Source organism: Echiichthys vipera (genome assembly GCF_963691815.1).
Source record: "Echiichthys vipera genome assembly, chromosome: 4".
NCBI classification, from domain to species: Eukaryota; Metazoa; Chordata; class Actinopteri; order Perciformes; family Trachinidae; genus Echiichthys; species Echiichthys vipera.
In genome coordinates this window covers 20,311,325-20,433,220 of record NC_139829.1, presented here as the reverse complement: position 1 = coordinate 20,433,220, position 121,896 = coordinate 20,311,325, and the positions used below count along the sequence as shown (strand labels likewise).

At 40.2% G+C, this 121,896-nt stretch overlaps 7 protein-coding genes across 8 annotated transcripts in view; 3 read left to right on the top strand and 4 right to left on the bottom strand.

Annotated features, from left to right (window-relative positions):
* Positions 1-361: 361 nt before the first annotated feature.
* Positions 362-3,395, bottom strand: iscua (iron-sulfur cluster assembly enzyme a). The gene is made up of 5 exons (XM_083912402.1): positions 3,285-3,395; positions 2,971-3,084; positions 2,777-2,887; positions 2,616-2,694; positions 362-1,928 (listed from the first exon to the last, which is right to left on the bottom strand). The coding sequence occupies exons 1-5, from the start codon at positions 3,384-3,386 to the stop codon at positions 1,840-1,842; spliced, it is 495 nt and encodes a 164-aa protein (XP_083768528.1). The 5' UTR covers positions 3,387-3,395; the 3' UTR covers positions 362-1,839.
* Positions 3,396-5,298: 1,903 nt separating this feature from the next.
* sart3 (spliceosome associated factor 3, U4/U6 recycling protein) lies at positions 5,299-14,757 on the top strand (the record flags this gene model as incomplete). The annotated part of the gene is made up of 19 exons (XM_083912379.1): positions 5,299-5,496; positions 6,420-6,546; positions 6,648-6,752; positions 6,843-7,027; positions 7,336-7,441; positions 7,990-8,114; positions 8,212-8,367; positions 8,975-9,113; positions 9,267-9,374; positions 9,471-9,548; positions 9,633-9,691; positions 9,942-10,051; positions 10,631-10,743; positions 10,840-10,916; positions 11,003-11,174; positions 11,280-11,734; positions 12,107-12,259; positions 12,391-12,575; positions 12,672-14,757. 19 exons carry the CDS (start codon positions 5,299-5,301, stop codon positions 12,838-12,840), a joined length of 2,820 nt encoding a protein of 939 aa, XP_083768505.1. The 3' UTR covers positions 12,841-14,757.
* Positions 14,758-15,001: 244 nt separating this feature from the next.
* ficd (FIC domain protein adenylyltransferase) lies at positions 15,002-17,844 on the bottom strand. The gene is made up of 3 exons (XM_083912391.1): positions 17,702-17,844; positions 17,273-17,626; positions 15,002-17,043 (listed from the first exon to the last, which is right to left on the bottom strand). The coding sequence occupies exons 2-3, from the start codon at positions 17,541-17,543 to the stop codon at positions 15,962-15,964; spliced, it is 1,353 nt and encodes a 450-aa protein (XP_083768517.1). The 5' UTR covers positions 17,544-17,626; positions 17,702-17,844; the 3' UTR covers positions 15,002-15,961.
* A 16,799-nt stretch (positions 17,845-34,643) lies between these two features.
* On the top strand, positions 34,644-37,301 carry cmklr1 (chemokine-like receptor 1). The gene is made up of 2 exons (XM_083912392.1): positions 34,644-34,713; positions 34,831-37,301. Exon 2 carries the CDS (start codon positions 34,850-34,852, stop codon positions 35,897-35,899), a length of 1,050 nt encoding a protein of 349 aa, XP_083768518.1. The 5' UTR covers positions 34,644-34,713; positions 34,831-34,849; the 3' UTR covers positions 35,900-37,301.
* Positions 37,302-38,671: 1,370 nt separating this feature from the next.
* Positions 38,672-72,514, bottom strand: wscd2 (WSC domain containing 2). Its single transcript, XM_083912382.1, has 9 exons — positions 72,020-72,514; positions 54,213-55,140; positions 50,566-50,680; positions 48,053-48,237; positions 45,569-45,690; positions 45,305-45,479; positions 44,156-44,320; positions 43,854-44,054; positions 38,672-40,482 (listed from the first exon to the last, which is right to left on the bottom strand). The coding sequence occupies exons 2-9, from the start codon at positions 54,598-54,600 to the stop codon at positions 40,130-40,132; spliced, it is 1,704 nt and encodes a 567-aa protein (XP_083768508.1). The 5' UTR covers positions 54,601-55,140; positions 72,020-72,514; the 3' UTR covers positions 38,672-40,129.
* Positions 72,515-84,588: 12,074 nt separating this feature from the next.
* Positions 84,589-102,665, bottom strand: LOC310946079 (sodium- and chloride-dependent GABA transporter ine). Its single transcript, XM_083912380.1, has 13 exons — positions 102,113-102,665; positions 100,449-100,583; positions 95,767-95,977; positions 94,923-95,055; positions 93,855-93,989; positions 92,950-93,053; positions 92,394-92,518; positions 90,224-90,336; positions 89,085-89,225; positions 88,869-88,968; positions 88,583-88,683; positions 88,326-88,493; positions 84,589-87,961 (listed from the first exon to the last, which is right to left on the bottom strand). Exons 1-13 carry the CDS (start codon positions 102,330-102,332, stop codon positions 87,848-87,850), a joined length of 1,800 nt encoding a protein of 599 aa, XP_083768506.1. The 5' UTR covers positions 102,333-102,665; the 3' UTR covers positions 84,589-87,847.
* Positions 102,666-110,577: 7,912 nt separating this feature from the next.
* limk2 (LIM domain kinase 2) overlaps positions 110,578-121,896 on the top strand; it is a 16,236-nt gene continuing 4,917 nt past the window's right edge. Inside the window, exons 1-6 of one of the 2 annotated variants that reach the window (XM_083911856.1) lie at positions 110,578-110,791; positions 111,052-111,148; positions 117,051-117,186; positions 119,998-120,107; positions 120,526-120,711; positions 120,941-121,046. In XM_083911856.1, the coding sequence (XP_083767982.1) occupies positions 110,776-110,791; positions 111,052-111,148; positions 117,051-117,186; positions 119,998-120,107; positions 120,526-120,711; positions 120,941-121,046 (651 nt within the window). In that variant the 5' untranslated portion in view covers positions 110,578-110,775. The remainder of the gene's footprint in view (positions 110,792-111,051; positions 111,149-117,050; positions 117,187-119,997; positions 120,108-120,525; positions 120,712-120,940; positions 121,047-121,896) is intronic. The other variant, XM_083911857.1, reaches the window with a different exon arrangement.

Genomic DNA, 121,896 nt, shown 5'->3' with positions numbered 1-121,896 from the left:
ATATTTTCCTCCAAGAAAAGCCTCCAGTGCCGTTTTTTTGCTCTTCTTTCAGAGAAGGAATACTCTCCGATTCTGATAAAACTTGCTCAATAGCTGTGCTCATTCGTGGAGGATGCCATGTTGTTTACACTGAACAGTCACTTCTTGTTGCGTCACACTCAAAACTGCCTCAAAACAACGCTGATTGGACGGCCCCTTGGCAAGCGGCTCCAAATCTTCTCCTTTGCACATTACCAGACTGACAATACAAAGGAGCTCGCAAGATCAGAATGGTCTCACAAGGCTAGTGGATGACATCGGCACAGACTCACTGAAAAAGGTTTTTTTTTAATTTGATTTATTTGATCATTTGAGTCAGTCACTTTCAATACTCCGCATCATGCTTTTGTATGTGAACTTGACGTCACTGCATTTTCATACTGAATCCTCCACGAGGGACCAGTGATTGTATACAGTTAAGCCAAAAAAACCTAAATGCCAACACACACACACACACACACGTGTATATATATATATATATATATATAAATCACCTCAACCTATAGTTTCTGATCTCCTTTGTGTTCAGAGTAGGAAAGCAGCAATGCTCCCTTGTTTAAATCCAAGGATCAAACTTGTCTTAAAATAATCATGAACTCCCTACTCCAAAACACAGCATCATTTAATAACAAATATATGATCTGATGATAAAAATCAAATAAACACCACTAACACCTGCCATTTTTGAAGGTCCCATATTGTCTCATGTTCAGGTCCATGCTTGTTTATGTGCTTTAATGTAAAAAAACAACAACCTTTTTCTCATGCTGTGTTTGAATATACCTGTATTCAACCCTCCATCTGAAACGCTACATTTTAGCGCCTGTCTCTTCCCCCCCAATAATCCAGTATGCTCTGATTGGTCAGCGTTTCCGCGTCTTTCATATCTGAGCGACTGTAACGGTACTGTGGCCAGAGACGGTGGATTAGAAGCAAGACGGTGCAACTCACAATAGGAGATTAGCGGCAGAGTGTATTGATTCTAATGGGCGAAGTGAACGCGAACACAGATTATGACCTTTCCCTTTGCCCCATAAACACTGAAAGAAATGCTGGGCCATTTTTTTCACAAGACACATCTCGATCATTTTGAAGTTACATGTTTAAGGCGGACAGATTGGGAGGAAATTAACTTTGTTTAAGATCTGTTTGTGTTTTCTGTCTCGTCAGCCAACTCTCCTGAGATGTGCCAACGCTACTAAGCTAACGTCATCTAATGTTCGCAAACACCTCTGACAAATGGTTTCTAACACTAAATGTGACTGTCAGCTGTGTAAATATCTAATGTTAGCAAAAGAAAAATATGGATAAACGACGCACTTTTCATCCATCTGCATGACGTTCACTACACTTCTAAACGAGGCAGTGCCCATTTATGAGACTGGTGTTTCCCATTTCATTCCATTGGCGCAGCCTGAATGCACCTTTAGTATCTTAAGTGTAGAGAATCTTTGCTGTGCCGGCACTTTCTACATATAGTAAAGTTGTGACATAACAACTGTACAGAAGTCCTGACGGCTCCTTTAAAGACAAAGTTTCTGAATATAAGCTGTGAGCGTTTCTCTGTGGACTGAGCATTTTGTAACTTTCCCAGTATTTATATAGCACCTCAACCTGCTTTATGATCAAAAAAGAGGTGGTAATCTAACTTTCTACAATATGAGACCTTTAAAAAAGAGATTAAAGGGTATGAAACTCTAAGAAGAGGGTGCAAGACCTGATGTAGTATTATGGTAACCAATCTTTCACACAACATTACAAGGCTGGTACTTTACATAATGGATAGTTATTAACAAGATATTAATTGGTGGCGTGTACACGTTCCTCCTTCTTGTCCTGTTTTATTCTGTAGTCTGACAGCGCTGCTTTTATGGCGTCTTCTGCAAGCACTGAAAGAAATAAAAAAGGGAGGTTTTAGAAACTCCTTCAAAGCTTTGGATTTACCAAGAAATATACAGCCGAAAACATTCAAAAATGTACAAAACTGAGCATGCATGAGAATTAAGTGATTTCTTGCTTTTCCAAAATCAAATTCAAACACTTTTCAAGCATTTCAAGGTGCATTTTCATGCTTTCTCAGCACCTTACAGCTGTGGTAAACTATAGATTTATACACAGTACACTACTCAGTATGCTTATAATTTCACTTGTTCATCACATTAAATTATAATCCTTTAAACAACCAACATGATGTTTTAAGAGCTTTCTACAGAAGGACAAATGAAAGGAAAACTAACTGGACTAATAGATTGACAAAATGATTAGTCATAATCCAGTAATTTTTCAATGCAAAAATGTCAGAAAATGCTGTTTTCAATGTCCCAAATGTATGTCCTTTTAAACATTCATATCAAGCTTTTCAAACCCCACTGAAATTCAAGTGTTTAAGGATTTCCAGCACCCATAGGAACCTTGTAGACAGTGCTCCACTACCATGATTGGGTTTATGCTTTCAGTAGAGTCCTGTAAAGGAGCATTGATCATAGTGTGGCACTAATAGAGGCTTTCCTTTAATTTCTATATCCCTTTTATGTTTATTAAACTTCCAGGTGTATGATAACATCGACTGAACTTACTGGAGCAATGAAGCTTGACTGGAGGAAGGCAGAGTTCTTTGGCAATGTCTGTGTTCCTTATTTTCAGGGCTTCATCGACCTACAGGATGACAGTATACCTCAACAAAAAAGCAGGACTTGTAAAGCCATTATCCTCCAATTATTATGTTATACAAACTTACCGTCTTCCCCTTCACCCACTCTGTTGCGAGAGAACTGGAGGCAATGGCTGATCCGCAGCCAAATGTCTTAAACTTTGCATCGGTAATCTTGCCGTTTTCATCCACCTGGATCTGGAGGCAAATACAGAATCAAAAAAACAGTTGTGCCATAAGTGGACACAAGCTATGACAGCTGCATTTGACCTCCAACTTACCTGAAGTTTCATTACATCACCACAGGCTGGTGCACCCACCAATCCAGTCCCCACACTCTTTGAGTTTTTGTCCAGAGTTCCCACGTTTCTTGGGTTTTCATAGTGGTCCACCACCTTGAAGAAAGTGACAAACATAAAATGATATATATCACTGCTCTGTTGTTCTGAGTGTTATAAAAGGAAGGACACACACGGTTGGTAAAGTTAGCTACACCTAGCTTCAAATCAGGCAGCACGCACGTATGTTAGCACTGTCAAAAAAACTCACACTGACATGCTTTGGTTAGAAAGTTTAAAACACATTTATAAGTTACCCTTTTGTGATATGAGCAGAGAGCATTCAGCTGCGGGCTGAATAAACGTCTGCTGAATAACAACAGCGAGGACGCGGAGCTTCGCAGAGACACGTTCGCCATGTTGGAATGCCGATGGGTAACGGAAATCAACGAGTGTGCACGAGTGTGGACGACCGTTTTTATGTTGACAAACACGTAAAGATGAAGGCCGATGAAAGAGCCCCTACTAGCGGCTAACAGTAGCCGTCACACGCTAGGCGAGAGGAACCATGGTGAGCAGACTCCACCTCTCACAAGGCTAATGGAAGGAGGCTGGGACATGACCTTTAGAAAGATGTAAACATTCATTCATTCATCTTCAACCGCTTATCCCGGGGTAGGGGTCGCGGGGGGTGCTGGAGCCGATCCCAGCTGACATTGGGCGTGAGGCGGGGTACACCCTGGACAGGACGCCAGTGTATCGCAGGGCACATAGAGACGAACAGAGACAGACAACCATCCACACCTACGGGCAATTTTAGAGTCCTCAATTATCCTAACACATGCATGTCTTTGGATTGTGGGAGGAAACCGTAGAACCCGGAGAAAACCCACACAGACACGGGGAGAACATGCAAACTCCACAAAGAAAGGCCCAGGCCGGGATGCGAACCTGAAAGCTTCTTGCTGTGAGGCGACAGTGCTAACCACTATGTTTCCTAGTTTATGTCCTGTTGCAGCGAATGTAAACGACATCAACTGACAGGAAGTCAACAAGGAGCAAGGCTGTTGCCTAGCAATGGAATTCCGTTGAAAAGGTCAAAGGGAATTACATTGAAATAAACGAGGACACGTTTAGAATATTTATGTTTACATCTTTGAAATGGTCTATAATCATGCGCAATTACTTCTGGCTTGCATTTTTTTTATTGAATATTAATTATTTTTTTCATGTGGCTGAGGTTTACCAGCCAGAGAAGTGAGGGCCAGCGGCTAGCTGTCACTCAAGAGGCAGCGCCCCCAATTATTCATAAACTTTAAAGGTTGAATATGTATAGTCTTTATTAAAAGCTATATTTTTTCAATAAATAAATAATTCACCCATGGGGCATTTTGAGGGGTACAGAATGAAAGTATTGTTTTTCTATTAAAAAATATATTTAGTCAGATTTTTTTTTTACAGGTTTGACAATGAGTTTTTGTCACGTTCTGTTTCCATGGTACCAGCCAATAGCAGCAGGCATTGCTGGTTGCCAGGGATGTCTGTTGTCGGGTGCAGCTACTGTAGGCTGGCACTGGGTGAAATGGGGATTGCCAATCCTGCAGCTACTTATTTGTCCCAGCAGCTTAGTGACTGAAGACGGGCAAAAACAAGGGTCAATATAGGCCAAGCACTCACTCCATGGCCTGAGATAAAGAAGTTCAGCGGCATTAAAACGCACACCCAAATGGCTACGTTTCTCCTTGATAGGTAAGCTAACTTTCATGTTTACTTGGCTGTAACGGCTAACAGTAACTATCAGTCAAATTCCTCTGCAATACTTGTTTTTATGGTGCGATTTGCCAGAGGGGATGAGTTCAAACTGATTCAAACAGACTTCGGTCTCCTGTAGGCTACTGGAGCGGGTCTGACCAACCTGGCAACCCGAGTGGTGGAATTATGTTTTATTGTTGCGACTACAATCTTGAGACATTAGATGGTGGTGTTCTGCTCATTCTCCATATTCAACCTTTACTTTTGCTGTGAAAACGGCCTGTTTCACATGGGGTCTATTGTGAAACCTGCCCCTAGTGGCCACTCAGTGAACTGGGTTTGGATTGGAGGTGCACCCAAAGAGCACCTGAGCGTAAACCATCACTTTATTTCTAGCGCCATCTGCTGGAACCCTCCAACAGCGCAACTCCAGTTTCATCACGCATGCGTTAAACCCCAAAGCTCATCATTTTTCTGTGTTTATGTCCAAGCCTCCTTCTATTAGCCTTGCCTCTCACGCTACTCCTGCCTTGTTCACTCGCCTTGTTAGCTGTTACCAGGCAGACAAGCCTTTCCAACATGGCAGCGTCAAGTAACGCAGAGCAAACGCAGTTGCAAGTTATGGAGGAGGAAGACGCAGGGATGGAGGAGAGAGATATGGAATCGGACGAAGGAGATGAGGAGGGCATGGGAGAAGAAAATACAGACGACGAAGAGGACAATTCGTCGGAGGACGAGAAAGAAAATGAAGCTGAAATCCAGCGTTTGGAGGAGCAGGTATATTAGCCAACACCCTCAGTTCACTGACGTTAGCCGATGAGCTAACGAGAATGAATGGATGGTAAACACAGTCAGATACTACGAACCAGCAGCTTTAAACCATGAGCTGCTCCGCCCTGCTCTGGTTTAATAGAAACAAAACGTATATACTGATGCGAGCTGCTGTTATCCTGAACAATTAGTGGCGATCGTGCGCGTATTATACAACGCCATTCACATCACTGTCGTGATTAGCTCATCCGCTAATCTGTGATGCTAATGGGTCGTCTCGTGTCACACTCGCACGCGCCTTTTTTCCATCTCAGTCCAGTGTGACATCACAGCTTCCAGTGTGACTTGGTTAGAAAGTACATGTGCAAATATACATTAGACATTTCCCTAACTTTATTGGCTGGCAGGTGTTTAATATGTTCTCATAACAATATGACGCAGTGATACAGTCAATTATCTAACTAGTCACATAGGGTTGTTGTACACAACAAAACATAAACATAACAAAAACAATGCAAAAAGAAACAATCTGTACAGACTAAAATGATGTCAGCATTTGTGAAAAATATATACAATATTATAGTTTAAGGTGCATTGTGGTATGTGCAATAATATAGTTGTGGTGCATAGTTGGCAGATGTGAGTGGTGAGCCGGCTCTGTGCTTCCACTGTAACAGCAGAGAGAAGCCAAGTTTATAATATCACTACAGCATTGCTAACTAGGTTACACTAGTGTGAACAAATGTAACACATCAGCCCTGCAACAAATCCCACCTTCATGGAGGTTATTATGTTAAGTTTTTGTTATAATCATTTTTAAAGAATCACTTAATCACTGCTAAATAAATACACAAGAAGCATTTGTTTGTTGGGATATGTTTAATTGTATTGTAACGCATAACCCCGTTCATCTCTGCTTGTTTTTATAGCTGTCAATAAATGCTTTCGACTACAACTGCCATGTGGATCTCATCAAGCTACTGAAGCAGGAGGGTGAACTTCTCCGTCTGCGAAAGGCAAGGCAGAAGATGAGTGAGCTTTTCCCACTCACTGAAGGTCGGTGCATGTCTGAAATGCGTTTGAGCTCAGAAGTATCAGCTGACATCAGCTCTGATCATTATTTGCAACTGAAACCACAATTTCATTGAACCCTGCAGAGATCTGGCTTGATTGGCTCAAGGATGAGATCCGTCTGACTGAGGAAGAGCCAAACCGGGAAAAAGTATATGAACTATTTGAGAAAGCTGCAAAAGACTATATCTGTAAGTGCATCACACCATAATTTACTTCATTTAAATTGACATTCGGTTATTTCATCATCTTGACATTTAATTATGTGTCTTTATACCCAGGTCCAGATATCTGGCTTGAATATGCTCAGTATTCAATTGGAGGCATGGGCTCACCAGGTGGGATGGACAAGGTGAGATCCATCTTTGAGAGAGCTGTGACAGCTGTGGGACTTCACATGACCAAGGGACACGTGGTGTGGGAGGCATACAGAGAGTTTGAGAACGTCATTCTGTCCACAGTGCAGGTTTGTGTCTCCATCAGTAGGATCTTCTCAGACATAGGCTCTGCTTTTGTTGCCATTCGATCACATATATGTGTCAGAGAGAGATTTATTTTGAAAGATATAATTTCTAAATGACGTAGTGTAGTTGCAAGCTACATCAACCTGTCTGTCAGGTTAGTATTGTGCCAAAACATGTATTTGAATGATTATCCACTCACTCCCCTCGGAAAATTCACGAATACTTTAAATGAAGAGTTGCTTTAATGTTAGACTAAATGTGCCTTTGCTTTGCCTTTTGGCACCATTTTCTCTGCTTTGTTTCCTCTCAGCCTCCCCCTGGCAGGATTCCCAGCCGTGAGGAGCAGGAGCTGCTGAAAACTCAGCTGGAGCGTATCCACACGCTGTTTCGCCGGCAGCTGGCCATCCCATTAATAGGTAAGCATGATGCGTCCTCTGTCCAGATGCTGTAAAACAGGCAGGATTTGTGTTGTGAGGGCCTTATGTAAAAAAATAAATAAATCTGTGAATTACCCCGTTTAAAAAGACAACGCTACCTTGTGGGATAAGTTTGGCACGGTTATGATGTGGAGTTTGAAATGCCATACAGATTTGGAAAGAGAACACTCCTCTCCAGGTCCTGACCATACTTTCAGTTTGCTGCAGGAGTGGGCGAGAGATAGCCAGGTGGTTTAGTATGTGCTGGGTTTTTTCTTTCCCAGCTGAAACAAGAGGCATTTCTGTAATGTTTTAAACCCTTTCTTATCAAAACATCTCACTAGTTGAATTATTCACTAAAGTATCAGAGATTAGGAAGTATACATGAATACATTTGCAATTCTTCACACTCCTGCAACTTACTTAAAGTTGTACTTTTCAATGTTAGTATTTTACATTTAGTAAATACTGTATTTGGTGTATGTGTCTTTATTTTAATGTTATAAAATTTTAAACTTTTGAGAAAATTGTGCTGTGTTGCTTTGTAGACATGGAAGCCACCTATGCAGAGTATGAGGAGTGGTCTGAACATGGGGTGGCCGAGACGGTCGTGCATCAGTACAAAAAGGCTTTGCAGCAGTTGGAGAAGTGCAGATCCTACGAAGAGTCACTGGTAAATGACTTGCATTGATGATTACTGTTACAGCTATCCTTCTGTGTTTTAAACGTGCATGTTTGCATAATATCTCCATGGTGTTGTCTCGCTGCAGGTAGTAGCAGAACCTCCTAAACTGGCAGAGTATCAGTCCTACATCGACTTTGAACTGAAGCAGGGCGACCCAGCACGCGTCCAGATCACCTATGAGCGGACCCTGGCAGAGAACTGTCTGGTACCAGACATGTGGGCAAAATACAACACTTATCTGGTGAGTATTGGTCAGTTTGGCATGGTACCGTCTTTTTAAGAGCTTCCAGTCAGACTAATGTTTACTGTGTATAGCTTGGACCCATTTCACATGGCATTACCTTATTCTGCGCCTACAACTTGCCAACTCCATCGTCTGCTAGGGCCAAACAGCTGTTGCACTGAGCTTATCTTGATAATTTACCGCCAGTGATTTTTCTAACAACTTCTTCTTGAAAGGGATTTGTGGGTCTTTCAATGTTTATGTAGTTTCTGACATTTAAAACACTAAACTTGGAATACATTTTATTAATATTCATGTTACTCAGGAAAAAGTACAATGATTCTCATTTTTATTTCATTGGATTTCCTTGTGGCCACAGTGTTGTTAAATAGCCATGTCTTGTATGGAGAAAGTTTTTTTTTTTCCAAGTAGCTGTTAAAATGTTCAGATTCCTATTTGATTAAATGTGTTTCTGTGCGACTCATTTCAATGTTAAAGGTATGTCTGGTTCCCTGAGTGTTTAGGTGCTTGTATATTAAACTTTACAGTAATGAAGGAAAATCTGGTGGGATGTCAAAATGTGTTTATTTTAACCATTTTGTTATTTGTTGTCTGGACTGTACAGGATCGTCAGCTGAAAATCAAAGACTTGGTTCTCTCCTCTCATGAACGTGCCGTCAGGAACTGCCCCTGGACCATGGGTCTGTGGAAGAGCTACCTGCTAGCTCTAGAGAGGCATGGAGCTGACCATCCCACTGTCTCAGGTAACAATTAGAGTGCAGTGAGAGGCTGTTCAGATCTGAAAAGTGTTTTCATGCATTTGTGTGTTTTTTATGTGGGGGAAAGTCCCTGGCTCCTATTCTGGTACATTGGCACTCGCTTGGTCATATCATGTAGTTTCTTTGTCTTCCTCGCAGATGTTTTTGAAAAGGCGCTGAATGCAGGTTTCATTCAAGCGACAGATTATGTGGAAATTTGGCAGGCATACCTCGACTACCTGAGGAGACGCGTGGATTTCAGCAAAGGTGAGAGCAGTTGTGAGTGAAACAGAATTTGTCTTTGTGTTTGGAAACTATTGTTCCCTTGTAATCTGTGTTGTCTTCTTTTTTTGGTTTTTGCAGAATCAAGTAAAGAGTTGGAAGAGCTACGAGGAGCTTTCTCTCGGTCTCTAGACTACATGAAACAAGATGTTGAAGAAAGTAGGTGGATTTGAGTCTGAATGAGATTTACTTTTGTGTTCTCGGTTTGGTTTTTATCTGATTCATTGTCTTATGTATCTGTAGGATTTGGTGAAAGTGGAGATCCTTCTTGTATCATAATGCAGATCTGGGCAAGGATAGAGGTAAGTTTGTCTATATAATCATAGGACAAAGGCAATGAGCTTGTCCATTTTACACCCAGTAACAACTCAAGTGAGAACACCTTCTCCATGATGTACTTATTCTACCAAATGGTCTTGAAGCATAATGAGACTACTACTTAAGGCCCACTGAGACACATGATAAAGGACAATGGTAGCACTGTACTTTTCTCAAAAGTATGTAAAATGAACATCTCATAATTTTAGTTTTGTTTTTGTTTCTCCCCACCAGGCCCTCCACTGCAAGAACATCCAGAAAGCCAGAGAACTGTGGGACAGTATCATGACAAAAGGGAACGCTAAATACGCCAACATGTGGCTGGAGTACTATAACCTTGAAAGGTCTGTCAATCAATGTCTTAGAGGGAAATAAAAGGTTAAGGCAATTCTTACCTTTCTGGCATTAATACACTTTTCTTTTGTAATCTTAAAATTTTCATATATTTCTGATAAAAGTCTGACCAATCATTTTATTCATCCGTCGCTTCGTTTCACTGCTAATGCTGCATTCCAGTGCCGTGGGAAGTCCGAAGTTTCGAACCTCCAACTAGGCAAAGTACACTTGAAAACCTGTCAAAGTGGAACCTCTTTCTTGCGAAATCAGAGTAGGTCGATCTCCCCCGAATTTGCTAGTAGGAGGTTCCACCTTGTTAGACATTCCAGTGCACTTTGCCCAGTTGAAAGTCCGAAACATCGGACTTCCCATGGCACCCTTTCACGCAGCATTTCTCTCTCACCACACATGTCTGGGGAGGAGGGAGTGTCAGAGGTCAGTCAGGGGGTAGAGGGTGGGACTTTGGAGGGAAGCGCTGTGAGACATGCAAGAATGGTAAGAATTGCTCATTGAACTGAAGTGATGATTCCTTTTTAACCAAAACTTGATTAGTGTCCTATTTATATTATCTTTTGCTTAATCTCTAGGTCTTATGGAGACCCCGTTCACTGTCGGAAAGCCCTCCACAGAGCCGTTCAGTGCACCTCAGACTACCCCGAGCATGTGAGTGAAGTCCTGCTTACATTCGAGAGGGTGGAAGGTGAGTCCCAGTGTAAAAAATCAAACGTAACATAACAATTAAGAAGTTGTTTATGAATTATAGCCATGTCTCTGTATTTTGCGTCCCCACCTACAGGTTCTCTGGAGGACTGGGACGTCGCAGTGCAGAAGACGGAGACCCGGCTGAACAGGATTAATGAGCAACGAGCAAAGGTAGGAGCACATATCGGCATCGCACTAGACAGGTGGATCATTAAGATGCCCTTGGCTATTTTTACCATGTTCTGCTCATCTGTTAGGTGGCTGAGAAAGAAGCCAACTTGGCTCGACAAGAGGAAGGGAGAACTGATCAGCGACGGAGGGCCAAGGCAGACAAGAAGACACAGAAGAAGGTCCAGAAGGGAAGTCGAGCCGGGGAGAAGAGGAAAGCTGAGCAGGAGGATTATCACGATGAGTGGAATGATGACTCGGGTATGTGAAGATAATGTATATGATAAACCTTTTTTTTTTTTTTTTTTTAAGCAAAAACAACATTTGAGGAATCACATATCCTAATTTTAATTCCCTCTGTGACAGAACAAGCTCCTAAAAAGCACAGAGGAAACGGGGACCAAACCACAGAGGAGTACATGGAGACAGAAACGGGACTCTTTGGGAGGAACGCTCCCCCCGGCTACAAGCCTGCTCCTCCCGGAAATAAAAAAGCTAAGCAGGGAGATGTGGCCACCGCCCGGGGGAACGATGACAAGCCAGAGCTTCGCAACGATAACAGCAGCGTATTCATCAGCAACCTGACATACACCCTGGAGGAGCCAGAGGAAAAGCTCAAGGTGCTGTTTGAGACCTGTGGTCCCATCAAACAGATTCGCCCAGTCTTCAGCAACAAAGGGACCTTTAAAGGCTACGGCTACATACAGTTTGAATCCACAGTGTCTGTCCCTGAAGCCCTGAAGCTGGATAGAAAAGAGGTCGAAGGAAGGCCTATGTTCGTGTCACCTTGTGTAGACAAAAACAAAAATCCTGACTTTAAGGTAAATATGAAGTGTTTTTTTTTTTATTATTTTGATTATAACCAGATTATCTGCAAGTCCTAAAATCCTAAAGATGCTCTTAATTATTCTTAATTGATTGATCTATCTATACATTATGCTACTTATACAGATTGCATTCATTTAATTATATCATTATTTTTGTTATACATCTTGGAGGTACTAAATAAATGTGATGTAATAATCAGTAATTCTTGGTCATATTGTCCCTACTGGTTTTCCATAAAACTTTTAGTATGTCTGTAAAATCAGTGCTTGATTGAATTATGTGGTATTAAGAAGTCTTAAATTTAACTTGGTGAACCCTGCAGAATCCCTGGTAACGTGCTCCACTTTACATTAATGTCCCCGTAGGTGTTTAAATACAACACAAACATGGAGAAACAAAAAATCTTCATCTCTGGGCTGCCGTTCTCATGCACTAAAGAGAAACTGGAGGAACTCTGCAAAAGTCATGGCACCATCAGAGATATTCGTCTAGTCACGTATCGCTCAGGAAAACCCAAGGTGAGGCATTAAGAGGAGGAGGCTGTCCAGATGGTTAGCTAAAAATAGTCATCCTCATAAAGCTAGTGATTACCACCTTTGACCATGCAGATGTTTCTGTATTAACCCTCTCTTACTGTGTCTCTGTACAGGGTCTGGCATACGTTGAGTTTGCAGACGAAGCCCAGGCTTCTCAGGCAGTTCTGAAAATGGACGGCATGGAAGTAGAGGACAATAAAATCTCTGTTGCTATAAGTAACCCTCCTCGCAGAAATGCGATGGATAAACCCGGTTCCAACAGGCAGACAGACATAATCCCTCGCCAGGCTTTTGGATCGTAAGTTTACAGACTCACTTTGTTATTCAAAATAGAAAATCTGCCATCCTCTGATATTTAACAGTACAGAAACAACGCTGTTTTTTGTCTTCCCAGGAGAGGAAAAGGACGCACCCAGCTCTCGCTACTCCCTCGTTCCCTGCACCGACAAAGTGTGCCCGTGAGCAAAGTCGAGAATGGGACTGCAGCTGCAACAGAAAATGCAGCCGGAGAGACGAAACCTTTGTCAAATTCAGACTTTGCCAGGATGCTTCTCAGCAAATGAGAATATGAGCGAGAGAATTACGACCGCCTTCACACTGAAAGCCATCTTGTGTCCTTACAGTTTATTGTAGGTGATTTTTCTGTAATTGATTACCCGGCTTCCAATTAAACTGTCTTGCGCTCATCATCCCGTTCTGCAAGATTTGCCTTAATCGCAGAGCTCCTGCCCTCCATTGGAAAGCCTTTTCAACTAAGAGTTTTCACCAGTTGTTGAATTTGGTTTGTTTGAAGGTGGCTATGTTTTTTAGGAGAAAAAAAAAGTGTATCATATTTGTGTGTAAATATATTGTATCTGAAATTGTACCCCTCATGTTTCAAAGTGTCTTCTTTTGTTATGTAATGTGAAAGGGATCTGAAAGTAACATACAGTAGATTATTTTATATATATATTCAAAGCAGACAAACTTGTGAACGTTGTTTTAAAAAGGTAATATGCAAAAGTTCAGATGTAGTGTAATATAGGTGGCGTGCGTGTGTGTGTGTGTAAAGGGACATATTCTCCAGATGTTTTTGAGAGAAGTTTTTGTCGTGCACCTGTTTTTAACCTCTGAATACAAAGTTAACGGGGTTAGCAATGACTTTTTCCCCTGACTATAGTACAACTAATTCATTATTTTGACATATTACCATCTGTGAATTACCATCTGTTATTAATCATCAGTGTTGTCTCTCAGTCTTTAGAGGGGTTCATTAAATCATCATTTGTTAATTGGCTTTATCTTGGCGTTATTAACAGTATGGAAACTAACATGTCACACTGCTAACGCTTGGTATTAGTTACAGTATTTACATAACTACTCTAAACATACAAGATCATAATTTTTCTCTTTTCATACATCACTGTTAATGTGACCTGTCAGTTCGGGGTAAACAAACATATCACTTGTATTGTTTTAGATAAGTCTTGATTTATGTGCTGTGGGTCGACAGATTCAGAGGGAAATTCCCTTCACTTTGTGAACATGTGTAAATGTAAACGGGGTGAAAATGATGCAGAAAAAATGTCTTTCATTGGCTGATTCGGGGTTGCTTTCCCAGCGGCCAAGGCCATAACGATCGGTTGATCGACAGAAAATTAATTAGCAACTATTTTTGATAATTACTCGTTTAAGTCGAATTTCTATTTGTCTGTTTCCAGTGTCTCAAATGTGAGAATTGTTTGCTTTTCTTACAATTTGATGAATATAATGTTTTTGTTTTAGACTATTGATAGGTTTGTTGACAACACCTAGGAAGTTGTGAATGGCTTTTTTTTCATGTTTTATCAAGAGTTTGTAGATCTGACAATTAAGACTAACAGATCAATCGGTAAAATAAATAATTGTTATGTGCAGCAAAGCAAGAGTCCACTGATATAAGATGTTAAAAAGAGTTGAGATGATACTATAAACGTAGGAGTTGGGTGTACACAGTAAAAATGAATCCTTTGACATTATAAACCCAAGTACAATTTTATAAATGTCGTTTGGACCTGGTTTTCTTTGTAATCGGTAGTTGACGTCATCATTTGAATGAACTTGGCTGTCATCTACACATATTATTTAGGTCAAACAAGGAGAATCTTTGCCGTTTTTACGTTTGTTTTGTCGTGTTAGAAGTTGACCATAACCACTTGTCTCGTTTTGTATATTAGGAGTTAAGTTTGTGTACATAATGTCCAGTATGCTAATCTCAAAAAGGTCACTATAGTTTGTAATAAATATAAATCTAAGTTTTGAAAACAGATGGAATACAAGCTATATGTATTGCTCTCACCACAGTGGCCTAATAAAAAATTAAAATCTAAATATGTTGGTCTCTAACGTCACCTTCGGGTTTATGTCCAATACTAAAAGATGGTATGTGTGAATTGCTGTTTTGTATAATTTCAATGTTTTGAATTTGGTATAGAGGTAAATAATAAATGGCTTGTTTTTGTGTTAAATCAGTATTTCTCCACCTATTTGTTTCATCATCTACCTTTGTGTTAGTGGGTCCTGTAAAAAAGAAAAAGACATGTATCTTTTTTTCTGGTCTAAAACATACTTTTAATAAAGTAATGTAAATCATCCTTGATCCCAGTACGACACTTGCAGCTTTGTTCATTCTAAAATATTGCATCACCTAAATACATAATGAATGTTAATATAACACTTATTTTAAAATAAATAATCAAATCCATGAAAGTGCTTTACAGTGTTATGAGACATCACCCTCATCCCAAAGATAGATAATTAACTAAATGTTCACACAACAGTCAAAACAACATGATAAGAAAGCTTTCTTTGCTCCTCACATCACCAGTAGTCAAACTTTAGATCGTATCCTGATGGGAATTCAAATTCAGTAACAGTCCTATGGGAATATGGTTAAAAAAAAAAGTGGGGAAAGGGTTTATTTTCATTGAAAGAAAAGCTAAAAAGCAAAATTAGATTTAAATTCAAGATCCGGCAGCAGTTTAAATGAATTCAGCAGGTCTAGAACCCAAACTGAAGCAAGGTCTTACTGGCCAAAGAACAATTCAACATGTTGTACACTCACCGGCCACTTAATTAGGTGCACCTGTCCAACTGCTTGTTAACGCAAATTTCTAATCAGCCAATCACATGGCAGCAACTCAATGCATTTAGGCATGTAGACATGGTCAAGACAATCGGCTGCAGTTCAAAGCGAGCATCAGAATTCGGGAAGAAAGGTGATTTAAGTGACTTTGAACGTGGCATGGTTGTTGGTGCCAGACGGGCTGGTCTGAGTATTTCAGAAACTGCTGATCTACTGGGATATTCACGCAGAACCATCTCCGGGGTTTACAGAGAATGGTCCCAAAAAGAGAAAATATCCAGTGAGTGGCAGTTCTGTGGCAAAATGCCTTGTTGATGCCAGGTCAGAGGTCAGAGGAGAATGGCCAGACTGGTTGGAGCTGATAGAAAGGCAACAGTAACTCAAATATCCACTGGTTACAACAGAGGAATGCAGGAGAGCATCTGTGAACACACACCATCTACTTTCTAGCAGATAGGTAACAGCTGCAGAAGAACACACTGACACTTTATTAAGCACCAGGTATGCCCAATAAAGTGGCCGGTGAGTGTATGATAGGATTGTTTGTTAAATAGCTTTTGAATTCTCCTCCCATCTCCAGCTCAGTTGTGAATCGGGATAGTCTGTTTGCAGTCGGGACAGGCGTGGTCGGGGCTGGCTCCTGGCAGTCCCACCGCGTGCTCTGTTGTAGAAATCAACAACGTGTCCAACGTCATCTCTGTACATTTGGCTATAAAGCGAATGAAGGGCCGCACATCGCCCTCATTGGCTGTGTCTAGAGCTGCGTAATACTCAGCCCTCTGTTCTTTGCGAATAGTGACGGGTGGGTATCGCCCTTGCATGAGCACAAGGTTCATGAGCAGCCGCGATGTGCGCCCGTTGCCGTCTACAAAAGGGTGCACATACACCAGTTTGTAGTGGGCGAGAGCTGCGTACTCCACTGGGTGCATCTGCAGGGCCTCCTCAGAGTTGAGCCACTGAACCAGCTCCTGCATGTGCCTCTGCAGGTCCTGGGGGTGTGGGGGGATGTGGTGCCCCACAAACACCTGGCTGGTGCGCAGCCTGCCTCCCTCCACAGGGTCCACGTAGCCGAGCACCCGCCGGTGAATCTCTAGGATGTCACTGACAGTCATGGTTCCTGTTCTGGACAACAACGTAGTATTGATGTACTTCATGGCTGCGTCCACGCCGATGGCCTCGTTCTGCTCCTGCAGGCTCTTCCCAGGAACAGCGTAACGCGTCTCGATGATGTGACGGATCTCAGACAGTGTGAGTGTGCTGCCTTCAATGGCCACCGTGTGGTAGATGTGGTGGTAGTAGGTTTCCTCCATCACCCGGCGGAGTGCAGAGTTTCCTTTAGGAATGGACATGAGCCGGCGCACTTTACTGTCAATGATGCTAAAGTAACGCTGGTCAATCTCTTCCACCAAGGGGAGAGTTCTGTCCCGGCTGACCAGAGCTCTCGCGTTACATGGTGAGATAGCCAAAGCCTTGGTGTAGAGGTGGTCTGCCTGGACAACATCCTTCTCCTCCTCCAGAATGGTCCCAAGCTCTGTTAGGGCGTCCACAAAGTCTGGATTCATGCTGAGTGCATGCACCAGCAGCTTGTGAGCCTTCTCTCTCTTCCCCAGTTTCCTCATCTCCAGAGCCAGCTGCAGCGCCGCTTTGGCTTCCAGCTCCATCTCTGCAATCACAACATGAAGGATGGCGTGAATGTGAAACTGTGTATCATCGGTATTTTGCACTGAATAAAAATACTTTGTATTTTGACACTTCTTTAGAGTAAAAATACTTAGGAAAAGGATGCAAGGAAATTCCCATATGTCTTTATTTATGCTGTGCTAGACCTCTAATCGTGTCATTTACACATGGTATCGAGTATGACTGTGAATGAGTGCACCTCTGGTTTTTACCTTTGCTCGGCTTGGACCTCAAGGGCAGCAGATCAAGGGCAGTAAAGGGGACAGTGAGGCTGGTGGACTGCACAGCTGGAGGCTGCTGGGAGCTTCCCCACAGCTGGCAGCGGAGTTGAGCGAAGCCCTTCAGGGCGGCGCAGCATTGGTCTTCCACCCCGACCAGGGGCATCAGGACGGCCACCAGGGAGCCGAGGAGGACACACATCAGCGGGCCCCATCCTCCGAGGAAACGGCCGCTGGTGTAAGGACACACCGTCAAAGCAGCCATGATGGTCCCGGGTCAAACCCTCCATCCTCGAGTGTTACGATTCCCCATGTATATCCACCCCAGCTTGGAGAGCCGAAGGGCGGCTGACAGGAGAGAAAACAGTCAACATGACAGCTGGAACATACACAACAGCTATTTCAGAAATTTAGCTCACTTACCTGATTTTTACAACTCGTAAGTCAAATAAACCACTATCGCATTTACGTGACTGGGGTAACACTCCAAAACACCGACTATGGTGGTTAAATTAGACGGCGTCAGTACAAAGTTGTGTACAAAATCCACACCACCGACTTCCTGGGTCTGAGCGTGTAAACATCCGTGAATATCATTGGTCAGAAAGACATTGAAGGGCGGCGCTGATTGGCTGACAGGCAGCAATACAACACATGGATCGTAATGGTTTCTGATTGGATACGTTTTTATTTTTTTCTTTATTTAACACAAACTCGCTGAGATGAGGTTACATACTGTGTATTACATGCCATACTACAAACATTATCAAACGGTATCAAAAAAGAAAGTTGGATTTAAAACATACATAGACATGTAAAAAAAAAAAACATTGGCAAAAACTCTTAGATTATTGCGGCATATCAGATTTACCTTAGTTTAGAAGACCCAGTGCGTTTTTGTTTGTTTTTTTCCTTTTTTTATGTTTAACTGTCTTTGTGCATTTTAATTCATGTTATTGTTGTTTCTATATTTAGAAATACATTGTTGGTATTGAGCATAACTCTTATCCATGTAAGAAAACAAATGTTTATATTTTCTGTTCAATAAAAAAATAAAATTGAATTAGACGTAAAACGATTCTATTTTCTTTTTTTTTTTTTACCTTGGCATAACACAAACACTAAGATAAGCAGAGGCTTCAGCAATAAGGACATAGATCAAAATAAGCCCATGTGGTTTTATAAGGATAAACTTTTACAAACTTGTTTTACTGTTAACACGAGAATCATAAGGAGTGGGGTCCATCAGAAACATTATTTTTAAAAATTACATGAGATTAAAATACTTGTTTTGTAATGTGATGATGAAGATGTGTACTGATAGGATATTTGAGGGAAGACACCCCCCTTCCCTAGATTTTACATTTAGTTTTATAAAAATCGGCTATGATTTAATTACCCTACTAATTTAATTAGCATACTTCTTTTGTAGAAAAAGACCCTACTCCATCGCAGGATAATGCCCCTATAGAAAATATCCAAAACAACCATAACTGTGGGTAAAATTATATGCATTACAAAGACAGATGTTTTTTCTCGTCAAACTGTGTTTCTCTGTTTGTAATGCAATTATACAACTTTTAAAATAAGTTTTATTTAGTTTTAATTCACTTTCTGTATTTATTTTTCATTTACATTATTAATTCAATATTTTTTATTTCAGTTAGCTTAACATTTACTTTTGGTATCCCCACACTATATAGTTTTGTTGCTGTTCTAATTTTTGTACTTGGTTTCCTGATCTGTTCTAGCTGCTTCTGTGAGTGCACTCACAGAGAGTTTGTTGTGACTCCAGTTATTTGGGTCATCAAATGTCTCCCTTTGCCTTTTGTCTCCTGGACAATTTTGGTTTTGAGTCAGTTGCTTGGCAGCGAGTGTTTAGTTAATCATTTTAGTGCTTTATTTCATTAAGGAAGCCTGCGGCTCTATACATTTTTGTTGTTTTTTCTCCCCTTTCCAATCAATTGCTACTTTTGTGGTTATATCTCCCCCTTTCCTGACAGCTTCTTAGTGTTTTGATTAAGACTGTTGGGTTGGTTGGACCTGAGGTTGTGCTGCCTGTTGGGGGTGAGATTTGTGCATAGTTAATAGGAATAAAATCGATTTGCAACAATTTGGGACCACACCACCAAACGCATCCTTAGGTTACGTCAGGGCTCTTCAAGTGAAGCAGAATTTTCAATTCAATTCTGAACTTAGCTACGGATTCAGGTTGGAACAGGGACTACTTTTAGTCATGCCTTGTCTGAAAAGGTTAAGGATGAGCTCGCTTCCCGTGAGGTTCTGAATTCACTTGAGGATTTAATCTCATTGGCAATTAGAATTGACAACAGAATCCGTGAGCGCAACAGAGAGAGAAAACAGGTGTACATTCACCCAATGTCAGAGGAGTTTAACATCCCTTGTGGAAGACCTAACCTGCCTAAGGGATACCTTAATGATGATCAGGAACCCATGCAAATAGGATGCGCATGGCTTACTTCAGCGGAAAGGCAGAGGCGTATGAGAAGTGGAGCTAGTCCATACTGTGGGAGGGTGGGTCATTTCATTCGTCAGTGCCCTTCAACGCAGAAATACGATATTCAGGGAAACTAGTAGACTCGTTAGACCATGGAGGTCTTGCCGAGTCTTAATAATTCCCCACCTGTGGCCAATAATCACACTTTTTTGTCCTTTGAGTTATTTTGGGATGGACACTGGTGCAGCTTCTCTGCATTTGTGTATTCAGGAGCAGCTGGTAGTTTTATGGACTGGCCCGAGATCTCAAATGACCCATTTTAATCTTCCTTGTTCACTCACAATCGCCACAGTGGATGTGCAACCTTTGGGTATGGGTAGGGTTGAGAAGTTCACCTGCCCGATTTTCATTCGCATTGGCAATCACATGGAAGAGATTGAATTTTTTCTTATTGATGGACTTCAGTTACCCTTCATTCTGGGACACCCATGGCTCAAGGAACACAACCCTCACATCAGTTGGATGACTGGGAAGATGCTGAGCTGGGGCCCAGACTGTGCATGACACATGCTGGAATCAAACTCTGTTCAACTCCAACCTTTCGGTCTTGAGCCTGCTGCTGCCACCAGCGCCTCTGCCTTGAAATCTCCCAGTCTGATAGGTCTCTCCTTTTCTACCCTCTGTGATCCCCTGACTCTTGGGGCTCTTGAGTCCTTGACTCCTTCTGAATCTTCGGCCTCTCTTTCTCTTCTTCCGAATGAGGTTCCTGCAGAGTATATGCTGAACTTAGTGAAGTAGTCTTCAGTAAACAGAAGACCTCCATCCAGAATGTTCCATCAATCTCCTCCCAGGTTCTACACCCCCAAGGGGCCGCCTGTATTCGTTATCATGACCTGAAACATCAGCTATGACAAGCCATATTGATGAAGCTTTAGCTGCAGGTTTCATTCGCCCCTCTACATCTTCAGCTAGGGCCATTTTTCTTCTTGCACTTCAATTGGTCATCGCAGGAAGCCATTAAATCCCAACACCCTTGACCACAAACAGGGACTAATTGGCCATAGAAAAGAAATAGATCCGTACTGATTTGATTTGGTTAATCACCGTTCTAATAAATCATTAAAGGAAAGTGTGCCTTGATGGCATTGTCCCCCAACACATTTCACTTTTCTAGAAGTGGGGAGTTAAAAAGTTCTAATAGTACACTAATTAGTAGTGTTTTATCTACTTCAACATAATTTGCTAACGGAACTGAATACGATGAGTTGTTTTTGTCTCAGTATTCTTTGATTATGTAGCTCCAGTTTTGTTACCAGTTGTCCTTTCTCTTTTTTTTTTAATTTTTTTTTTTTACTGTAAATGTAGTAACAAACAGAAGAGGGCAGCATTGCTCTGTTGAGCAAACATCACACTCATAGTAGCCTAAAGCATATCCTCTGAAAACTGCAGTAGCACTCTAGGCCTCAAAATCAGTTTCCAGATTTCTTCTTATGCAATCCAGTTTGTGAATGCCAAAAAAGCAATTTATACTTTTATGAAGCTTTATATGAGGATGGATATCTTTTTCCTCAGCCTCATGTGGTACCTCTTTCTAACATTTTAATCTCTCAGTTATATTTTATTAGTTATATTAGTTATTTCTGTCTATGTGTCCTTCATGTCATTGGTATTCAGTTTTTTAGGTGTCATGTATTTGTATTAAAATCTTTTATATGCGTCATCTATTCATAGTGAAATTGCCTTTACAGCCATTTCTCCCAGCTGGGAAACAGCCTGCGGTGATGAAGATTGATTCCTGGCTACATGCCAAAGCTAACACTATTAGACATATCTTCAGCAGATGGCAGGCTATCGGCTCTAAATAGCTGATATTCATACACAGCCTTAGACTCTGCAGCAAAACGCTGCACAGACAGTGCACAGAAAGTTATGAATGAACAACCATGCAGATGATTTTGTTTCTAGTTAGAGATTTAGTAGGTCTGCCTCAAATTAGGGGCTTTGAATATGTTAAGTCATGTTGCACACTAACCTCATTTACCACCACAGAGTCCCTCTGTGCTGCTCTCACCCACAGCAATTTCACCTTGTAGGATAATGGAGCAGAACTGCATTATTTCTTGTTATCCATGTCCTCTATTAAACCCCTTTAAAAAAAAAAATAACTAAAGAGGGGAAGGACGAATTAGTGTTGCCAGTGGGATACAGGCTCTGAATTTAGTGTATCTGTATTTCAAATCAGACTCAGTGTTGTGTAATTTTGCCACCGCGCCAAGACACGCATTTTATTATTACTCTTTCGCTTGGAAGCAGCTTTCATTCCTTAATGCATGAAACAAGGCCTACAGCTGGTTGCAATGAAAAGAAAGCTAGTAAACAAAGCCTTCACAGGTTTGTATCTCCACCTTTGCTTTTCCTAATAATGAACCGAAATCCAATATCTTTCACTTCCTGAGGAGTATCTAAGATTCTCTTATAGATAAAAGTAAAAGCCATGTTTATGGTTTACATATACAATGTGTCAGCAGTGAACAGTGTAACTGAAAACAAAACCATACATCTGTATACAATATTATAACTCCTTTAATGCGGATAAGTGATATATAAGTATTTGTATTACTAGCTATTTTAATCATCTATAACCACAGATGAAGAAAGATATTCAGAAAAGTAACTAACCACACCTAATGTCAAAAGAAATCCAGTGAGACCCTTACTCATGATGAAAGACTTCAAACTCTGGCCTCCAGAACCTCGCAGAGAGGGGTGGATCATATCTCTTTGGATCAGGTATGTGGGTCGTCTACAAAGGCGTCTGGCTTCATTTTGGTGTTCAGTGTGGATATGAGTATTATTAGCTTCCTATAATATAGTACCATGCAAAAAGTGTGTTTACTAAATGGCCTCATATTGCCTGAATGTACACTACAGATGTAATCATCAGATCTGCCAACGCTATTTCAATTCCACTACCAAGTTTAAATACTGGCATCAGCCAAGTATGTCACCAGAAACACAACCTGCTCAGATGCAAGAAAACAGGTCAAAGATGACTTGAGCATATGTATCACTCTCTCCAAAACTCCCTTAAGGTCATGATGTGCAAGGATTGTTGAGTAACAGAAGTCCTGATTTAATGGCCACCTCTGAGTAACAGCAGTCCTGCAACGTGTCAGTTTACTCGTTGTGAGGAGCACTTCAAATCCTGTGAAGACAATTGTATAATGTTTTCTGCGGCTCTGGAGCAGCTTTGTCAAACCTGAGAAAATAATCCTGGTGATGTCATGGTGATGTTACCAGGGTTATCTCAGCTTGATGTTTGATGAACTTAAATGTGTAACCGAAAACCTGAGTAACAAACTGCCAGTGTAGCAGGCATATCAGCATATCCACCTGGGAAGCCTCATTTGGAGATCTTTTGGGAAGGGAATACTGGTTGCTGATTGGATAAACCACCTGTCTATCAGGCAAAATCAACCAATTAGATCAATGAAGCGTATGAAGTATGAGCAGAGCATCAGGCTGAAGTTCAAGTAAATAACATGTTGGTAAAGGATGTTTGTTGTTTGTGTAACGTGAATTTACCAGTAAAAGGCACAATTTCGGGTGCCTGATTCATATTCCAACAGAAGGATCCAAGAGAAAAAAGCGTTAGCGAGCGGCTAAGAGAATTCTACATCAGGTTGGATTTGCATGCGTTGCGTCACACTCGAACCCGCCTCAAAACCAATGCTGATTGGATGTTTGCTTGGCAAACAACTCCAAATTTTCTCTGTCGCATGTTAGCAGACTGATCTGTGAGTAAAATACAATGGAGCACACAAAACCAGGATGGTCTCACGAGGCTAAATAATACGTACTAAAAGTCAGATTCTTCAGCATCAGTAAGAAAACACGTTGCAGTTTTTGTGCCTTCATAGCTTAACAGTGTTTCCCGAAGCTGACTTTGTGATTGTAATCTAGTTTCTTCAAAGAGAAAGCCCCCTTTTTTGTTTTACTGGTATGTTTTTTCCAAAACACAAGTGAGGAGGGAATCATTTAAAATATAAATTTTTAGGTAAATAGAGGGTTACCAGGAATAAAATGATGCTCAAGTATCATAGAGACGTTTATTCTGTTATATGACAGCGGCCCAGTTGCTTACACCACAGACGGGCAGTGGTATATTTCCCACTGAGTTTAGACTGGGCTTGAGTTGAAAACCAAAAACAAATATAACGGAATAGGCGACTGATGAAGGAGAAATGATGGCATGAAATGATGGCCTGAAATGAACGGCCCTCGGGTCATTTTGTGGACTAATTCTATGCCCATCTGGCATATGCTCATATGAGCTAAAACCCCCTCAGCTGTGGAAACAGATAAAACTATGTCTGCAGTGAAAATCATCGATGAGTGCTAATTCTGTTTTGTTTTTTTCTGTTGTTTATGCAATTTTATGCCTCATGTCACTTTGGGTTTATCATCACAATGGAACAGTCTCATGAAAATACAGGCGTCTCTTATCTTTCATGCATACGTCCAGTGTGGTTTTACCTCCCATATCAGTGTTGTTAAAGGACTGCGATGCATGGAACATGAATTGTATGCTTCCACAGTGTGGAAAGGAAACAGTTATAGCAGAGTATGTAAAGGAATAGACTGCTACATGCATCAGCATGATCCTCACACCAGCTGACACGTTAACTTGAAGCGGACTCCAGAGATGACCTGTCGCAGACTATTCAAATATCACCCCATCTTTTCCCTACTTGCTGGAACTGTGCTTCAAGAGGTTGAAAATCCATCTGCCCACCTGAAAAAAAAAGCAACCTGTCAGGGCACCAAATAAATCCCTCTGGTACAGGCGCCTCACTTCCTCCACCCGCTCCCCTCTCCAGCCTCTGTGAAGCAGTCAGCCTTCTTGCCTCTCTGTCTGAGAAGAGGCTTTGTCCTGGGTGACAGAGCTGGGTGTCAGAGATAGAGGATCTCGTTAGACAGTCAGAGGGAGAGGAATGGTGACTCTCTTTCCACTCTCTGAGTATGGACGGCTCAGAAAGCAGTGATGAGGGGGCCATAAAATGGATGACAGAGTGAAGGAGAGCCACACTGGGAGCAACAACTGTCCTCGACTGTCAGCGTCTAAAATACCCATCTTAAAGGACGGTTTGCTCCGAAATGCAAGATCCAGACACACATTGGCAGAGTGACAAGTGCTGTTAAAACACAGTTTGGGAGGTCAGGACGCAGACAAGAGCAGAGGACACCTACAATATAACCAGTGTGCATGCTCTCAAGCTCACGGTTTAACAACAGCATAATCTGATTTTGTCCTCCATCTTCCTCCTTCCTCCAGTGCATGCTGAGACTCCCCTCTGCTGTCGTCAGAGTAGGTCAGAGGAAAGCAAAGAGATGTGGCTGCCTCCCGAGGTGTCAAACAGGTAATTACTGTAGCTCTGTCCTTGCAGTTTCCCTGCACTGGGAGAAAGGCCACTGTCCACGACACTGTCACAGCGGGATGCTAAAGTCTCATTACATTGGGTTTTTAAAAATGTACCAGTTTACTGGTTTCTTTGTTTATCGTTAAAGTGGAGCCACATAGTCACCATTCAACTACTGTTTGAATGAATGGTTGAATCTGTTATGGTATAATATCAACCCTACATCCCACCAAATTAAAATACATCAAAAGCAAACATTATGAAACAAACAATTGACAGTAAAATATAAAAATAATAAGAAATCTCAATTTGTTTTGCCATCAAGAATGTAAGTTAAATAATAGTTTAACTTATTTTACGATTAAGAAAATGTGTTATATTCTTGAGATACATGTTTGTGTTATTTTATTATTCATGGGTTGAGGTAGTGATATGACATCTGGTTGAAGGTCCATCACGGTCAAAGTCTGACACTTTGACAGCCATATTGGTAGAATGATGGATTTTAGTAGATTTTACTTACAGCTAAGTCTTAAGAAAAATAAAACACGAGTCAGATATGCTCTGTCATGGCTAAATACTTGCTTTGCAGTGGTCCACAGTCTGAAAGCTGAATCACTATAATGCAGAACATGAAAAAAATAATAAAAAATAATTATTTCATTCAGAATGTACATTATTACGAGAGGCCAGTCTGAAATCTGATATTTCTGTCTGTCCTTGACCTATTTTGACCTTCATAATACATTAATGTCTGGGAGGTAGTGGCTTCGAACAGACAGTCGTCACAATAAGGTTGTCTATTTAAGCTTTAAGTTTTCCGCCCTGACTCTTCTGTTTAGTTCTTTTGTGAACTCTGCTGCTGTGTGTCTCATCTGGGATTTCCTGAAGAAGCTGTCCTTAAGTCTGTCCCGTCACATCTACAAGCTTCATGAGGACTTTGCGCAGAAATTGACCAGAGTTGGCTGACTGGACTTAAATCTTACAGATTCCACAAAATGCAGCAATACATAAACCTGGGGCGTCATGGATTATTCATTTTACTGAATAATTGTGCAGAAGGTAATGTGGATGCTTTTTCCTCATGATTTCTTGCCTAAAGCCTGGAGAGACTGGACATGATTTATTCAATCTGTACTCCTCGTCTGTCCTCTTTCTCATTGTCATAATGCCCTAAAGGGAGTCATTTCACGTAGAAATGCTCTTTATGAATGACTGAACAAAGACGATGATTCCCGTTTGTTTTGGGGGCATTAGAATAGACAGGCTTTTGTCTAGACAGGTTTTTGTATCTGATCTGTGGTCCTGGTGATAGGCATGATGTGTTCAACACTGCCATGTTTGCTTGTTGTAGCGTATACCTTCAGATTAGACGTTGTCCCTCAGGCCTCGTCTCACATGCTTGGTCAAGTCCTCCGGGCTGGTCATCCACTCGTGGTTCCACAGCAGAGCAGACAGATGAGTAAATTATCTGTTGGAAAGACAGGAGACAGAAATAATTGGGTGTCCACTGAGGGTCAGTCATTACCAGGGACCTCCCTCAGGCGCTTCTTGCTGCTTCACTTATTATCTCACTTCCACACTGGCCTGTGCCATTCAGAGAAGGGGGATGTGCAAGTCCCCAGCTCTGTCAAATGTACCAATTCCGGTCCTAACATTCATATCTCACGGTGCACAGCAATGACTCAGCAACTGTGGGCGGCTCATTATTCTCTTCACCCTCCGAGAGATAGTGACTTTGTTTGGTTTCAGGAGGGAGCACAAAATTAAATTGTAGCTCCTTAAAACATAATTGAATACAACGCAATACTCCCAGGTGACAATGTTTGCTTTTGTGTTCTCTCCTGAAAATGTTCGCTTTAGCTGTTTTGGATATGATTTGATGATATGATGATTTCAAAGAAGGGGAAAATAATCACACTGTCTGAGTAACTGCTCTCACAGCCCTGCTTTGGATTGCTTTTTAAATGTGCCTGTCTGCAGCCAACTGTTGGGCACACAGATATTGGAATAGTCAGTCATAATGTCTGCATCAAATGCTAACTGCCTTAAAAGTCCTTTATTGTAAAAAGTGAGATTTTTTTATGAGAAAGTTTGAGGTGCTATATAAATACTGTGAAAGTATCAAAATGATACACATGCATGAACACAGCAGAAACTTTGCTTTTAAACGACCCATCAGGACTTCTGTATGTTTGTGTCACAAATACAGGTAGAAGGTGCAGCTACAGTCAACGCCCAACTGCCATGACGTTGCAGAGATGGCAGATGCGGGAGACCCGGAAACACTGACCAATCAGAGCAGACTGGGCTTCTTCAGGAGGGGGTCTTAAAGAGACAGAGGGTGAATACAGGTTTATTCAGACAGACAGTATGAGGAAAAATAGTCATTTTGAAGATTAAAGCTTGTAAACATGTTAAGAAGAAACCCAAAGTACAACTATGAACCAGAAAATTAGCATACGATGTGACCTTTAAAAATCCTGACTCAATCGTCAGTTTTGTCATCGTACTCCACAGAGTTTGTAGTTCTTCTTAGAGTATGTTACTAGTCAGATGTACAGATTATTACCATCTAAGTGATTTACAATTTGGAGGCTCAACCCAATGTTGTGACACTGAGATTATAAGCAGAAATCCCATGATCATGAGCCTGGGTCACTTTGAGGATTAATGTTGTATTGACTTTTTCAGAGTCATAGGATCCTCTAACAGATCACTCTAACAGGATTTAGATGGTTAAAGCGGTGCAGATGATCACATTAAACCACAGATACAGAGTCATATTGGATTATCATAGCTACATAATTTATGACATTTCCACTCTATCCCATTAGTTGTCTTTCCCTGATCTGAAAGCTAGTTTTCTAACGCATGCTTAATGTTGGTGCGTAATTGGAAAAGTACAAACACAGTTACAGGATAATTTTCCAAACGGATGGAAATACATCTCATACATCAGATGTCTGCTTTCAATGTACTCATACAGCAGTGAGAAAAGATATGGTGATTGATAAAGAAGAAGAAGAATAGATAAAATCTCGTTTTTTTATTTTATTGTATTACTTTTGTTTCAGTTCTGTTGTAACCATGGGCTCAACCTCTGTATGTTGAGCTGTTTTAAGGTCCATCAGTGGTTACCAATATAGACTGATCTGTCGTTTGGCATCAGCTCTGCTTTAAAGTTTTATTCTCCTTTTAAAACAAAGAGGCCAAAGGTCAGCGGAGCAGCTCCTTTCCAACCTTTCAGACTCTTTTCTCCTCAGCTAATCCCATCACATAACCGCTACTGCAAGGAGGTTCACAGGCAGTTGATCTGTCAGCTCATACATTTCTAGATTGTCACAATGACAGAACAGCAAGACTTTCAATTTAGAAAAAACATTAAGTAGCTCCTATTTTACAGGTTGGTAAGAAGTAAAACACGTTTTTTATCTGTATAGGGTTAAAATCTCACATTGTGGGGAAAACAGTCAGGGATGATAATGTAGTCCTACAGCCTCATGAACAAGAGGCAGATGGATCTCTAGATGAACTCTTCTCCTCCCACTGTGGTCTGGACGGATTAAATCCTGTTAATGTAAAGATTTAACATGGAGCCATGTTGGTCCATCTGTGCAGCCAGCTCTAATCCTTCTGAGTGTGTGTGACATGTCACTCTTCTGTCTCTCTCCTCCCTGTCTATACAAAATCACAAGACAAATACACATTCGTGACTGAAGCCTCTTTTGATCTCAGCTCAATTTTTTGATAGTATATAATTCCCTCCATTATTGATGTTGACATCACTGTAAAAAAACAAACAAAACAAAATAAACTGTAGGCTAAAGCTTCTACTGGACACAGGAAATCAAGTTTTGCTGAACTTATTACTTATTTTATTTTATGATCTTTTTGATGCAGACACTTCTCTTAAATATTAAGAAGGGTCACTTCTCTATGATTAATAAGAACAATAAATGTGCATAATGCAACACAAAGTGCTCATGAAATAGCATACTCAGTGATCAAACACACCCATGATGTTGTGTCATTGGCAGGCAAACATGCTACAATGCTAACATGCTACTATGCTAATATGCTACAATGCTCATGGTGACTGTAGAGCCTCATTCAGCTCGAAATATAATGAAAGTTGACTGACTGAACGAACGGACAGAGATGTTGAACCTGAGTGTGTGTGTGTGTGTGTGTGTGTGTGTGTGTGTGTGTGTGTGTTGTGCCATATTTATATTCTTTATACATCTTTGTGTTGTTTCTGTTTTGTTAATGTTTTATTCTGCTGGTGATTAAGAATGTCTGAGTGTTGTTCTTTTCTGGTTGTACAATTGATTATCAGTTGTGTGTAGTGCTGTCTGTAGAAAAGGACTATTTGTAGCCTTAATGCTTCTTTGCTTAAGAGAATAAGAGGCAGAATAGAGTCTCTAAACCCCTCACGGTATTCTGTTACCAAAGCCAAAACGGCTTATCACTAAAGAATTTGTCCAGCTTTTCCAGTGTTGGTGTTTTTTGTTGTTGTTCTCAACACAGGACTGGTGTGGGTCTAACCATCAATGCGTCTGTCCAGAGACATGCGTGTGGCTGCAGCATGTGAAAAGTTCATGTGTTTGCTAAGCTCTGGATGGACATTGTTGATGTTGCTTGGCAGCAGCCAGTAGGCCGGTTCACCAGTGACTTGGGCCTTTCCCTTTCCTTTATTAACTGATGCCAAAAACCAAGTAGTTTACCATGTTCAAATAGCTGCAAGGTGGTGAAGAGTCTACGTCTCTGCTCCGTGCATGTAGCCAGCTCGTATGGGTCAACACCGTCTATCTGCCAGCTTCGCCAAATATCTCTGCTTGGCGCTGGTTGTAAGTTTGTCCCTGTAAGGACCCTTTCTTTTACCTTATTCTTCTCCATCTCTTCACAGTTGTCTCTTCATATCTCAGTTTAAACGCAGTGATCTCTTCTCTATGTGCTCCCAGTTGTTATTCAAGCTCCATACTATAGCACTCTCTGTTGCATGTTCACCATCTTAGTTCAGCGTGTTAGCATGCTGACTTCTCACAAGTTCAAACTACCAGCCTATTGCAAAGGATTATGTCACATTAAGAGTAAATCAATATTTCTGCAGTCACCGAGGCAGTCAGTCACACAAGAGTGAAATAAAACATGTATGTAAATAAATCTTAACATTTGTTTATCCCCGTTTGGTGTAACTGAAAGGTGGCAAATGGTTCATCGTACCAGGGAAATGACGGATTTACACATTCACATATTCACCTTGTACCTTCACCTCATGGAAATACTGCAAAAATAACTTACGGTTCTAATAATAACAACACGTGTATGAGTTCAGACTTTCTGAGGATGGTAACGCCGCTTTGTTCCATGGATCATTTCAACACGATTACGATCCATTTCTGATATTGTGAAGCACTCAGTCCACTTTAATCTGCATTGTGGAGGTGGAGTTTAGGTAAGCAGATTTTGGACTGGTGCATCTCTGCCACACTCTTATCTTATCCATATAATGGGTTTCGAGCAGAAGGCACTAATGTAGTGATAATGCTCAAGTTACTTTAAAATGCAATTCAACTGGTGCACTGGCTGGCTCGAGTGGAAGCTGATACTGTGCGTTGGAGGACCCTCCATCAAACTGCAGGGGAGGAGGGGGAGACCAGTCCTGATTGCAGGAATAAAAAGTGTTTGCTGGATTGTTACCAGGTTCAAAGCTTGAAAAACACAGCGTGTTATATCTAGAGTTATTTGCTACAGGAAAGTTTCAATAAATCAATACATATCTATGCTGTTATATTTGTATTTGCTGTGGCTGTTGTGGCCTAGGTCAAATGATTTAATGGATCAAATCAGCTCATAGATGAATAATGCATTCAGTGGAGCTGAGAAAATTGATTAATTACTGTCATTGTTGTTACCACAGGAACGGCATGGAAAAAGCAGATTGATGTCAGAGGTTATAAAAATAGAAATAGTCACTTTCATTTCCTGAAAATGTTTGAAGCCAAGTGTCATCATTTGACCCTTGAAATCTGTTAAGACCAAACTCCTAATCTGTACAAAAACAGATCACACACCGGCAGATAGCACCACATGGAACCATGCGTCTGTATTAATAACCCCTTGACCTTTGAAATGCTGCAGCAGGCTCAGTTTTAGAAATAGAGTGAATATATTGGCATTACAAAACTATAAAGATCTAAGGAATCCATTGATATCAACAATAACCAGTTTCCCAGCTTTCAGATGATGTACACCACTTTTACGTGGCATCTACTGTTGACCCGTTAACCCCCTGAAGTCCCCCTGTCCCCCACTCTCAACGTTCTTAATAAAGGGGTGGGCGTGAAAGGGGTAGGTCTATTAAAACATACTTGATTCAGTTAAAATTCACGAAAGATTGGTCAATGAAAGCATCATCAGCTGAAAAAATTACACTCAAAAATATTTTTCAAAGACCATGCATGTTTTTCACAAAACCAAGTTATATTGCATTTGAATAAGTGTATGTGAACTTTTATTTTGTACTTGTATCTCATTCAATTTATATATAGATGTATTTATAGATCACAAGATTTGTACACAACACAAGCTGACAATCCTCACCATTAGGGGAAAGTAGAACAATGTTAAATTAGTACGAAAGGCTCAAGGAGAGAAATTGATGGGATTTATTGTTTTGTTTTTTTAACTGGAGAGCCAGTAGACATTGCATAAAAAGCGTCAAAGAAATACATACAATTCGAAATGTCACCCAAGGTCACTTCATGAGCACACTCGACCATGCTGCTCTCAAGGAAAAGGAAATGTATTATGTCTGTAGATCTTCCAGTACACTGTGGCCCAGTGTGACATGAATAGTAGATGCTTATTCCTGTACCATGCTTCCCTTCACTTTACTCTAAAACTGCAGGAATAATGAAAACGATAAAAAATAATGATAACATAATGCAAAGCAAAGCATTATTATTCATTCTCATCTCATTTTCTTCTCATCTTTCCTCCTCTAAAGAGAAGTCAGAGAGCAGCACAGCTTGAGATTCTCAAAGGAAGCTTGGACTGATGTCAGCTGTTGAAGGAGGCCCTCCTTATTTTGTACTGTCAGTTGTCACTGTCATGCATTCAGCTCAGATTCACTGGACAGTAAGCGCTGTGTTAGTGTGTGTGTGTGTGTGTGTGTGTGTGTGTGTGTGTGTGTGTGTGTGTGTGTGTACACGTGAAGGTAATGCCAGTAAGGATTGCTCTGCGCTCCTCTCATCCTCAAGAATAATATGTTTTTAAACAAACAACATGCTTAAATCCCCCGTATCCAAAGTTCTTTATCAACGGGTGAGGGGTCTTCTGAAATATGAAGCATGAATGTGAATTTCCTCAATAAGGCTTACAGTGCATTTCCCAGAGAAAGACAACACCTGGTCATTGTGTGCGTTTGATTATTTATAACCTCCACCTTCATTAGGAAATCTAATCTGCAGGGCACCAGCCGGTCTGTGTGTCCTCTGCAGTGAAAGGGATTTTGCTGAAATGCATCTAAATAGGTCACGTGGGCATGCAGGACGCAATCAAATATTTCTAATTTACTAGAGAGCCGCATGTTGCTCAGGATTTACACGCATAAACTCGTTGCCAGAACATTTGAAATGTGCTTGTTCATTTAATAAGCAGGAGCAGATGAAGACGCTCAAGGAAACACAATAGCAATGTTTTTTTAATCTTTCTCCACTGAACGTGAAACTGTCTTCCCAGACTTATAAAATATACTTAGTGAAGACTTTGAAGGAATTTAGTATCATCTCACCAAGGTCTCAACTCAAACATGAAGTAGAACTAATCAAAATGTGTAAATGAGTCTTGCGTCCTCTGCCCAACATTTCCTTATTCAAACATGTGTTTCATGTTCTAACAATATAATAATTTATCACGCTATAACGTGAAACATATCATGTTAAAACAATATAATTTATCAGCTTATACGATACGTATGTATATTGTTATAATAGTAAGAGTTATTTGTTGACATGAAAAACATCTTGTTACACAATAAACTTTTTAAAGTTATAATGATACTGAGAAGTTTTTCTTTTTCTGGCAGTGGCATTGCTACACTTCGTACATTCCCCTTAAATCATACAAAGAAATAGAAAGTGAAGGAAGACAACAAAAACACAAGAACTTTCTTCAATTTCACCATAATGCTCAAACTACTTCTTCATTTCTGGATATTTCTGTTTATTTTTGTTATATCATTTCTGTCTCTGATGGCAACTCTTCATCCTAATAAACCTAATCACTTTATCATCTTCCTGAACAGTGGGCGTTTCTGTTGTCTCAAGTGTGCTGCGGTCCTCGTCACTCCTTGTAACATCTTTCAAACCGAGTTACTTTACCATCTGCGGTTCTTCTTCTCGCTGCTGCTGCTTCTGATGCATCTGCCCCAGTGATCATGACTCTGTGAAGTACGAGCTGCAAGAGCTGATTAAATCACTAACAATGGCAGCGCTGCTCTGTGGCCTGTATTTACAACAGCTGTTGCTTTTTGTATTGTGATATTAGAAACATCTGCATCAGAAGCTGGGGCTGAAATATCAAATGAACATCAGCGTGTTGAAAGAAGGTTTTATTGTTTAATGAATGCTGTGCCCTTACAGGCCTTTCCCATCTGACTGCTCTGAGAAGTCACATCTGGCCAATAACGTGCATCTGGCAGGGAAAAGGGAAACATCATAGCCATATCACAACATTTCGACAGAGGGAAGTATATGTATGTGTGTTCATTAAGATACTTCTCTTTTTCACAGGCCAGAGGAACAACATCAAGGTAAATAAGTCAATTAAGTTTTTAATGATGGTTAACGTTTAAAGAGATGGTTCAGATCTTTTGAAGTGGGGTTGAATGAGGTATTTATCCGTAGTCAGTTTGTTACCTACAGTAATACCTCAACTGGTAGAGCGCAGACCTTTATATACAAAGACCTTGCTGAGGTTGCTGGGGTTTGACTCTGAGCCGCGGCCCTTTGCTACATGTCTTCCCCACTTGTCAATCTTGAGCTGTGTCAAATAAAGGCAGAAATGCCAAAAACACAAAACACAATTAAAAACAAATCAATTATTTTACCTCGCAGAACACAGGAGCTGCTGGTCTATCGTTTTCTCGATGGGTTCGTTTGGGAATTTTTTATTAGTTCCTAGCTCTTTTAAAAAAACACCAATGTCACACAATAACACAAACAAACCAGTTTGTTACATAGCCCATCTATTTCTTCAGTTTAAAATGCATGCGGTCCACCCGAGTGGAATGCATATGTGAAAAATCATGACTGAGGTTGTCATAAATCATGCATAAAAGCTTGAGTTTGGTTTTTAAAAGGCTTTTTCAGCCAGTCCTTTTAAGACCACAAAATGCAGTACTGAAAGTGTTGAGAAACACCCAGTCAGCTGATTGCTTAGCAGATGGGTTGTGTGGTGTTTCTAACAAGTCAAAAGGAAACATTGCAGCACAGTTGACACTAAGCTCTGGTCACCATCAAGTCAACAGCAGTTGGAGGTCTGCGCAGCAGGTACGGCATAAAGGAATTAATTTAGACTTAAACACATTTACATTAAGTTTTGTTAGAAAATTATGTTAAATGTGATCGAACGATGGTTGTTTGAAATGTTTTCTTTTTTCCCCACAGAATTCTCTAAGACGGTAAAATGGATTTTTCAGATAAAGAGTTCTATGAATATAATATCGACTACAACTACAGCGAAGAAAGCAATTACACTCCACGCGACGAGGCAGTTTTTCAACACCAATCGACTTGTTTAAAGGAAGTCTTGTGTGTGTCTTTACTCGTGGTCAGCGTGGTCATTTTCCTGCTGGGCTTCTGCGGAAACGCTTTGGTCATCTGGATTTCTGGCTTCAAGATGAAGAAGACGGTCAACACCACCTGGTACCTGAGCCTCGCGATCTCTGACTTCGTCTTCTGTGCCTTCCTCCCCTTTAGCATCACCAACATGGTGATGGAGGAGTGGATTTTTGGCCGCTTCATGTGCAAATTTGCCTCCGCCGTTATGTTCCTCAATATGTTCAGCAGCATCTTCCTCCTGGTCGTTATCAGCGTCGACCGCTGCGTGTCAGTAATGTTTCCTGTTTGGGCCCAGAACCATCGCACGGTTAAAAAGGCGTGCGTAGTCGTCATGATATCCTGGCTTTTTGCCATTGCACTGAGCTTTCCCTCTGTCATCTTTCGGGATGTTAGCACACACATGGGGAGGACCATTTGCTACAACAATTATACATCAAACCAACACAGTCACAAGATTGTTGCGGTGAGCCGCTTCCTTGCAGGGTTTACTGTCCCTTTCATCGTCATCATCATCTGCTACTCCATCATCATCCTCAGACTTCGAACCAACAGGATGACCAAATCCTCCAAACCCTTCAAAGTCATGTCTGCCCTCATCGCTGCTTTCTTCATCTGCTGGCTGCCCTACCATGTGTTCGTCCTGCTTGAGCTCAACTATCAATACTTTGACCACGGCATTTTAATCGCTGGACTCAAAGTGGGCACTTCTATGGCGGCAGCGAACAGCTTCCTCAACCCAGTGTTATATGTTTTTATGGGCAATGACTTTAAGCAGAAGTTCAAGAGCTCCGTACTCTCGAAGATGGAGAATGCGATGGGGGAGGAAGGCCGCACCACCAGCCGATACCTGTCCAGATCCAGCTCCATGGACAACAGAGCTTCAACACACATCTAGAGACATCAATCCAAGACTGTTTGACACGGAGCACTCATGTGACGACAAAAAATGATACAATATGCAGATACAATATATGAATTATGTATAGATTAGGGTTGCAACTAACGGTCATCTTCATTATCGCTGAATCTGCTGATTATTTTATTTGTTAACTGATAAATTTTTGGTCTATAAAATATCAAAAAATAGTGAAAAATATCAATCCCGTTTTCGCCAGTTTCAATTTGATATTGTTGAATGTCATGTTTTATCAGTCCAAAAGCAAAAAATATATTCAGTTTAATATGTTATAATACAGAGAATATATCTCTTGAATGATCAACTGATTATCAAATTAGTTGATTTCTGTTGATCGACTGATCGGTTAGTCAACTAATCCTTGCAGCTCTAGTAGGCTATAGATCACAGTGCTAATGAGCATTTTGTTGCACTTTTCGACTGTTGGCAGCATGGAGAAAGCTGTTGCCAATTCAGGCTCACAAACACGTAAGAGTTGAAGAATCTGCAAGCTTGAGCCAATATCTAAACATGTACATTGCTCATTGTGCATTGCAGGGGGACGTTTGCAGAGCAGTATTTGGGGAAAGTTTTGCAGGCAGTTGGAATTGAACTGTAGTTGTAGAATACAAGGACCGTAAAATATGAGGTATATTTTCTGCCCATAGACGGATTAAAGTTTTTTTTTTCTTGCTGACAAATGTATATTATAATAAGCATTATATTAAGCAAAAGGAACACTCAAAGGGCTTCTTTCACAAACAGTATGTGTGTATTGGCAATGACAAATGGTGGCTGTAGATTGGAAATTGCAGATACATTTGCCAGTCTTGTAGGCCTCTTGAATGCTCATGCATCAATTGCAAGTATGCCATTTATTTTTGTGTGATGGATCAAAAACAAATGAGCAGGAAAGGGAAAAATCGTAAGTTGCAAATTTGGTGGAAGGGACTCCAAGAGAGCATTTGCTCATCAGTTTGTATATTTGATTGTTACACGAGCACCAGGCCATGCACAATCATGAAGAACAGTGAAAGGAAAAAAAGCCATTATTTTGTTATTTCTTTTTTATGCTCATAAAACCAACTGTTCAAAAAAACCATGTTGTGGTTTTTTATTTACTGATGCCACAGTACGGAGCTGTTTTTGATGCAGCATTTAAGTAGGTTGTAAAAGACGGACCAAGATGCAATGTTCAAATGGGTGGAGGACTGTTGTTGAGATATGTGCATGTGTAATTAGTTCTTATGAAACACAGAAATACCACACACCCAGCTTTTATTACCAGTTGCCAAGAACAGCATGTTGAATGGACCTGTGTTTTTGTTATTTCATGAGAGAGCTGTACAGTGAATGTGACCTGTGCAATAAATGTTTTTTTTCTGAAATAAAGTTGTAACTGTTCAAATCATCTCTTTCTCTCAATAGTGAAGGAAAATGTATTCATCCATAATTTGTCCCTGGTCACGACAGAGCTTTGATATGAATTTAAAAGACTTAAGTTGGATTGGAAGAATTGGAATATTTTATTTTCAGTCGAAAAAGTGCAGGAAAGCATTATATCATGGACAGCGTCATTTATGTCATTGAGGCCTCACATGCATAAATTAATGCAATGACATCACCGCTATCATCACTGCATCAACAATAAAGACAGTGAGTGAAAAATGAGCTCATCTCATCTCAGCACAAAAAAAGGAAAATGGTGCAACATGTCCAGGGTCAAACCTTTGAATAGAAGTAATTTCACTTCCTGTTCAGTCACAACATAAAAGAAATAACAAAGAGCCTGGTGATTTTTTAAATGTTGAAAAAGCAGAAGGCAGGGGGAAGACCCAGACTGCAGAGGTTACATGATGACACATTGAAACTTGGGTAGAGTTTACTTTTAAAGCTGTATTATTCATGTTTTCATACAAACATTAGGATCATGTGCAGAATTGGTGGTGACCAAAATGAAGCTATAGGGGTGGGTAATCCTGGACTTGTATTTGTGAGGTCGTCAGAAACATGAATGTTGCTGCTGGATGTGCAAATAGATTGTGCAGTGAGACTAAATATAAAATCAATGCAAACACGTATCTGCATGAGTTGAAATAATTCAACGAGTTTACGTGGCCAGTGTGAGCACAAGCTTGTTTCACTTCACACATTTTTAGCTGAACTAGTGGCATAGCTGTATGGATGCCGGTGAAATTCGGTCCCTAGCTCTACCTCTTGGGTCCAGACTGAAATATCTCAACAACTATTAGATGGATTGCCATGACACTCATGCCTGCCTCAGGTTAAATCATCTAGTGCCACCACCGGTACTGTGGTTTACACTCAAGTAGGCTAAGTGCGGATCAAATCACATTCCCATGAACCTCGGCTCGACTTTTCTGTTTAGCGCTAATTGCTAAAGGTAAGCATGCTAACGGGCTACACTAAAATGGTGGACATGGTAAACATATATCATATTGAATTAAATATGAAGCTTGATCTCCTGGCTGCCTATCAGTGTCTGTGTTATATAGGAGATCCAAGATGTGTTCACACCACCATAAACCCACTGGATGTAGCAATTCTACTTCTACTAATATATTTACATAAGTTAGGGTATATTAAGTATAATAAGTACTACTGAATAATGTAGGAGCCTGGAGAGACTGTTGTGTGAATCATTTACATCTTCTTTGATCTTCAAAAACACACAATCACCTTTGTACCTAATACTCAATTCCAATGTTTCTTCAGAAATTAGTCGACCATTGCAAATCATTTTATGTAGGCTACTCATTTATTGGGCCTCATCACATCACATTCATTCCATAGAAAATACATTCAAATGTGACACCGATGTTCAGAAAGTGCCGGCTTGTCAATGAAAGCGAGAGCCAATAAAGTTTAAAGCACGTGTTAAAAATAGAAACAACTTCTCCCGTTTTGCTTGTTGCAATACAAATATCGTTGATGTGTCAGCACACGCTATAAAAATATATTTAGATAATTTTGAAAATGGAAGTCAGTTAATGTTTTCTGGCTCTCAGTCAACAGTGTTTTATTTAGTTATATATTCATCTATTCATTTATTCATAAATTAGTTTTTAAGCATATGGCATAGCACATTGAGTACCATTATAAGACGTGCTGCTTCCTTTTTCTAGTAAAATTAACACAAAAAACAGATTCAGTATAATTAACTGTCATGAAATAAATCAAAAACTGTCACTACCGCTAAAGGTAACATCTAATCTATGACGTGAGTTAACGCCTAATTTCTCAGTGATCTTTGGGGCACGTGTTGCACAGCAAAGTGCTTTTTGGATTTTTGCATCAAGTCCAGTGTTCAGAAAACATATTCACAACCAAATTAGTCGACATGTGCACTGCACACCAGAGATAAATAAATGCTGTCGAGATAAGTCCTCTTGTCTCCTTGAGTCAGTGCCTTCAAGAGGAATTATTCATCTCCTTGAACACGAGGAGCGGGGTTATTCACCTCTTCATCATTGAAAACAAGATTCCTCTTACATACAGTTGAAAAATAACTTGGAAACACACAGTATCATAATTAGCCTGCATATTGCATTTTTCCCAATGACAAAAGTTTTCATGTAAAAAATAGTATTTTTCTGTAACTGTGATAGCAGCAAAAGATACATTTTAATGTTTTCATTTCGCATATTTCTCTTTTGCACAAAATAAGCTCATACAACACCCCTTGCAGTATTGTATAATATTTTTTTGGATAACATGTTTTTTCACTGGCAACAAATCACCCAGCGCAGTCACATGAGCCTCTCACAGCCATTGTACCTTCGACACGTTAAGGCATGTGCACATGCCTACGCGGGACATGTGCATACAGTAGAGCAGGATTAGAAGTGCTTTCATTCAGCCAAAGAGAAAAAACTAAACTGGCTCTTCTATTAATGCATGAAGCTGCTGAGGTTCAACAGGAAATGAAAGAACACGACTAGGAAAATTAAAATGGGTAAATAAATTATTCTTCTCGCTACAGTTTAAACCTACAGATGTTACTAATTTATTTTGATCCACTTCCTGCCGCGTTAAGGCATTAACGCTGTGGCGGTTAAGGGGAGTTGAGGGGGGTTAAGTGTGGGCTTTGTTCACAGGAAGATAATTGAAAAAGCTATAAATCACTTAATCCTACAAAATATGGTGCAGTCTGTTGACAGAAGAGTCAAATTAAAGGAGGCAAAAAAGAAAATGAATGGATCACGTATATCATCTTGGCATATATTCCTCTGGAATGCCGGGCATCTTCCTTTTCCTCAAGGCAGCGTCTACTGTTCTGATCAGTTCATTGATGCTTGCTCGCATTTCAGGAGTATAGGGGTCATATTCAAGCTTCCGTAGACCCGACCGCTTGAAGTTTCCATCTTTCTGGCCCTCGACGCAGAGAAGGCGGTCCTCAGAAACCTTCAAACCCAGAAACTGGACCATCCCCTTCAGCTGGGAGAACAGGTCCCTCTTTACATTCTCAAAGTGGACCACGTGGACGTTCTTCCCGAAAGTCAGCCAGTCCAACGTATGGGATGCCCACCAAGGGGAATAGTTCTTCACAAACTCAGGCCACTCTGCAGGACAAATGAGTATGTAAAATAAATCAACAAGGATGTTTGGGTATCAGTGCATGAAATAAAGTCTGTTTTATTGTGCTAATTAAAGAAATCCGGGTCTGTATTCATCAAACCACCAGGAGAAAGTCATTTGCTAAAGTTGAAGAATAAGGCACATTAATAACAGTGACGTTTAGGAGTATCTTTCAGAGTAGCTCTCAAGTTGACACATAATTGATCAATTTCAGGCCCTGGTCTCATAACAAAGCCTCGACAAAATGCAAAAATTATAAGAAGATATAACAAATAAAAAAGCCAAATCAGGGACTGAATGAAAGTGAAATGAGAGTCATGACAGCAAAATGTTGTCTTTCAACTCGAGAGGTCCAGTGCAACTTAGAGCAGGGTGCATTAAGTCATTTGTGAAATGTTTGGACAGTAAAGTGGACATTCTTGGTTTTCAATCAAACTGCAGAGGTACTCTAGGTAAATCCTTTGCTTGCAACTTTTGACTCATTGATAATCTACTGGCCCATAAAAGTGGCTGATGGCAGGAGCCATACTGCATTAGCACGCACCTTTAGAGTTGGGAGAGCTTGTCATTAAAGTTTAAAGCTGCTGAGTTTGCAGCACTGTCTCAGACACCAATGAGAGAGGCACCGTCAACAGAATATTATATGCTGCATCTAAAAACACAACCAGCTGCTGAAACACAGATGAACTGCATCTCTGACCACACCAGGTCTGTTCTCATTGCTATCAGGCTTTCAAAAGCAACCTTAAGACGAGGATGAACCAAAATAACTGCAGCTCTCTGTTAACATTTGGCTGATGTTTGCACAAACCCTGCTCCTGATTCGGATTCTGGTTTGACTGAATATCAGATTTAGTTAAGATACTTATGTTCTTATTAGCAGGGGTTTAACTTAATAAGAAAGGGGTTTATGTAAGAGCATTTAACTAAAGCCACCCGAAAACAAGACTGTGCTTTGAAAAATGACATGCCCTTCAAAATAAGTTACACTTGCCCCCGGGTTGACTTTATGGGGCCGCACTGGGAGGCATCAGTGTCAGTAACATCATCTGAGCCCCACAGTCTCCCCCTGAAGAGGTGAGCGCATCAAACTGTACGCACTGCGCCCTGAACACAATGTCGCGTTGACTCTCAAGCTGGATCCTCTCCCTGTACTCGAAGTGGCAGCTGTCAAAAAGCTTTTCTCTTTACTGATGCCGCTGCATCATTTCCCCACCAACTGAAGGAATAAACATTCATTGGAAAAGGCAGGCCAAATGTGCTGATGTTTCCACAGAGAGAGAGACAACTGCTGGGTCGGCAACTCTGCAGCCTCTGGAAAATCGATTAAACCTCACAGAGAGTCAAAGAGACGGCACGCAGACCAGACAAAACCAGTTGCCATGGTTTCCAGGACACGTTTAGGAGGGTGAATAAGCTTAGAAAAGCAGAATATGCATGAAATATAAATATATCTCAGCGAAGGGCATACCATTTTATAGACAGAGAGTTTCTGGACCCAAAAGATTAATTTTTTTAATGATGCCATAAACAATGACCTTTTCAATAACCTCTTTTAGTCATCTAGAGCCTCTTTCACACATGCACGGCAAACCTGGAATTATCTAGACATTACTCCGTGGGGTTGTTTGTGAGTGCACAAATGTCAGAATAGGGACCGTTCATCCGTGAAACTGTTTAATCCCAGAGTGAGCCCATGTGTGAACACAGCTGCTTATCATCTGGTGTATTCACGAAGAACGAGCAGGCACGTCGATGACATTCCTATCAAGCTGCGGCCGACAATGAAAGAAAACAAACCCCCGACGGTGAAGAAGAAGGGTGACTTACACATAGACGGCAACTTAAATGTCTAACTAGAGAGACGCTGAAATTCATGAACTTCTGTCAGTAAGGACCGACACCGGAATCATCGGACAAAATCAAAGAACAGGAAGAGACTTGTTTCCTGTATGACCAAATCATCCATCGGTTCGGTGTAATCCGTGTCCTGTCCTGCCTATTGTACGCTCTACCCAGGCGTCACCCATCGCCTACACAAAAAAGAGAAGGCATCTGACGCATCTGTCTTCATACGTGAAAATGGCTAAGGGCAATGATGAGGAATTTAACTTGACTCAGTTGTGCTGACACATTATCAAATGGTTGCACAATGCGGGGTGACGCACTGGACAGACAAGACAAAATATTCAAATAGTCAAAAAGGGGCAAATGACGTATGTAACAGTGCGCCATCTTAATATATGAATATCAACAGAATGATAAAATCAAGCAGCTAATTATTACAAAAACCACAACGATTTCTTTGTATTTCTTGAGCATAATCTTAGATAAAGTTACTTGGATACATTTACATGCTGCATCATAAAGGACCAATGCACAAGGCTTAAAAATGTCCACTTTGACAGGCATTCCAGTGCACTTTGCCTAGTTGGAGGCCCAAAGCTTCGGACTTCCCATTGCACCCGAACGCAGCATTTCTCTCACTGCATGTGTCTGGGGGGGGGGTCAAACAAGATCAAAAATGTTTATTAGCGAGTTTTTCGAGGTGCTGATTTTGTTACCTTTGGACAAAACCAGGCTAAGCTAAGCTAACTAGCTGTTGGCTATAGTGAATAGAGACTGTGAACAGACTGATGTGAGACTGGTGTCAGTCTTCTCATCTAACTCTTCCACAGAAAGCAAAAAAAAGTATGCGTCAGATAAAATGTGTTTGAGTGTATACTTTGTCTAAACACACAGTCCATAACATTTAAATTAAATACAGAACGAGTGTCCGAGGAACATGAATGATTTACTTGGTGACATAAATCATGATCTGACTGAAGTGTGACTATGAGTGTGCTTAAAGAGCTAATTGTTTAATTTCTCATTTTTTGAAAACAGACAGTTTGTGCCTGATATCATGGAAACAGGTTTGGTATCTTTTCAAAACTGTATTGCTAAGCCACATTGGTTTATAAGGTCAAAACCACAAAAACCGTCCGAGGTCTATAGCCCATTTCCTTACTGTTCTACAACACTAAAGTCCATTTCCCACTGTGAATATGTGCACATACTCCAAGTGAAGACTGGTGGCAAATTTAGTGTTCTATTTTAATTTATTCAGTAGGGCAATCTTCATAGTGACTGAGCTTGCTGAGAAACAACACTGTAAGGACTGAGACTCTCACTCTGCAATTGTTTTTATTTCCTATCTTAACTATCTTTCTTTCAAATACAAAAAACACATTTCCACTTGTTAGAAAGCCTTACTCAGTTGTTTAGTTTGAAAAAAGCTTTTTTGTTCGCTTATATTACTATACAGGATGCTTTGTTACAAATACTGTACAGTATTGTGGCTACAACAGCTCACCTTTCCCTTTCCAGTGAGCCTGGGAGGCAAATCCAATGTGGCCGCCATATTTTCTGTTAAATTCAGCCATGAGGGCTTTGTATGGGTTTCGGATCATGAGGATACTGGAGTCAAAGGATTCGATTTCCTTCTTGCCGCTCTCATGCGTCTTAATGCAGATCGTCCTTCCACTCCGCCAGTGGTCCCGCTCCCCTTTAAATCCTAAGAAACGGTGACAATCCCACAGTGGATAAATTGAATCCCCAGGGGTGTATTAATTAATTAATGTTTGTGAATCATGTCAGATGAATGTCGATGCCTACCTTTATTGTAAAGGGAGCCATCAAAGTAATAGCTGCCGGTGTAGAAGCCAGTGGCAAGTTCAATGAGATGGCGAGCCCAGGTGTTACCGGCTCCAGGGAAACTGGCGAGGGCCATCAGCTGCTTGGCACGAGTGGGGAGGAAGTGTCGGTCCATGCAGCGGTTATCTGACAAAAACGCAAAGAAAGACAGGATATATTCATGATTTGTTTTATAAATAGAAATACGGAAAAATCCTACAGTGATTAACATGGGCATGAAATATGACTTGCCCAACACAATCAAGTTTCAAATAGATACTGAAAGTTAGTCACTCACTGCTTATTTACTTATTTTGTAATAACAGGGGTTTAAGACAAATACGTTATGTTGAAACATTGGAAGTTTGTGGCAAAAATATTAAACACATTTGGAGAAAATGGTTAAAGGGGTCTGAGTTCAGAGATACAGACACATTCTGGTGCATGTTGATCTTAGGTTAGCTTGACTGTTTCCTCTTAATCATAAATTGCTCACTTAGCCTACTGACGTACTGGAAACAAACACTGGAGTAAAAAAACAAAAGGTGCAGATAACTGAGTCAGGAACATTTACTTCCCACTGCAGCTTGTTGTTTTTTTTTGTTTGTTTCACAGCATTATACCTCCTTCTTTGTTCACTGGGTTCTGTGAGTTTTGCTGATCCATGCAGCAGCTGAAATCTTGTGATATCACAAGATCACGTGAGACTCGCGGAACAACATATCTCACAAAACACTGTCCACAAAACAACAACACATCAGCAAAACACATATCCTTAAGACTAATACTAGTCTTTCGGGGCCGATAACTATATTTGAGAATAAAAAAAGTTAAATAATAAAATGCCAGCTGAGCTAAGTAAAGCTTCAGATAGCAGCAACAGTACATAGAAAATGACAGTACATTTTAAAAGTAAACTTTATTGGAAATTAAATAAGTTATACAAATATATATATATATATATATATATATATATTTAAAAAATGTAGGTTATAAAACATTTATACAATATATAGATGATATGATACACTGCTGTCGATGTGTGTGTATGTATTTCCTACACACAGGGCGTGGCTTGAGATTTCTTTCCAATGTGCCCTTTTTATACTTCTGCAGGCCAGCACAAGTTACCTTGAACCTGCGTCTGATACACCACAAAGTACTCGTCGTTCCCGCAGCTCTCAAACTCTTCCCCGTGGCAGCGGTGGAGACACATGCCCTCGTCCTCCGGCTCATGTAGGGAGAAGAGAGGAGTCGGAAAGCCGCAGTGACATCGAGCTCCAGCCAGAACAGCCAGCGATTTCTCCTGAAATAAAGCTGCCATTAGACGCTGGAGACACACTTATGTGCACAAATGTACAATGCAAGAATACACACATCCAAAACTCCCCTTACCCTCTCCGTGCACGTGTCCACACATTTGTCCACAGACATGTTTTGGATGACCGCGCTGAAGGGAAGTGCCAGAGTGACATTGTCTGGCCTGTGGAAACACCCTTTGAAAATGGCGCTGCCATCTGAAACAGACAGAACAAGACAAAATCTTATTCACCAATTGGAAGAAGAAAAACGGAAAACATTACACTATATACTCCAGTTGTATGGTTACTGAGCACAGCTTCCAGCAGCTTGGCCTCTATTCTCTGACCCCTCCTGAAGTAATCCCACTGGGACTCTCCTTGAGTCCACAGAGGCCATGACCTGCCAGCAGACTCAACCAACAGCAGCTCGCACTCCCTGCAGTGTTTTGATGACCTGTAATCTCAGATCCTCACTCTGGTCTGATGGATGGACTATAAATCACAATAGCAAAGAAGAGCTGCTTATTTCTTTCACAGGAAGCTGCAGAATTCTGTTTCATACTTTTGTTTTTTTTCTCTATATTTTCAATTTGCTACTCTTGCGCACACCTTGATTACAGCAAAAATAGGAGAAAATAGTTCGATTCTCTCTTAAAATATTATGTCTTGATGAAGAAAAGTGAACAATCAGAAATTTAAAATCCAATTCTTGACGTTATGATCACGTGTTATAATCCTGTAAGTCCTGGCTGTACATATTTATATGCGGGTGACCCAATGGACTGTGAAACATTATTGACGTGTTTACGTTCAAGGCTGGGCTGCTTCTTGTGTTTTGGTGAGGATGCGTTAGGGTTAATCATGTATCATTATAAATATGCTATGTTTTGAGAGTAGCAAATAGACACATGGTTAGAAAAAATGAATCATGTACAGAAATGATTGATTTCGATGCATCAAGATGCATTGATAATCATTTCATAATTACTTTCTGAATCAGAATCATATAGAATTGTGAGATTCCCACTCCATCAACATGTTAGCCGTGCTGATGTACATATGAAGCTCTGTCTACTGTCAACAAAGCTTTTTGCTGTGACTATTTTTACCATGACGCTCAAACGTTACCGATTAAAATTTGCACATGGAGCTGTTCGTCTGCTCTATTTCTTCATGCTACCAAAGCATGTCAGTGCTGAGAGGCTTTAAGACAACGTAGCTCCCCCTGTAAATTAGCTCTAGCTATGTCTGTGTATGTTTTATGTATTTTTGACCTTTTTCCCTGACTCAAAGTTGCATTTTTAATGTCCCGTCCTTGCTCTCTTTATTTCTCCCAGTATATCTTCATTGCATCCTCTTTCTGTTGCCCTTCTTTGCCCTCACATGTGGCAGTTTTTTAAATCAACCTCCTTTTTTCGCCCTGTTGACGAGGATCACCAGAGACTAGGATGCAAACACATAGCTGATTGAAATTCAGAGGAACATAATCTTAAACTTTGCTTACAGATGGGTTGTAATAAATAAAGAACAATATGGATTAGGATTATCATAGCAGTTAACCGACAGTTATACTCAACCACGTGATTGTAATGATAAGTGGTGAAAAGCACAAAACAGCCACCTCGACACATTTCCTGCATTTCCTCTTTGATGGTCACATGAGGGGGTCAGATGTAAAAACACAAACATGCTTACTCAGCACTCTGATGGCAAACAGAGGGGGAAAAAGCAGAAATGAAAACAATAATAAACAAACAGCACTGAAGTGGAGAGGGAAAGAAAATCATCTGGGTTCAAGACTAAAATATTTATTTTGTTTAAATATTTGCCATAAGTATGTATACTAACTCTACTTCCACTTTAACAAAGGATTTCTAAGAAGCAGACTGATAAAGAAAAAGGAAGAGCAAAGGGAAGGAATAGGTGTGAGAAGTTTCCTCACCCTGTGGCCGGGACTTTTTGTACATTTTTCAACAAAAAACGTCAACACACAGATCTTGTTCACTTGTGCTAATCATCCCTTCCTTCTCTTCACTTCAGTTTTCCAGCAGCCGTGAGTGTTTAGGATGCAGCCCATGGCTGGCTGGGCTACAGTATGTAGGTAGCACAGGTCTCCAGGGGAAACAGGTAAAGAGCAGCCGGCTCCCAACCGTGGCATTAACCCAAAATAAAACAAATATTTTCCCTCAAAACAGCCGGGCTTGTTACATTACTGGATCAAAATAGCATCTTTGTGCCACAGTGGACACTGTCGGTAAACTCAAGTCTGCTCCATTGCACTATAACATAATGTTTACAATTTCATTGTCCTGTGTTTTAATATATATACTTAAATTTAAATCTGTACAGAACAGGCAAATGTTTGTGTTTACCTTTGTTAATTTTTGTTATCCTTGTTTTTAGCTGTATCTTTATTTCTGTGTTTGTATATTAAGAGCAACAAAAAGCCAGAGTCAAATTCCTTGTTTGTGTTCACACCAACATTTTCTTTTTAAACTCTCCTGTGTTTATTTGACCACCATGTGTGTACTGTATGAAGCCCAGGGGAGTTTTTGTTGTTGCAGAGTGTCAGACTCACAGCGGCGGGCCGACTCCTGGCTCAGCTCCAGCCTATAGATGGACAGACGGTTGGCTCCTCCACACAGGTTGCTCTTCTCTCCTTTGCACTCCATATTGCATTCGCTATCTGAAGCATTGGGTGCCTGGATCTTGTGACCACAGTAGCACTCTGCTCCAAACTCCAGACCTGCGTACATGTACCCTCTGGAGGAAAGAGAAAGGAATAAGCATTTGCATTGTTGGTAATGGAAAGACAGAGAGGTTTAAGTGATTGTTCTGAGCCTTCATAACTTGTCTTAATCCTTCACGGGCCAATACAGATTATTATACAAAGCAACTGGATAAGCAGGGCTCAATAAAACCAAATTGTGCACAGATGATGCTGAAGTAAAGATGAGAACACATCCAAATGTTACTCTGGAAGAACATATCTCTTTGGTGGAGTTGCTGTGAGGCTGTAAAGCTAACTATACATATACTTGAAAAGTGAAGCCATCACACACTCTTCCTTCTGTTGCTGCATGGAAGGATTTGACTCCCAAGAGGCCTTTCGGGTGCAATTAGACGTCTTACACACCCCTCACACGGGGACAAATCCCCTGGGCTGTCAATCAAATCCAAACCTCTGCGCTGCTATGTGCTGTTGCCCCTCATTTGTTTGTCTGTTTGTATTAACTCGCTGCTCCGGGAGAGGAGGCGAGAAGCAAGAACTGAGAAGAGGAGGGAGCTGAAAACAGGCATCTCTCTCTGTTCCTGTTCCTCGTTCTGTGAATCACTGAAGGGTGTAATTCAATGCATTTGATAGAGTCGTCCCTGATATTTCACAGGGAGAGAAAATAGGCGTAAGAAAGATGGGTGAGGTAGCAGAGAGGGTGAGGAAGGATGTGAGGAAAGAGGAGATAACTGCTCTCAAAACTGGAGCATACAAATCTGTTTTTAACATTTTAACCACATACAAAAGATACACCAGAATTAGATTTTTATTCTTATACAAGTACATTTGGATTATAATGTGTCAGCTGTTTGTTATGTAGCTATGTGGCCAGATGCATGTGGACACCTTCATATAACACTCCTATGTGACTGTTGAATGTGTCATTTAAAAACCAAGGGTGATAATAATATGCTGATATAAGAGCCTACGCTCTTCTGGGAAGGCTTTCCACGGGATCTTTGGAACCTGGCTGCAGGTATTTGCTCCCATTAAGCCACGAGAGCATAAAAGAGGTTGAGCATGGATGTTGGTGTGTAAGATGTGGCTCACAGTCGGCTCTCCTATTCAATTATAAAAGGAGTTGGATAAAAGGCTGGACATTTAAAACAGCTACTACAGGGCCAGATAATTGTAAAAGGGTTTGCGCTCTTGAATCCAGGCTTTAAAAAAAAAATAGTGTCCGATGTGTTTGGCTATAATCAGCAGTCCTATTTCAAGAATCGCCTGCACCCTGATAAAAAAGTAGACAAGTATTTTGATTAGTTCCATGTGGAAAAAAGGGATACAATACAGACTTGAAAATAGTGTCACCATTGTGTCACCTTTATTCTTATTACATCTCAAGAACCTCCTCTACCAGAGGGTTTAATACAAAAAATAGTGGATATGTAACTCTAAAGCAGCTGACTTGATGTAGGCCTTAAAGTGTGTCCTCCTTTATGATGTCTCCTATCTTTAAAGAGTCTTTAACAGTGTCGGTCTAGCTTTAAAAAACCATTGCTATTTCAGTTCTGTTTCTCCACGTTGCATATTCCAAAATGAATGTGTTTTAAATTATGACGCAACAAATCTGGAAGCAGGTGCACAGACAATGGGAGACACTGGGGGTTAATAAGGATGCAGCAGTTAAAGGGTTGGTTGGATGGGAGTCAGGCGGGGGCTCTGAGTCAAGTTCCTCCACATCAAACTTTAAAAACTATTTCATCATGGACCACAGGGCATTGTTATGTTGAAACAGTAACAGGGCCTTGCCCAGAAGGATGACAGAATATAATGAAGATTTCCTTGCAATGCCAAAACGCAGAAAATCAGCTGTCGTAAAAGAACACAAGAGTATTTAAGTCGGACTTAGTAATGTTATTCAGTGTAGTGTTTTCAAATATGAGGGATAAAAAGCTAATGATTGTCATAACAATCATTTAATGGCTGTTTCAATCATATCACATGACCTGCATCAGTAGATGCATTCGGCCCAGTTGTCATATTGATGTACTGTACATAGATGCCCAAATGTTGGTAAATGTTGTTTCCAAGGTCAAAAAAATCTACTTTAAAACTGAAAAACTGTGAAGAGCTCCTGAGCAGCTACAAAAGTTGTTTGTGGTTGGGTTTTTTTCTAAAGTCTTTCAAATTTTGCATTTATTTTGTTAATCATTGTTAATATATGTGACAAGCCTGTATTGGTCATTAACTGGGCATCAGATCGATGACTCTGGCTCCATAAAACACCACAAAATCAGCTGTACTTTATTCATCAGCCTGACAGTAAATCAAAAAAAGGATGTTGTTTTTGTTGTTGTTGTTTGCTGCCGTCATACCTTTCTGCACAGTTGTCCTGGCAACGGAATACAGTCATTTTTTTGTAGTCGAAAAAGGAAACTCCTCTCAGCGCCCTTTTCTGTGTGTCATCAATGTAGCAGCCAAAATACTTTGCTGGAAGAGAAAAAAATATATATGTTATCTACACAGAAAGACAGACACATGTCCAAAATAATAGATATTTATAATTCTACTTCACTGCCATACAACACAGTCAAAAATAATATGTGAAACAGACATAAGAGTCACTGTCCGCAACAGTATCTTCCTCACATGCCGACACCGTGTAGTAACACAGTATATGAGCAGCCCAAACTAGGGCAGAATCTTTATTTATTTATAAAGACATACATCCCCTTCTAGTGGCCTGTAACTGTAACTGTCATCTCTGCATTTTCTCAGGAGTGTGTGGGGGTTGGGCTTCAGTGAACCTCTGCAGAGAGATGCAGCGACCCTTCAACAGCTTCTTCTTTCCTCTCATTAAAACACTGTTTCTCTTTTTAACTGCGCTGCACAAGCTCTCCTATACCTTTAACAGACAAACATCTCGCCATCTGTGCTGTGCCATTACCCCTGTGAGCCTCTGATAATAGCAGAATGAGTCCTCTTGTCCCCTGCATTACTTTAATTATTATGGGCTAAAGGCCTGCATTTGTGCAGCATGTGGCGTGCTGCAGGACTCGGCTGTAATCTTCCTCCTAACTATTGTAGGGCTGGATAATAATCTGCTTTATGATGAAGGGAAATGCTGATTTAAATGACGCTGGGACCTCGTTTTGAATGGCATATTTCTTCTTAGTAGGACAAGGGTGAAACTGCAAATGTAACCGATGATATTATTATTATCTGTTTTGTACTTTCAATATAGAAACGTTCCACAATAACGTCCCTGTATCTGGTGGACCACATTTATGCTCATTTTCAGGTTCATACCTGTATTTTGAGTTTCTAATAGAACATGTTTCCATACTTTAATGTTCAAAAAACATTATTCTTCTCATCCGTCTGAATATACCTGGATTTACCCCCTGTCTGAAACACTCCGTTTTAGCGCCTGTCTCTTTAAGAGAAAAAGCTCAGTTAGCTCTGATTGGACAGCGTTTCCGGGTCCTCTGCATCTGCGCTCTCAGTGTCTCTGCACCGCGATTGCTACTGACTGCAACAAGACTCTAACAGCACTTTCTATCTTTATATGGTATAGCTGTGACATCACAACCATACAGAAGTCCTGACGGCTCGTTTAGAGACACAGTTTCTGAATACGGGCTGTGAGAATTTCTCTGTGGATTGAGTGTTTTTATACTTTCACAGTATTTATAAAGCACCTCCACCTGCTTTATCATAAAAAGTGATCTCTACTTTTTACAGCATGGGACCCATTAGTAATATCGACAGTGTTTCAGCTCCATTCTAACCCCAGTCCACCCCTGTTGTTGCTTCAGTACAGTAATACTTCTGAGTCATTGCACCACACAGGGCAAATGTGTTTATGTGATGCGGTCCGCATCTTATGCTGCAATATTTTCCAAATTAAATTCAGATTCAATGGGCGTGAGTGTGTTTGCAGTGGGGGAAAAAAATCAATTCTGAAGATGGTTCAGACTGTAGAGTAATGAGTGGTGCTGTATGTATGAGAGCAAAAAGATGCTTTGAAGCTGCTAATTACTCCTTCATCACTTTCAGCTGTAGTCCTGGGAGGTTAGTGCTTCAGGATGGGAGGAGGGAAGGAGGACTGAGCCAAACTGAAAGACCTTCGATTAATCTGATAACCCAAAGCTTGAATATACATTGTAAACATGTTGGTTTTCCTGGCCTTGAATTGAAAGAAAAAGAGCTCAACACTGCACTAGAAAAACATTGTTACTACGTACTCTACGTCCTAACGTACTCCGTGTACAGTGTACTGTACTGTACTGTACAGTACACTGTACTTTGACTCATAGTTTTTTGTAATAGTATCACATTTGTTTCCTCTTCTGGCTCAGAAACGTTGGAGTCCCCGAGTAGAGCAAGATAAAAACCAGAAGACCTGCCTCCACATTTTGTCATTTACTTTCATATTTATGGGTAGTTTAGATTCTCCATCTGCCTGTACTGCTGCACTCTGGAGGAAAACCAGAAATCAACTTAACCACGATACAGTTATAGTAAAATTGATGGCTCCTGACTGACGTTGTGGATATGAATAGTAGAAACCCCAAATATAGCATGTAATTAGTTGAGTAGTATCTGGACCAGATGTTTACAACTGCTGAACTGAATGTTTCTTTATCGTGGAACAATAACTCAGAACATTTACTCAAGCACTGTACGTTACTACAGTTTTTAGGTACTTGTCCTGCTTATTTTCATTTTATGTTACTTTATGTTTCTACCCCACTGCATGTCGGGGAGAAATATTCTACATTATACTCCAAACAAGCATTTGATAGCTATATTTACTTTACAGTTTCAAATTGTACATAACATCCGTCCAGTTTTTAAAATATGATGGTTGGATATCATGGATTAAACTGCCTAACAGCACATAAAGTATGATAATTAACTTAGAACCAATAGTTCATAAAATAGTAAAAATTCTACTACTACTACAGTGATCCACAGTTTGACTTTGTTTTTAATAATTTATACTTTATCCAAAAGTTCAGAGGGGGTTTGGCACGGTAAGAAAAGCTGAGAGGAGGAAAATAGAAGTAATCCAGGAGTAAATTACATCCTCTAATCAGCTCATTTTATCATGTCTCATTTGGAAAGTTATAAGCAGGCAGGATATGCAGAGATGTCAGCCCTGGACAGACGCTTCCTGGTGTTTTCAAAACATTTTATGATTTGATAACATCCCAGTCAGGAGTTTATATGTAAACCTTATAAAAAGAGCGATACAAGTGTAAATCCTCCTGTCATCATTTAGTCATTTAGATGTTGCATGTGATTGAACGTGTGCCGAGCGGCGTAAAATAAAGCTGCGGCTGAGGCTCCGTGGGCGAGAACCTTGAAGGATTCACTCTGAGATGAGACTAAGGACTTAATCATAATCATCATCTCCACTCCACTCTCAAGAGATTTCGTACATGACCAATTACAACAGAAATACTAATTACCAATTACAACAGAAATTTTCAGCCATTAAGACGGTGAGGTTTGCAATCAGAGATTACTTTGTATCAATTTCATATTAGCATGAAGTTCTGCCTTTGTGTTTGCCAGTGAATGTGCATTATGAATGAGCTTGTAATAAAATATTCTGAATTCTTATACTTTGTTAAATAGTCACATTAGCAACTATGACAAAAACAATGGGTTATTACAATAATTGTTCTAATAATACTTTACACAAGAATCAATTCATAAACACTGAGTAATTATTAATGTTGCAACATTGCGACGGCTGCCAGATATTGTGATTATTCCTTTTTGTTTAACATTAATTTATTGTACCAGTTAATTTATTCTAGCCTGTCTTTTATGCTTTGCTGATCTGCTTAATTAAGCACTGGATTGAATTATTGTATGTTTGAGAATCTGAAGGAAAACCATCTTTTATAAATTATCAACTCACTTGGAATTTCGAGATCTGTGGTTGAGTTTGGAAAACAAAACCCTGCAACAGCAGCAAGTAGTAGAAAGTAGTCTTGGTATTACCCACCTCTTCCATCGTCCACATCTTTGGCACTGCGTCCTTTAAGTGCACGGTTCCAGTTGTTGGTGTAGTCTCCCCCCCTGCGCACTGTCTCTTGGCCCTCCTGTCTAGCCTTTTTCATCCACGGAGGGCCGAACCTCCGTCCAGACCTGCGGGTCTCCTTAAACACTCTACTCATGATGCCAAGACCCCGAGCATCTGGCATTGTCCGTTTTCCCATCTCTGACACTACCAAAGAGTCTCGACCCCCTCTGGCCCCGGGGCCACTGTCCCCCACGAAGCCAGAGTGCAGGAAGACGAGGCTCCCGGCAGTCAGGTAAAGGAGGATGAGGGAAAAGAATCGAACAGGTTTCCTGCGGAAATAGCGCTGTATCTTCAGCAGAGGCTTGGCCATGCTGGCTCCCCCGGCCAATCAGACACGCTCTCCCAGTGATGAAAACTCATAAAGCAGAAGAATCAACACCAGACGTCCCGGTTACCCACCACACAGCCCCTCTGAGCTCCAACAAAAATGAAGAAAAAGTCAGTTAAAGTGTCTCAATCCTAAATGAAGTTCATTTCAAACAATAGCATGACTTTTCCCTCAAGAACGCCTCTTCGGTCTCATGAGGAAGATGCTTTACACCTGTGCCCTGTAGAGCTCTGCAAAATCGAGTCCATGTGAAACTCTCTTCGTGTTCCCGCTGACCGTCCAGCCCTGAGAGCCGGCCCCGGGGCTACAGCATGAAAGGTGAGTGGCTCAGAGAGAAAGATGATCCCTCAGCACAGCTTGCAATCCAGTTATCAGCCTACAGAGACGCCACACCAGCACCACAGTGGCACTTCTTCCACGCTGCGCAGAAGGCAGAGGCTTTTATTTACCAGCTGAGCTGAGATCCTTTCGCCTTGTGAGGTTGGCTATTCACTGAGAGAGTGAGAGGGCGTGAATCACCATCTGCAGCAAAGACATACACAAAAAGGAAGAATAAGTACACGCCTGAGTAAGTTTAATCACATTTGGAAAAGGGGAAATAACATGAGCAGGTTACAAAATGATGAAGTCAGTGTATCACCTGCAAGGAAATATTATACTTATAATGCTATTGTTACAGGGAATCACAAGTTAAACTCTCCTTGTTCTTTCATACTCGTCAAACTGGTATTAACGAGAATGCATTTGGGAACAGAAATGATCAAAGACAAAAAAAGATTAAAAGCGATCAAGTATCTGGCAAACTTATCTCTGTCTATAATTTGTGCACAAACAGTCGTTAAAGCATCACTGCAACCTGCTCAGACTTCTTTAGTGAATGTGGTTAAGCTGAAAGAGAGAAAACCGGACAAAGCTATACCCTGCAGTGTTTTCACTAATGTCTTTGGGTACTAATGTGTGTGGGAATTGAAAGGAATTAAAAACCATAATCAAGATGAAGGTGTTCTATTTTGTGTAAATAAATGACAGGAGACAACAGGCTCACCTGATTTTCAAAGAATGCAGAGATTAAAAAGTCTACCACTCGTTAAATCCAGAGTCCAGAGACTTTTTTCTTATCATAATTCATTTTTTTTAATTTCTTTTTTATTGGCTGAATCCTGACTTCCAAAATTCTCTGCAGCCTCTCTCTCAAAGGAGCCTCTGTTCTGGGACGAGCCCGGGAGGCCACAATTGGAAGGTGTAACACAACACTCCTCAGGGTCAGGGAACTTTCCAGAACATTCAAGGGGACACTCACCCTTGTGGCTCTCTGTCTACACCAGGACAAATCTGCAGAATACTTGTCATCTGAAACCTAAATGGTACAGCGGACTCCCCTACCCCCCTAAATACTTTTATTTCCTTTCTTGCCAAGAGTTAGATGACAAGAATGAAGCCACTCTCATGCCTGTACGCTAAATATAAATTCACAGCAGGTTAGCTTAGCACAAAAGCTGTAAACAGGGAAAACAGTTAGCCTAGCTGTGGCCTAAGTTAAAAAAACAAAAAAACAACCTTTATATTTAACCTATTGTTACATTATATGTTCTTCTAAAAACAACAGGTTGTGGTGTGTCATAATCCTGACCTTTTCATTATGCTAAGATAAACTAGCTGGAACTTTATCTTTAGCGGACAGGCACAAGAGTGGTATCAATCCTCTCATTTAACTCTCGGCACAAAAACAATTTTCCAAACTATTCCTTTAAACATTTGTGTCTGAAACGTCAATGAATTTGATCTTTTCATTCCCATGAACAGCACATTTTTGCAGTAACAGACTATAATACTTCCTCATATTCATTTCTACAGCTGTATAAACATTATTGAAAAGTGACTCCTACACTCTCCCAGTAACCATGACGATTTTTCAGTCCTCTGTCAGTGTTTTGCTCCTTGTCGGTAGAGAAATGATTTATATTTCAGGACGAATGAGACACAGCAACTCTCTTTGTTTCAGACTGAATAATCTGTTTACCTTGGAGGAATTGAATCATATCTAGGTTAGATTCCCTGCAGGGTTGCAAGGTCTAAATAGAAAAATAAAACTGCATCAACATGGCTCCTAATCCTAACTCACTGTGGAGGGAAACGCTGTCCTGAAAATGTGTATCTGCCTCTTGGTGGGACTGAAGATGCACAGGAGAGCATTGTTAGGCTTGTGTGTGCATGCGTCACATTATGGTGGTTGTAGCTAAAAATTAGCAAAGAAGCTCAGTTCTGAAAACACAGTAAAAACATTTATGAGGGTGAATAGATGGAGAAAATGACATATGATATGTGTGACACCTTCCCACTCTACCTCTCATGTATGCAACAGGGCCACACAGGTTAATTACAGTTATTTATAATTCATTGTCTTAATTACAATAATGAAATTGAACTTGAACCTAATTTGCAGGTTCAAATGACAGTAACAAGAGCGTGGATGGTCCCTGCAGTTGTATAGATCCTTAATATTGTATGAGGCAAAAAGAAACAAGAGTCTACACTGTCACGCTAGCAGTTCTGTGACACTGTAGGTACGGCGCTGCTTTGAGCGAAATGCTAACATCAGCATGCTAAAATGCAGTTATTTACAGTAGCAGATAAAATGTTTGACATGTTAATAAGGTGGGTTTAGTGTGTAAGCATGCTAACATTTATCTAACTAGACATTATCAAAGTCACCCCAGTACAGTTTTCATGAAAAGAGGGATTAGACCAAAACCCTTTTTGTACCAGGCTGTAAACATTATTATTATTATTATTTATTTATGCTGTAAAGTTGGGCATTTTAACTTTTGGGGCCAGCCTCATGTTGCCTCTGAGGAGCTGCAGTTTTGGACCGCGTTATAGTTACATTTTTCAGCCCTGGAGATTGACATTTGGTGGGGACCCCTATAGATTGCTACACCGCCGAACGGCATGCTGGGTACAGCTACACTCGCTATTGAACATTCAAGAAAAGATGAAGAAAGAGAGACAGGAGATGTTGCAAACACAAACATTTCAAGCATCAGCCATGCAACTTTCAAACTGAATGCCTTTGTTCCCAGAAGTAGCCTAGGCCCAAATATCCAGCTGTTAGCATTTGTTGCTATACTCTAGCATTGCTAGGGTATGTAACTTTGTCGTGACGGGTAAATTGCTCAGGATCCAAGAAAGCAGTGTTGAGTGGGAAGTACAAGCAGGCAAGCAATACCAGGGGCTAAGCAATAAGCACGAGTCTATTAGTTAATTAAGATGAATACACTCAGAACAGCTGGATCAAAAGTTAAAAGATTATCAAGGTTCATGCTGATGATAACAACAACACCAACAATATCAGTACAGAATTTCATGGTAATCCATCCAATAGAGCTGGCAGTAAAGGAAAAGTCAGGGGTTTATCAAAGTCATTTGGATTTACCGTTGGGGACCATGAATGTGTGTATAGTTGATGATATTTTCAGCCTGGACCAAAGTGTTGGACTGAGCAACTGACAGACCAACACTGCCATCCCCAGAACAGTTACAATGGCACGTCCTCACATTACAACTTCACACACTGCAAGTTTCTGCTGTTAAGAGCCACTACAGGTGAACTTAATTTACATTTAGAGCTAAAAACAGGACTTGTTGATAAAAATCTGGCGTGACACTTGCAAACAGACAGAGAGACAAAGAGGAAATGCAACAGACAAGAGATAGGAGGCGCAGAGGTCTTTCTGCCAAATCACGGCAATTACTCAGGTGGAGTAGACGCAAACTCACTGACTGACCATTAATTCACATTCATATTAAATGAGCCAGCAAATATTTAATCAGAGCGGATTTAAGGGAGGAAACGTCAGAGTTAATCTTTAGTGAGTGGGCCGACAGCCAGCTCAGCTTGTGCTGCAGGCAAACGACTCCACAAGTCAGTCCATAAATGTTCTTTATGTCCGTCCTGGGACTCATTGACCAGGGAGGCACGGATGAGCAAGATAGGGATGTGGTCAACTCTGTGACACCTCTCGAGTTCAGAGATAACACTTAACTGTCAGTCAGCGAACATAACTGGTGGGTTCAACAAATGAGTCACCTGGCTGTATTCAAAAACCTTGGGCAAAACTGTGGTACAACAGAGACAAGAAGACGCTTTTAACAGTGAGATTATGCATTATTGTTTTTCGTCTGAAGGAAAGAAACTGCCAAGATGTAAAAAGAACAATAGATGGACGTTTTTGTTTCATTTTTATACGCACAAGAAGTTGAACTCTGAGATTGTTTCTTGGTTCAGCAGATATAATCAGTTTCAATTTCCTAGTCTCTCATTTGCCAAAAAGCAATCTTTCCACTCAAACATGGGTGAGGTTTTTTCAACTGTTAGACCTCAAAATCCCTAGTGCATATCACACCAATTTAATTAAATGTCCCATAAATGTAGTTGAAGGCGGTTTTGCTGGCTGTGTTCTCATAGAGTTGAAAGTTCAGGAAAAATATGTACAGTGAAATGTCTGTAAGGTCCACAGTAAAACCAACACTGATCTTCTTCTTCAGTCTTTAACACTGGGCTTCTAGAGGGAAGAAACATAAATGATGACCTTTGCCAAAGGTATGTTTTCAGCACCATTTGTCTGTTTTTGTTTTATTTGTTTGTTTATTTCTTGTCTGTCACCAGGATTATGGAAAAACTACAGTACATTCCTGATTTTCATTAAACATACTGGGAGGGTGTAACACGGGCCAAGAAATAACCCTTTAAATTTTGGAGCGGATCCAAATCACAAGACGGACACACTATTTATTTTTTTTCAACTTCCGTTGACATTTCAAGATGGGACATTTTTGCTGTGATTGTGTTGGAATAATTAGAAAATAACTTCCCGGAGAGTTCACACTGTAATAACATTGAGAGATAGGGCATGCCTTCTCTGAGTGTCCTTCTAGTTGTGATAGAAACGGTCCGTGCTAACAGTGGCAGGAAGAAGAGTTTATAAGGTGCACCAGCATTAGTAGGAAAGGAAACGATTTGAGTCTCCTCTCATTGTCTTTTTTTCTAACTTCCTGTTTGTATTATGTGCACACACACGCTCAACTTCAAGTTCCCATCCTGTAAAAGTACGGTACTGTAACATGTCGGATGTGTTCGGTTCTTCAGCAGCAGAAGGGTTAAGAGTGTTGGTTGCAGCAGCCCTGACCCTTCCCTCACCCTGGGGCCTGAGTTTCCGCTCTCCTGGTGTGTTTGGCCTGCCAGTGCGCATTAGCTGTGTTTGTCAAATCAAATCAAACTAGATATCACATTCCTCCTGCAGTGATAACACTGGCACTGCTTGCGTTCATCCTACTTACAAAGTTGCCTGGTACCTCATTACAGGTCCAAGAGAAAACTCAAGACCACCAGAAAGCAGCAGGGCAGTAGAAAGTACCTATGAATTAGGATTTAATACATAACATATTTTTAATATATAAGAATACAACAAAAGAAATGTATTATTGTGAATAGTGGTGGAAGTAGAAGAGTAAGAAAATAGTTTTGCAGTCTAGAATGGAGTTCACATGTAAAACTGAGAAAAGTCAAGTATACCATTTAGATGCCAAACTGTTGCTGCTCTTCAGAACAGATTCAAGCAGCTCGCTCAGCGCAGATGGCAACTCTAGAGAGTGCATGACCCCTGACAACTGGAGTGTGAACATGACTGCTCCTAATAACAACACGATTGCACTGCCAAAGCAGTTTTTTTAGCTTTGAGTTTGGCAAAAGTTACCACAGTATGCACTACAGTTTGGCTTCCCATTTTTTATCTCAGCCATTTTAATTCAACTTGTGTTTGATCTCAGTGTGTGCCCGCATTAGTGTTTGGCTTAATGCCCAATACACTTAATTACTGGAGGCCACTCAAAAGGAAGCTCATCAGCAAAGATGTTTGCAAGAATAACATATATGAAGCAAGGGAAACAGTAGAGAGGGCTGCAGGAAGATGGCTCACTCTACTTCAAATTCTTTTCCCTTTTAGTCAGTGTGTAGAGTGTGTTATCTAAGAGTTTAGCCTTAAATTAGCTTTAACCGTCAGCCTTTGCCTCATGGATATAAGAACTGGAGATGAGAAATACTCCTGCGGCCAAAAAAGGCTTTTCCCCATAGGCCACCAATGTGAACGAGACGTCTGTAACACTGTTGACAGGACACCTCGAACTGCAAACATGGTTGATTATGGCTATTATGAATTTTTAAGCCATGAAATTTTTATAATTGTAAAAACTTTCCGTGATCAGGAAGTATATATTTTTTTCAGGACACTTGTATTACAATGTGATAAAAGATTATTATAAATAAACTGCCTACCCTTAACTTCTGACTGTAAAAACGAAGACATATTTTATCACAACAGTCTGACGGTAGAAGTTCCTGCGTAAATTGAAAAATATGGGGTTTAAAAGTCCCAAACCATTAAAGGTTTTTCAGCGCCCTTTTCCACTACACGGTGAAAAGATTGGTTGATATTTTTAGTCCCATGAGCAGCTGAGGAGCAAATCATTTCCTTTGAGATGTTGTGTGTAGTTAGTGAGTACACAGATGGTCTTTTAGAGTCATAATTTTTACATATTTATTTCAGAAATAGTCAACACACCGACAGATCCAGTCTGACAGAAATCAGGAGGTTTGACTATTTTATCTATTGCGGTCATGAAATGATTGCTGCGTTGCCTCCCAAAGCCTGGAGATAATTACAAATACAAGTACATTTGGTATTGGAGAGCCTGAACAGACAAATCACAGTTAAGGTTTTGTAGTATAGCCTATAAAGCTTAAAAAATTAAGCCCAGGATGGCAGGGAAAAAGCTCATTGTAATCCTGATAATACTCAATGGTCCATTAAGCTCAGTGGCAACCTTTTTACTCTGAAAGAGAAGAGGTAAATTAAAGGGTCTAAAAATAATGTAATCCCCTTCTTTGACTGGTGCACAGTAGCGTTAAGCTGCAGCATTGTAATCGAGTGACTGATGATCGTCATTTCCACCAGTACACAGTGATAAGCAACTGACACAGTCAAAAAGAAAATTGGGGTGAAGGAATAATTATAGCTCCATTGTGATTGTGGACACAAAGCAGCAGAGTTCAATTAGGCATGAGCAGTAAGACAAAAACTGAACAAGTCAATTTGTACAAAATCTGAATTGGCACAAATTCTTCTCCTTGTACGCATGTTTGGTCATGCATGCGTGTGAAATTGGGGGAAAGAAAGAACTTCCTCTATTTTGGGGAGAGGCGTATTAAAAGATATGTTTGATGTCAACAGGAAACACAGCCCTGGCACTAATGATCTGTCTCCAAACAAAGATAAATATCCCAGACTCCTGTTGCGTGAGTTTCAGACCCATGGGCACTCCCAGATCCCAGTTGGCAACACGGATGGACATCTGAGAAACAATCCCTTGAATCGGTCCACTCTAATGGCTTCATAAAAGAAGTAATTATTCTGCGGTGGGGAGGCGCTGTCAATGGGAGATCAAATGATGTTTTCCACTATCTAACCTTAACAAAGATCTTCATTCAGGGCCTTACAGAATATCTGCAGTTCATGTGTTTCACAGAGGAAGAGAGCTTTACCCCCCTATTCTTCTCCCACCTTCACTAAGCACAGCGGATCTCTCTGCTTTAATTAAAAGTGCATTCTCCCGGCTCAGTTCTGCTGCGTATCTCAGTCCTCTCTACTTGAATAGACTTAAGAGGGGGATTGCAGTGGGTTTCAGCAAATGTTTAGTTGGTGAGGAGGCGGAGGAGTGACGGAAGGAAATAAGAAATGCCTCTAAATCTAACTTGAGGCAATTTTCAACAGCACATCATCAAGTGTGAAAACACAACATGGAAAAACAACACACAGCTTCGAAATAGTTATTTATTAACTGAGAACGAGACACGCTGTTAACATATTCCATGTTTTCCACTTTGGACAGAAACCCTTCATTTTACTAAGGAGAAATACTCTCAGCAGCACCAAAGTGTGGGTGGAAGCACTTACTGTTCAAAATATTTAACATCGGTGTGACTCAGAATTTACTATTTCTGAGCTTGAACGACTGCTCTGTTAAACAAGAGGCCAGAAACATTATCTCAAACGTATCCTTTTTGTTCTCTTTGGTGGAAAGTGTGGTTTTGAATTCTCACTTTCAAGAGAACCAAACAGTAGAGTGAGTCCGTAACGTTAGCTCCGCCCAACCTCTGTGCCGAACCAACCACTGCTGGGCGATTGAAACCGCGTCAGTAACAGAGAGTCGCTCGTGATCGTTCCCAGGAATGTCGCCACCAACACCAAGTTTGCAAAAAAGCCAACTGCAAGTGCTTTCATCAGTGAGTCTATAGGCTCAATCACCATTGTGTTACCTCATTAGACAGATAGCGACTTAACAGACAAATGGAAATCCTCAAGATTATTACTTTCAGTAAATGTTTGTAGTGGTAAGGGTTTTGGTAGGTGAAATTCTGAGAGAGCCGAGTGTCCCCACACCTTCAGTCTTCTGACTCTAACACAGACATGAACATGATCTTCAATTTCTCATCTCCCACGCTGAAAGAAAGTGAAAAAACATATTTACCAAAACGTTAAATTATTAATTTAAAACTGCATTAACTGCTTTGAGGTCAGTGGAAAACAATTATCATCTTTCAAGAAGAAGATTCAGTTGCAGATTAACATGAGCATTCATTTTGGAGCTGTGTTTCTGATCAGCTGTGTGAGTCCAATATTCACTCACTTTTATCTTCATTTTGATCTCCACCAACTCCTGACAATTATCTGTCTTTTTAGCTGCTAAATGCTCCACTATATTCACCAGCTGTCTCCGATTCATTATCCATTACTACCAGTTACCCCTCTCACATTACATGTAATCATTTGCTCTTTTGTTGATATGAAATATTGATTAGAACAGCTTTAAATGCTGCTCCAACAGTGGTATAATAATCATGTTGTTCACGAAGGAAGATGTTGACACAACTGTCCTTCTGTATCACACAGCTTGTTCTGTAGTGTTGGACAGAGCTAGAAGAGAAACACAGCTCTGCGGTGCAGTCAAAGGGGAGACAGACCCTCGACACATTCAAGCTCCTGTGTCAAGGAGCACCCACTCTGCTGAAGTGTCCTTAAGCAAGAAGCTGAATCCTCCAGCACTGTTGTTCTGCAGCTAACCCTTCATGCTGAGAGAGAAATGAGAGAGAGAGCTTTTTTGAATTTATTTTTTAAAGAAATATAATTAATGAAGGTTCAGTCTGAAATTACATTTGCCAGAGGCACCAACTATGACAGCACATTCAGAAGCACTGAAGACGGGTTGAAATGAGACGGTGCCAGGGGGAGGCTCGCTGCGTTTGAAGTTATCAGTTTTGAAAAAAATCTAACCCCCTTTGCTGTAATTTCTTTCTTTTTTAGAAAAACACAATGTGGTCACAGATTAATCTAAGCAAAGCTGAATACATTTCTACTTGAAAAACCATTGCACCTGCGTTTTGGATTCATTGCGTTTTTCAGCTCACTGTCAACATATTAAACATTTAAAGATTTTGAACAATGTATATCAATGAGATCTAGATAAGTCTGCAAGGAGAGGATTAGGGAGGCTACTAAAGATGTCTGGAAGGGGAGCCTGCCCACAGCACCATATGCTGGGATCACTTCAGACAATTTTCCTGGTCTTCAAAGAGAAATAAAAAGGTGCGGAGTCGCCCTAGTGGCCTTGTGGTTAAATAGTGACAGAAAAATGTATTTAAAGTTTCATAATGCATTATATTATCATATATTGATGCATCAAAGAGTGCAGAGCATTTAAACATTGCGGGTGGTTAATGTAGAGCTAAGTTTAACTACTTTATTCTCTGTTGTGTGTAGGTTAGTTTTAAAAAAAAAGGCATTATATTATATTTATTGTTTTGTGTGTAAAATTGGAACCTTCAGAGGGACTGATGTGTAGCCAAATAAAAAAAAATATATTTCTCTCTGAAAAGTAGAGGAGTGGAAGTATAAAGTATCATAAATTGGAAATATTCAAGTACCTCAAAACTGTATGTAAGTACAGTACTTGAGTAATATTTGGTTATCTGGTTTTCACTTCTACGTCTGCTTCTTCTTTTGTTCAGTGATGTTGGGAAATAACTGTAAAATAACAAACATGTTGAGCCTGTTTCTCCAACAGATTGTAATGATAGTTGACAGTTATATGAGGAGAAATGAACCACAAAAACAGCCAGAGGTTTCAATTATTCCCCCCCACAGACCATAGCCTCAACAGAACAGAGTATAATGCAGCCAAAATGCATGTTTTGAGTCATAACACAAATAGATTTTTCTCCACTTAAAAAAAATATCCTCTTGTTATTATCTATATTGCATTCATCACCTACACATACAACTCACAGCAATCAACCCACCAGATCATCAAGTATTTCATATCCCTGCTCTCAGAGTCGTTCAAAGTCTGTCAGGGAAATTAGCACTAAGTGAAGTGAAGGAGGATGAGATGATGGAGGAAAGCAGGTTCAGCAGAGAGAACATTATTACAAAAGAGCCTCTGAATTGCATTGAAGATCGTCACAGACTGAGAATGAAGGGATAGCATGAGAGTGTGTGTTGTTGTACACAAGCTATTTAGTTGTTTTTGATGAGCTCTTCAATGTGCACAGTCACGCAGGGCAGCGAGCTGGGTGCAGTAGTCTGGATGCATTCATTTGAGGAACATGAAGTGAGTATGTAGAAGGGTGCTCTGTAAGCATGCCTTGCAAATGTGAACTGAACCGTGAGCCTCATCAGCATCACGCAAATCAGCCTGTAAAGGTCACGCAGCACCACGGGGCATGCTGTCAACATATCCTCTCCAATTAAATATGAACGTCATTACAGGCCTTTTTGCTCATACGTCCTATTTTAACTGTTGTTGTTGTTCTTGTTCTTGTTCTTGTTGCTGATGACAAGTTGTCATTATTTTCTCGTTGTTGGTCCCCTGAGCTCTACGTGAAATGACAATTTCATGACTGAGTAAATTAGCATGTTAAACTCTCATATGCTTTAAGTCTGGACTCAAACTACTAAAGTTTTGTGTATTTCTAAGCCAGATCTTGAAATAATGAGAGTGCAACTTTTACCTGTGGCCCTCTTGATTTCTCTTTGGGCAATTAAAAATATATACAAAGTACAAGAGTTAACCATATGTGTATACCGATACCTGTATATTTGCTGTCATTTCCCTCTGCATACATTTTTTTTTCTAAGCCATGAAAGACTGAATGTGTCATATCTAGCTAAAGGACAAAATATTAGACATTGTCAATACTATTGTCGATGTACTCAGAAATGCATGGTTCTCTAATGCTTTTCACTGCAACAGTGTGGTTTTCCAGAATCTGAAACTATTTTTTCATCAGTTACTACATGGAGCTAAAAAATGCAAAGGAAATTGAGAAAGGGTCACTTCTGCAATGATGGAAAGGTTATGTAGATATGTGTGCACACAGGGGAGAGCACTGTAGTATGCCATTAACTGTTCCTATACCGTTGTGTGTGTGTGTGTGTGTGTGTGTGTGTGTGTGTGTGTGTGTGTGTGTGTGTGTGTGTGTGTGTGTGTGTGTGTGTATGTGTGTGCGTGTGTGTGTGTGTGTGTGTGTGTAGAAGATGAAATGGAAAGAAGTGTCACGGGATTCAGGCTTTCTGGCAGCAGCCTGCTTGGAGCTTGCAGGAAGGAGCGAGCCTCAGTGCTGCAGCCTCTCTAAGATGAATAAAATATGACGAGCATGCAGCAGTGTTTCACTGTGGCTCTGATGCAACACGGACAACATCTCTGGAGCATTGGAAGAAAGAAGAATGTTTACGACTGTGTGAGATACAGAAACAGAAATCTCTGAAAAAACACAGTGAGATGACAGCGAGGTGCACCATTATTATTCGTGAAAGAATGTCAAAACTTCAGTTTAATATGGAATGTGGATGCAGGTACTTAAGGGGTCAGTTCACTCATGTCCCAAACACATGTTTTCTCAGTAGGGGCATTTTGCCATGCAGATAGTTTTTGCTCAGGTTTTGAGTAGAGAGTAGATCCAAAGAAAACATTTCACAGTAACTGAGACATTCATGGAAATACATTTTTCAATGCGGTGAGCACCATAAACAAAAGTCCCTCCACCTCAATTAAACTGGAGTGGAGGCAAAAATCTCAAAACTTCGGCAGATAAAACTGAAACCGGCGTCTGATAATGGTTGACAAGACAATAAAAAAGGTTGGGAGCCCCTACATTTTAGGGGTCTTACACAGCAAATAATGCAGCCTGTGTTTTGGCCTCGGTCTAACGGTTCAGCCACTCCGCGTTTAAGTCGTCGCGGTTGACTGAGGAGAGGGGCAGAACCCGTCGTCAGTGAGGCGCTGAGCGGGAGCCAGAGCTGAGTCATTCCAACCCTCAAGCAACCTGGGAAAGACATCTGCACAGTCACAGAGAGAGCAGAGGTGATGAGGGTTGACAAGGCGTGGCGATGAGCTCGAGGCTGACCAGGCGTGCTTCATTTACTGCATGTGATAGTTCCTAACATCACGGCCAACCTGGGCAGCTCTACTGACAGATGGACAATATTAGCACTGCTGCAGAGGAGCTCATGTGTGTGCTCTGCTTACCGACAGATTCAGAAAAGTAGCTAATAAGGGGATAGACTTAGGCGCTTATCCCACTTGCTGTTGGAAATTAATGGAACAACATGTAAGGCTGAGTGTAAGAATAATAAGCCCTTACTTAAAGTGTGTATAAATAGACAAGCTTGGTTACTGTTGCACATCTTTAAAATCCCAGAAGATGCAATTACAGAGCACAAAACCATCATGAGAATGTGCTACGTTCACCCTTTAATGACAAATTCCCAACGGGGAAACAAGCAAAAGTAGTTTATCCCTTTAAAAGCTTGAGTATCCTGTTATTCCACGATGATCACAGCGGTGGAGGGGTGCAACAGAGGGATGCACATCTTGATTTGGCCAAGTAGTTCATCTCACAGCAACCTGACAAATTTCTCTTGCGAGTGTGAAAGCCCAATTAAGACCCAGCACGCTGAAAGGAGATCTGAAGCCACTGCTGACAAACTGACAGCACAGGCTGACAGGCCCAGAGGGGATCCACCCCTTCGGATTCTCTATCACATCGGGGCTCACGCTGCTGTATCGCAGTATTGTAAGGACAGGGCTTACTGTATCAAAATCTCCTCTTTTAAGCAAAAAAGCCTGTCTAATTCTCCACAGTGCAGTCTGGATGTTGTCTGTGTGTGACGTTCTAAAAGCTGAGAAAACACTGCAGGGCTCCTCGCTGGATATAATGTCTACTTTATCAACCTAATAGAGCTTTTAAAAGACTTCTTTATATTTTTTGCTGTCATTGTATTGTGTTCTCAACCCAGCATCCTAAAAATGAAGATTTTCTATCTTTACTCCTAAATTATTTTGTCATTTTGTATATATTAGGATATAAATACCTTGAATGTGAGAACTAATTTAGGAGTTAAATGGCACTCTAGTTTGAGGTCCAGCATTACTCAAAGACAGAAGCCTCTCAGATGAACACGCAGACAGCTCTTTGACCATTTTGCCCCTACGGTTTCCTAAAAGGGAAGTTGGTAAACTAAGTTTCTCTGTTTAAAGGCTTGGCTTTTCCCAGGTTGGAGCCATGTTGGTGCAGCAGGTACAGAAAACAGAGCCCAGCACTTTAATGCCGACAAAGGCCTTTCTGTGAGGCAGGGATCGAGTTGAATAAAGGACAAGGGGGTCTGCTACTTGAGGTGAGTAATTACCGTGGTGATGTGCTAATCTTGGTGACTGGCAGCATTTCAAGGTCGGCCATGGACCACAGAGCATGTGGATTTTATATTCAGTTTTCTCCTTTTATACTGCTCCCCATCATTTTTTTTCTTTCCTCCATTGCTTGCACACTCTCTCCCCCTCTTTCCACCCTTCGAGCCTTCTGCCTCCGGAGAGGTGAGTGTCGTGCGTTCATACAGTTGTGAGTCAGTCTTGACAGTGCGGAGGGCAAACAGAGCTTGGGTCAGACTAAGAGGAGCCGGAGTTTTTGTTGGGTTGACCCCGACTAACTTCCTCCTTTTAAATCATCCCCGTTTGGGGACAAAGTTTGGAGAGAAGAGAGGCATAATTTCATCAATTACTATTCTGTAAATTACCGTATATAACTTTACTGTTTGAGCACAGCAACTGCAAATTACATATGTGACCCGATTTAAGACTGTAGTTCTCAAACTGAGGAAAATATAGAATCAACCTAATTAAAATAAACGCATTAGGGTTTATATAAACGGTTAGAGACAAGTCTCATAAAAGCAAAGCTATCAAGATTCAGGCAAGATCAATGTAAAATGGCAAAGTGATGATCTTATGCAATGACTCTTGCAAACGTTTTAGCCTCCACGTCTCCAAGGACAACACACTCGGGACGGACTTGCATTTTACAGCCCAGCGTGTTCAGAGATGGACAAGATGGAAACACACAACCTTGTCCTCTGACTTCCAAGCCTCATATTAGCCTGGTTGGATTAATCAAGAGTCACGTCCTCAGCGGGTTGCCTGTCTGTGTCTGAGAGAAAAGCCTGAACAGCAGGTGTGAGTTCAAAAATATAATTGGCTATTTAGCTTTTCTTCCAGCCTTTGGTGGAAAACAATATTTATTAATAGCATTTGGTTTATACAAGTCTGAGTTTGAGCCATGTAACACGTGAAATAAATGTCTATAGTTAATCCATACATATTTACCCATATATTTCCATTAAAGTTTAGCTTTTTACTTCTGATTATGTGGATACGTCTTAAGGAAGAGGTCCGGTGTTGTGAATAATCCTCCTATAAGCTGAAAATCTGGCTGAGATGTGCATGCAGCGAGGCTGACCCACTCCTCGGATCTGTGTGACTCTAGCACAGTTGTAAAGATTATCCCCTTTCAAAAATTATATTTTTCTTTTGAGAAAGAGAAAAATAAGCGATTCCAAACTCTGATAAATCAAGGCATACCCTTTATTGCTTTGAATTCACACCAATAACAATGGACTCTGCTGAGTGCAAAACTTCTCCTCTGCTTTTGAACCCTCAGACACTATAAACAGTCTGAAACTTTCAGCACGTCTTTCACTAAGACGACGGCAGGCTATTTTTGTAGGAGCTCTAATTAGGATCTTGACATCCTTTCTTGATGCTGATATATCAGGAGTGAGTAGCCGACACACAGCTCGTACTGAACCACTGTTATATTACTGTAATGGCGACCACAATTCCTGTCAGTTCCACCGCCGATCTTCAAAGCCTGAGGGCCCAATGGATATGATCCACGGCACGTCTCCAAGAGGTCGCCACGAGGCTGAAGAGATAAGCTCCACCCTGCCGCCACACAAAGGACTTCATATCTGAGCCACTTTCAAGTTCTCCTCTGCAGCCACAGCTCAACGTGCCTGGAAAAACTCCTCTGAAATTCAACATCAAATTGAATTCCAAAGGGGCTCCTGGTGATGCTGCAACTGTGACTCTGATTGTTTACTAAAGCAAAAGCAGCAGTGAGAATCAGAGCTCCCTCATAATACTTATGTGCAAATATGTTTTTCAGTTGTTGGCATACTCCTCTGACGTCTTTTTACTTTTGCCTCCGGGAGGACTGAGCTCAGGGGACAGCACAGTTCAACAATGTGATTTCATTTTTTAAATGAGCGTCCACAGACGTCCACCGTGTGCAGCTGAAACCCGTTATTGTGTGATAGAATACTGCCATTACCAGAGGGTTAAATTAGAATCAAAGGGAAGGGGAGCTTTGATTTTTATTCACAGTGACGTTCATGGTATTGATCAGTTCTGCTCGGTCTAGATCCAGGACTATGAACTGAGTGGCCACACTGCCATAACTGACAAGAGGTCTGTTATGCTCTGTGCTTTTTATTTACTACCGTTCCAAGTGCTGAAATAGCAGCAGCAATAGCAATTACTGCATTTCATGAATTGATTTTAACAGCATTGTGATCATCTTCAACAACCATAATGTTCTTCTTCTTTTACTTGGACATGGCACCGAGCCAGTGGTTCAATACAGTGATCGACAGTACAGTACTGATAGGTCATCAGAAACGATGAGGGGAAGAGGAAGCCGCTGAATTTGCATAATTTGATTTAAATCATTACTTGCACAGCTAAGAATAAATCATGGAAAACATATGTATTTCCATTATTCCGATAAATCTGCATAATTTGTTCTTGAATAATTGTGTCAGTAAAATGTTATTGTAGTGTTGTAATTTCTCAGATATCAAGCTGACATGTTCAAATATTTCTCAATATTTTGTCCAACAGTCCTAACAAGGTCAAAACCAAATATTCAATTTACTATAATAGAAAACAGGAAAAATGTAAAGAAAATTGTAACATTTGAAAAGCTGGAATCAGTAAATAGTTGCCCAAAAACATAGGAGCTAAGGTCGAAAACAAAAAAATGGGTTCGGAGAACAATAAAAAAGTGAGGTTCTGTACACACTGATAACACTGAAATCGAGAAAAATATGCTAATTAGTTTCTTCAACTCATGAAACATATGAGGGATGGAAATGCAGGCTGGTTTCTGTCTTAGTCTGATTTTCAGTTCTGGTTAAAAATTAGCAGAGGTGCTCTAATGAAAGTCAACAACTTCGCACTTTGGGGGGGAAATTATGAGGGTGTTCAGCCAGTGGGCCACCAACCAACCAACCAACCAACCAACCAACCGGGCACCTGGTTAGAGACTAATGCATTTTTACTGCCCCACTGAACATGATAATGTACTGGGCAGAGAGTAGGGACACCCTCACCTCTGTCACACTGCAGCAAACAAACACTTCAGGCACAAATATTACAGAAAAATATTAAGACAGAAACCTTAATTGGATTAGCCAACTGGAGATGAAGAGACTAATATTGTATTTCACTGTGTGGTGAGTAGAAACACAAAGGGCTGATAAGACCACTTCTCTCAGGTATTTCCATCACCTGAGGCTTAGTCTAATCAAAGCATATGGCCTTTAAAATAGACAAAGCCTACTGCAGTTACAGTGTTCTGGCTTTCCTTTAAAAAGTGGTTAGCTTCCCTTTCTGTATTCAAATGCAAGTGATCATCCAAAACAGTAAAAAATGATTACTGTGTGTGTGTGTGTGTGTGTGTGTGTGTGTGTGTGTGTGTGTGTGTGTGTGTGTGTGTGTGTGTGTGTGTGTGTGTGTGTGGTAACCAGCAGTGCTCTAAATTGCAGCTTGACTGTGAGTCCATGCAGACTTCTTCTGTAACACCCCCAATAAATCCAATTCTGAACAGCTACATTAATGCCTTCCTTATGTGTTTATATCAAATATAATTCAATAAGTGCAGGGACTTCCCCCTTACCTTCAACACAAGTCAAGAGGAGGCTTCAGGAGAAGGTTTGATGCAGTTCACAGGACGCAACTCAGCTGAGGCTTTTCTCAGGCTCTGACATGATGTTTCATCACCGCGATCATTCAGCCAAATATGCTCTCTGGTCAGCTGTGTTCACCGCGATTTCATCCGCGGATGACCGACCTTAGTTTGTCAATCTCATTAGCTCGTATAGCTGTTTAGTGCTGTTCAATAATCTACTGTACGGTGCCGCAGATAAACCGCTACACGCTTCTAGCTTCCAGGCGCAGAGGGAGGGAGTACTGTTAATGGCCCCGTAGGCTCACCAGTCCACATCAGAAGCGTTGAGACCGTCCACTCTTTGTTTCGCTCGATCCAGTCAGCTGTTTAAAAGCGTGGATGTGATGCAGGCGGCGGGTCGACCTGTCTTTTTCTGTCGCCTGTCCGATGTGGAGGAAGCCCCGTTTGACGCTGCGAAAAGGCAGCGCCGCACCGTGCGCCCCTGCGCTCCCACACACACGGACCAACAGCACAGCCTGCTGCAATGAAGAGACACGGCAGCAGCGCGCGCGCGCTCGCACACACACACACACACAAACACACACACACACACACACACACACACAGATGCGCAGTGGCCGCCGCTCTGCGCTCCGGTGTCCGGGACACACAGGAGAGTTTCGGCACGGGGACTCTCTCACTGCTGATAGGGCGATTTAAATCTGATTCGATGTGTCAGTCACAATCCATCAGATGGGGCAGTTTTGCAGATGCAAGCATTTAATGGGTTGATTCTTTTCCTCCATTCGGAGGCAGCTTTCATACATCTCTTTAAACTACATCCTCCCTTTTTCTCCCCCTCAAGCACTCATATACTGTTGATTAGAACAACGAAGCTGAACACATGAGGTCTTACCAGTGCAGCTTCTCTCCGTTGTAACCTGCAGACAAGAGACTGCAATGGAAAGTGGCAATAAAAACAGATATACTGCAGCAATAACAGTGATAATAATAGTTGTAGCAGAAGGCTAGAGGTGAGGTTAGATGTGAGTGCAACTGGACCCTGGTTAAGTCCATTTGTCCAATAATTTGTCTGAATAAAAAACATATTGTGGCATTTAGCCTATAATGAAGCACATTGTCATACCATAACATATACAGCAGACTTGCACCAACCATTGTACAGAGCATTTTTTAGTTGTAATTGTATTTCTAAGATTTTACTTATTTATGTTTTTATAATTTCGTATATCTCTTTTTAGGGTTTTTATGGCTGGGTATCAGTAGATCAAATGAACTGAGTACCAAGGAGCTATTATTGAAACTTCTCCAGTCAAACAATACCTACATTTGATCCTTTTTTTGTACCCATCTAGAAATTTTTTTTTAATGTTTTGCCTTTAGCGGCATTCTTCGACCCACTATACCACAGCAGCTACAAATATAGTCTCCATTTATTCTGTTTTTGCTCTTGACCCTCAGATAATCTGAGTGAAGTTTTCCTGCTAAAGATCATAGTTTTGATAATGCAATACTTTACCTAGCAGGTAAAAAAAAAACATTCAAGACAGTTCTCTGTTTTACATTTCTTTTCTTTTTTTTTTTTGAACTCAAATCAGATACATTTTTGACAGTGAATAAATGTACACAAACTCACCCTTTGGTCTCTCTCTGACCCAAACACCACTGTCACATTCTGATTAAAACTGAGGTCTGTTTTGTCTTCATTTCTTTTTTCAATCTTTATTTCTGTTTCACTCAAACCCACCTCCAGATGTTCGGCCGCTGAATGTTTCCTTGCTGCACGCGGGATTTCTAGTGTCAGATCAGGGTGATCATCGTCATCCATTCTGTCATACTGCAAATCTCCTTGTGTGTAAACTGTGCACTTCAATCAGTTTTATCGTTCTGTCCCTGACATCCACGGCTGTTAAATCGATGGCTTAGAGAAACTGCATTAAACAGATCTTTAAAGGGCGTGTAAACGAATAGACATTCACATGCAAGCAGAATGCACATAAGAACGTATACAGATAGTGTAGGCGGTTAAGAGCCTCCGATGCACCTGGATGCTGGTGTTTTATTTTGAAAGATGAAGTTTTAATGAAAGAGGGATGAGTCTTGTGTGTTCGTCTTATTGTGAGGTTAGTCAAACCTGGTGCCTCCCTTCTAGCTCCAACACCTGCGGTTTGAATGCCACTCAGTTATTACAAGCTTAAAGCTGGTCTGTCCTTAAGGGATGGTGTGCTGATACAACGGAGGATGACTTTGCATATTTCAGCAACATCAATTCATGGGTTGGTGCTGTCCGTCGCCCATAGTGCTGTCACATACAGTTACTCTCCTCTACATGGTGACTCAGCGACAGACTCCAACTTAGAGGGACACTCTTGAAATCCCCAGTGTGATGTTACTCATGCTGAATCAGGCAGACAGGACGGGGCCGAGGCCAAACAACAGTATCCTTAAATTCTCAGGCTGATGCTTGAGGAAGTCAAACTGCACTGCAGAGTGTTGCAGATGGATGCTAAACTTTTTTCCCTAGTTTTATGTCTTTTTCAAGGAAATACACACATATGCACACATTGTTAAAGGTCAGCAGTGGGGGGAAAATCATGTGGTGCAAGAGATACAACTCCAGGCAAGTCAGCATACATCTGCATCACAAGCCAGAAGTCGCTCCATCGTGCACATTGTGTGTTGGCCTGTGTGTGACCACCACTGGTTTATCTGCCCATCAGATGCAGAAGACAGAAGTAAATAGACGATAATGGGTTTATTGTGTAAAATCTCTGCTCTCTCATGGGGATACGTAGGCAGCAGTATGAAAGGGGGACAAAATGTTCTTTCATTTCCTGATGGTGACTAGTTAAATGGTTCTTCTGGTGGTCCTGTTTCATGTCACCATCTGACAAATGGAGGTTTGTCTGCAAAGATAGCACACAATACAAACAAATAATTCATGTGAAATCATTGTGTTGGCGTTCTGCCTCTTTCAGATACAGCACAAAGAATGAGACCGAAGGTTTTAATGCTGTGAACCGAGCCTCATGATAAATCATCTGAAGCTATAGGAACAACATTATTGTGAGTTTTATATGAGAAATAAAGTCTCTTTTTGTCACGTCTTTGAAATGTGACAGGTTACGGGTTCTGATAACTGATGATTATTCAGTCCGAGGTTTCTTAGAGGAAACAAGAATCTAAACACCACTGTCAGAGTGTCATTGTGCCTGTTTTGTTGTGCTAAGACGTTGTTATTTGTCACATGAGATCAGAACCAGGTACAATGCACTTGGGAACTGTCAGCGTCACCTCCAGCACATCGGGAACAATGACACATCAGCTTTGTTACCCGATCTCCTCACCCAGAGAGCAAAGCTGACATCAGTCCTGCGTGTGGAGGTGTTTAAATACCACCTGAATGTAACAGAGAGACAGAGAAATGAGGTAGTGAGGAAAAGGTAGTTGTTTTTCACCTCTAAACTATGTTCTCTGATCACAACACGTGAGATGGACATCATCTTTCCAGACCAGATCCAAAGGGATGTTTATAATTCAAAATTCCAAGTTTTGTCCAACCAAGAGTTCAAAACCTAAAAATACTCACATACTTTTACATACTTTTTAAATAGCAAGGCTAATGTCGAAACGTTCTGGCACTAAAAAAACGAGTACACCTACCATACGGTTATTGTCAAAGAGGCATTTTACTATTATCATTGGAGATGCATTTTTCCATTGTAAAGGCACTTGTGAGATTTATTTCTTCACGTAAATATGTCTTATATTGTGTGGTTGAGTCCTTGGTCTTCTTCTCGATCAGTTGGAATCAGTTCCACCACATATTTATGTATAGCATAACTGCACACACATTTTCCAGTGTAGGTTTTATTAGTATGTATGTTCTGTGTATTAAAACTACATATTCTAAATGTTGCTTGTTCAGTGTAATGTAGCAGACTAAAATAACCATACCACTAACACTTTGTAGGTCTGTATTGACACAGTTTGAGTCAACTGTCTTCTCATTTTTCCATTGGCAAACTACTGCTACTTTCTCATGTCAATCAGGTGATAATCACATCATGTTTATCGACCTGGGTAGTGATTTATTATCAGCCTGGTGGCCATGCACCCGTAGGTCCGGTCAGTGATTCTCGATGGGATCAACGGTGAAACCTCTCGCGTTCGACGCGTTTAAAACTCCACTCTGTGTTCATTTTTTTTTCTTCCTGCGCTGCAATCATTTCTAGCTGATTAGAAACCTTAGAGTTCCTTCCTGGAATAGTTCCCATTGATTTGACAACAAGAATAACACAATCAATAAGTGTAGTTGCTGTACACTCTATTTGACCTTTACAACAATAAACACTCGCTTCCCACTCCACAGGCAGCTTTTTGGCAACAATTGCAATAACATAAGCGAGTTTTACAGCTTTGTGTTGTGAGCTATTCTTTTGTTTGAGTGCATTCTACATGTTGCATAAATTTGAGTTTACTTTGCTTGGATTCAAGGTTATTCATGAACACATTTTTCATGTATAGATAGCACAGGAAGCTTTTACTGCTCAGAAGACAGCATGCTGAATCCTTCACATGCACAGCTTATTCACAGCCCACACAACATTCCATTGTGAACAAAACACAAAATCTTCCTCCTGAATACAAGGGAGATATATCTGCTGCAGTTCTTTATTGTTCCTACCTTGGTGTTGCCCCCTCGGGGATTAAGACACAGAGTACGGAAGCATAAAACGCTGCTCAAACCCCCAGATTGTTTTCCTTGACGACCATAAAGTGACATTATCATTGCAAAGCAGTTCTACTCATCGGCTGCATGATGAGTGATTAAAGAAGGACATTGCTGCTGCCTGTTCTCACTGTTGCCTGCTAATAGTGACAGTTTCATTATCCTCATCCATGTTTGAGTCATTAATCTGAAGACAAAGGCTCACGAAAAAAAACCCAGGAACAGTTTAAATCAATAAACATTTGTCATATAGCAAAGTGTGACGCATCATGATTGTATCTGTCTGCTCTACCACGTCACTGTCATTCCATATTCTGTGCGTTGATAGTGACAGTCTGGATACATGATGGGACTGACTGGAAGTCGTACATCAAGTTCCGGTGACAGACAGCGGCGCTGACTTGTTTTCTGTCAAATGTGTGGGCCACCACTGGACTGATAAGCTTCCCTTGGCTCCATTTACACACAAAAAAGTCCTCGTGTTTGTTACATTAAGATTTTATTTCAAGCATGATTGTCTGACTGTGAGTACATTCTGCTAAGAGGGATGTGAACCGTCCTTTCTGTAGAAGATTTTGAGTTTGTTTTCAACACTAGCCTTCATGAAATTGATTTGGGCTCTTCAAGACAGCACATGACAGCATGACATATTGGGTTGTATCATGACAAATGGTAATGAAATGGCCTTAGATCCAGATAACGTAGTGGACAAGGGTGAAAGAGAAAGCAGTTTCTGTCCGGCCTGCTTCTCATAAAGTGAAGGAGCAGGTGCAGCAGGATTTACTAAGGCAGCAGTCCTTTATTAAACCTGGTGATGGCTGCTGGTGTTAATAATTCAGCAGTCTCTCTGAACACTACCAAAAAATAGATCCTTTATTATTTAAAGGGCACCCTGAATTAATTAGAAATATGAATTAATGATGAGATTATTAAGCGTTCAACTTAAATCCCTGGGACTTCAGCAATCAAGAAAGAATCGTTTTTTCCTTTGACAAAAAAAAAAAAATGACCTGCTTGGAAGACAGAGGCTGTGAAATCATCCATGCGCTGTAATTGCTATTCAGGGACCATCTCAATGTCGTTGCTGCAGCCCGGGGTAGTATTACTGGAGACCTACATCTTTCAGTCACTATAAAAAAATAATGCTTATTTGGCTGAGTCGTATCTCATTACATGCATCTGACACAGTCTGGGGTTTTTTGGCCAGCAGCCTCACTTCCTGTACTGGGAGTTTCACACACAGTGCTTCATCCTCTTCACAATCACGGTCTTGAGAAAAGTATCTTGATTTTGTGTTTTTGATGAAAGTACATATGCTTGTTTTTATTAAAGGCTCTAATTTTACGTTCCTATTTAAAGCACGGTATGCAGATGTTAATATCATCTGAGGTACTTTCGACAACCTGTAAAATAACATATTTAATTATTTCTAAAGACGAAAAGCAAATAAAATTGGGGAAGAACTGCAGACATTGATAAATGACCAAGATGTTCTGCTTTCAAGTGGCTTTGTTGCAGTCAATTGCCAAACTGTCTGAAAGCTCCACCTCTACTCGTTTATCTGCATTGACTCTTGCCTTGCATTATTAATGACTGCGGTCCGCATAATGAGTGACAACGCAGACAATGAAGAGTTGTTGAGAATGATTGTGCGTGTTTATTTGTCACTGAAAGAGAGATAACAGGGGAGATATCCAGTTTATCTCTTAATGTTGATGTTTGGTGAGTTTTTTAAGTTGAAAGTCTTAACTAATGTACACTGTATAATCTGTTGAGAACAAAATGATGTAGCAATGGTCAATGCATGGAAGGATTACTGAACAGGCCCAGGGCCCCATAAAGTCTCAAGACTCATAAAAAAAACCCAAAATGATCACAAGGAGATGCTAAATGACGACGTGTACACAAAACCAGTGCTTTAAGTGTGGGAAAAAGTGCAAGTACCCTCCTTATTCACCCGTTGGCATGTGTATCAGGAGGCCCATTTCAGCAAATTATTAAGAACTACATTCTGAATTTCTCCTGCCATCCTCATGAAGTCATGAAGTCTGTTTCTAATAGTTGGGTCAGAAACAAGAACACCAGTAGCCTGCCAGAGGTCATTTTGCAGAGCTCTGTCAGTGCTCCTCTTGATCCTCCTCTCACAAAGGAGCCGAAACCGGTCATGCTGCTGGGTATATGTCCTTCTACAGCCCTTTCCAGCTCTCCTTGTGTAACGGACGGTCTCCTGGTATTAACTCCGTGCTCTTGAGACTGTGCTGGGAGACACAGCAAACCTTCTTATATGGATATGCCATCCCGGAGGAGCTCGACTACCTGTGCAACCTGATTGGGCTGCAGGTACTGCCTTATGCTACCTGCAGTGACAAGGACACTAGTAGAACACAAAACTACCTACTACTACTACTGCCTCAAATACCAATTCAGAAATAGTACTAACTATTCTAACAATAATAATAATAAGAATAATATTATAATAATATTAATTTGAATGATAATAATAAGAATAATACTAACTTTCTGTGCAAATCTGAAATTTAAAGATATCCCTTTAATTAAGCAATCTTCCTGCTAGGTTGAGCAATGTTGTTAAAGCTACTTAAGTGAACACTACTACAAAACACCACTGCAACATTATCCCTGTCTGGCTAGAAAATTCTAATGACTTGATGTGTTTTGAAAACTAATTGAGATGATGCTTCCCGGTCGAAAAACAATTTATCGAGTCCAACACATTTGCCAAACCTTGACCTACAATGCATTAACCTACTCTACAGAGAAGGATGTTCTTTCTGTGCTCATTGAGGTGTTTGTTTGTTTATGCATACCATGTAACAAAAACTCATTCGGGTAATTGGGGTTAGTGTCTCTTTAGGAAATTGCAGGGTGTCATATTATTTAGTCAGGCCCAGCGCTTTTGTGATAATTATACATCACTAAAAGTCATTCACACACCCACGTACAGACATGCTCAAATGGATGGCAATACCCACGCATACACAATGATCTTGGGTGGCTAATTACAAACTTTCATTTGTCACCTTAGTTGTTTTAATTGCTCTTACTGACTGTTTTTTGTTCTGAAGACTCACATTACAATTTCTGTTGGTGTCAACTGTTTATAAAGACTGAATGAATAAAAGTATAGATTTCGAAGCAGCTGCCATTTGACAGCTCTGTTGTGTCACGATCTTCCATTCTGAGCATGCCCAGGAGACTTGACCCACTTCATGGTGTGATTCTTCCAAGTGACATCCTCCTTCATCACGTCTTTTCCTGCCACTGCCATCATAAATAAGTTCAGATGACCTCAAAAGGGAAGGAAAGTTAACTTCTTTGGTTTTCTGTCTATGTTACCAAGCTGGTACAACATAAAAATCAATGCGTATTGACAGGAATTGACACTGCTGTTTATTTGACACAGTTCATGGGTAGCACTTCCCTGGCCGGTGGGCTTTTTCAAAGTCCAACCGAATTCAGTTGTTTTTTTTGTCTGCTACACCATTGGCTACATATCTGCTATCTGCTCTGTAAACTACAAAATGTATAACCAGCCTTGACAGCAATGTCATTGTTTTCAACTTGTGAATCTATGGGGATAACACTGCACACATATGGCAAGTTCTTTGTACCTGGTATTGGTCTTGGATGTACACACAAAAAGCGTCAGAAGTACTTTTAAGAGCTGTCCAATTGCTGTGTAAAGAGGGCAATGGCAGTTTCTGGAAAGTTACTAAATTTGTTAAACGCAGACAACCCAAAGGTGTTCAAACGTAAGTACTTCTGCTGAATCATGGGCCATTTACTTATGATATAAAAAATCAACTGAATACATTGTTTAGTTAACCTAGAGTAATTAGCCTTTAGTAATTTGATCTTTTCTTGAGGTGTCCCCCAAGGATCGATGCTTGGAATCTTACTTCTTTTTACGTTTTATGTTACCTTGACTCCAGAGCTACATGAGATGCTGCAACAATATAAAGCAGGCTTGGTTTGTAAGAGCCAATTGAGACCAGCCATCTGCATGGGGCCTTGACAAGTTCTGTGGTGTGTGAGGATAATGATTGACCCCAAAACCAGTAGCAGATGCCCTCCTTCACAATGAGCGGAAGCAGAGCAAATTGTGTGCGGGTATTCGTGTGAGATAAGATGTCGTTACATATCACAAGTTAGGAGGATAATCTCTATGAAATTAAACTGTTGACTATAATGTTGAGATTCACTAATCTTAGTCATCCAGTAGAAGCATATCTATGACTGAGAGGAAAAACAACTGTAATGTCATTATCAGAGTGATACAAATGAGTGAGGTAAGCATTTATTAGTGTCATACCCCCCATGTGGAGAAAAAAAAATGACAATGACATCTAATTGAAAAAAGACAAACAAGGCCACCTTTAAGTCGAAAGGGAGGCAAATGTGGAAAGGCATGTAGAAGCATCATCAACCTGAGAGCCAAATTCAATTCCCTGCCAGTTTTATGAAAGCGGACTAAGCAGTCTATTCCTGCATCCAAAGAGACAAAGCATAAACATATCAGACATTTGGGAAGATAAAAGACAGACTTTTACCTATACGCATGACAACATCTATTTCAGCCTAATCCAAAATTCAATTAAATTCTTCGCTGGAAGTTCCTTTGAATGAGCAGCAGGATCCTGCAGAAAGCACAGAGCAAGACTCCCTCACGGTATAGAGTTCATCATAATAAAAGCTGTCAGCTCTGGGCTGTGAAGTCCAGGTATATTAAATGATATCTGCACATAATTCTAAACCACAGGCTCAATCATGGGACTTTTTGACGATATACTCTATCTCTTAAGTCGGATATACATGAATAAGCCAATTCACTAACCAAAAAGTGATGTGGCACAACATTTGCCACAAGTTAAACATCATGAACGGAAGAACGTGGTTCCTAATATTCCTGCGAAATAATTCATATCAGCGTATACATTTACGTATGTCCACAGTTTAGTGAAATGCTGCTGTTAGTTTGGTGACTGTTTAGACATTGGGTAGGGAAAATAAATAGAAAAAACAGAAAGTGTTATTCAGGAAATGAAAAAAGCGTATAGCAGCAGTTCCTTTTTGGGAGAAAGGCCAACTAATGCTGTGAGCTGTGGCCTCATTACCAGCAGAAGGTGAACTCTATTTATGGACAGACTTATGTATGTTTTGTATGCACTTCACAAACAGAATGAAAGAAATGTCTGCAAAAAAATGATCATCAAACAAAAGTAACTGTGCAGAAGGGGCACACTAGCAGCCAAGCTTCAAAAGCTCTTATCTGCATATGAATAGTTGGCAAGATACATTTATTAGCATTTTAATGGGATGAATTGGAAAACATAAATAAACAAATATGCTTATTCAGACAAATCTTGTATGCCTTAAATGTAAAGACTCCCCTGCTAAACATTTAAACAGGCGGAACATATAATGAAGGCTGGATTCATGTTTGATTCAAGCCACAATGTAAATACAAGGCTTTGAACCTTTATTTTGCATGTATTTTCTATGCTGATTGCATCGCCTCACTTTAACTGCCACCACACACACACACTGTCCAGATGTATCAGTTCTGCCTGCAGACTGTGCAGCTAAATGCATATCAAATAAACCACAAACGAGAGCATTGAGCTGAGAGCTGAGCATTGCAGGTGCAGTGACAGAGATTTGTTTCTGCAGAGTAAAAATGTGCTACATGCAACTCAGCAACCACAAGGGAACTAAAATACGTTAGAGAGGTAACACAAAAGCATGAGTGAGCTGAAGAACAAATATGAGTCCTCAGTTCTCAATTTAGATTCACTCATGTCCATACGGGGTTTGTTACCCTCAAATGAATCATTTTATCTTCGTTTAACTGATATAGGTGCTAAAGTGAGAATTCTAATCATATACTGTATAACACACACACACGCACACACACACACACACACACACACACACACACACACACACACACACAAAGGTTTTAAGTGCATCAAACTGACCATTATATGTGAAAATACATGTCTTGTCCCTACTGTCACTGTCTATGAAGTTTTTTTCAGTATTGAACAACAGTGTTCAATACAATAATGAAGCACAACTGTATTCAAGCTTGATTCAGTACATCCCAGTGTGGTGCACTGTTAGAAATGCTATCGTGTTTGTTTGTTTGTTTAGTTAAGGACAACAACAATGTGGAAGCTATAGGCACTGCAGCTCTAGATATTTTTTAACAATCTTGATCCATGACCTTTGAAAGTATGATGAATCTCATCCACTATAACCGTCAGCTACAATATTCACCCTTGACATTTTCATTGTGTCTTCCTCATCCTAATCCTCCTCACACGCATATTTATGAAGACCTCAAAGAGTTTGAAGAAAGTAGGAAGCAGCTGCTGTGGATCACTCAGATGTAGTGCCGTGGGCTGCAGTCGTATCATCATAATGGGCTCATCATGTATGTGAGAGGGGTGGTTAGTGATATCAACCGTGATCTCTGCTTCCTTTAGGCGTAGTATACTTTATCATCTTCACACACAAATTAAAACAGATGGGATCTTCTTCCCTTCACACAGTAGACTGCAAGTAAACATCAAAAACAAATGTGGAGGACAGGGGAGGGAGAGTAAAAGAGCAGTTTTTGATTCTTTATGCACAATCATTAGTACACACTCATGTTGCTGTGTGTATGTAGAGCAGTGATGATCTGTGGAGTGCCCGGACCACCACTTCTACTCAAGAAAGGTCAGAAGGGATGTGGAACAGCTCCAGCATGAGGTGCAGCTGCTGGTTTGACTCTTTGCCTGGCACAGATAAACATCTTCACACCCTGCAACAGGAGTTAGACAGTGACCCCTCTCTCTCTTTGTTGCAGATTCAGGCTCACAAACACTTCCCCTCTGACATGTTTAACCATTCATTTACTGCCCCTTGAGCTGTACTGTCTATGACTATTGATCAACCAGTGCTCCCAGTGCTAATTTAGTACCCATGGACCGTTCTGTCATGAGGGCAGCAGGAAAAGGGTATTGATTAACGTACATTGCTGCTAAGGGCGCTGCTGCTGCTGCAGCACCACTCCATGACAAGGGGTCTAATTAACTTCCAAAGCTCTTAGAGCACTGCATTCAGATCTGTCCGGGGTCTGCTCTCTTTTACACTCAGTGTCTCTGTGGACAGTAGTTCAATTCCAAGTGCGGTCATCAATTCTGAAAATATACTGTATGTACTGGTGCTGCTGGTAGGCAGTTTAAATTAATGCTTCAATGAATTTATAACCTCTTAGTGGATAAAAATGTCTTACTCTGTCATTTCCAATAACATTAATAACATACATTGCATCAGCAGCAAATACTGTAGTAATAAGTGGGTTTTTTCTATTATTGTTTGAAGGCACCATGCCCGTAAGGTAGAGCATTATGTGGAATGTTGTTTTTAACAGCTATTCTGAAAAGTTGTATTACATTTTGTATGCATCAAAATAGAAATACAAAGCAAACCACCAGAGTTAGAATAGTGTGAATAAAGCAATAGAGCATCTAGAAAGTCTTTGAGTTTTGTTTTTTTGCTGTCAACATGCTATTGAATGCTAAAATTTTTCCCATGCTGAAATATTTTGGGACCAAACTATTGAAAGCCCTGCAACAAACTGATTTCAGATATACAGGTATACGGCACAAGTGTAAAACAGATTTATGCTGCTGTGCTGCCACCCAGTGACTCTGAGGTAGTGATGCAGAGTTATTCACTGACACCAGAGTAAGAACAAAGGATTTTTATTTAACAAAATGTTAAGACAACACAAATTGACACAGAAACAGCAGCACAGTAGAAATATGATTTAAAAAATAGTAAGAATAATGAAACATAGTCACTGATATGAAAAATCAACATTCAGTTCGGTAAAGAGACAAACATAAAACATGAGAAAACACGGTTGAGTCTTGAATTTGAAAAATCCATCTCACCTTACAAATAAATAGTTGTTTAGCATAATGTCTGATCAGCATGAATGTGACAACGCTGCAGGTTTCACTGCAGACACTAAGAGCAACAGCATGGGACTGCAATAAATGATATAATAGCATTGAGTCACACGTTTAAAATGGGCTTGTGTATTAGAGAATGTTTCAAATGAGGGATGAACAGTCTTGTTTCATGGATCAAAGAGCTTCTGCGGGTTTTCATTTGGCCAGAACCTGAAGCAGCTGAGAGGATCATCGGAAACTAATCAATGAAATCTACAAGTATGGAAAACCGACATTGGCAGTACATCATAGCACATGACTGTCCAACTCGTTTTTTTTTAACCAAATAACCCACACTTTTTAATTTCTGATGTTTTAAACACATAATTCTGTTAATAGCCTATTACAATCACTTTAGTTCATATTAAAAGTCTAATTAAAAAAAAAAAATGTAAACAGTGACCTATTATGTCGTATGAGTGCTTCTAAATTTACCTTGCATGTTTAAACACCTGATACAATTTTTCACACAAAGTAAATAAATGCTGCTAACAACAATAACAAAAAAAAACATATACACAAACTCTTAAATAAAATTTTGGGTCGTTAGATTCAATAAAGGTCGTCTAAGAACAAACCCCTTTTCATGAAAGGCACTTTAGGCAGGTAACATTAAGTTCCATGATGCTTCTCTTGTGATTTTTTTGTTTTGTTTTTCACAAATATGAAACAAAGACAAAACTGGAGTGACAGCATTTTCACCTTTTTAAACTTTTAAAAGGAGTTAAATGCAGACGTCATAGAGAAACCTATTGAGTTGTTCCTTGCATCATTTAAAAATCTTATTCAGGTGTTTTGAGCATTTATTATCAGAGCATGTTAGTCAGTACTTGTGATTTAAAAAAGGCACTCATGAACGAGGGTTTGTTTGATAAACTACCTAATAAGACAGAAAAGGCAATGAAAGCAATGTAGGGCAGGTTTTAGACAGTCTAGTAGGACTTTTCAACTAACACATACAGGTATCTCCTCTGGTCCTTTCCAGTTGAGCTGTTTGTCTACATAATATATTAACTCAAAGCGTACAGTCCCACAGAATTTGGAATCCAGTACAATTTCACCTTAAAAACTTCCCTGACTTCGAGACAAGAGGTTAATCAGTAAAAAAAAAAAACAACAACAACATTACTTTAAACTAGTGAACAATCTCAAAGTTAAAGCTTGAGTTAAAATAAATAATGTTCACACCAAAGTAAACTTTTTGGCTTCTTTGTCTGTTAAGAAGTTTGAGATAAAACAGTCAGTCAGTGATTAACTACAGGTTTTGGGTCAATGTAATATGAGACACTCAATGGAGAGTTACCAGATTACCAGATAAGTCTTGCCCCCACCAAGATTACCCTCATTAGCACAATTCAGCTGTACAGAAGCAGATCAAAGGCACCATTTATAATCTCTGAAACTCATGTGAGTTGCATGTTTTAAGATGGTTAAAAAATAATGTCAAATCCATTGCTGAAAAGTAACATTAACTCACTCCCAACTCAAATCCCAGCACTGACTCACCACATCTGAGCTCAGAACACATCGGTACAACATTAACTTGCTGCCTGGACCACAACACTCACAAGTCTCTCTCTGAAGCATTTGCAGCATATTGCATTAAAAAAAACATCTTAACACAGTGCATTTGAGAGAAATCCACAATTTAAATGCATGTAAAACATGCTTGTTTGTAATCGGTACTGTTTATGCTTTTGTTTTCTATTCAAATACCTCTGCTTGTGTTTGCACTTTATGTGAAGGGTGTTGAGGCAAAAGGCTGGAAAGTTAAAATGCTAAAAAATAAGTGTCATTGTCAGTGCAACTCTCCTCTGTTCAGGCTGAGACATAAGCTGTGTCCCATTTCTGAGGCTGGTGCCTCTGAAGGCCCACCTGAACCTGCTCCTCCTACCAAAATGACACTGTCTAACCACTCAGAGGTCAAAATTAATGATGCATTCAGGCAGTCTACGTCAATCGTAAAGTCAAACATTTTTAAGTTTGCACCAGCAGTGTAAAAAAACACTGACAAACTAGAACAGGTTTCGCAACTGTTCACTAGTTCTGTTGCACTTCTGTAAATATATCTATTTAACCTTTTCTGTTATGTCTTGAGATTAACAACACACTGCTATCAAGAACAAACAAAGGAGACATTACAGCAGGTCTTTACAATTCCAGGTGCAAACCACCAAAAATAATTAAAAAAAAAGAGTCTCATTTACAAGTAGATAAGGATAGCCTCAATGTATCATTAAACAGAACATCACAATGTGTTACGGCTTTAAAGGCCACAAAGATAACGCTGGCTGTCATCAAAAACATTAAGGCCAAAGAAGGCCGTGTTTCCCTGCTGCTTTTGAAGGATACTCTGAGATGGAACAGGTCTCTTCAGGCCCTTAGTGACATGCTTGATAAAGAAATGTGGCCTTTTAGCATTCAATATATAAACCTATTTAGCTAAAAAGTAAATAAGCCTCTTAATACCTCTACCATAGCATAATACAGTATTATTTACATATTGAAGGAGAACACACTACTGCATATACCAGGCATTTTTACTGGTTCATTACCCAACAGGGAGGAAATAATAATTTAAATGTCAATCTTTGGTTGGAATGAATGCCTGCATCGTCTGGACAGGGCACAAAATCACTAATAAATTCGATTCAATTAACCTTTAGTTGGTGGTGTTTCTTTAAACAGTTTGTACAAGGTATATGGAGTTTTCATGTTGTTAAAGTCAACTGCAGTTTGAGTTTTTAAAGTACCGTATTGTCCTTAATATAAGACAGTGTTTTTTTCCTTGAAATGTGACTGAAAAAGGAGGGACGTCTTATATTCAAGAGAATACGGTACTATAGTACAAATGTACAGTGCGTTAAGATACAGAAAATAATATGTCCTTTGGTAGAACAAATATGATAAAATTATGATTTAATGATAGGCACCAGATTGTGCATCTCTGTGTAAAGATGGTTTATTCCATCACTAAGTAGCACCTTTCATTCAAATACCCTATCACAGGGTTTAGTATGTAGCGATGCACAGACATGGCTTTGGTTGTATTCTTGGTCATGCCACTGACGTAAACAAGGTTTCAGACGCTGGGTTGTCTAGGTTTTGTTTTTCCGGCAGGGGATCATCAGCATCCAGGTCTATTGTGGAAATCACAGCTGTTTTAAGCCTCTGAGGGTTAGAGAAGGCAACATTTTAGAAACAAATCTTTTAGAAAATATTGTTCAAGCATGTCCGGTGGGCTCGGGCACAAAGACAAAAAAGGACAACACAGTAACCCTATTTCTCATTCACAGGTATTAGCCTGCAATAGCCCCAGCTCTGCACATAACAAATAGTATCTCCTGTTAGACTTATTTTGTAACTGTGTGGATGGCTGATAGTCTTTGGGCCCACCACTTTGGTCCAGACTTAAATACATCATCTATTGAAGGGATTGCCATGACATTTTGTACAGATTCATGATCCCCTCAGGATTATTTGTTGTTCTACAAAAGATTCATTCATTGGTCTGAATATTGACTCATGTACTCACCTGAAGAAATGAGCCTCTGTTGCTATAGATCTCTTGAATGGCTCCAAGTGGGATCCACACTATGGAGACCAGTGAGACGCTCCAGCCAATGCCTTCAGCCCACCCAGGGTACGTGTACTTCCCATAGTGAGCAGGAGTGTACTGGACGATGCTGGCGATCAGTATACCCTATGTAGGGAAAAGGATGAAATTTAAAACCATATCAAACAACCATCTGTATTAATGGAACTGTGCAGATAACCCTCTTGAAACCTCACCAGCACCAACAGAGGACTGAGCAGCAGCCAGCAGAGACGGAAGTAGATGTTTGGAGTTTTGCCTTGCATCCTCTTGACCATTAAGCAGACACGTGGGACACCTGATGGAGAATGACACCAGCTGATTAAACACTTGCAATAACTACTAATACAAATTCCCGTCTATTGTGGATATGGACTGTTCAGTAAATTCAGTAAATAGTTATCCAGCCGCAGCAAAACCTGGTAGCCTCAAAGTCAAGAACCACAAAAAAAAATCTGGTCTTAAACGTCATGTGGGTCTTACCAAAGATCCAACAGACAGCAACAACTTCAAAGAAAGCCAGGAACACCAGGGAGACCACAGCAGTGTAGTGGTCCATCAGCTGAAACACATAGATACCTCCCTGTGCAGGAAGGAGAAGAGAGAGGGGAAGAGGAAGACCAAAATGACAAAACTGCCATGATACTACTGTTACCACACGTGGGCAAAGATATGTTAACAAGCTGTTACATACTATACCTTGGTAACATGAGGAATCCCAAGGACAAATCCAATGATGCACACAACCAGGGTCAGCAGCTCTTCTCTCTTGAGGAAGCGCAGTATTTGGGGACCAAACTCGTCTTTTAAGAACGTTATAGCCACCTCAACGGTTGCAAACTGTGGCACACAGAAAACACATTCTTCATTTCAAAATGTTTATCCCATTTACTGTGTGCCTCTTGATTTGTTATGACTTTGAGACATCTTTGTTTGGGGTGCAATTGTGAGGCTGTGCAAAAAGCTTGGTAACCATGACAATAGAGATATGTGTGAAAGGGGTCAAAACGCACGTTGGTTGTTCACAACAAATGCCAACAGCAAGAAATAAAAATCTGTGTATTCTGCTATATTATTATACATGTTTTAAAGTTTTTATTGCCATTTTCATGTTCATACTTTTATTTTTGGTCTCTACTAGAACACGTTTGAATACTTTAATGTTTAAAAAACAAAATGTTTTTATCATACCGTCTGAATGAACCTTTGTTCACCCTTCGTCTGTTTTAGTGCCTCTCTCTTTAAGCATTTTATGTTAGCCTTTAGTTTAAAGCACTGTTAAACTTTAAAACGCCTTTAAACCATATGTACAGGCTCACAGACGAGTTAGTGTGGCTGTAGACTTGTTTTTTGGTCTGTTTGGATCATGTGGTGATTTTTTTTTTATCAAATTAGTGAGCTATAAATCATACTTATGCCAATTAGACTATACATAACACTACTTATTACACTTTTTAAATACAACACAAACGTATCAGCTAAATCAGTCATCAGCTCTTCCGATCATACAAAGGTATATAATAATTGCATGTACCATTAAAAATACAGGTTGAAAACTAAAGTCATAACTGCAGTAATCCTAATGCAAGTTTATGTGTACATTTATGCTAGTTAGAGGTGGACAGTCATTTAGGTTAGCAGCACTGTTTTATATTTTACAAGCCTCCTAGATTGTAAGTGACTAATCATTTCCATGTTCAAGGCTAAAAGGTAAAAGCTTACAGAGAAGTGGTCAGCCCGCCTGTGCATAGATGTTGAAAGCGGAAAGAAAACATGTGGACCTATTGGGTCACAAGTGTGCCTTCCTCCTGACAAACTTAAGTGTTAGAGACGTTTACCTGGCTGTCCAGGCCCAGACAGAGCAGCATAAAGAAAAACAGAGGGGCCCACAGCTGAAAGATAGGCATGGTAGAGAGGACTTCTGGGTACACGACAAACACCAAACCAGGGCCTGAAACACAATACAGTAAAGGTGTTGCTTTGGAGGTGGGTGGTGTTTGTTACCTTTGAACAGAGCCAGGTTAAATATTTACTGTAAGCACAAATTTCCCAAAATATCAAACTATTCCTAAAAGGCCCAACTGCTACTGTATATCCAAATTAGCTGAACTGTTTAGTCATTGGGTATTCTTTTTTTCTCCATTGCAGCTGTGGTTTAGCTTAGGTATTCTTTTGTAGAAACAAACTGAACAAAATGCCACTAGAGGTCACTATACTGTATATCGTATGCATATGTGCAGTATATGCATATATACCTGTGTATACTGTATATATATGTTCAGTGGGCTGATCCTTTTCTAAACAGCTCATTCAGTGAAATGCAAAGTGACTAACATAATTACAGTCCCATTTTGTTTGTAGAACATACTACTGGGATGTTGTCAGACCGAGGCTTGGTGCCAGGCATGAGGTGTTAAAGAACACCATGGGATACTGTTTCATGGAAGAAGGAGACCAGACAATACACTGCTGAGCTCTATTGTTAATAAAGAATGAATGACGGCGTGAGTGCTGGAGGATGACTACAGTGAAGGTTAGTTTTAACTTGTAAATAATCTCCCCACAGAATGTCATCAGACCACTCTTTGCAAAATAAACCGGGTGCACTTGTTTATAGCCAGCTTGACAGTTAAACATAAAGGAAAGTGATTGTAGTGTGATTGCAGGCTGCAACCCACTAATCCTCCACCTGTAGGAGTTACTGTCCTGAAACTCAAACCCTGAAATGATTCAGAGGTACTGCTTTTCCAAAAATACTGCAGAAATTACAATAACTGTGCGACCATTTGCCAGCTACGTCCATGCAGTCATTATGTAGCATAACTTCTGAAAACGCCTTTTCAGGAAGGTCGGATCACAAGGCAGTCATCATTCTACATTTATTGGAGCTGACAGGGGGGAAAAAGAGCTGACAGAGATAAAGTATTTTGATCACCTCACAGGATCCTTGTCTGACCCACGGGTGGAACCCAAGTTGTCTCAGTTTTTAATAATGCATTACTTAACTGACAAAGCTCCTGCTCTGAAGCTACTTGAGCATTTGGTTACTGAAGCCAAAACTCACTGTGTGTTTGTTTTTTTTGTAATTCCGGTAACCTAAACCCTCAATGTTTATCCAGACAACTGGCATCTTTTGTTAAGTGATTTACTCTACAGTACACACATTCACAAAACTATCTTGCGCTCATGTTGCAGCTACATATGGCTATAATTTACAGCAGTTACATAAATGGGTCCTCTAGAGATTCAGTATTGCAGTGAAATAAACAACAGACATATCAAAGGCAGATATATCCTTAGTTTTAGTCTCTAGTTTGGGTCCAGCTTTGGAAATACGGTAGATTATAGTTACAGAATGTAGTTAGTTACCAAACATCAACACAGAGACATTTCATTTAAACCTGCAACAATGTGACGTTGTGTTAAATAAAAATGAGGCTGAATGCAGCAATAATCTACTGAATATTTCATTAAACATGAAGATGTAACCTAACCCATAATGTTTAATAACTACCATCTACCCAAAAACACTGTATTCTAAAATTATCTTAAGCAACTCAATAGCATCTTTCATTAGATCTTCCCTGTTTCCTTAATGTTCACTTCTTTCAAACCCCTACACATCCAGTTTGCAAGACTGGCTTTACCCGAATGCCATCATCAGGGTTATTAATTTATTTTTTTACTTATATAGCTTCTCTACAGCCAAAGAAGATATCATACAAAAGACTGATTCATACTCCTCGAGATGAGTAAACTAAACTTCATGTGTGAAATCAGTGGAGTGTCAGTGAAGTGTGCATGTCACTCCCTGAGTGACATGCACACTTCAAATATTCAAAGCAGATGTGCGCACATCTTGAAATCTGCTTTTCAACGGAAAGAAGCAAAAATGCTCCCGAAGTTATTTCTTTGAAACCCAGACATAACTTTATTCATAAAATTCATACTAAATAAAACAATGCTTTGAGACAGTGGTGCAATGGTCATTCCAGGCTTGATGCTTACCATCTGTAGCTATGTTGTCCACCGGGAGGTTATGTATATGAGCCATGTAGCCAATAGCTGAGAAGATCACAAAGCCAGCCAGGATACTAGTGAATGAGTTGGTAAATGATACAATTAAAGCGTCCCTGGAAGAGAAGAGAGGAAAACAAGTCAAGTCAAACTCTTTCTATTGCTCCCTGGTCAGCTATGTGGAGGGTATTGACAGGGTTCATTTCAGTTCTCTGCAGGATGGGAGTGACCTTACTAGAGAGCAGCTGAAGCTCAGTAAACACATGCAATCTGCTTTTATAGCATAGATAATTGAGAGCACTGCTGTTGATCTCACAGCACACTGGCCAGTATGTTGTGTAGTTGATGGTCTGGAAGTAACTTGTGGTAAAGGGTAAAATATTATTGTATTTTTAGTCAATTGAATCAGTGAGCTTTTACAAGTCTGTGATGGTTTCCTGATTGGTGCACTGAGGGAACCAATAACATTCTAACAGTCGAGTATTAGTAAGATATTCATAGTCAAAGACAGAGTACAGCTTTTCCACACAGAGTATTGAATCTTTACCTGAGAATGTTGTTGTTGAACTTGTTGTAACTCGCCATTGAAATCATGGAACCAAATGCTATCCCAATGGAGTTAAACACCTGGGCAGCTGCATTAACCCAAACCTATGATGGAGATAAAGGAGATCATGGGGATTAACTTCAGTGTAGTTGAATTAAACCTGGATTTCAAAGCTCTGGAAAAATGGAGGGCTCTGGGAAAATCTATCTCTTGTGCATTTACACTACTAAACCTACAGTACGTACAGCAAGTATCCAGCTTACTTGTGTGCCATTGAGAGGTCAAGAAAGACACAGCTGTAGCCGGTCCAGACTATTTTGAGAGATTTGATACTTCTGCTCTGATCTAGTTTAGCATTCTGTAAGGCAGCTGTCCCTAAAATCAAAGTCAAATCTTTCACTTTCTAAGATGCCCGGATTAAAAGGTATTTATGCAGTGATGTTGCTGAGTTTGAAGCCTGAGCAAACAAACGATACAAGCCTTGTCTCTGAAAAGAGAGGTTTCAATCCAAGACAATGAATGTTATTTACATTCAATTCCCTCTCTGACATATACACTCATTCATCTTCAACCGCTTGTCCCTGTCGGGGTCGCGGGGGGGGCTGGAGCTGATCCCAGCTGACATCAGGCTTGAGGCGGGGTACACCCTGGACAAGACGCCAGTCTATCACAGGGCACAATTTAGAGTCATCAATGAACCTAACACTTGTATGTCTTTGGACTGTGGGAGGAAACCGGAGAACCCGAAGAAAACCCACGCAGACACGGGGAGAACATGCAAACTCCACAAAGAAAGGCCCAGGCCGGGTGCAAACCTGACATATATAAATATAAATGTGATACCGTATATGATCGTTGGTTTCAACCGTCTGATGCCAAATGTGTAACCAAAGTCTAAGTCTCACCTTGACTTCAAACAGTTTGCTCCAGACAGGTGTCACAAAGTAGAGGATACCATTCTTGGCCCCAGGAAGCTGCACATTATTAATGAGCAGGGCAAACAGAATGAAGTACGGAAATACGGCAGTGAAATATACAACCTGTGTGACACAAACAGTGGGAAACAGAAATTGATCAATGTGCGGGTTTGTTGCAACAGTTGAGCCATTGCGGCCTGTTTTCAGTCACACCTATGAGAAGGATTTGTGTTTTGCTTTCAATGAAACAGCTCAAGGTTATCTTAACAACGAAGGTCGAAACTTTCCAGTTGATTCATTACTGTACAGTATATCACATAAAATCGTACAAAGAAACATGCATTTATTACCCCATTTGTTACCCAATTTCAAAGCTCTTCTCTGTTTCATACAATAACATCCTTCTAAGCTGGTGGAGCAATCATTTGTTTTTTCGTCTGAAGCTTGTCTTGTTTATCATATTTATCTACTTGATGAATGAATATGCAACAAAAGTATCCAACTTGCAAAATAAATAACACATGAGGTAGAATATGATGCATAAAACGTGTATGGTACCAACTCAGAGTAAAAAACGTCAGATGTCATGGGGTCCATAGACCCCCTGGGGTCCTTGAGGGAGTTCCAGAGGGTCCCATGGAAAAATGGTAAATTGTTAATTTGTTTATTTTAAGAAATGAGCCCAATGTGAGCAAGAGTCTTAAGAGTGACTATTCTCCTCATAGGTTTAACGTAACTCACAGTTCTCAACTGTAGCTGACAACTATAGATTTCTGTTCCTATTCTTAATAACAACCACATGTTTTCAGATGGAGGTCGCTGAAGCATAATCTTATCAAATTGGGGTCTGTGACCAATGTGTATCAATTTTGGGGTATTTGATTTGAAGGTTGAGAACCGCTGCGATAGCATATAATATATATCCCTGTAATCAACACAAAAATGAACACCTTGACTATAAACCTCCTGGTCTTAATCTCTGACATTGCTGAATTACAAACATTAACTGTGACAAAAGGTCAGAGGACGCCATTATGCATAAACAAATCTTCTTACCTTGCCAGTGGATTTGACTCCTTTAAATATGCACAAATACACGATGACCCAGGAAATAATGAGATAGCCAAAGAGTTCCCAGCGAAGGCCACCAGACTCTTCAATGCCACTGGTTTTCTGCAGAAGTCTGTGACTGGAATAAAGGAAAAAGAAGCATGAAAATACAAATAGCAAGTGATTTCCATTATTGAAAACCTACCTTGCAGGACATGGGAGTTACTGCTGCCTCAGTGGATTCATTTGTTTGTGTTAGTGTTTAACGTTGGTGTTTTAAAGGGTAAGGAATAAACAACATTTTTTTAAAGGCTAAAATATGTTTAGGTGCTGCTCTCATCTACAGGTACATGCTTAGCCCCTGTGGCTGTCCTTCAAACTAGGGGCGTGCCAACTGCCATATATCGCTACTGTAGGTAATACACCAGCTATTGATAAGTACCTTATACAACTCAAGTTCCAAAAAATCAAAACTATCTCTTTAACAATCAAATCTAAAGAAATCTGCGTCATCAGTTTTGTCAGATTTAATTGACAGACAGCCATACAACTGTTCACAAATGTTCATTCACATGTTGTTGAACCCTGATGGTTGAACAAGAGTATATTACATTTTTCCAGACCCAAACAAAAAACAGAAATCTCTCCTGTAAAATAACCAAAACGTTTGGCAGAAAAGTGTTATGTAAGACCCACAAGTTCCATATAAGATGATTAAGAAAATAGGGCCTTTATGAAAAACACCACATGGTTTTAATGAGGGCTGCTTCCTCCAGTAAATGTAAAAAGCAGCTGGAGTAGTCCCATAAAAAGTGTAAACTATATAGAAATAGTATATTTTTATCCTCACTCAAAGAACTGTTGGCTGGCAGACTGCAAGTGGGTGTCGTTGCCGGGGAAACCACTGGAGCAGTTTCCAACAGCATTCCAGGTATTGTTGCAGGACTTCCAGGGCAGAGTCGCTCCGAATGAGTTGAAGAAATAGAAAAGTGCCCAGCTCATAAGAACATTGTAGTACGTTGAGAACACGAAGGAGATAACAACTGTTGCCAGACCAACACCTGCAGAGTGACACGTAGGGGGAGAAGACATTCAGTGAGAGAAAACTCCACAGAAATGATGCCATCTGTGGGGAAGAAGTTGTACACTTTCTTAAATACACTTTCCTCATATTCCATATTCTGCAGGGAAGTATCGATTATTTTTGCCCAGGATTAAGTTATGGGTATAGTCTACATAAAGATAGACAACAGAGAGGAACCAGTATGAAAGGTTAATCTCTGCTCAGCGCTGGCCAAGCTAAGGTCAAGCAGACTCGGCCACAGATAAAAGGCATTCCTAGAGCCGTGGATTAGAAATTCCATGGTGTCACTTAGGCCAGTGAATATAATAGGCTCCAAATGAGTGAGATCAAAGTCCTCCAACAGATGTAAATTATTCAGTCCTTTAACACCTGTGGTTCTTAGCTGTGCATCAAATTTCAGTTCAGGTGTGTGTGTGTGTACCATAGGTGTGTTTCTATTTTCTTCCACCTGTCTCCTCCTCAAATAACTCAGAGCATTGACTCAGCTAAAGAGATTGGCCGCTAGAGCAGGTAGAAGTTTATTTGATCCAAAGGGCATTTCGTTAGGGTGTTGACAGGGAGGACTCACTGAGTTGTTGAGGGTTAGATGAGAAGATCAATACCACTCTCATAATACTGTATATAACAAGTGCGGCTTGTTGCTGCTCATGGGGGAATTGATGGACCTCTCTAAATCATGAATAAGGCCAACTGTATGTGAAGTGTCTTGAGATAACTTTTGTTATGATTTGAATTGAATTGAATTGAATTAATATGGTAAATATGTAGCTGGAGCTTGCAGCAGGTTAGCTTATCTCACAAATCTACATGTCTTGTTTGTTTAATCCGTACACAAAGAGAAATATTATTTTAAATGCTATTTTCTGGAGTATCAATTTGCCAGGTAACTGACAAGAAATAGTCTGGCACATAGCCCCTATAAGCATTGACTGTATAAAATATGGACGTAGTCTCTGTGATGTCTAGCTGTTTAGATATATAGACCAAAAAAGTTTTGTACCAGTTTGTACATGTACAACATGTTGGGCATTTGAACACAGGGGTCAATGGTGGTTTAAAGCAAACCTCAAGTGGCCATTTGAGGAACGATTTGGTTGCCGCTTGGTTTCCAGTGCTTATGCTAAGCTAACCTTACTGGCTGCTAGCCCCAGCTAGGCTACATATTTTCCATACTGGGGTAGAGTAGCATCAATCTTTTCCTCTAACGCTCAGCGACAGAGTGAATAAGTGCATTGTCAAAAATATCAAACTATTTTTTTTCTATTCCTATTCTTGATCTTTTGCTGTCATTGCCGTCTTTGTTAACTTTGTCATGACAATGATAGAGAAATGTTTCCCCACTAAGGGCAAAAGTATATAAAAACTTTGCTTCCTGAAAACATTTTTTCAACTCACTGTAGACTGGAATGCCATGCCCCGCTGGCTCCAGTGTGACTATCTGGTAAAATGGAAGGAGAGGTGGCTGAAAAACAGCTCTGTGTCATCATAGTGACAGAACCAAAGGAAACCCCCTCTGAGCTCCAGGATCAGCTAGAACCACTTTGTATGGTCCACATTAAGCGCTCCTTCCTTTGTTATGCCTGTTTGCCTCTTTCCCTCTACATAACTAGCTTACATGGCTGACTGTTCCACTGGTACACAACACACGTGTTGTGAAGTAATTTCAAACTGTCGAAACATATCAGTCGGCTGTACTCAAAAAAAAACATACAGAGCTGACCAAGAAGGAGGAAATCACTTAGAGCTATCCCCTTCTATATTTTTATTAGTTTATTAGTGTCATGCCTCAGCTGTCCACTAGATGTCTTCACCGGGACAAATGAGATCAACGAAGCAATGGCAGAACATCTTACCGATTAAAATCATACATTTATATGCTGTGATTAAGCATAATGCCGTAAATTAGCATATTTGATGATTTGTGATATATATTTGTGGGCATCTAAATCACGGATCATAGGTACATCACAGCAAACTGCACTGAGTTGCACAGAGAAATCAATCAAAAGAACATACAGAAAAAAACTACCTGCCTTTGGCCCTTGTTTAGCACAGAGCATTAACCAGGAAGAAATGAGCGATAAATCAAGGGAAGGACCCATACGTTTTGACCGGGTAGATAATCTCTGTCTTTAAAGAGATGAGAAAACTATGGAGAAAAATCTTAAGTTAGAACAAGACAGACAGCATTTTCAATTCACACCCATAAGTATTGATTGTTGATGGCTGGGCTCTTGTTTGGTGACTGCCAGTGCTCTCTGGGTCCACACATTTCTTTTCATTCATCATGTTTGATTTACGATTTTGCAAATATCTCCTGGCATGTATGACTTTAATCACTGCTCTTTTAAAACAAATAACTCATATACTGATTCACATGATTTGTATGAGGTTAACAAATTAATATTGAGAACTGATGTAGACTTCAGTGACCCACATTTGACTTAAGGCAAGACACTACAGGTGAACAAGGTAAACCATCAAACTGTCAACAATGTTTAAATATGCAACTGAGAAGCCAAGCTTACATTCTTTAATACTTGTTTCATTTTGTCGACTTATTAAGTCAAAGGTTTTTACAGAGGGAATTTAGGATAGCGGTTTTTCACGCCATAATTCAGAGAATACTGTCAACAGCCATTTAAAAAAAAGCTATTTTCACCATCTTTTCAGGAATGTAATGTGATAGAAATCTTAGTATAAATGATATATTAACAAATCCGTACGTTAAACTTTCAGAATAAAACTGGAATGTTTGTTGTATGTTACCGAAGAGACGGTTTACGGCTCAGAATATGAGGAAAAAACAGTCTAAAAGATATGTGCTTTGGAGAAATCTATCAGCAAATTGTGTATTTGGATGTTTTAATTTGCTTTTCTTCCTGCTAGTCTGAAAGAAGACATGTTATGGAAGCAAAATAGCCCAAAATCTCAAAATTGACCAGTGCATGAAAAACGTACCTGTAGTGTCTGTCCTTAATTATCATTCAGATAAATCAAATTTAAGGATATATATATATATATCAATGTTCATTCATTTTTAGAGGATGTACAATCAAATAAAAGGCAATGAAAGTTGATTACAGCAGTGATTAAATTAATCACTCAACAAGTTCCCATCCATCAATCCATTTATCAGACTGAAGAAAAGAAGATAAAAAGCATTCCAACGATGTAGCACAACCCTCTGAACTGAACATTTAAATAACAGAAAACGGTAAAAATTTGATGCAATTCTGGAGCTGCATCAAATATACAGACAGATGCCAGTTACTCATTAGATTAAGTGTGTTATGAAAACAATGTTAAAAAAAGGCATTTTGACCCAATATTTAGAAAAAAGTCAAGAAATCATTCTAAAAAACAAATAACCACTTTCTTCGTGACACATGGCTTAACCTAAGAAATACAAACACACACACAACAACATGTTCATTATAACCTGAATAAAGATGTGTCCTCTAATTCTTTGTTCTACAGGTGTGTGCCGGGACAGAAATACCATATTACTAACTTTGCTAGGCTAAATGTCATTTAATGTATACTGATAATTATAATTATTTATAATTAGCTGTAATTTATAATGCTGTGTTATTTTTTTGAGGGGAACACTAGCCAATCCTAAAATTGTCCTGTTTGATAGTATTATACCTGTTTTAAAGTAAAAATTTAATCAAGCAAGCATAACAACTCCTTAGGAGAGTGGTGGCAGCGCTGCTTTCAAAAACTAGACTGGGCACGATAACATTGCATTCCTCCCTGAAGGACAGTTATCTATCCCTTGTGCGCAAGTCATTTAAATCAGGGCATGTGTTTTTCCTGCTCCATATTCTGACAATGATATATTAGTGGGAGCAGCAATGGCCCAGGTTTTTTTTTATTTTATATCATATTTAATCAAGCTGTCGTGGTTGCATGTAACATGTTGGGACATCACTACAGTCTACTGCTTATTTTCTTTAGCCTGTTTCCCAATCGATTTGGCTGTACATGTTGTTTCCCAAATGTTTGTGCTGCTGATTCACACCCCAACAAATACAGTAGTTCTGTTCTTGAAAGCTTTCACACATCTTGTTCTGTACAAGTCTTGTCTCATCTTTACTTTTTGTTGCAAATACTAAATACAGAGAAATGCCACTCATTCAATGATCGGGATTAGTTGCTTATACCATTTATAAATGTGATGCCTTGTCCTCTCCAGGAAAAATCTAGTTCAAAGGTTCTTTGTTTACATACTGTATTGATCAACTGGGATTTCTTGGACTTAAGGTTAATAATTAGCGTATTTGGGGATGTAATTTGTTATTAACTTTCAATAATTACAGTTATGGTTTCAGTAAAGAAAAAAAACATATTCTCTTTGCAAGGCTTTCCACAAAAACATGATAATTCACCAGATGTTCATCCTTGTCAAATGAGAGGGAACTTTGGCCTGGAGAGTCACTCACCTTTCAACAAGGGACAGATTTTGGCGAGAGCATGCACTGGCCCCAACCGAGTGTACTGCCCAATAGAAAACTCCATGAAGAGCAGAGGAAAGCCACACAGGATCACCATGATGAAATAAGGGACCAAGAAGGCACCTGAGTCAGAGGATTAGAAAAGAATAGTGGGTGGTACCTCCTGACTATGGTATGTATAATGATTAGGCAACTGCTGTGTCATTGTTAGATAATGCATCTCAATCTCAGTCTCCGACTTAAACTCATACTTAGTGTATAACAGGAAAAAATTACCCCATATTATAAAAGTGAGATGTTCATGTCTTTTTATTATAAAGCAGGTTGAGGTGCTACATAAACTGATTGAGAAACAATTCAGAAATGGTGCCTTTAAACGAGCCATCAGGACATATAGTTGTGATGTCACAACTTCCCTTTATAAAAGGTAGAAAGTGCCTTTCTTGACTGCAATGACAGTGCATAAGCGCAGAGAGTGCAGATGCAGAAAACCAAGAAACGCTGACCAATCGAAGCAGACTGGGCTTTAGGATAGTAGGGGGTCTTAATGAGACGGGTATATTCAGATAGTATGAGAAATCAAAAATACAAATCTAAACCTGAAAATGAGCATAATACGGGACCTTCAACAAATCTGTTTCCGCTTAACAAATGTGTCTTGATGTATTTATTATTGAAAAACGCTTCCTATTTGTGGAAAGAACACATATATATCTATGAATGAATGACTCACTATTATTTATCCATTGGTCTACACCCACACTTTACAATGAACCACAAAGCTTACGTCAGTTCAGTAAAACTGAAGGGTATCGACCTGAAGCTTTTGTTCATATACAGCAACTTTGTGCCGAATTGTGCAGAGTCATTGTTACAATGCAGATGTTATTATAACCATGAAAGACAATATCTATTTGTATAATCTGTTTGTAAAACGATGATGTTGTTTATATCATGGTTATGACTGAGACTGGTGTGTAATGCAAAACTTGTAATGCAAAACTGAAGTGTTGCATGCTTTCACAACAATCAGGATGGAAATAAACCGCGAGGGGCTGGTCAAAGGGACTTCAGTTACAGTAGAGAAGAAATTCCTTTTTACGGCCCACCATTGTTTGTTTGTTGTGTCAGTAACTTCACTAAAAATGGCATGAAAGTAATATAACTACTTGAATCACTATGCACATAGGAATGTAGTTGAACTACCAGCAAGCTACTTCAAAATGTGGTTTATTACTAGTTCAATTACATGTAGTTCACTAATCTGGAACAGTGAGCAACAACTCAGCCGTAGATTCTACCTTTGTAAAGTTACTAATGTACAGTTTTAGGTGCCATTGTCAGAAAAGTGTAAATCCAACTGTTTGTTTAATACTAAGGTCATGGTCAATAGTGTTGTATATATTTAGAGATTGTTTGTTTTTGGCCTAACGTATTTAACATACATGAGGAGAGCAGACTATTACAATACACCTTTTTGTTGTTTTTTACAACAACACCCTCAAGTAGCCTATGCACAAGAGAAGTTCATTACATGTGTTGAACATTTGTATGTCTGGGTTAATTTCTCCCTAATCCACCCCTGCTGTAGATTATTTTTGCACATCAGGGTTATAACAGCCAACATCGTTCACCTCTTAAAGCAGTCTTACCTCCACCGCTGCTGTAGCACAGGTAGGGGAACCTCCAGACATTACCCAGTCCCACCGCGTAACCCACCGACGCCAGGATAAACTCCAGCCTCCCGCTCCACGTGGGTCTCTGCCCCTCCGCATCCACAGTCTTCTCGGCGATCACTTTGAGGTCTAAGTGTGTCAGGGCATAATCTCTCTCATCTGGGGGTATCTTTGAATTTTCGGCTACGACCTCCATGGTGGCTGGTTAGCGGTGAGAGCAAAGCGACGGTTATTGTAACAGTTAACGGTGCTTCGCTACAGTGTATCATATACCCGGAAAACAACAAATACCGTCAAACTTAGACTGAATCAATCACATCTATCCCGTTAAATGAGTCCTGGCGAGTAAATTATCCCCAGGTAAAAAGTGTCTATGGTGGTCTATACTTAGCCTGACCATGCACTTCCTGAAAGACTAGTTACTTAATAATGACTCGTCCATTTAAAGAATATAATGTGCTCCATTAAGACAGGAAGGACAGTCTCCGACACAACGATCGAGTACAAAGCCCACCGCGTTTGTTCTCCATTCAGCCGACGGTCTTGTGTAAATGTGACATAAGGGCAGATGTCCTTTTCCATCCTTGCCGCTCAGGCAACTGTCAAGTTAGAGAGTTGAAGGTACGCCTCTTTTCAAAATAAAAGCCTTGTTGTGTAAAGCCTTGTTATGCAGCAGGCCAGGCTATGAGAATAGATGTGTCAAGATGAACTTTCGACATGTCCTGTTTGCATCGGAGGAAACACATATGTTAATTCTGGCCATGTAATCTACTCTTACATACCTGGACACTTATCCACGTCTTTCCTTGTGCAATCACTTTATCCACCACTTAAGTGCAATTATTTAATCTTAATGCTCATTTCCGTCATATACAATCATACATAAGTTATCTTATACAATTCCTCTACATTTAACTTATCTAATTTAATTTTCCATGAATGTTATTTGACCTTGTTATTTGTTATCTACCTCATGTATATTTGACTAAGAGTTTATTGTTTACTGTTTATTGTTTTTTTTTTTATACTTTATGTATTTATTTAGCTAAGAGTTTGTTGGTTATCCTATACTGTATTTTTTTATACCTCCCTTGTGTTTTTGTAAGCTGCTGGAAATTCAATTTCCTTGCAGGAGTTCATCCCAAAGGATCAATAAAGAGAAGTCTAAGTCTGAGGTGAGGTTGCACATTTGTGACATTTTGGTCAGCATCACCAATCCTTCAACCACAGCACTTTGTGTGTGGAATTGCCAGAGTGATTCTGGGTTTAGAGTTTAAACTGTATTTTAACACAATTTTTGGCTATCATTCTCACTTTTCTTCCTGCTCGTGCACTCTCCTTCTCCATCCTCCTCTCCCCCCTTTGCACTGACAACTAGGTTTTGTTTCAACATTGGGGTTGACACGTTGTAAACAGGGTCAGGGGTCTTTCCTGACAAAAAATATGACCTTTACCCAAAAAAATAATGCTGTGGAAAAAGTAGACCGGTCCTGGATTTATCAGGACATCTAGTCACCCTACTGTGGGCAATAATGTAACATCATTTTGACCTTGCTTTCTTACCTAAACCAAACCTGGCTCTCTAAAACACACACACACACACACACAAATGCACGCATGCAAACACATGCACACACACACACACACCACACACACACACACACACACAGACACACACACACACACGCACACACACACACACACACACACACACACACACACACACACACACACACACACACACACACACACACACACAGGACAAGTTATTTACAGTTGGCTTGGAGTTGGGCATCATATCTTCTATCAGGCGAGATTCAAGGTTTAAAGTTTTAAAGGGAAATTCCGGTGTAAAATCCTCCCAGGGTCTTTTCAGGCAAATTGGGTCACCAAATAAGCCATGAAGACAATTTTTTTCATTGGACAAATATTAACGTAGATTTTCCGGAGAGTCGCTAACAGTCGCTAACAGCCTGTCACGGCTAACACGGATACACTCGGGGCAGAGAGTTGGACGCATTAAAACGTCTTTTTTAACCACTGATACTACTCCAAAAAACACCAAACCTCTGCAGTAGCATGAGAAGAGTCCTGATACATTAATTGAAGCACCAACAACGTAGTATGTGAACACGCAGTGTATTAAAAGAGTCTTTTAAAGGACTAACCTACTGGCCCCGGTACCAGTTGCTCCATTCAAGTCGATTACCAAATACAATCCAAAAGCAAGGAGCCCATTGATGATTTATTCCAGCAAAACACGTAAAAGTTGTGGTTTGGTGTTATTTGGAGCAGTAATAGTGGTTAAAAAAGACATTTTAATGCGTCCAACTCGCCGCCCCGAGCTAATCCGTGTTAGTGGAGGCAAGCTGTCCAGCAAATCTACATTAATAGTTCAAACACAAAAAAAATTGTCTCGATGGTTTATTTGACGACCCAATTTTCCCAAAAAGACCCTGGGATGATTTTACACCGGAATTTCCCTTTAAGGGTTGCTGAGCACCTAAGACAAAAAAAGTCCTATTTTTAACCCTCCAACTGTATTTTAACGCAATTTTTGACTATCATTCTCACTTTCCTTCCTGCTCTTCCACTCTCCTTCTCCATCCTCCTCTTTCCCCATTTTCACTGACAACATTGGGGTCGACATATTGTAAGTAGGGGTGTTGGGGTCTTCCCTGAGAAAAATCTGAGCTTCAAACACTTCATTTCCTGCATTCTGGTGAAATTTAATGCAATAATTTGTGCCTTCTCGTCATCAACTTATGGTGCAATTGTTATTGTTATTATTAATTATTTTCCTGTGCTGTTCAAAACTTTCTGCATATTCAAAACACCACATTCGTATGGGGATGGGTTTTTTTAATGAATCATCTCAACAACAAATCTTGACCTTGACCTAAAAAAATAATGCTGCAGCTGCACACAGGAAAAGTTATTTACAGTAGGCTAGGAGTTGGGCATCCGTCATCTATCTCATCATATCTTCTGTCCTTCTGTGAAGTTAATGGGTTAGTTAGTTAGTTAGTTAGTTAGTTAGTTAGTTAGTTAGTCAGTCAGTCAGTCAGTCAGTCAGTCAGTCAGTCAGTCAGTCAGTTAGTTAGTTAGTTAGTTAGTCAGTCAGTCAGTCAGTCAGTCAGTCAGTCAGTCAGTCAGTCAGTTAGTTAGTTAGTTGGTTAGTTAGTCAGTCAGTTAGTTAGTTGGTTAGTCAGTCAGTCAGTCAGTCAGTCAGTCAGTCAGTCAGTCAGTCAGTCAGTCAGTCAGTCAGTCAGTCAGTTAGTTAGTTAGTTAGTTAGTTAGTTAGTTAGTTAGTGATGATACACATACAGACTTAATATCAACACATACCAATGACACATCGATTCTCTCTCCAGTTCAAACAGTGGACAGTTGGTTACATTAGCTAAGTAGGAAAAAAGTCAGCTAACTAACAACTAACTCCTCCTACCTAACAACATAGAGAGTGATCTGTGATTAAGTGCAGCAACAAATAGGGCTGGTGATGATTATAATATAATGTGTTAGCATAGAAATGTGTAACACATTGAGCTACTTGCTGTAACAAGTGCACCACAGACAGAAACTACACGCACTGTGCCCAGGGGCTTCAGGTGAGCGGGGCAGGTGGGAGAGAGAAAGTGGATCATACCACAACAGGGTTGGGCTGTCTGTTGTATTTTAGGGGGATCAGATGTTGAGTTTCAGCCATATTCTGTCTATGGTTTTAACCTTTTTTAAGCTGGTCAAACATAGGCTTGTGTTTAAAATAAATAAATATTACTCTCTGTCTAGGGGGGCTGGGACTCAATTTAGGGCTAGCTTGAGCACCCCTAAAAGCGGTCTAGACATGCCACTGGGAGTTGACATATCCACATGGCTGAAGGAGAAGACATGTGATATATAGGGCCTACTCCCAAAATGTGCAAATTTCCAGCCACTGGGGGCCCTATAGCTCCATATTCAGTGTGTTTTAATCTGATGTATTAAATTAGATATCTCTCATATTACAAGGGTTTCCCTTATTTGCCTATTGTGCCTTTCTCTCATGTTGGCAGTGATGGGCTTTGTTCTGTGTTGTATATGAAAAATGTAATAAATATAAATATATATATATTTTTAAAACCATTTTTAACTTCCATTTTTAACTTCAGAACAAGGCAAAAGGGAATTCACTAGCAAGAACCCCGCCATACACAAGATGGGTTTATAAGAACAATAAGAGAATGAGAAAGACTATACGATGAAATACGAGAAGCTTTAACTGCCTGTAGCTAGTCTGCTTTGCCTAATGTGTTGTGGGGAAACTTTGACGGTGGGTTTTATGTAAAACAGGAAGTGCACGTGGTTAAGGTGTGTTCCTGGTGCTGAAATGTTGCTGGGTAGCATTTCAGGAGCCCCCTGTATATGTACACATGAAAACATACCAAGAAAACAAGACCAGCCTGCCTGAATGACAATCAGGGGCTCTCATCTCTGTAGTAAAGAACAGCGTTTTTAACTGATTTGAATAATTATCTGCTCTTCATCATTAATCACCTGACGACATGATTGATTGATTGATTGATTGATTGATTAATTTATTGATTGCTTGATTGAATGATTGAGTGATCGGTTGATTGATTGATTGATTGATTGATTGATTGATGTACACATGCTCTCAACAACCTCTTAGTCTCTCTCTCATTTTGATAATAAGAACCATTCCCCACATCATGTATATTAATACGAACCTATCTCTACTCAACGTTTATTCCTCTCTACCATTGCCATGAACATGTACTTTGCCCAGAACATGTCTTAAATCTACAGGGCCCTGCCTAAATATCCATGTGAGTCCCTAACTAGTGTAAAACTATTCTTAAAATACTTTTTTACATGGGGTGATGGTTCACCACCACCCTGACCAGTTTATTCTGAGCTGTGTGAAGTTTATTCTTAACCCTCTTGTGCTGCTGTTCTAACCCCCAATGACACTGTGTGTATTTATATGTGTGCAATGTATTTATTTCAGTAAATACACTGTACCAACACATTCCTTTCAGTATCAACTAGTATTGTTGCTGTTCAAAGGAGGAGATCATCTGTGCTTGATGAAAGTGATTTCACATGCTCTCTCTCTCCATTTATCAAGTTAGCTGCTCAGTTTACTCTTTACTGTTTTTTATCCATTATCTGAATGTACTGAATGAAATAAACACAAAAATGTGTTCATGGTTGCAAAACTGCAGGTTGCAAGACAAAATCCAATATGTAGTTTTATAGCAACACTAAATATTCACTTAAAAAGCAAAACAAGCTTCACAGTACCTCAAACCATAAATTAACATCTGGAGTCATTTGGTGTTAGTTCAGGAATTTCATGAAAGTAAAATTAGTGTAAAATTACAGGGAGACTATCACAAGGCTGACACATAGAGACACTTTATACCCATGGACAATTTTGGGTCAACAATTAACCTAACTTTTGGTTAATTGTTAATGATATATCAACAACTTGTTGTGAGGGAACAGTGTTACCCACTGCACCACTGTGTTATCAAAGTGTTATTAAAGACAGTTCACACACAGACCTAAACTAAAATGCTCCAGACAAAGTCACAGAACAAAAAAAACATGCAACAAAAGCAAATATTTCCATCAAACAAACAACTTGTGGTCAAATGCATATATTCTTTCAACCAGTCATTAAACAGTGGACAACAAAGTAAAAAATACAGCTATCGAACTGGTTCAACCTTAGTTTGAGCTGTATTTTTGTGTTTGTTGATACTAAACAGTATCAAGCAAGCCTAATACAGCTTAAATTGTATTATGTTCTCCAAAGGTGATTTTACCAGAGATAACTGTTGAAGAAAAATATGTTATGCTCAGATATCTTAATTCTGGAATTTACATACACCAGTGACGTCTGCTCCAAATGTGTGTGCAAAGGGTTGTTTTACTATTCTGGCGCCTTAGCAGATAAGGTGATCCTGCATCCTTGAGCTCTCTCTCTCTCTCTCTCTATCTCTCTCTCTCTCTCTCGCTCTCTCTCTTTCTATCTCTCTCTTTCTCTCTCTCTCTCTCCCCCCCCTCTCTCTCCCTTTTTCCTTCTCTATAATATGTAATGCTCTTTGTACTCTCAAGTTTTTGGTGTCTTAGTGTGCAAACATGCTGTACCAAAGGTTTCTCTGATTATGTATTAAACTATATATTCGAGTAAGAACAACTGAGGCTCTTGGAGTATAATCAAATTAGTACAAGTTTTCTTCATCAATAACAAACCCCGTAGCAGTTTTTATTTTTTATTTTTACAATGCCCTGTTGATATTCTGCTAAAAAAACATTTTTGAAAATCTCCATTCATTCTGTTGACATGTCTTACAGTCAGACGGAAATGGAAAGACAGAACACCCGTGGACATTCTGGCACAAAACACAAAGGCATCTTGATCTCAATCTTGGCAGAAGACGCAGCATCCACACTCAGAGTTGAGAAGTGGAGGGACTCGACGTCACATAGGCAACATCAAATGTAGTCATACTCTTTTTCCAGAGCCTTTCGCTGAACAATAAACGGTCAAACCCATAACATGAAAATTATGATTTAGTTCCAAAAATACATATGTGTAATCAAGGACGGAAAATGACTGGGACCAGAAAATAATTGTTTCATTCCAATAGACACCAATGTAAATTTTTCAGGAGCTGAGGTCCCATAGGGTCGACCTGAAGCTGGACAAACTAGATACTCATTAGCGCTCTTGCTTTCTTCACCAAAGAACAAATAAAGAATTTCACCCAAACTAAAAAGGCTACTCAGAAACTTTCTTTTTAGTACTGCATCAGATTTTCCCATGCCATTCCTTTTCAGCCATATGCTAGGTGTTGACCTTGAATCTTATTTCCATTTCCTTTCAGAACTCACAAATGCTGAATACCACAAATAAAAATAAATGTATGAGTAACCGAAGAAAACGTGTGTGTAGCTACCATTTAGATCATTTGGTCTTGGCTGATTGCGGACTGAAGAATTGTGTAAAGGCGTTTCACACGGGTAAATAAGAGATTCATGATTATGAAAGTAATTTAAATCCGTTGTGAATAGATGTTTTCCTTTTGTTTAACTCAGTTAACCTAACAGAGTTGTGTGTCTTTATGTTTGCAGCTTTGAAAAAGGGCATGAAAAAATTGTGAAAACAATGAAAAAGTGTTAACACATTTGCAAAGGAGACTTCTGTTGTGCTTAGAAATTGATGAAGATGGTCAAATTGATCCCAGCTTCAGTGTGTCTTAGCAATCAAGAAAAACTGTAACATGATAAATTCAATAGAGCTGGTCTCAAGCGTTGTCCATGGCGTACAACCTCAGAAAATATCCGGCTCTCTCAAGTACCAACACTAAGACCAATGTTAAAATACAGCAGCGTAGGTCTACACTATTCAGCTACAGACAGGAAGGTTTATACCTAATCAGAAGATTACTGTTTTTATTGTTGACTATCTTCAGCCACAGCCACGCTGTAGGAAGAGATAGCATCAGAACTGTCATTGTTTTCAAACCAGTCATTTTACCATCACAGTTTAGCTTGTAACTCATGAACGTGACTACGTAGCAGGCTGATATTGAAACAAAAATATGAGAAGAAATGCTAAACTTGTTTTAAATTACATTTCAAAGACCTTAAAAGTTTAAGTATTTTTTAGTGTTACATTAATTTAGTAATTAATGTTTCCTTTTTATAATTTTGGAGATTCCTTCAAGTACCACCAGAGAGAGCTTGAGTGCCACCAGTGATACAAGTGGATTAGGCTACACAGCAGTATATGAAGTCAATAACATTATCCCCACCTTTATCAGCTGCAACATTAAAGTGATATTTACATTAATATATCAATAATGTAATATTCTGAAATGGGCCATTCTAGATAATGAGTACCTTTACTTTTTTGTACTTTAAGTACATGTTGATGCTATTTACTTACACGTTGAATGCAGGACTTTTACTTGTAACAGAGAATTTCTGCACTTTGGTATTACTACTTTTACTCAAGTAAAAGCTCTGAGTACTTCCACCACTGTAAAAATGTGTTAGAACATTTGTAAATACTGTGCTTAGAAAGTGATGATGAAGTCGGTCGAAGTTGCATTAAGCGTGTCTTAGCAATCAAGAAAACTGTAATATAAGAATGTAAATATTCATGCAGTTAAAGATGGACCTATGTCATGAGATTATATAAAATATTGTTTAAAATGAATGAAGAAATGCATGCATTCTGGTAGTGAAATGGTGCAGTGCAGTCATTTTGGCGGTAGGTGGCGCCACTGTTGTTCCCTTCCAGTTTGGGGACAATCCTCAGTTTCCTCCTGTTTCCAGGTGCTGCAGTTGAGCCCTTCCGCTTTCCGTACAGGAATGTGAAGACTGCATTACGTCAACTATCCTGCCAGCGGCAAGAAAGCAGTCTCGTCCAGTAGGAGTGTGGTTACTGATTTCTGTGGAGAATTAAAGGGATTGGTGCTTTTTTTCTGAGCTATTCAGAGTTGGAAGTCCTTGGTGAACGACGGGGAGGAATGAACCTTTGTAGCGGCGCATATCAGCTCTCCTGCTAAGTATGAAAAGTTTGTAAAAGGATTTGAATATCGACGACACTCGGAAAGTAGATGGAGGAACCCGAAGGTGAGCACTATCTCAGGTTGTAATTTTTAACTGAGCAGAGAGAGGTTTCATTGTTTACGTTTAGCAGAATGTATCGTTATACACGGCGAGTTAATACAATGTTGCAAATGTAAAGCTTTCTCTGTGCACGTCGAGCGTACCTGTTGTTTTCTCACATTCCCGCAGTTACTCGGTTTGACCAGTTTCACCGAGCCTGATTTACTCAGAATTGTAAGCATTTAATGCTACTCCAGTTTTGTGCGGATCCTCATCTCTTACAGGTACAGATAAATGTTACTGTGCGGGATGTGGAGGAGAAATTCAAGACTCGTTTCACATGAAAGTCCTCCAGGATACCTGGCACCAAGCCTGCTTTCAGTAAGTGTTCCCCAGTTTATTATTTTTATACCCTCTCCACTGTAATGAGCTCAGTTTGATTAGTAGTAGTCTGAAAAGTGAATGCTTTGTTTTCATAGGAAGAATAAGGGGAACCGTTTGCATTGACATGGATTTTTTTCTTTCTCTCTCTGATGGTCAATGTGCTGGCCGCTTTCTCTGTTTCTGTGTATTACAAATGGCCTTGTGGATGATCCCAGAAGCTTCTGTCTTGTAGCCTCAACATGGGCCTCCTAGATCTGTTTTTAACAATTCACCATTGTTTTTGTGCCTCTCTGCACAAAGTGTACCATGTAGGATGTTCATTCCAGCTACCGTCACAGCTGTCAAACCTCTGCACAGGGAAGTGCCAGGTTCTTGTATACAGGTTGGTCAGGGAAATGGTCCTACCATTCTGGAGGACTTTGCCCAGACTCTCTGCCCCTGCCCCTGCTCCAAGGCTTAATGATTGTCACACTGGAGCTGATGTGAGCTCTCTGGTTTTCACAGGTCACTGCCCTGTAGTGAGATATCTCTGTGTGGGGCAGTGAACCCGTGGCTGGATGCCGTGTTGACACACTGTACATGCCAACATGATATGTCACTCATAGGGTCTTCCCCTTGGTTATCAGCAACATTCATTTGTTCTCATGTGAGATAAGATTTTTAAAAACTGATGTCAGTGGTTGATCCAACAGTTGCTGGCCTGAACCGTCACGTGACATCTGAAGTGAACGCAGAATCTCATCTGCATTTTTTTTTAAATGAAAAGGGTTAAGTAGTCCCCGCGCCTCATTCGACATTAACATCATAAAACAGATGATTAAGAAGTGGTCGCCTTGATCTGCGGCTGATTGGTGCACAACACAGGCCAAATACTGCAGAGTATATCCAAAAATCCTTTGGTTTTCGTGACTGGAGTTTGGCTCTGAAAAGTCTGATGGCATCTCCAAAAAGCCTTATGAATAGAATAAACTTAATGCTGACTGTGTCTGACAACTGAAATAGCTCTCTTGAAGTTTTGAGCCAGTATCCAGCAGCACATTGTCTTTACATAACCTGGGATTTCACTCTTTCCAAACACAGCAGCTCCTTGTGTCATGTCATGGCACAGTACCTGACACTGCTGTGATATTGAGCATTGATCCTCTCCCTTTGTGCTTTTATACTCCCTCACATTTCGTGGCATTCTCCTTATCGCGTCTTTGTCTGAGACGTCTTCAGTTAGGCTCTTTAAAAACGTGCAGATATATGATATTGTTGCATGTGTGTGGGAAGCCAGACTGCAGTATTGTTCCAGTTGAACTCGGAAGTCGGAATTTCTGGTTTCCCAGTCGGAGATCTCTTGCAGCCCCGACCTCGCAATCCAATATGGTTGCCCCCGGCATCAAAGTAGTTGAAGCAGCAGGAATACACTTCTTATCTTTACTTCTGTCTTATTTGTGCTTCCTTAAATAGTCATACACACAGTACTGCCCATCTTTCATCTGCGGACAGCATGTTGCTACAGTGTTTAGAAGCACAAAATACATCATAAAGCATTGTTATGAGCTGGTATTGCTAACAGTCATAACCCCTCTAAAATGTAATGGTTTTCTGACTTTGTAACTGGACAACATTCCCAGTTCCGACTTCAGACTCTGGAGATAAATTACTGGGATTACCTTTCAGGCAATGCTAGTGATTTTTACTATTCACACATGCAGCCACATTCAGGAACATTTCTACCAGGCGCCTTGTCACACTTACCATATCTTCACTCTGCAGTAATTAGATACTCTAATCACCGCTCACAATTATGCTTAAAGACCGTAACCTCTGAACTTGTTCAGAAAATTGTACAGCAAAATTTAATAAATGTTCTTGTTAATGTGATACTCCCTGTGGTGTGCCTATTGTTTATTGTCCACATGCTGCCACTCTCCCCTCCATGTACCTCCACCTTGTATAACATTCTTACAAGCTGACGTCACTCTTGTTCCAGTAAATCTGGCAGCAGTGGCAGTGTTATTGAGGCCTATAGGTAACGGCACGCACCACTCTGCTGCACTCTGCATTCCTAGACAACGATTCAGAGATGTGAGTCCACTGTCTCAGACACAGACTCAGAATCCTTTTTTTTTAATTTTCCATACTACATTATCCATACTACATTATTTTAAGTAAGCTGGATATTTGTAACCTTGTGCTTTAGAACTGCAGATATTATCATCATATTTGGCCTCAAAAAGAGTATTGTATTTCATATTTCAAATACAGGATTGGGGGGTATTTTTCTGTCTTGATCTGTCCAATTTTTTTTTTCTTCAGTGAAGTATGGAATTGGATAACACAAACAATTATGAACATACATTATAAACAAAATCCTCATATACATTTGGAAAGAATTGGCATCATTATTTTATTGCTTCCTCTGCGTTTTAGTGACACCTAACGCTTCCTTAAATCGGACGCAGTACAGAACCGACAAGTTGAATGACGGAAAATTAAAGTGCAGCTATGCTGATATTCGAAGACCAAAAAACTACGCTTGCTGGTTTAAGTTTTTCAAATGTGCAGATCTGGGGTTTGTCTTTGTCATGATTGATGTTAAACCGAATATTGGGGGGTTTCCAACTGTGTCGGATAAAATGAATTAATCAAATAATTGTGAAAATAATCTGCATATTAATCCATAATGAAAGTTATTGCCATAGTACTTTGTCTGGACAAAAATCAGCAGATCTTTGCTGATTGAAATTAGATCTTACGTTGACATGTAATCTAAGCCTAATAACATTAATAACGCAGTGTTCTTGTGATATGAATGGAGAAACAATTGCCACTCCATGGAAAGAGGTTGTTGTAAAGAACATTTGGAGCACAGCAGTCACACACCCAAAGATAAGGTCCCAAGTGTCCTCATAAGGTCAACCTCACCACAACTTGACTTCTCTCTTTTACTATCTCCACTTCATACTACCAACAAAGGAATACACTCCAGGAGGAATGTGGATTTAAGGAAATGAGTAATGTTTACTTTGTAATGTTTGTGCAGGCAGGACCCTTAGCATTGTTCATTGAAGAACCACCTGAGCGTGCACACCCTCCATTCACCAGCAGTCTAGAAGGAAGTCAGGTGTTTTTATAAGCACCCTTGCATCACTTTATCTTGATATATTATAGGGGCATAATGGGCAATAATTATAATTTAGGTTTATATTTTTCCTGCCACACCTGGACAGATACTGAACGTGGTACATACCAGTCTAAATATTTCACTTTTAGCAAGTCTTTGTCTTCTTTGTACGTGTGTGTCTTTTATTTGACTGGACCAAATGGGTGCATTGGTATTACCAGGCAATACTGTTTCTGATCCGTCCAGTACTGTTGTGTATGCTGTAACTTTTAAGGCACATACCAGTGGCAGTGTTTATAGAGTTAAACAATGGAATAATTATATATCGGCCAATATGCATTGTCAAACATAACATAATTAAAAAATCTTTCAAACACAAATCAGATGACTGGCCTTCAGAGCAGCTGTGGTCACAGCAGCACAGCTACCATTACTCATGCAGTCTTTACCTCGGCAAACTTTCAGCTCTGCCTCCCCTCATCATGTCAGAGGGTGATGTATCAGGCTTGAGTCATTATTACACTGAACTTAGTTTCTTTCATCTCAGAAGAACAGACTGTTTGTTTCCGCACATTATTTGTGATTATGGCATTAGCATGGATGCCACTTGTGTGTCCCGCCCCCCCCCCCTCCACTTTTCTCTTCACAATGGACACAAACATGTGGTCTTCCCTCTATTAGGCGGCTCCTTCTTAACTAATGCCAGAAACCGTTGAAGTATCTGGACTCTCATCTCTCGTATCTCAAGGTTAATAATCCTGGATCAACTATAGCTGCAGCGCAGAGAGCAACATGATGCACGAGGCTCAGCTGAGAGCTTCTCCCAGCACTGCACCAAAAGATAAAAGATGCATAAAAACCTCATTCCCTCTCAAAGTATTTTTCTGACCTAATATCATCAGTTTCCAGAAAGGCAAAAGAATCAGTAGAGCTCTTGGCTACATTAGGTAAAACCCACAGCCCTCAATTAGAAATAGTTGTTAATCAGGAAGTCGCTAAAGTGTCAGTTGAAAGTTTATTATTGTAGTCAACCCTCTGTGCAACCTTCCGTGTATTGCGCCACACCTGCTTTGTTATATCTGTTTTTCATCCGCAGTTCAGGATAAAATTATTCCCGTGGAAAGTATTGCAAAACAATCACCGGACAGTAGAGACAGACGTGATTTATTGTGATTCATTTGTCTGCACTTCATCACTTAAAATCTGAAGTCTCTCTCAGCATCTTTATTTAAATAACATGGAAAGCAAGAAGGCTGAGAAACAGTTGGAACATTTGCAAAGTCTGAATGCAGTACCAGGACTGCATACATTTCAGTAACTTAATCTCTGACTGAACAGTTCATCCTTGATTGTATTCTGCCAGTCGAAGCTGCTGCCAGCATTTTGCATAACCAGTGCAGCTTGTTCAAGGAACGCTCATAGCTTTCAGGTGCTATCCACTCAGCGGGCAAATTCCTCATTCTGAACATTTTGTCCCAAAGTCAAAGCCAGAAATGTCCCCTTGATCTGCCAAGTATCTTCTCAAGTGACTGCTTGGATCACTCAGTATTATTATGCTATAAAATTGAGGATGACCAAGTCTTAATATTTCCATTTTTGTATCATTTTGCCTTAATTAGACAGTTCACAGTAGATAGAGACTGAAATATGGCAGGACAGATTAGCATACAGTACACAATCAATGTCCCTGACTGAACCCAGGGTGTTATAGTTGGTTATAATTTGAACCTTTGACCACTAGGCCGACAGGATGCATTGTCATTATTTACATTGACCTAGATTAGAAAATGCATAATGAGAAGTGCGTTAAGTAACTACAAGTAAAAACTTCCAAGTAAACAATCGGATGATCTGAGGACTTTGCCCCTGTAGAGATTTTTATTTGCCTCTTAAAATGGCTTTAGGTTGTTGTCAAAGCGATAGTGCAGTTTTCCCTCACACAACTGGATCATATTAAGGTTCTGGAAATTGGCAGACTTATTGGTAGTGTGCAGATGCTAATACCCAAAACTTTCCTTGCATCCACCATCTGCAAAGGCTGTTAAGATTCTCCTATCTCAAAAGTGGAACAACTCTTTGTGCTGTCTATTTTTCTAACACTATAACACTGCACACATGCAAGACCCAGCACATCTCCGGAAGAAGATATTTTCTTTGCTCTTCACCTTGTTAAAGTCAGAGAAAAGTACATGTTGAGAACATGCTTGCAGCTATTGTTCCTGTCCATCAAAGTGGCGTGATTTATGGTTTCTGCACAAGCTCTCTTTTACTTTTTGACACCACTCACTGAAATGTGATGTACATAATATGGGTTTTGAAAAGATGTACAGATAGGTTACCTAGTTTGGGTGATGGTTCAACTCTTACCAAACTGCAAATATCCCTTTCATATTCATAAATAAAACCCATCAATAAATTGTGTGATAGTAAGTAAATTGATGAAAACAAATATTTTATGTTTGTATTGGGAATGTCAAATAAAACTCATTCCAAACACCCATTCCTTGGTTACATCTTCTCAATGATTTGCTGCTATTCTGTGATTTATTTCATGTTCACAAAAAAAGCTGTCGGACAAAATAAGAGTGGGGTACTTGTTAAACTTGTATTTGGGAGAGCAGTGGAATTGATGCTTCATGAGGATCTTTCAGACATCAACCTTTGAAATGATCAACAGGCCATATCCCTTTGAAGGTGAATGCTTTACAGTTGGGGAAAAAAGCCCTCATCTCTTCAATCTTCTCTGTTCTGTACTTAACATGACCAAAACTGTTTTTGTCCCCTCAGGTGTTCTGTGTGCTGTGACCACCTGACTAACTGGTACTATGAGAAGGAGGGCAAGCTTTACTGTCGAAAACACTACTGGGAGAAGTTTGGAGAGCTCTGTCATGGCTGCTCTCTGCTCATGACTGGACCTGCCATGGTAAGTCTGCTGTTTAACACGTTACCATTTGTCAAGAGATTTCTAGGTAATGTTGGTCCATCGGTCAGCACCAAGCCCTAACCACAGCAAATTCTAGGTTCATCCAATGCGGAAGTGCCAAAAATGCAGTTCGCTCAGTGGCCACTAGGGAGTTTTCGAAATAGAGCAATTTCTCATTGACCCCGAAATGAGCTAAAAAAATGATCTTCGGCTACTTTTGATTATGAACTTTCGTCTCTTGCAAGTCTTCCAACTTTATGGTTGCTCTATACTAAATTTCTGAAATACGCTTTGAATGCTAACGTGTGCTGACACCACCCTCACGGCAAACTTTTTGTTTTTACCCCACTATTGTTAAGGAGTTGAAATGACCAGAATAGTCTGTACAATTTTTTTTTGTTTGTATTTAAGATCTTTTTTTTCTAATATATTTTCTGGTATAAATGAGCACTACAACCTTCCAGACTGTTAGGGTTTGCTGGCTTGTGATTGCAGGTTGCAGTTTAATGAAGCCCAACACTGGGTCAAAACTATAAGTCTGTTTCTACATGTGATTGTCAGGCTTTCAAAGTCTCCCTTACCATGGTCGTATAACAACAGTTGCCAACAATTTCCTCCTCTACTTACATATTACCAGAACGCCAAAAGAGCATGCCAGTGCTCTCCGTTTTCCACTTTCTTCCTACTGCTTCAAATTAATACTTACATGCAGTGTGTGTGTGTGTGTGTGTGTGTGTGTGTGTGTGTGTGTGTGTGTGTGTGTGTGTGTGTGTGTGTGTGTGTGTGTGTGTGTGTGTGTGTGTGTGTGTGTGTGTGTGTGTGTGTGTGTGTGTGTGTGTGTGTGTGTGTGTGTGTGTGTGTGTGTGTGTGTGTGTGTGTGTGTGTGTGTGTGTGTGTGTGTGTGTGTGTGTGTGTGTGTGTGTGTGTGTGTGTGTGTGTGTGTGTGTGTGTGTGTGTGTGTGTGTGTGTGTGTGTGTGTGTTTTTTCTGAAGTTTCTAAAGAAAGTAGGAACGGGAAATTAAATTAAATCAGTGTGTTGTAGAGGCCAATGCACCTTGAAATCATGTCTTATAATGTAACATTAAGTCCATGTAGATTTAAAGTAACTGAGAAACAGAAGTTCAAGTCAAATCTGACACCAGGTTGAATTTAATCCAGATTTGAAGCCAGACTTTATTTAGTATCTACAAGTTGAAACATGAAATTCAGGTGGCAGCAGCTCTTTGCTGGTCACACCCAGGGTCATTTGTGTTACATGGAGCCAGACTGAAGTTTTTCTTTTTGCCACCAAGCAACACACACAATGGACTCTTCTATTTAGTATTGGCATCCCGCTTCATCAGCCAGTGAATCCAAGTGTTTTTGGCACTGCAGCCTCTCAGCCAGAAAAAGGATCATTGTAGGCCATCAGCAGAGGAGGGCCATGCAGAGCTGCTGCTTCTTGTTAGGCATTCAAGTCCAGAACACAATTGTTTTTGTCCTCATTTAAATGTGTTAGTTTACTGGTTGATTTAAGATTTTTGTTATATTTTAAACGGTGTCTTTGACGATCATTTCATGTATTTTTATATGCTTTTGTGGTCCAGTTTCTACCTATCTAGAGTGAGACCCACTTAAGTGTTCTTCACTTTGATCTTGTTTCGCCACGTTTGCACGGCTCTGTCTTGAAGCCTGAGGCTGGTTGTGACTGTGGTCGGTGACAGTGGTTCTGGTCTTGGCCTCGAAGGCAGGGAGTAGCAGACAAACTCCTGAGATGTCACAATGATTTGGCTTACATCACTCTAATCTCTCTGTAGCAGCAGGGAATCCTTTCCCAGCACTGACTCAGAGCTGTGGCAAATGTGGGGAAAAATATTGTGTCAACCTTCAATGTGCGTAACTTGCAGACAACTCAACAGTAATTCTCAAGATGTGTCCCAAAGTCCATACTACATACTAATTCTAAGTCATACTGTACTTTTGTATTTGTATTAAACAAATTATGAATGATTTCGAAATAGACAAAACAAAAATTAATAATGTCAAAGTTTGATTTATATCTAACTGTGCACATATTATATCATTTTCTGTTATTATGAAATGGTTAGTGTGTTAATGTCTTTTGTACTAACTGAAAATACTCTCTGTGTATCATGAAGATTATTCATTGACGGTATGTCATATGGAGCTGGGAAACACCCTGTGTTTTTAAATAATTCCTAACTCAATGATATTTAAATCTCTGTTAAAGAAAACCTTCCTGTCATTATTCATTTTTACCAGTTTCTGTCTATATGTACAAGATTTTTCTGCCTAACTTTCGGTCTCTCTGTCAGGTGCGAGTGTAGATTTTGCACTGAAACACATCTCAAATGTAGGCTTAACACTAAGATCTCCCAATTGAAGCTGAAATCAACCTGATTTGTGCTGTGCATAATTAGAGTACCCCATCTTGCATAAGAGAGATGTAAAACATGTTACATCAATTTCAGAAAGGGAAATCAGACGGTGTTAATGACAGAGACAGCACATGATTTTGAGCTGGTTTCATGGGGTTGAAAGTGAGAACGTCAGAGACGTGTGGCTCAGACCTGTAGGGGGAGGTGACATCATAGCAAATTCCAGACAGCGTGAGAGTAAAGCAGGTGTTACGACTGTGTCACTACTCACGGGGGGAGGAGGACAGAAAGCCACACATCCAGCACAACACACTCATCTCTGAGGAGCAACACAGCAGGACAGGGCAGCAGCCTAGACGTCGGAAGCTTACTACTCTCTGCTTCGAGTCGCGTGAACATTTTGAAGATCAGCACGTTTTGTTTGTGATTCCAGGTGGCAGGGGAACACAAGTATCACCCAGAGTGCTTTGTGTGCCTGAGCTGCAAGGTGGTGATCGAGGACAGGGATACTTACGCCTTAGTTGAGCGATCCAAACTCTACTGGTAAGACACCTGCACATTCTTTTCTAAAGCTTTATACAATATGGACTTTTGGAGTTGGGTGTGGGTTAACATCCTTTAAACACTACTCTCAATATGTATGCTAATCATAAAGTGTGGAAGTGAAAGTAATGTGAACATCCTTTTAGTTCTAGTCTGTGCTTGTACAGGAACCATTTAGTTATATGGAAGCATGAATGACATTTATTGTAATGCATAGTGGCATCTTCACTGTTCTTACCCTTATGTGACATGTGTTTTTATCGTTCGAACATGTGACTTTATCGTTCAAAGATGGACTTTGAAGAATAACAGTGTCCTTATTCCATGAATCCTTCAATTTTACATAATTGAAAAGTAACCCAACAACAAATACATGTCCAACCGTGTAGTATTTCACCCCTTTTTCTGTTGTGTGCAGTGGAGAGTGCTACAAGCAGGTGGTTCTTACGCCCATGTTGGAAAAGCGCTCACACGACTCGGTCCTAGACTGCTTTCCCCACACAGTGACCCTCATCTCGATGCCCTCCGCAGCCAACGGCAAGAGGGGCTTCTCCGCCACAGTGTTGAGGGACGTCAACGGCTCAGCAAGTGTTCAAGTCAAAGAGTAAGTGGGACCCGATGGAGGCTCACCGCAGTACTTGTCCTGCTCCTTACATGAGTAATGTAATACTGATTTATATGTGTGCTAAAAAAGCAGGGAATTGTTAGCAGGCTAAGGGTAGTTATTTATGTTTTAATATGATATAACAGCTTGACACAGTTCTCTTTAAATCGATACATTCCCTCTATAGTGCTAATACTCACATATAGGTGTTGGGTCTGTGCTGTTCCAGAGTCAGAGGGATGCTTATTAGCCCAGAGGTCCGAAATGCCATCCATGTAGGGGACAGGATTCTGGAGATCAATGGTCTTCCTGTCGGGACGTTGATGCAGGAGGAGGTGGGTTTATTTCTTGCACACACCTCTGATACTCACAGGGTGATATGTGATCTGAAACTTGTCAGATGAAGGTAATTAGTGTTTCTGTTAAGAGCAAGTCCATTCCTTGAGAGCAATTTGCAAAACTATGTTCTTGTTATACAGCACATGCAAATGTAATTTTTGGCATTCCTCACATTCCTCCATCACTGATACATTCTTCAGCTAGGAGTGGACAATATATGACTTGGTGTGAATGACTTAGTTTCTCATCTCATAGGTGTCCCAACATTTGACTGTTAATCTTATTCAAAGTCAAGTCCTGGGAACTAATCTAACGCTTCTGCTCTCTGCGTTTGTAGTAGAAGTGGCTCTACCACTGCTGTACTAGCATGTTTTTTAATAACCAAGGCACTTCAACAAAAACCTTTATTTTGTGGAGAAACAAAAACAGTGAGCAAAATTAGAGAAAAGTAACGATTGTGTCAAAAGAGAAGATTTCAACAATGTTTTCTTGTGCTGAAGTTATTCAAAGCAAGGGCCTCTACACTTCCTATTCATTTTTTAATTCTATAGCACATCCGCACCCACAAGACCTGCTGTTGCAGGGTTTCAGTCACCTTAGAGCGGCTTTCCATCTTGCAAAGTAACCAGGAGAGCTGCCAGATAAATAGGGTGTCCAGCAATTAAGTAAATCGTCACTAGGTGCCTTATTAACACGAATAACTGGGAGGTATCTGAAAGTGGCTTCTAATTTTGCCCACTGTTTTTTTCACAAAATAAAGGTTTTTGTTGTGCCTTGGTTATTTAAAAAAAACATGCTAGGACAGCAGTGCAAATTCTGAACAATAAAAAAAATTATATTTCAGAA

What these genes read in the sequence shown, in the direction of transcription:
- ficd (XM_083912391.1), bottom strand. Translation starts at nt 17,543, where the DNA reads ATGGCTGCTTTGACGGTGTGTCCTTACACCAGCGGCCGTTTCCTCGGA. An exon ending in GAGGTCCAAGCCGAGCAAAG is followed by an intron (nt 17,044 to 17,272) that starts GTAAAAACCAGA and finishes TTGTGATTGCAG; the next exon opens with AGATGGAGCTGGAAGCCAAA.
- wscd2 (XM_083912382.1), bottom strand. Translation starts at nt 54,600, where the DNA reads ATGGCCAAGCCTCTGCTGAAGATACAGCGCTATTTCCGCAGGAAACCT. An exon ending in TGGACACGTGCACGGAGAGG is followed by an intron (nt 45,480 to 45,568) that starts GTAAGGGGAGTT and finishes GCTTTATTTCAG; the next exon opens with GAGAAATCGCTGGCTGTTCT. An exon ending in GGCTCACTGGAAAGGGAAAG is followed by an intron (nt 40,483 to 43,853) that starts GTGAGCTGTTGT and finishes TTTGTCCTGCAG; the next exon opens with AGTGGCCTGAGTTTGTGAAG.
- cmklr1 (XM_083912392.1), top strand. Translation starts at nt 34,850, where the DNA reads ATGGATTTTTCAGATAAAGAGTTCTATGAATATAATATCGACTACAAC.
- iscua (XM_083912402.1), bottom strand. Translation starts at nt 3,386, where the DNA reads ATGGCGAACGTGTCTCTGCGAAGCTCCGCGTCCTCGCTGTTGTTATTC. An exon ending in GTGATGTAATGAAACTTCAG is followed by an intron (nt 2,888 to 2,970) that starts GTAAGTTGGAGG and finishes ATTTGCCTCCAG; the next exon opens with ATCCAGGTGGATGAAAACGG. An exon ending in AGTGGGTGAAGGGGAAGACG is followed by an intron (nt 2,695 to 2,776) that starts GTAAGTTTGTAT and finishes GTCATCCTGTAG; the next exon opens with GTCGATGAAGCCCTGAAAAT.
- LOC310946079 (XM_083912380.1), bottom strand. Translation starts at nt 102,332, where the DNA reads ATGGAGGTCGTAGCCGAAAATTCAAAGATACCCCCAGATGAGAGAGAT. An exon ending in GTGCTACAGCAGCGGTGGAG is followed by an intron (nt 100,584 to 102,112) that starts GTAAGACTGCTT and finishes CCTCTGACTCAG; the next exon opens with GTGCCTTCTTGGTCCCTTAT. An exon ending in GGATTCCTCATGTTACCAAG is followed by an intron (nt 88,969 to 89,084) that starts GTATAGTATGTA and finishes CTTCCTGCACAG; the next exon opens with GGAGGTATCTATGTGTTTCA.